Here is a 116,243-nt window from a genome sequence, read left to right on the forward strand (position 1 = left end):
CATTGACATATGTCTGCTGTGATATTCTCTATGTGGCCAGCGAACACTTTCTAGATAAAAAAAAATCTTATAAATCACTTATTTCCAAGCTAGGGTTTCAATCTGAATGTAGTATGGACATTTGTGTCCAGTTGGGGGCAGCAGAACAACCAGTAATCCCAGCAGAGTTTTACTAGCTGGAGGTAAAAACTCCACAGTTTAACAGTGGCACACACTTCATGTCATCTGGCCCTCTGGCGTGTTAACAATTGCACATGTCCATGTCATCCGGCAGATATGGAGCAACATTAGTAGTTATTTAGTGCAATATTTCTTATAAATGCAAAAAAAATATTATTGATGCTGTCTTTATATGCTTCTTAGTGTCAGAGACCCCGATTCAAGTATTGTTGCACCTTCAGCTACATAAATCACAACCTTGTAATTTGGTCTTTTAAATTACTGTAATACACCAAAATGACAATGTTTCTTAATAATTAGAAAACTTTTTTATTTTTAACACTACTCATGACCTCTCATTAAGTGTATGCATCGTTACTTGCCGCATACTCACTTGTGTTGTTGTGTGCTCTTGCCACTGCGTGTTTACACTACTGCAAAGTGCTGCATGCTTGTGCTATGGTCCATAACGTTTTTGACCGTGCATGCAGACAGTCAGACCTCATAGTTTGTGGCATAGTTAGTGGAAAGTTCCTTCCCTCATACGAGAACTCATCTTTCCTTCTTTGGTGTGTGCCTGTCCCTCTGAATCTGTTGCATGTGAGAGTGACCTTTGTGCACGTGCATGTGCACAATCGTTATCAATATAGCTTGAATTAATTCTGCAGGAAACTGGTTTATGACCAATGACGAGATAAATGGATGAGGAGGTGGACATACGGTTTCTTCTCAGTGAAAGTTCTGTCTAGTTGCAGAAGAAGTTTGCTCTATTCTTAATGCTAAAGAACAGAGTATGAGTTGACTGAAACCGCACATTATTAATTGGTGGCCCCTCTCAGAGGTGTGTTCCTGCTCTCTGCTTAACTGACTGAAGTCCACTTCCTCACAGACTGACCTGACAAACGATCTGCTTGTTTCAGCACTTATTAGCAGATAAAATTGATAATTGCCACAGACAGGATGGACTTGACAATCGGACTATCATTAGGAACTGGGTGTACAAGCTAAGATTGTAAAAACTATGATAGTGCCACAGTTACAGTCACCCATGCTGAACAGAGTGATCAATATTAGTTAATGTTTACTGTACTCTATGATGTGTAGATATTCCAGGGGGGAATCTGTAGCCAACAGTTGTTTTATCATTTTACTAACTGATTCTTAACTGATGTTTTACCGACTTTGATCTATTAATAAGTTAATTATACTTCCCTAATTAGTAATGTGAGCAGAGAGGGAACTTCGGGGTTCTGTTGCAGCTGAAGAAAACAGTAAAAAAAACAAACAGTGACATTTATAATTAAGCAAATCATTTTTTAATTATATTTGTTTTCAGAAATAGGTTTCAAAGTCTGACGCTATGACAATTGCACAGCTCCAATGATCTAAGTGGAGGTTAATGTTGCCATGGAGTCAGTTAACAAGGGGCCACTTTTGCCTATATTTGTTTACATGCTGAAAAAAAGGTGAACCCTTTTTTTCTATGATTTCAAAGCAGATTTATGGGCATATATTTCATATATATCAGTGATTATGACATTAAAGGAACGTATGAGATGCACTGGTTTTGACTTTTAAATCACATTTTACTGTTATGACTCTAAGGAGAACTTTTAAGCAGGCCAAACCAGCAGCCAAACTATGCTAAATGAATTCCTGACGTTTTTTTCGAACTCTGACAGTGGCCTGTCCCTTTTCATCTTGCACGTCTCTCTCCCTCTATTACATTGAAAGTTAGTGTTCTTAACTTCCTTGCATGATTGACACTTGTTCACGCACTTGACATGGAGCAGGCCGGACCACAGAACCTCATACATACATTCAGTGTGTCAGAACACAGATGAGGCAAGTTTACATCTCCCTGTACAAGACTCCAGGTGCGATGAACACCTCTACGCTCCTGATTTAAATGTCAAAACCTGGTATGTGGGCGAGACTTTATGAGCAATATGAAAATGTGCCTGACGTCAGTGTTTTGTATATGTCTTCCTCAAAAGTTGTTTTTGCTGCTCGACCTGTTTTGTCTAACAGGAAGTAGCTTATGAAGTTGAATTTAGGTGGCGTTAACTCTCTGCGAGTAATTCAACCTTAAAGTTAGAGAAAACTTTACTAAAGCCATCTACAAACCTGCTAAAGATTAGACACGCAGCATCAATACAGCCGGGACAGAGCAGAAAACAATGCAGGCCAGTACACCAACTGATACAAAAAGGTAAGCTTTTCATCTAGGGCTATGGACATGGCTACCAAATTGTTATCAGTTGGAATCTGGGGTAATGATGTCAGACTTTGCCTCCTCGAGCTTTTTAGGAAAGAATAACTTTTGCTTCAGGATCAAAAAATAAAAATTAGCATAATGACAGGTTTCATAAGACAGAGCCACCAGCATCATAGTCTTGTTACACCCAGCTTAAAACCAGGAGTCTGGTCACCTTAACAGTTTTACAACTTGAAGTCACTTAGCCTCAAATTAAGGCGCACTTCACCGTGTGTATAGTAGTCTTTAACCCGGGTGATTTCATTGGAATTATTTGTAGCAAGTCTTAAATAATAGGGGTTATTTTAGCTGATGATCTTGAAATGGACTATGAAAGACCGTTAAACATCTGACCATATATTAGGCACGGCAAGACTTACAAAAGACACTTATGAGATGCATTATAGGATTTGTGGGATTGAGTGTTGTTAGAGCTTAGCCTATGCTAGGGACCAAAAGCCTGTACTGTATCTTTATGACCATTCCTATCTCAATCCATCTATATGCATTGCTTGTAATGAAAGAACAGTACTACATCACTGAAGTATGTGTGCGTTTTAATGTGTGGGTGTAAACATGTGTGACTGCCAGAAGCATATGTGCTCCATATAGTACGATGATCATTTATACATAGTGTCTGCAGAGGGATTCATCGGATTACGGCTACATGCAAATGAAGAGCATTTGCCCACTAGCACCTGTAAGTACTTTGTAGTGTTTAACAACAACACCATTCTAAGTAAAAAGGAAACAGCCTTGAAACAGGGAAATGTGTTCCACTCTTCAGGGGGCTAACATCCTCTAAAAGTAGCTTTTACTCCACGATGAGACACAAAAACACTAATAAAATTCTTAAAGGTAGGTCAGAAGCTTCTTAAGACCAGATGCAACAGGTCCCTTTCAGTTTGGACCAACCCTTCGGGGATTTTATAAGTAAATATGTTCTCCATTTAATGGCAAACAACAACCTGACAAGACTGAAATAACAGATTTTAAAGCCTAAGGCAGGATTAGCTGACTTGATATATTTTGCAGCCTAGACGTGACTGCATTGTGGTTAGTGGAACAGCGAGTGGTCATATTGTGCTATGTATTTCCCACTTCATCTACCTTCAGTCTTCAAAAATATTCTTAGAAGGGCAGCAGGTCCTCAGAAACCCGAGGAGTTCTGTTTAAAAGCCACCCAGGTCACTATATTTCCACTAAAACATACAATAATAGAAGAGTATCTCGATTCCAGAAACGTTCTGACACACTTGACCAAAAGGATTAGCTTGAATCTACATGATCAGAATAGCTGTATATCCCTGTGCTCTGTGTATAAGTTAGGGTTTTATTTGTGACATGCACTGCAAAGTCAAATTCTATATGCTCTATACACTTACTTTTCAACAGAAGGATTACCAATTGATTCTCTCCCAAAAGTCGATCAGATCCTTGCTTTTGTCAGTGCACTCAGGGTTTTGCTGCTACATCCTTATTTGATCTGGTATAGTTCAGTATCGTATGATGTCGAAAGTTAAACTTTAGATAGGCATTGGCTGTGAAACTGACATTACGTCATACCACTCACTTTATGACTCTTCTCTTACAGTACATTTACCTGTATCCTGTACTTGCCACAATGTGGTATGTACATTGCTCAGCAGAAGCTACATAGTTTAGCTACAAAGAAATTTCACTTTGGTTTTACAAACATATATTTATCATTACTGATGTACAAAATGGTGGCTTTAATCATTTCAGTTCAAGAAATGTTATGATCATAGCATTACTCATGTGCTGTAATTACTGACCAGGGAGCATGTGGATGAACAGTTTGTACTGATCCGGCCTGTGTGTGAACATAAGTGCATCATGGGACACGGTGTGCGTGCAGTATACATGTGGGTGTGCAAGCTAGTAACCAAACAACATCTGAGCACAACCCTGGGGCATCACACAACACACACTCTTGCACAAACAGCGTTAATGAGTGTGTTTCCACTCAGCACAGATTTTTTTCCCCCCTACAGTGTTTCCATGGGCTGATTATCCACACACACACACACACACACATACACACACACGTTCATGCAAACAAGCACACCTGGAATAGACAGGTAGATGTAAAAGACAAGTATAGAACATATTTTAAATATGTCGTATATCTATATTTAATAGTAGCTGGAATATAACAATATAACACTTTTATACTACAAAACACACACAGCCTTTTTCCTATTGAGCAGACAGCTTTTAGCCCACAATTTACTGTTTTTTTGTCAGAAATTTGTCACACACAGGTGCTTTGTCTGGAGATATATGGCTCTCTCCTGCAGGTGGTTCATTCTGAAGTAGGCCAGCTTCTCTGAAGTCGTTGGCCAAGTAGCTTTCGCTCTGCATTAGGTTTATTTTTTTATTTTTGGTGACTCAGGTTGGGGCTCAGACTGTGGTGAGGACTATGCTGAATACGGATTTCTGTTAGGTCAGTTTACTGTGACAAATCTTCCCACCGCTTGATATCCTGGTTTCTACTTTTACTTGCTGTGCACCTGGACCCTCACACACCCAGACAACTGGCAAACGGTCGCGCCGTCTATCCAGTTAGAGCACAAGTCTGGGATTTTCAGACTAACACACAATCTAAATATCTGTTATGTGACTGTGTGCTTTTCAAATCCTCCTGAGGAAATGTGGACAAGTCATAAAAGTATGTAGAATTACAGTTCCATGACAACTGAGCAAACAGTTTTCTGCTGGCGAAGAGGGTGAAAAGCTCCAGAACTTTGAATCGAGGTTTGTTTTCCTTTGGTAGCTTCATGGCATGATGCTCCGACTTTTTATACTTGCGCCTCAAGGTTGACATTTTTGGCTTTTAGTGAACTACCTTGGGAACTACTAAAAAGACTGTGATGCAATGTGGTTCACGCACTTAGGCACTTTGGTGATCTTCCGAGTTTCCATCGCGCTGTCGTCAGCTTATATTTTGTTCAAAACTTAATTAGCAAATCTTAACATGTTAAATATGCTATTATGCCAAATTAAGATGGTGAAAATGTACACTAAGGCACAGCAATGCCTCACTAACTTGAAAGAACAACAACTTAAACACGATGTACAACTGTCGGTATTCTGTGTACGTTTGTACCCATTTGAGGATTCTGCCTTTCTTGGGAAAAGCTCTCTACTTCACAGGAAATAGCCCACTTATTTTGTAACCTTTTTTGGGGGGACACTTTGTGGTGAACTTGATAATGTCTTACTCTAGCTCTATCCAGTGGTATTATGACACTGGCAGACGAGGAAACTGGGCAGAATAAGTGGCACATTTAACTGGTTTCCATGGAATATGATAAATTCTCCCAACCATAATTGAAGAAAAAAAAAAACGACAGTATGTTATTAGGATAATTGAAAGGATAACAAGACACAGTTCGAGACCACAGAGGAAACTGACAAATGAGGCCACCATCTGCATGCAATGCCAATAATGCCATAAACAGTATTCAAAAGCATTTAGATAAAAAATGTAATCTAATATTGGAGTTCAAACCTTTCTATCAATTAATAACTTAAATTAGATTTAGAAAAGATAGATAGATAGATAGATAGATAGATAGATGGTTTCTATCTCTTTCTCTTCAGGTTTCTGCGTAGTGAGTTGAGCATCACTGAACTGTGAATAAATAGGTGAACAGCTGTTTGTGCAGCAGCGGTGGTCGCGGCTTCAAGCTGGGGCCTACTGCCAGACAATGTGCGCCCACTGGCGGGGGTGCAACTGCATACAAACAAATGGCAATAAACTGTATTGTGAAGTGCTTTGAGTGGTCATCAAGACAAGAAAAGCTCTATATAAATACCGACAATTTACCATTTGTACAGGCTGAACATTTTGTAGAAAGAAAAAGTGCAGTGAATGATACAAAGTTATATTTTGATTGCCGATTCATTTGACCCAGCACAAAACCTCACTGATGAAAACTCAATTAAACAACTCAATTGTTTCTGTTTTAACTACTTTACTTGCCACATCTCAATTACTGCACTGGTTTGACTGAAATATGAAACACAACAAAATGGCAGCACACCACTTGACACTGAATGAAAAGTAAAAAGCCTCCCTCTTACCTTTGCACAGCCAAAATGATTCCGTAACCAAGAATTGGACGAACTTGTCGAGAAAAGGTCAATTTAAGTCCGTGAGCTCCAATGCAGTAAGGCTCCTGGTTGGCTGGCAGGTGAACGTCAGTAGCATCAGCTCCGGGAGCAGAGCTAGCGTGCTACGTAGGAGCAAAGCTAATGCTAGCTGTCATGCTAGCAGGGGAATTCTTGTTCAAAGTTGTTCTTTTTTTTTTGTTGCTTTTTGCAGCCAATTTACAATGTAATGTTGTTAGCAGGCATCAAGTCTTCTTCTTCCTGATGTGTTCATGTTCGCTACTTGCGCGCTCTCGACAGGTACTGTAGCACCTTCACCAAGCCCCATAGTGGCTCGGTGAAAAAGCAGCCATTGTCACTCATTTACAAGTTTTATCCCAAGTATTTCAATGATAATACTTATAACAACTTTATGTAATGATTTAACAACAAGTGGTTAAAAATACAGACGAAAGTACATAAACAATGATAGCAATAATGATAATATTAAAGATTAAAGAACAATAATAACTGGTGACGCCCCAAATATATTCAAGTACATGCCCCTAGAGATTTCAAAGACTGTCTTTCCACTGGCAATTAATTCAAGAGCCTTTTGGCCCTGATGGCAAAAACCTCTGAAAATGAGTGTGTGACCTAAATGTTTCCTACTTTGCTCTAAGCAAATTAAAAGTACAAAAAAGCAAATAATGATACAAAATATTGATACCATCAGGTTTGAAAATACTCGTTTGAGATAATAACTCGCTGTGTGCGTGTGAGTGTCTGTGTGTGTGCGTATGAGTGTGTGTCTGTGTGCGTATGAGTGTGTGTCTGTGTGTGTGTGTGCTCATGTAAGTACATTTCAAAGGACTACAGCAGTGCCGACATCTCTTAGTGATACACCTCCAGTAAATCCTCGCTCTAATAACCACATTTGCCATCGTAAATCTTGAGTCTTGGTTCCTTCCCTTCTTCTCTCAGTGCACGCCTATGTTCTTCTCAGAAAACAAACCGTCTCTCAACCCTCTTCCAGAAGAACTAGGGCAGGAATCAGTGAGACAGCTCCTCTGGGCCATTACCTTACCAAACTCAGAGTTCAGAATAAGGTCGCTGGCAAACAATGCAGTAAAATCCAAGGGTAAATCTATATGCAAACTGTTAGATGCCTTCCAGATGGCAACATCGACTGTAAGGCTATTTTCTGCTGAGTTATGGGAGCTGTTATGACTGCAGAGACGGCCATAAATCTGGACAATAATTGAGATCAGGACAACATCTTTCGTGCGAGATAGATGAAACGGGGAAGTGAAAGCATTCCCAGGCCTGAGGCAAAAAGCCAAAGTCCTCTGGGGTAACAGTGATAGGAAGGAGGGCATTCAACTCAGATATGTATCATTTGTGGTTCAAACCCAAACGGAATGTGCAGATTTTGGGGGAAATTATGTTGTAGTAGACATCAATTTCATAAGGTTTGTCGTTAAAACTCAATGGTTTTCAAAACTGGAAATTGCAAGTTCACAAGAAAAACTACCTCTGCGATGCTGACCTCCCAAGGTTCCACTCGAGATGATCAAAATGTCCTCAAGTTTGCTTTACAAACCCTCTCAGCCTTATGCCTGATTTCATAATAAAAGTTCTCTCTATGTTCCCTGAGCTGAAATCTCACATCTACCATTTAACGTTTTCAAGGTGAAGCAAACTTTCTTTCCAGCTGGAGCTCTGAATTTGCTCTCGTTCGAACCGCCTTCATTAAGGTTGGTGGATGTCCTGCCCTGTTCCATGTGCTGCACATTGATGAACTGAATGTGTGTGTGAATGGTCGAATGACAAAACTACTGTAGAGCACTTTAAGTGGCCATCAAGACTAGAAAAGCTCTTTATAAATACAAACCTTTTACTTTTTATTTTATTTTATTTTCCAGACTGGGGGTTTTCCTCATCTGGCTCTCGCTGTTCTCTTCAGTATCTTGAGTTTTGTGCACCCAACAGGAGGTGTCCATCATTTTCTAGATAAGTGTAATAATTACTTGGCAGTGTCCGCTCCCTTAGCAATAAGTGCTCCCCCCGGGGAGATGTACTAGTGTGGATGACACATGTCAATCTAAGTATGTGAACGTGGGGGCGATACGGCTGGGATTGCAAATCTTCTCCTCATCAAAACAACTTTGACTCCAGGCTCATCTGCATAACGCTCATCAAGGAGCCACGAGGCCATGCAGATGGGTGATCATGTTTCAGCCGGGTGCCTGTCATCATGCACCATTCATCCTCTGTGGGGGTGGAGAGGCAATCAGTTCCTGCATCACTCAAAAACTCTGACTGTGAAGAGGAAAGTTCAGTTCAGATGTGAATGTGTTTGGGAACATATACTGACTATATTCAAACTGGGTACGGAGGTTTTAATGGTTGAACACAACGTAGAGTCACCTCTCGCCTTTGCAGATTGCGGCAATGTGTCTCCCCGGTGTATCCCAGCATGCACTGGGATAAGCGAGATTGGAAATCAGCTAAATTAGTTGTACTCATCATATTAGAGGTACATGAGCCAGTGCCAGTCCAACTCTCCATAAACCAATACATTTTTCTCTCTAGATAGTTACACAGGTTAACATCCACACCACTATAAAGCAATTTCTAGATGTATTTGCACACTTAAAGCTGCTGGAACATCCAAGTAAGAACTATTATGCATATTGCGACATCTTTAAAAAAATGAGAGTCTCCCTGTTTCTGTGCCGTTAGGATTTCAATCTGTTTTTGCTCTTTGCCACCAAAGCCCTAAAATGGGATTTTTATATTTCTGTATAAACACATTGCCGGCACAGAAAGTTCTGTGTTCCAGTCAGTAGATTGGTGCAAACAGTTGATTATGTCACTTTTTTCTCAAACCACTGTCAATTTGCTTGTGGCGATTTCATAGCAACACTGCCTCTGTAGCTGAAAGCGAGCAGCTCCGTCGTTCTCTCGCTCTCCTCTTGTGAGATCTATTCCTGTTGTCCCCGCTCTGTACTGACGCTGTGCAGACAAACGTCTGTGTTTCCTCACACATTTGCTGGATGAAGGGAAGCCATTAAACGAAGCCCCGCTTGCAAGCAGCCCTGTTTTCAGGATCCGAGGTGATGCTGAAATGAAGGCTTTTATCTCCTTGAGTGAATTTTCTTTCCAGCATAATGCCTCTGGCAGGGCCGACTAAACGCTGGATTGTGCTGCTGAGTTGTCAAAACTTAAAGCTGTTCGGCTCCAGCTCCAAGTGCCAATGTGTAGACTGAATGTGACGATTTTGGTTTCATCAGGAAAAGGGGCTGGTTTCTTTTATCAGCACAAAAAAAGGAGCCAAGTTTTACATTTGTAACAGTTTCCTTTGACCACATATCCAAGCCAAGTGAGCTGATATGAGCCGCGTGTGGTTCAAGTACAGCTGAGGTCCTGCTATGGCTTTTATTTCCTTCCCTGTTGTTTCAGACTTGTTTACTGAGCGGCTCCAGACGGACAGGCTCGAGGGCAAAGTCCACTGACACACAGTGAAGAATGAGCAGAAATGTGCCCACTCTATATCTCTCCCCGTGTTAGTGTGTGTGTGTGTGTGTGTGTGTGTGTGAGACACAAAGCGAGTGTATGTGTGCTCTGGATTCAGATCTGTATGCATGCCTGTTTGTATTTGATACACCACCCCAGGCACATTAATGTGTTACATAATGCATGAGTGTGTGCGATGACAGATACAGATTTTTGTGCTTTGAATAGCACGTGAGCACCGAGATGTACTGTATGAATATATATGCACAGTTTGTGTGGATGCATGTATATGTATAAAGTATATGTGCGTTTATTTGATAGACTTTATATATACCTTAGTCATGTTGCACACAAGCACATCTACAGTTGCTCCTCCTATGTAGTTTTTGTTGTTGTTACTATTTTCTGTTTCATTGGAGTATTTCTTGGGCAATGACAATGTGAGTGGATGCCTATTCATAAAACTCTTTATAAGGCGTGAAACTTAAAGTGAGTGCATCTGTAGAAATGTTATAAACTGAGCCGTTATTCTACAGCTTTGCTAACAATCCTGTACAAACAATATTCTTCAGTCCAGCAGCTGTTTCCCTTTATGACGTCTAAAAAAGACCTAGCATGTCATAAAGGTTATCTCTTCACTGCCACTAGGTGTCGCATTTTCACCGGCTTCTGGGACCAAAACATTTCTCATCTAAATGGCAACCCCTCCCCTTTCCTTTCGTCTTCTCTATTATGTGTTGATTAAACACGCTATGGGTTGTGTGAAGGCAGCCATGAAACATCGGGCAGAAACACAACTGAACAAAATTAGCCACTGTAAAATGGATTAGTCACAACTAATACGCAGACAGGTGCTCCCGTCAGTGTCTTATCCACTGTTTGAAACCCTTTGGGGAATATACATTAAAATGGATCATGGCTCACAAAAGTGAAGCCAAAGCCTCAAATCGCCCCCCTGGTGGCGTTATTGGTCATAAACGCTGCCTCCTGTATGTTAGCAGATGAAGCGTGGACCGATCAAGAAAGACAAAGTACATGTTTCATTTTTTTTTCTCAAAGGTGGTTCAGTCATCTTTGGGTGCTCCGAGGTACGGCTTCTTTTATTGAGCACATCCGTTGTCACTGCAGTTGTGTTGTCCTTTTTCCATTCATGTTGAGGCTCTTCTATTCATGTTTTTCGTTTATCTCTCGCACACACCCACACACACATACACCAACACATATGCACAAGCACACCGTACAAATAGTATCTGGCCAGTCCATCAGAAAAAAGCTTTTCAATTATGTCAGCTCTGATCTGACCACAGGGGATGAATAGAGAGACGAGGAGGCATGTGTGTGTGTGTGTGTGTTAGTGTGTTAGTGTGTTAGATGACACGCTCTGCCTCTTGTTCAGCGTTTGCAGGCAGAACCCAGTTCTATACCCTCACCACGTTTATAGGTGGACTATAGTAACACGGTAAAGGGTTTAGAAGTGGAAGTGCACGGTTACAGAGGGATAATGTGAGTGGTACATACAAGTCTTGACCAGCGCAGCTCTGAAACACATTTAGAACTTCAAGAGTCAAAGAGCCGGAGGGACTGTGTGTGTGTGTGTGTGTGTAGTGGGGAGTACAAATACCTGAAGATTTAATTTGTGGAAGAGAACTTGTGCTTCACATTCTAAAGCAGACACAAAGCATCTGTGGAATTCAGACATTACACAATATCATTCAAAGTTATTTAAAACTGATAATTTATAGATTATTGGAAATAGATTTTTACAAACGCCAATCACAGTATTCCTGTGTAAATACGTGAATTCATCAATTTCAATCTTGTGAACACAACCTGAAATTACGGTCAGTCACTCACTTTGGTCAAGAATAAATTAGACTAGTATGCTGATTGCTATGGTATTTGGCACATTCACAGCCCCCAGAGCATGATTCCTACTGACTTTGGTAAACCTGACTTTTCCTTTAGCGCCACCAACGGGTAAAATTTTAATTGAATTATCTGAACATCTGCTAGATAAGGGTTTCGCCAACTCGTCGATCAGCCTCTCAATCTAAGCAGAATTCCAAAGTATCTGGAGCTGTACTGGGTTAGAGATAAATGTGATCACTTCCTCTTGCATGGACAAATCAAATGTAGACTATTATCAGGAACAAGTAAAAAAAAAAAAGATAGATAGATGGATAGATAGATAGATAGATAGATAGATAGATAGACAGATAGATAGAAGGTTAGATAGATGGATAGATGGATAGATAGATGGATAGAAAGATGTGTTTCCCTTCTCAGTCTCACCGTTGGACTGACGGGAGGCTCTGTTGTCTCTGATTGGCTCTATGTGCTGTTGGGATTGATGGAAGGCTCGGAGGGGGTTGGGGGTGCTGCTGGTGGGCTACCCCCGGGGACGACCAGCCACCATCTGCTGGTAAGGTAACACCACCGGCGGCACAGCGTGTCCAGCTGGGAGGACACTGGAGACCAGCAGCAGACACAGAGGCTGAAAGCCATTAGACTTCATCAATAAAAAGCTCCTGAGCCCCTCCTGCTATATATGATTCACAGAAAATTTAAGAGTTAATTACCACTTGGGTTTGTTGTGGATTTTTATTTGGAATAAGCTGTTTAATTACAGTATGCAGGCTGGATTATCTGCGTGGGAGAGTCTGCCCTCTCAAAAGAATTCCTTCAATTTCCTCCAATTATATATAATGAAATTTCAACTAGTTTCAGCTGTTGGAAGCTGACAGAGATGATCATTTTTGCTTATATTTTAAATTCACAGAATGTTTTGACATTCGAAAAGCTGTTCTGTGTTTCTCTAAATACATTCCCGCGTAAAAAAATATATATCACGGCTAATATTTGCCTTGTTTGTTTCTACTAGTTATTAGAGTGTGAGAAGCCATCTGCATCTTTCTGGGGAAGTTATTACTGCAGATGCCAAGGTCTAAAAGGTCTACTTTGTAGCTGCTATGAATCAGTTTAGTATAAACCAAATATCTAAATAGAAATGAATGAAAAAACCTCTCTGGAGATGATAAATGTGCATCATACAGCTAAGAGAAGTCATTGTACACAAACTCAACGAGTGTTTAATTTAGGATCTGTATAGTTCTACTCTATTCCCCTGTTATGCTCTTGCTACGTAGGGTATTGGCATGAGATCCTCAATTTTTACTTAGTCTAAGATCTCAGTTGGGTACCCTAAGCTTGACGTCTGCAACCTGCCCTGAACCCTGAGGATCCTCAAAGGTCTTGTTGAGATCTCTGGCCAGATTCCAGTCTCAAATCTGGCAGGACCAGTAATGTTCAGCAGGGTGGGGTTGGATCCAAATCTTGGGTACAATGATGGAAAAATCCCCCAATTTTTCTCACAACCTTCAAAGATTGTTCCAGAAATGTTCAAGTTTAGTTCCTGGATCATTCCCAGAAGGTCATTGTCAGGCAACTAATGGAAACTGAAACACTTACTCATCGGCTTTGAGTAACTCTACAAACCTCTGTATATCTTAGAACAAAACAAATGTGCCCTTGGGAATGTGGGAATATAACTTTTTAACTAGATGGGAACATCTTCTGAACCTTCCCAGGACGTTGCCCTAGAGGCTCTTCATATTTGTTTTGTGAAGGCTTTATATTTTGGCTTTTCAATGGAGACACGGTTGGAGACTAGAGAGAGACAGAAGCTGTCAACATCGGACCATTTTTGAAACTCGCATCTTTTATGACTAATGTATCAAACTGAGATTCTGACACAAATGTATATGTACCATGTATCACAAGATATTCACTTTGTGTTCACTCCTAGAATTTCACACATGAGCTTGGATATGAGCAGAACTCGTCATCCTGATGTGAAAAAGCTCTGTCAAGTACAAAATATACCCCGCCAATGTAATGTACCTATGTCCCCACATGGGTCACATTAGGGTCACGTCCAGATTAAGGCTGATTCATGGTACTGTGTCGAAACTATCCCGTGGGAACACACGTAGCCTATACATGGGGCCCGGGCTGTTGTGAGCATTCATTATCGTGCATTGGTGTGTGTGTGCGTCTCTCAGCAATTAAACCTCCGATGCTAGTGGCCGTAGAGTTTCTATGCTTACGTGTTGAGTTTCTTCCAGGTGTATGTTGTGGGACATTTGCTATTTCATAAGTGGGCAACTTTGGGCTCCCATCTGATTTGCTGGGCCCCAAGATGGCCAGCTATGCCACATCATTCCCGATGTGGTGGCCCACATCCGTATGCCATCCACCCTTATCAAAGGTAGCCTCACTCCCCAACACCTGGAAACACGATTTCCACTTTTCCACATTTCCTTTTTTAATCCGCAGGAATCCACTGGTCCATCCACTGTGATCTTTTGACTAATCGAGCGACAGAAATCTATTTCTATGTCCGGGCCAACAAAAGCAAAATTACACAGTGCTTCCCGCTGGTCCTTCAGTCTTTAATAAATATCACCAGGGCCATATTCCCACGTGGGCCGGACCAATTTAGTTTGTTTTAAGGTTCCTGGAATGTCCAGTGTTCCATAATAAGAATAATACTTTATGGATGCCCCATGTTGTAAACGAATGGATGTTGTGTACATTTGTGGCGTCCTTTATCAAAACAGTGTGACAGAGGGGGGTGATTCTCTCTCTCTCTCTCTCTCTCTCTCTCTCTCTCTCTCTCTCTCTCTCTCTCTCTCTCTCTCTCTCTCTCTCTCTCTGTCGCTCCTTCTCTCTCCCTCCCTCTACTCCTTACAACAGTCGCTTCACCAAAGAGGAAGCGCACAGTCAACGCTTTATGATCCGCGTGCACCGCTCGAGCAGCCCGCCAGCACCAGCAGCTCTCTCTCTCTCTCTCTCTCTCTCTCTCTCTCTCTCTCTCTCTCTCTCTCTCTCTCTCTCTCTCTCTCTCTCTCTCTCTTTCTCCGCACACACTCTCCGGCACCGGGGTTTTACGCGCGCGCGCACCGGGGAGGGGGGACTACATGTAGTCGGTAACCGGAGCGCACGGTGGGAGACTTGTCGTCGGCTTCCTCTGCGCCATGGAGGACTGCTGCTCCCCGGAAAGCGAGAGGATGGAAGCGTGGCTGGACGACCACTTGGAGTTCACCCACTCCTACTTCATCAGGAAGGCGTCAAGGTAAAAGCGGAGGTGGAGGTGGGAGGGTGGCTGCACATTCAAACCATGTTAGTGCTGTGTTTATCTGCAGCCCGGTGAATGCGCGTGTGTACTTTCCTGACCGGGGGGAAGCTTCCTCTGCAAATAAAAAAAAAAACACCTCAAGTTTGCTTTGTGTGCAGCCCAGCCGCCCATCAGGAGCAGGTTCATTTCCTCTGGTAGTGTTTTGGATTGTTTGTGTTCTAGGTATCACTTTACCTCAGGAAGTGTGTGCAACCCTGCACTGATCACATCTAACAGCCTGTGCAGTGGAGATGGGGGGGGGTCTGTCAGGTCCATGATGACCTGGAAAAAGCTCCTGTCCCAGCTCAGGTGGGCTGCTGACCCACTTCAACCATAAACACCCCTTCTCCTGTCCCGCCACTTCCTCACAGCTCGCCACTCGTTCAATTTCACCATCCACTTCACAATCAGTAACAGCCCTGCGAGTTGCACCGGGGCCCCTTTAAACATTAACTTTTACTGCCGTTTAATTTGCACCTTTCCGTCGGATAGGTCCTCGGTGATAATTATACAAGCCCACCCCTCCAAGCATTGGTGCCTGTGCCATAAATGGAATGGCTTTTTCTCCTGTCGCGGCCTCCCCTCGTTTCAGACCTCGGAAAATGTGCAATTTCATATTCACATCAGGCTTTTCTCGGGGCAGGAGCAGCTATATAAGGTGTTTTTTTTGTCCCAGGAGGCATATCTGGGCTTTTCATCAGCCTGGCAGCCCTTCATCAGGACACTCCAGGTCTGTTTGTTTTAGTGACAAACCCCTTCAGACCCCATTATCCACTTAAGCCTCCATGGCAACTTCAATCAGTTTTTCTTTGTATCAAGCAACGGCAGAAACAATCTATTTCAATCGCAACTCCGTCCTGAGATATTTTCCATAGCAAGCGTTGTCGGAGGACACATGTCTTCTTCTCTTGCTGGGTTCCGAAAGCGGGGAAAAAGGGAGATTGGCGCATCAGAAGGCTGCCAGTCTGGTTGAGAGGCATACTTCTTAAGAGAGGTATTGATTCAGCCACACCTCCCCCTGATACATTAGGGTCAGCTCTGTAGGGAGGCAGTGCAGCTCAGTGGGAGATGGGGTAAGGAGGACTCGTGACCTCCTTAGTGTGTCAGAACCTGACTTCTGTTATCTGACTGCAGTCAGATAACAGCCCATTTTCTGCGACTCTCATATATGTATTTGCCTGATTCCCTGGTTTACTTCATAGCCGGACGCCTTGTACCGTTCTCTCCAGGTTTTTGGCCCTCAGCTCAGGTGAACAGAGCCTTCGACTGGCTGGAAAACAAGCCGTAACAAGCCAAGTGACCTTCACCAAGCAGACGAGTGTGCTTGAAATGTGTGACTGGGTCCTGGGGGTCGAGCAGACAATGCGTCGGCTGATGAGGAAGCTTCACCGTGATCACGTCCAATTTAGCGTTAACACACTCACCTTAGATCTGTTCCAGTAAATATCAACGTCAGACACTTTGGAGGGGCGACGGCACACACACTGGCGGCCTGAAAACAGATGAGGAGACTTTGTGACCCATGCTCACACATATTTGATTTGACCTGGCGATGCACACTCGCACCCTCACCTGTGGTCAGGAGCTTCGGTTAGTGCGCGCGAAAGAATGAGATCACAAATCCCAGTAGCCGAAATGAGTTTCCTCTGTAGGGTGTCTCAGCTCAGCCTTAAGCCGTTTCCAGACATGAACTCTGCAAATTGTGGAGTTTACCTTTCTCGCTGCAGGGAAATCTCCAGAGGGTTCAGGGCAGGGTCTGAGCCTGGTTAGAGGATGCAGGAGGACATAATATATAAATTCCAATGCGAAGATCCAATGTCTTTGTTTACAGCACATCAACACATCATCACCGACAAACTCTCAAATCTCGTCGTTTTTCAAAGTTCACACCTAACAGACGAAAAACTGAAAAAAATCAAATAATACAAGCATCTCATTCGGACGCTCTCTGGAACTTTTACTAGGGGTCAGGGTTAGGCAGGAAAAACTTGGAGATTGTCAGGGAGTCTCGGCCTCAGGCTTTTGCATTCTCACATACAGCCCCTCTGGAAGATTTCAGGAGATTATCCAGAGTTCAATGCTTGTCTGAAAGCGGCTTTAAAGACAGGGTGAAGAGTTCGAAGCTAGGAGCGAAAAAGGTACCTTTGTGCCAAAAAGGAGCCAGTTGAGTTATTATCATGATTGTCCAGAGGGATTTCCATTAGAGCTTCGCACGTTCGACAGATGTGAGACGTCAGGTTACAGATTATGTATCACATGTGGTTTAGGAATACATAGAGATCGCCCAGGAGGAGCTAAAAAACATCCCGGGGAGAGAGGGACGTTGGGTCCGACTTGCCTCATCTGCTTCCACCGCAATCTGATGGATGGATGGATGGACTGATGATGGGCGGATGAATAAATAGATGTCTATAGATGGATCTTTTTTTTGCTTCTGATTACCAGTCTTGAAATTCTCAGTTGCATTATGTTAATGCCTCCATTTGCTTGTTTTCCTGTGATAATGCCAAAAGCTGTGGTTATTTGCATTTGGAGTTTCACAAACACAACAGTACATTTTAGCCGGGAGCAGACAGCACTCTTGTAGTTAAGTAGAATTTGTTTTCTTCAAATAATGCCAATAAGGTGCAGAGGGCAATTAGGCAAAAGAGAGATCTGCCTCTCCAACAGGAGAGGATTCTCTGAAGAATAGTTGACTAGCAAGTTGCAGATGGATGGATATATTTACCTGTATCTCCAGGAACCAGGGTTCGTTTTCTAAACCGTCACAGCTTCCCTCTTGTGCTGTAACCTTTACTCCTCGAATCCACTTTTAAATCAATAACACATTCTTCCTCTTGCATACAAAAGCCATAAAATAAAGATTATATCCTAAACACAGCGAACATTGACTTATGTTGGCATAAGGAGTGTTCATGCATTATTCCAAGCTGGTCAACTGTTGATTTATGCTCATTTCTGGCTCTACGGTTTTATTTCTTTTCATGGTTCATAGTTTTAAAAAAAGTCCTTCTGACTGAGGGCAGGGTCACACACACATGAATAAGAAGTGGATATCAGGGGTCAAATTTCACCCACATTGAACTCCACACAAAGCCAAGCTGCGGATTTTCTTCGGGACAGGAAGCAAATGTTCCATTCGCCCCCTCCCTCCGCAAAAAGTGATCGAGAAGCGAAGGTTCGCCTCTGATACTTTCCCCCTTTGTGTTCCCTGAAACAGGATATTTGAGCCCAGGCGTCCTTAAGAAAAACCCGCTTTCTTCCGATTCAGGTGTAGCGGTTCAGAAAGAAAACTGAAACTGTAAAACTAAGTAAAAAACAACCACAACTATTGATTGGAAAGAGGAACTTCTCAAACTCATAATTACATGCTGGAGTCTGAATCTGACACAGAATGTCAGTGTGGACAGTACAAACATCTGCAGCAACAGAGATTACAGCAGGACATCTGTTCAATAAATATTACACCTGTTATCTGCTTATGGTGCGGCTTGACAATGAGTTGAGTCTAATAATCCTATAAGAACATGTTTGTATATGATGATCCTTATAGTTGTATAAGTGTAGGAAAAGTGCTCAAATGCAGACTGAAGTGAAAAACGTCTGCTGTCAGGAAATAAACCAAGGACGAGCCGTGCTTGGAGCAGAACACTGCATAAAGAAATAGAAAATAGCACAGAAGTGGAAAAACGTGTCAGAACAGTCTGACACTGAACATCTCAGCACAGGTCACATATTAAGATGGTTAGACTGACTGAGAGATCAAATCAAACCTGTTTGCTGCCTGTCGTTTTCAATACAGGACTTTTTCAACTGCAATTTGTGCCATTGACGTCAGATGCATGAGCCAGAGACATTACGTGCGAATTATTTTGAGAGTCATCGCTCTGCCCTCATTGTCCATGTTTCAATCAACCATTTCAATCCAAATTTCATTGCATTTCCTTCACTTTGTGCATCTACTCAGTTGTTCAGTTTGAGTTGTGTGTCAGGACCAATCAGCTGTCTGTGTCGGTGGAAATCGTCAGAATGTAAAGGCTCATACTATTGAGGTGTGGTGAAAATGCAGTATCTCCTGATGCTGGTCGTCAAAGCTTCTCATACTGTTTCTTCTCCACTTGGACAGGGAGATGGTGAATGCCTGGTTCGCTGAGCGCGTCCACACCATCCAGCCATCAGCCTCCAAAGAAACTCCTGCTCAGCAGCGGCCCAGCCAGTCGTCCACAGACCCTGGCCCCCCCTCTGCCTCCACCATCCTCCCACCCACGCTCCTTTTGGATAATCGCTGCCCTTCCCCGGCCACGGCCCCCAGCCCGGCCCCCGGCACCCCGACCCGCAAGATCTCAGCATCAGAGTTCGACCGCCCGCTCAGACCCATCGTGGTGAAGGACTCCGAGGGCTCCCTGACGTTTCTGAGCGACGCTGACCGTGAGACTGTCTCTCTCCGAGGTCCGGTGATGGGCGAGGGTGGTGTTGTGGTGGGCAGCGGAAGCGGATGCAGAGGGGCGGGCAGCGGAGGTGACCGCTGCGCCAGGCTGCTGGAGCTGGTGAAGGACGTGTCGAGTCACCTGGACGTGACAGCACTCTGCCACAAGATCTTCCTCCACATCAACGAGCTGATCGCTGCAGACCGCTACTCGCTGTTCCTGGTAGGGATGAAGGGCAAGGGGCTGGGGGGGGGGGGGGGGGGGGGGGTCAAACTGTAATTGGGGAGCACTTTGATCAGCCAGGCCAGTGAGATGTAGGTCACTAGAGTATATCTGCATGCTGCTGATGTGACAAGCTCCAGACAGTTTTTGCTGACTAATCAGTCTGTCCTGGATAGATTTCTGCCTTTGCATAGCATATTTTGCGACGTGCAACATGTCTTTGTAATATTAAACCGGATTGGGGATAAGCTTGACTGAAAATGTCATATATTTTTTTACCCTCAAAGCAATATTTAGCCACCATATAAACATACTGTGTGTCACATGTGAGAAAACAGCTGCTAGCTTACACATCCAGCAGAAATATGATGGATGGAAGCCCAATAGGCCTTTATCGAAGCAGAGCTATTGCTAGCAACGTTAATGATGGCTCCATTCCGTTCTAGTGCTCCAGTAAGACATGACAGTGAGTTTGTATACCACCAACACCAGGACCCTGGGACCTAAGCAGCTAAATTAAAATATCTCCCATTCAAGAAAAAAAGTTAGTAACTCCATCAAGCTCTTAAGCTGCTAAAAGCTCCGCTATGTTCCCACATAGTCTGTAAACTATGTGAAGCCCTATGGCTTTAACCCGATATTTACCTGCTGCTGCTGAAAACAATATGTGACTGCTGCCTGTCATTTTCATTACAAAAAAATCATCTGAAAGAGGTTTGATGTTGGTTCATCATTTGCATTGAAAACCTCCACATGACAGCAACACTTTGGTCAAATTTCTTATAAAAAATATATTGACTCTCGCAGCTTTAAAGTATTTTTCTGGAAACATCTTATTGTATGTCCACATTTAATTCACAAAAAAATGCATATTTTACTGTATAGTTAATATAATTCAAGTTATTTTGTGCCTTTCAAAATAAAACATCTTTCCCCCGTAACTGCAAACCCTTACTGCAGCAGTGAGTGGGCCGGAAAATCAAAACCATTGAGCTATAAGTGGCTCAAAAGCTTCGCAAAGCTGAGGTAACCGGAGAGTTTATTCATATCACATGTGAAATATGGCTTCACATTACTGAATCGTTTGGTTGTTGATTAAAAAATATTGATCAGTGCAGCTTAGATCTATTGGGGCAAATATTGCTCTTCTTGGATAATCAACTTGTCTGTTTCCCTGAGAGGAAATTCTTCTCTGTCCACCCAGTGATTGTAGTGTAGATGAACAGCCTGTGTGTGACTGTGTGTTATCCCAGGTGGGTGAAGACAGCTCCAACCGGAAGTTCTTGGTCAGCCGGCTGTTCGACGTGGCCGAGGGAACCACACTGGAGGAATCCTCCAGTAGCTGCATCAAGCTGGAGTGGAACAAGGGCATCGTGGGACACGTCGCCGCAACGGGTCAGCCACTCAACATCAAGAACGCGTACGAGGTGAGCACTCGACACCGTTTTGTCTCCCTGCCTTCACGTTTCCAGACACATGCTTCTCACGAGGTGGTTTTACTGTGTGTGCATCTGTTCACATTTGTGTGTGTTGAAACAGGCTTGTGTTTGCTTTGGGTATGCATGTTGCTGACAGGGCAGGTGGGAGAACGAGGGGGATAAAAGAAAAGCAAGTAGGTCAAAGTGCTTCTCTGGAGGGTTAATCTTCATCCCCCCCAACACACACACACACACACACACACACACACACACACACACTCCTTATTCTTCTCTGTCATTTTGACCCCAGACAGTTTGAGTGCGTTGACCTTGGGGGTGATCAGGTTTCGACACCACGCCTTTCTCACAATTCAATCAATGATCAAACCAGTCTGACTTTAAAATCTGTCGCCAGTAATATGGTTTATGTTCTGCAATGGCACAGAAGGAGGCAAGATTGCAATTTAAAAGGAATAATTCTAAAATCCATACACCATTTAAACAGAAACAGCTAGTGTTGCTTTGGTCTTTTCAGAGGTAAACGTTTGTGTTTTTGTTCACTTTGAATGAACAGAAATATAAACGACCACCCAGAAGAATTTGTTATTTTACGAAAAACGGGGACAGGCGCTTCCTCGAGTCCATTGTAAATAGAAACAAAAGCCAAAATGGAATTAGCTGGAGATGCAGCACAGAAGTTTGGAAAATGTTCCACCATTGGACTTCCACAAGATCACAAACTGTTTTTTTAAGTTTTTGTTTGTCAAGGCTTAAGAACCTTCCATGGCATTGGTAGGTGTGTTCTTTTACTTTGGACAAAGCCAGGTTATCTGATTCCCTCTGCTTCCTGTCCTGATGTTAAGCTGCTAATACTACCCAGATCACAGGCCTAGCCAGAAACAGTGTATTGTTTTTATTCCTGTTTGTGTGTGTGTAATTACAAAATAACCCAACAATGCATGGACACATTTTCACCTGATATGTGTGCATATTGCATTTTGCAAAGTGCCTTCACATCAGTTATGGATTTGGATCTACATGAATACATTTGAATTGAATAAACAGAGATTAAAATTGATCTGAAAAACGAAAAGGGAAAAAATCTATTAAGAAAGTCAAACTTGTGAATTTCTTCATCTTAAATAAACAAATACATATATTTATATATAAAGTAATATAAACACATATTAGCGCTTTGAATAAAAGCTACATGAATATTGTTCAATATGATAAAAAGCTAATTCATAAAATAATGGCAATACTTTTACTATTTTAAAGAAGATTCTCTCATACAGCTTCATTATAACAAGCTATTTAAGAATGATAAAGGTTTGTTCATGTTATATATGTAGTAGGATTAAATTGACTACATCAATAAGATGGAGAAAGAACCTTGTTTTGAATATGTAGCTCCAGATTGGATTTCAGGAGATCGAGCCGTTGACCTTTAACCCCTCCCCCCAAGCTGCCTCCGAAAATTTGTTTCAGTGATCCCTGGTTACTACTAGTAACTGATTAAAGACAGCTAACAGAATGGATGTGGATGAAGCTTAGCCACTACTCTAAGATCCTGTTAGCGTGTGAGTGTGTGTGTTTATGCATGTGTGTGTTGTGAGTGCAACCTCCCTCTGGAAGAATTATGTCCTAAAAAAGAAGCAGATGTGAGAGAGATGTTTGTCTTTGAGTGAAAGAGACAGGAGGAGAGAGAGAGACAAAGAAAAGTTAGGATTAGGGAGAGGGAGCGAGTGCTGTATGTGGCCATAATTGACTGCATGTGTTTTGTTTGTGGTCATGTCAGTCTAACTAAAGTGTGTGTTTTGTGTGTTTGTATGTGTTTGTGCTGGGCTGACCTCATCTGAACTGCCAAAAATATCTTTGTCTACAGTGAATTTCAGTTTGAAAGTCCTGCTTTTGTCCAGCAGAGAATATTGACAACAATGCGGAGTCGCACTCGAGAGCTTTATTTATTCAAAGGGTTAATATCTTTACGACCTTCAAACTGTCAAGACTTTGGACAGCGGAATTTCCCAGTTTTCTTTTTCATTTTTTGAGCGTTTTACTGTTGACGTTCTGTCCTGTTTCAAGTTGTTGGCAGCAGCTCTGTGAAGTTATATTGGAAACAAGTGGAATTCCAGTAGAGCGAGGATTTGTTGAACTGTTTTGTTTTCCTACATTTGGCAGCAGTTAATTTGCGCGAGACTGAGTTTTATTGTGAAGGACAAAGTAGATATGAGGCCTTATGTCCTCAAGAGATCCATGCATTAGAAGGATGTCGTTTTATTGCAAGATGTCTACCTCTTACAGAATCCAATATTGAAATGACCGGTGTATGCAGAAGTCAATAGAAAATAATATATATTATCGACGCACAGTGCTGTCACGTGAGTGGAAGAATTGACACCTATGCTGTTCTTATTTATTAAGTCATGAATGTAGCAGAAATCTCACTGTAGGCATTGTTTAGCATTACATTGAAAAGGCAGTCTCTTCATCACCATTAAAATGACCATCGCTGGATGTGTCTCACTGTGGGAAATGACCAGTATGTGAACTCAATTTGAATTTGTTTAACCAGACAGCACGACTCCAGCCTCACAATCAACCGACATCACTTTAACAATTCTTCCGCCTCAGATACGTGCACTCTTGACTGTGCTTCTATGTGCGACATTTCACTAAAAACAGACCTATTGTTCTGATACAAGGTTGTAGTTCCTGCTTCACTGCTTCCATGGCAATATCCTCCATTCAAGATTCAAGGCTGGTTATGAAACTGTGCTTTTATACTTCAGGGACCACACAAAACAGCTGAATCTATTGTGTGTGTGTGTGAGTGTGTGGGGGGGATGTGGGTGTGGGTGTGGGTGTGTGTGTGGGTGTGTGTTATAGCTCTCTCATCAGTTTTCCTGTTGAACACAAGACAATGATGATGGTGAGGATGTGACTGAGAAAGAGTGAGAGAAAAAAACAAAGAGAACAAGAGTGGCTGATGGGATGATCTACCTGTGTGTGTGTGTGTGTGTGTGTGTGTGTGTGTGTGTGTGTGTGTGTGTGTGTGTGTGTGTGTGTGTGTGTGTGTGTGTGTGTGTGTGTGTGTGTGTGTGTGTGTGTGTGTGTGTGTGTGTGTGTGTGTGTGTGTGTGTGTGTGTGTGTGTGTGTGTGTGTGTGTGTGTGTGTGTGTGTGTACGTCTCTGTGCACGTCTCTGTGCACTCACCTTTTAAAGCCACGACATGGTGAGGGTGAGGAGCTAAGGAATGCATAATGACAAGAAGCGTAACACAATTATCTGTACCAACCTGTTTGTAATTATTGCTTGTATAAGTTTATGAACATACAAAATGAAAGTGTTTGTTTTGTCTCCATGCGTTTATTAAGTTCGATTTTTTTTCAGATGAGTCACAGGTTTATAATGTGTTGTGTGTGTGTTCATATACAATCAGTGTTGTACACAGACTTAAAATGCACATAAAACAATGTGAGGGTCAATCAATATCAGGGCGTTTGCATCATGCTGTGCACTAATTGACTTAAATAATGCACAATAATGTTAGTGTGTATGATGCAGAGTGTATTTGTGCAAGTGTTTGTGTGTATGCGTGTGTGTGTGCGCGTAATACGGCGGAACCTGATACTGCTTCCAGGAAGTCCATCTGCGTCATCTGAGGGACTCCCAGGCTCTCTGATTGTATCTTTAGCTTTCCATTAGTCTGCTGAGGATTACATTGATTTCAGCAGCGTAGTAACCCCCCCCCTCGGCCTGTTTACATTGCTCCAGCCCTCTGCTGGCCGGGGTGTTCTTATCAATGCCTTCACTGTGCTGCATCCAAAATGCAATCTTGAGGGGGGGTGAAAAATAACCTCGCAGGATTTATCATAGCAATCGCTGAGTTTGGTTTTGATTTCACTTGATCCAATCACATATTTTATGGATTTTTGAAAAGTTGAATGCGTGTGTTCACATGTGTGCGTGTGTGTGTGAAAACTTGCAAAGCTTTCTCGCTGTGAACAGATGCTGTGGCTCGTGTCACAGCAAGTCACCGTGGAACATCGGCTTCTGAAAACCCTATAGAGGAGAATCACACCCATAAAAAGAAAGTTTAAAATTTCCAGTTGTTTATTTCTTTGTCGTCCAGATTCAGACATCAAGGATATGTTGTTCCAAATATCAAACGAGGGCAACTCACGATAACAGCGTGACTGAGCATTGCTTAAATTAATGGGCGTCAGTTGACATCTCAGAAATATCGGTCGTGTCTGGGCATGTTAAGGTGCAGAACTGTATAGGGGTGACAAAAGGGTGACACACACAGACACACACACGCACACACACACACAGGCAATTTGAGAGAAGACTCTCTGCAAACAAAATCTCTCAAACACTCTCTCAAAACAATACAGGGATACATAGTTGGTGTCCAATATCCAAACACTAAAAAGCTGAAGTGAAAAGTGCATCGGTCTATACACAAGTTAAACTGACCTCCTTTTGTACTATGGAGGTTGAGGTCTGAAATAAAACCAGACTTTCTTCATTTGCTCTCACACATCTCTGTTGGTAACAGGTTTACTATTGATGGAGGACATCATGTAGGTTGTTGATAATCTTTGATACCTTTTTTGAGGTCTTGTTGAGTAATAAAGTTAGTTTTTCGAAGCAATTTTTATCCTTCTTGTTGATTTGTTGAAATTGGGTCAACAACTTCAATCAGAAACTGCCGATAATGACCAATCCCAAACCCAGCATGGAGCTGCGGGTGGTTCTAAACCTGCCCAGGTGTCTTCTTCTTGTCTTCCACGTACTATCTAACTAAGTGTAATGTCTTTTGTGTTGCAATATAGAATAATGATTTGTCGAATCCTGTAAACTTGATAGCGTGCCTCAATTCGCTGCCATTTGAAAACGTTGCATGTTGGATGTGTGTGTGTCTCTGTGTGTTTGTGTGTGTGTGCTCTCAAGCTTTTCCAGTTGTTACTCTTCCAGCGTTATCTTTGGAGACGGAAAATGGGCCGTAGAAGAAAATAATTCTTTACAGGTGTAGCAACAGCAAATAGTTGGTTACACCTTTGGTCACAATGAGAACCCTGTGAGACGCACAAAAACACAGCTGTGATACAAACCTGAGGAACCATGTTATCTCACCACATCCAACCAAGGTTTTTTTGGAGTGTGGTTTGTCTTGTTCCTCTTCTCGTCGTGGTTTTATACCCACAAACAGCTCCCCTTGAGTCCAGCAGATAAAGGAAATGGACAGAGAGGAAAGGAGTGTTTAAAGGTCAGCCGGTGGGGGGGGGGGGAGCAGCAGGAGAAACAACCCGCCTGAGCAAAACATCTCTCCATCCGCCCCTCCTTATCATGTTGTCAGAAGCCACCTCTTCCTCCTAAACTCCACATTCACACACACCAGAGAAGACGCTTGCCTCCTTGTGACTCATTACGAGTGCCATCGAAACTAGAGTGCGTAGGTGTGAGGCTGTGGTTTTTTGGAGAAGTAGGAATTGGTTGCATAAGGCTTACAGCTGCATGTGTGCCACTTACTACAGAGCCTCTGTTTCTTTATGCAAATCGGACCTGCTGTTGTCCTGAGTGTCGTGGTGTGGCAGGTTGTTTGCATGCATGAGCGTCTGAATACAGAGGAGATGGACTGGTGAGAACAGTCCAAACCTGAAATATGTGTGTTTTGATTTCCCTAGGACCCGAGGTTCAATGCTGAGGTCGACCTGATCACAGGTTACAAAACCCACAGCATCCTGTGTCTGCCCATCAAGAACCACAGAGATGAGGTGAGACAGCACAGCTTCATCCTGTCAGGCAGTTACAGGTGTTACCCTCACCTGCGAGCACGAGGGACCGTTTGACTGTTCACTTTGACAGAGTTGAATCCTGAATAGAAAGAACGCAGGCATGAATGAAAGTGAAGGCTAATGTCAGTAATTAAATTGTCATTTTCTCAATTATATTTCATTGTAATGTATTGTTTTGTGTATTAGGGTAAAAAAAAAAAAATAGGGATTTTGATAGTAAAGCTGTATATTACTAGAATAAAATCTCATTATCCTGAGGATTCGAGTCATAATTCAACGTATTGTGAGAAAATGTATACATGCAAGAGAAGTAATACATTTATGAGCATAGGGTTGTAAATTTACAAGAATGAAGTCAGAAGTTTATGAGAATAAAGTCATAATATCACAACAATACAAGAATAAAGCCAGGAAAATGTGGAGCATCTTGTTAAGTTATACTTCAACATAGGTCTCCTAAATAATGATGTGAAAGACAAGGGCTTTCTTGAGGAAGGGGGGGGGGGGGGGGACTATGCTGTTATCATGATTCTGTTAAATGATCTGACAAGCACATTACTGAAGGCATACTGGAGCACACACCACACTTCACATTGTCACTACAATGTCCAGGGATGTCATAATGTTTCGAGACTTACAACATCAGTAAGATGCACAGAGACCCAGAATCTCGTAGGGCCCCATATCAGATCTGTGTAGAGAAACCAATTGTCCCTCTGATCGCATGTCGCAGGTCGTCGGAGTGGCTCAGGCTATCAACAAGAAGAGTGGGGAGGATGGTGCCTTCACTGAACAGGATGAAAAGGTTGGTAAAACTCAGTGTTTCACCTACGACGTTAGGTTTATGTATAAAAATCTCCAAGGGAAATACAGTATGTCTTCGGACAGTACTGTATTAATACTGTTTTAATACTGTGATAGAACTGTATCAGTACTCTGTTCGTACATACAGAGAAAACTGTTTATCTTCCTTGTTCCTTATATTATCTGCCATTTCTCCATCCTCACTTCTTTCCTCTTTCCTCTCTCCTCTTCATTTCCTCTCCTCTGCAGTGCACTCTTCTCCCCGTCTTTCTACACGGTGCTCACACGTTGTTCTCTCCCTCCCTTGCAGGACTTCTCAGCCTATTTGGCCTTTTCAGGCATCGTCCTGCACAACGCTCAGCTCTACGAGACGTCGCAGCTGGAGAACCGACGCAATCAGGTGGGTGTGATGGTTTAGTCTCCAGGTAGTGATAGATACCACATGTAGCACCGTTTTCTGCACATTCAATGAAAGTCGACAGAACATAATGAAAAAGCATGTCTTTGATTACAGTTTGAAATATATACCCAACAAACACAAAAAGGTATTTGAGATTTTTCCCTTTACTTAAAAACTTAAGTCAATCTTTCAATTGAGGCCGTGTTCTGCTTCAGGCTCAGGGCACGGTCACATGTACACAGATGCGGACGAATGTTGCGGGGTCAAAGTTCAAAGTTGAACTCCACATAAAGCCGGCTGATGATTTGCAACAGGAAGCAAATATGTCCTTGCACAGACTGGAAGTGAACAGGAGGTGAGGGCAGTGTCTCAATTCAGGGGATGCATCCTTAGGAGATCTATTGCGTCATAGCAGTGCCACTAGACTGTCCCATTTCAAAGACTCCTTCCATCCCCGAGAAATTACACTTCAATGGAAATGAGGACAAAACGTTTGATGCTTGAGGATCTGGCTTCACCTCAACCGAACAGCTAACAGCAATAAGGGTGAGCTGGTGATGCAGATGACGGAAGCCATCTTATTTCCGGTCTGCCTTGGTGGTCTACCCAAGGCCGTCTTTGTGGGCCGGGAAGACCACATCCTCCGAAGGATGCAGCCCCTGAATTGAGACACAACTGCGGGTTCACCTCTTCTACTTTCAAGTATGTGTTGCCGTGCCCTAAGGCCACAGACATGCACGACTGTGAGGTTTGTTTTGAACACTCGACTGTACCATTGTGGCTCTCAGCTGTGGTAAACGATTTAGCTGTTTTTAGTCCGTCTCAGGGACAGTCCCGTGGCATAAGTAAGGTTTTCTGGTCCAATGTAGACTTTTCATTCCCGAACCATGTACATCAGAATCAGAATCAGAATCAGAATAAGAAAGTATTTATTGCCAAGTAGGTTTACACCTACAAGGAATTTGCTCTGGTTATTGGTGCATACAATGAACATATAAACATATAAACATAAAAACACAATAAATACAACACACATAAGAAAAGCAATAAAAAGAAACAATATATATTTACTCACTACTTACTTCTTATTTACTCTCTTTCTCTAATATTTATACAAAGTAACATTTATTTAGGCATAAACATATCTAAATAAAATATATATAATAAATAAAAGATATAAAAAGTGAAGTAAAAAGTGAAATGCAAAATGCGTGACAGTAGTAGCCGTTGTTAGATACTAGCTTGTTTTATCTTTGCTGGCTTAGTTTCCCTGTCCTACCACATTCTCTCTTTGTTGCCATTATTTAAATCTCCTTCCTGTTCCTGAGCCATGTGGCTATTTTTCCATTTTAATGTTTCCCAACTTATATCGCACAGCCCTATTTCTGAAGACATGTGTATGCATAGACGCAAATATCTACATGATGTATTCGTACAGGTGCTGTTGGATTTGGCCAGTCTGATCTTCGAGGAGCAGCAGTGTCTTGAGGTCTTACTGAAGAAGATTGCAGGAACCATCTTGTCCTTCATGCAGGCCCATGCCTGTACCGTCTTCACTGCGGACGAGGACTCAATGGTCAGTACACACATCCACACACTCACTCACATGCACCCACATGCAAACACATGCAAACAAACGCAAACACAGATATAATACCGTTATCCAAATGATAAATTCTGTGCTTTTATGATGTTGATTGTTTTTAACTCATAAATGCAAACACAAGTGGTTCAATGATACCTGAGTTCATGAGTTTGAAATCAACATTTGATGGATGACTTGCAAACAGTGTTCCAGGTCAATGCAGAGTTTATTATCATATAATTACCAGTTCTAATACATAGCGTGTGTTAATGATTGTCACAGGAGCAAACAGTGGCGTTTTATTTCTGGTATCAATTAGCTGTTATGTGATGGCTTATGTGACAGTAACCTGTGACCTGGGACATGCTCAACAGCGTTTGAGCTCCTGTCGTCTGAGTGATCCGGTTTAAATGCTGTGATTGTAGAGCTGTCAATAATTACCCATGTTCAACATCTTCATTAAATCACCCTCAGAACAGGGGCGGATCCAGGGCCAGGGGGGCACTGGTCCCAGCTGAAAGGCAATTGTAAAAATAGTTAAACTGATTTTTCTGTATCTGGACCCTGGTGGTGGCCAAATGTATGGTAGTGAACTTTATAATGAACAGGACAGGGTAGAGAAAATGTGAACTGATAATAAGCCCGTATGTTTATATACAATGTTGAATAATTGATGATTCAGTGGCAGAAACTAAGACAAAGTGATGAACACTCCTCGTGTGCACACACTCTGCCCAGAGCCACGAGAGAATCAGTCGTCAAGAGACCAAAATGGGAAAAATGACAAATGCACTGACTGGTGTGAATTGAAATGAGACAGTGTGAAGGAAGTGAATGATGATGATGTGAAGGAACGTAAACAAAGCAGCCCCATCGGGTTTTTGACTACACAGGGTGTGTTTTTGTTCGCTTGTGTAGGAATTTGCATACAGTGTGGGTACACTATCATACAATTTGCCACTGTAGGTCAATAAACTTTATATCAGTCATTTACAGATAGTCTTTAAAGGCTCAGGGTCCACTGACTGCTTGACTGGAAAAGACAAATATTATTTTCTTGTAAAACTTTCTTGGTGTCGACAACGTTTTCTCATCTGTCACCAAAATAGCTTATGTATAAATAGCTTACAGTTGTGTCCCACTCACACACACACACATTAATACAGTGCATCTATGTGTAGCAGTTTCTCTATCATACATCACTCGTACACTGTCGTCACAGCCATCAGGGGGTTTGGTATCTTGCCCAAGGTCACTTCAGAATGCAGGAGTTGGTATCAAACCACCTCTGGTTAGTGGACGACCCGCTCTACCTCCTGAGCCACAGCCGCCCAGATTTGTATGAGAACAATATTTCACACATTGTGTAAAAAACAATATTAGACTCCATTAATCCAATTGCCCTGCCTGTAATTTGGAAATGAAAATGAAAACATTTCAATAAGCCTTATTTAAAGGCACAGTCCGTACTTTTCTGCTGCTAGGGGTCTCTCAATCCAAACAACACCAAAAGACAGAGTTCAGGGAGGTTCTGAGGTAGCGTGGGATCATCGGGGTTGTTGTCCCGCAGCATTCATCATTCAGGAAGTTTTTATCTTCTCCTCTCCAAACCGAGCAGACATGCTGATTAAACCCAGCGAAAAACACTCATGAAAGGTGCTTCACGTTACAGACCCGCTTACTGACGCTGTGTGACTGACACCGGGCGTCTCCGAGGGGCTGGGAGCTGGCTGCCGCGAATGTTTGCTCAGCTTGTTTCTGTGATCACTTCAGATCCAGATGTCTGATGACTAAAATCCTTCATCTGTGTCAAATGAAAATATAATAGAAAAATGTGGCTTAAAGTTGAATTAAAAACAGCCACTGACAGGTGAAGACCCTGGAGGCTGAAGGGAGAGTGTGCTTCTACTGCAGCAGTCTCTCTCTCTCTCTCTCTCTCTCTCTCTCTCTCTCTCTCTCTCTCTCTCTCTCTCCTCTCTCTCCCCCTCCCTCTCTCATACTGTAGTTATATAAGTCTAAGCTCGAGTTTGACAATGTTGGTTTTTAAAGGGCCAATAACGACGGCAAACTGTGATACTTTTCCACATTAAAAAGACGTGTATGTGTATATATGAGTGCAGGTAAATACATGTATACCGTAGTCTGTATATAAAGATGGACGACATGACAGCTCCTGAAAGTGTAGCCAAAATGTCTGGAGGACCCCCTTGTGGCTGACTGTTGTAAAGGGCATACACCTCACATGGTTTCTGTCATTTGAGGCAGTTCCCATCCCACTGATGTATGTCCTAGTGCTTTCTAGGGTTGCAAAATTCCGGGAATATTCAAAGCTGGAAACTTTCCATGGGAATATACGGGAATTAACGGGAATTAACAGGAATAAACTGGAAATTGTGTGGGTAATTTATTTACCTTGTCATATACAGACATAAATATAAACATTTTGTTTTATCATAGGCTGATTTGAGCCCTGAGGAAACTTTGGGCACTTGACTATATGCTTCTGCATCTTTGTGTCATTCTTAACATAGGTCTTTGCACAGTATTTGCAAATGTACACAGCCTTTCCTTCTACATTGGCTGGGGTGAAATGTCTCCACACATGAGATAGTGCACGTGGCAATGCTCTGTAGAATAAGATGAGAAAAAAACTTGTAAAAACACACTAATGCAATGCCAGAGATATAAATAGTTAGAATCGTCTTTAAAAATATTTTACCATTGATGGATAAATAGATAATAGAAATAGGCTAGATGAACAGGTGAACAATCCTCAATCAGCATGTTAATATATTTCCCCAGTAATATCATAGAAACTTACCTGACTAGTCCTGCACACTACAGCAGGCCTCAATAGCCCTGCTGTAGTGTACAGGATGCTGGGAATTATCTGTGCATGTAAAGGGTTGAAATTCAACATGCAGCGTGTGCTACATTCCATACATCTTTAATATAGAGTTTTGAATGATATTTTTAGTGCTCAGCGTATAATTTGTGTAATTTTTTTTTTCTAAATTCCCAAAATTCCCAAGCTGAATATTCCCATGGAAAGTTTCCAGAAAGTTTCCGGAAATTTACCGGAAATGTTCCACCCCTTTGCAACCCTAGTGCTTTCACTGTAAGTTTAAACTTAATAAGCTATTTGATGCAGTAGATTTGGTTGTGAAGTGTTTGTCCTGGTCGAGTGTGTGTGCCTGGTGGGACCTAGATACTGCGATTCCACACCACAATCACTTCTGCGCAGACTCTCGGTCCAAATGAAAATCTTTAGATGAAGCTATTGATCATCTTCAGCATATGCTAAGTTTTACTCTAAGTTTGAAAATGGTTGGAAACATTTGGGAAGCACGCAGCTTTTTAGACATTTTAATGTAGAAAAGTGACACATTTTATCCTCAAGTCAGTTTTCAAGAAAACTAATGCAACAAAGATTTTCCCAATCTATTGAGCAAATTGTTAAAACAGTTGAGAACAGCCCAAATAGTTTGTACCAGACTGATGTATTTTGCAGCTGATCATTTGATGAGTCATTAAGGGGGTTCAAGAACAGCTGATTCAAAATAACAGCTGTTCAAGATATCTTCGCCGCAGAAGAGCACGACAACGTGCGGCTGTTTTTATTTCACTGGGTGAAAAGTTTAACGGCAGGAAATGAAAAGCAGCTTCTGCCAACACGATGACTTATTTCAGAGGGACGCATGAGACACTTGTGAGGACGAGTGGAGATGCAGAGTTTCTCTTCTGGAAATCAAGACGTTTTATAAACAAAGCAGAGGGAGCCGTCGCAGACTCTGTGAATGCGGTTTATACTTCTGACTCACACACACACACACACAAACACACACACACAGCATTCGTCCTCTTTGGGCATTGACATTTGTTTTGGCTTGTCCTCCTCAGGGGCATTCATTGGCTGAAAAACGCACACTGACACATCACACTCGCGTGCACAGAAAACAAGCACACTGGAAGAACGGAGCAAATTAGCTGTCATACACTGTCTGAGGGAGATTGATGTACGAGCATGGCTATGAAACTCCCACGTTCTCTGGAGGTGTGAGGCATCTAAATATCAACTCCCAGCTGCACAGAAACCCATTGTGAAGCTCACTTTGCCATTATTTTGCATCTACACGTTGTAAACATCAGGGAATGAATGAAAGGGCCTTCTTCTGCCTTACAGTGCTCTATGCTTTTCCATATGAGTGGGAATAGGAGGTGCATTTACATTTTCTCCTAAATTATGTTTGTACTGTAATTTAAGGGAAACTTTTAGCATCTAGGAACACCTCCCTCCCTTGCCTAGAGGCCTGCGTCATTTGACCATTTTTGCCTCCGGCTTTTCCAGCGTTGGCATCGATTAGGATATATGCCTGTATACATAATGCAGCTAAGATTGGAATATTACACCTGTATATTACATTTTTCTTTCTAATTTTGCAAAAAAAAGATTCTACTCCTATTCATTTTACCATCTTGTTCACCTAGGGCATGTGTCATCAAGCTGTTGGTATCTGCTGTGTGTTGATGTTACACAAAGCTGTGAAATCTCCCTCTTGGCTATTATATTGGGATTAATTAGTATATATGTGGACATAATGGCATTAGGCACATCATATTCCAGAGGTCTTAATTTGAGTATTGCTTATTCAGAGTGTGACAGTAATAAAGATAATCAGACATTACTGTTTAGGTGGCAGCGTGTTATTCAAACTATTGGCTTCATTGGGTTAATATCAGAATATTGGTGTCCATTCTAACAAAGTAAGTGAGTAATGGAAAGAAATGGAAAAAGGTATATTTGACTTGATGTTAGTCTGTGGAAGAGTTTGGACGACAACTCGACAGCCCATGCTAGGCCTTATTTAAATCAGATTAAATTAAATAAAAACCATCGCCAAGCTCTGTGAGAACATGCTTTTATTAGAGCTTGGCAACAGTAGTCTGACAATACTATTTCATCTCTCTCTTTTTCAAGAGCTTTCAACCCCTCTCCAATTTCATCAACAAATTATGGCGACTTGACTGACCTTGAGTCGGCTCAGTTGTCCAAGTGGTCCATGTTAATAACCAGTAAATGGACTATGTTTATTTCATCTACATCCAACAGACTTTATCAGTGGATGATGTCAACTCACCAATGGCATTATGGTCGGCTTAATTGCTTGTGAAAGTGGTAAATGCAAGTGAATTAGGATTCTTTTGTTATTACGAATGGTTTTTATGGTCCCAGACCTTTTAAAATTGAATACTGACATAAAAATGTGTTTTAAAGTCCCACTTCATCAAAGCGTGGGTCAGAAGGGAGAAAAGCCTCTCCCTGCCCATCCTTTGCCAGTGCTTGCTGTATTTGTGGAGCGAGTGCTCGGCGGTCAGGATGACGGCAGCGAGTGAAGAGCTGTGCCATGATTTTGGACCACAAACAGTAGATCTTTAGAAGGAAGGTGGTGATTCAGGGGGGTGGAGAAAATAACAGCGCTAATGCAGCACATGCAACGAGACTGTCCTCCCAGAGAACAGCGGGTTCCACTAGGTGCTCTTGGTTAGAGCGGCTAATCAAAGAACCCCCTGATTCAGTTTTTGTTACATTCTCTTTGACTTTTCTTGGCCGTGCAGCCCCTGGTCTTTGCACCGTCGCTTCAGGGGAAACTGTCTCGGTTGTTTACTTCTTCTCAGTCGGTCTCAGTTACGATGAGGCCAGAGATGTGTGCGTCAGAAATGTTTTACCTCCCGAAGAGACAAAACGCCCGAACAGAGAAGAAGCAGCTGCTCAATGAACCCGACATCTGGTTAATTAAGAAAAAGAAACCAATTAATGTTTAACAACGTCACTGAGCGCCTTAGGAGTGTATTAACACAAACATTTTACAGATGGTATAATAAGGTGCTGATTTAATGAATTGTAATCCGCTATATTATACTAAGAGGGTTTATATGGTGAGATTTGCATGGGAGTAATTGAAACATCAAAGTCATTGATGAAATGTAATGACTCTAAATCTATAAATATTTGATGGCAATTATGCCTCCGTGCTTATGACAGCTTTCTGGTTGTCTGTCCTATTCTTGTGAATAAATATTTCGAGAACGCCTTAAGGGGAATTCATTCAAATACTCTGTGGATTTAAGGATGACGGATTAGATATTAATGGTCAAAGTTTAAGGTTGCTGTGACCTTACAAACCCATTTTGGAACTTGTGGCGATAATTTTTCAGGAATATCTCGAGAGAATTTCTTCAAATTTGCTACAAATGTTCACTCGGACTCAAAGATGAATTGATTCAATTTGTGGCCAGAGGTCAAGGTCACATTGACCTCATGAACTTATGAATATATCAGGAACATCCATAGGGAATCTCATTACATCTGGCCAAAACGTGACCTGATTAGCATTTGGAGGTCAAAGTTCAAGGTCACAGTGGCCTCACATAACCTGTTATTGACCTTTTGAACCTGATATCTCAACTCCACCTTTAGGGAATTCAAATTGTGACTTGGACTCAAAGATTAAGTGATTAGATTTCAGATTGCAAAGGACCGGATCACAAACCCTAGATTTAAGTTTCTTTCTAATAAAGAGAGTCAACATTATTGGAGTGCAGCATTCAGGCTTCCCCCCATTAATTTAGGAAAACAGAAATATTGTCGGGGCGGCTGTGGCTCAGGAGTAGAGCGGAGTGTCTACTAATCACAAGGTCTGCGGTTCGATCACAGTGTACCATATTCACCATTGAAGCATCCTTCAGCAAGATAAAAGCTCATACTGAACTGTAAAGCGCTTTGAGAAGCCATGAAGAATAGAAAAATGCTATTTCAGTATAGACCATTTACCATTTGTCTGTGAAATAGTTTTTTATTGATGCAGACAGTTGTCAGTTGTTGGTAAAAGTCTGAGAAAACTTGAATGGAATACTAAAGCACTATAAAACTTGCAGTTTATACTTCTGACACACACACACACACACACACACGCGCACACACACACACACACACACACACACACACACACACACACACACACACACACACACCATGTTTGAACATAACAACAAGCCATTCTTTGCAATAGTTTCACTAACACTTCAGCACATTTATTACCCACAACAATTAACCTTTCAACAAAAGCATGATGCATCTGACAGCTCTGTCGTTCTTACTGTCAAGTCACTATAAACACTGGTAGTCAATAGTATGTTATTATCAGCACTGGTGCCATAAAATGACAACTTCATTGCACATTATTGCCCATTTAGCAGCCGATGTGTGGGTGCTGGGCAGCCAATGCTATGTGGTCAGACTGGTTTAATGTTTAGGGACAAACCCTTTTTTTGTTAAACATTATCCGGCCTTTCTTCAGCAGAGAACCAAACATGCAGCATATTTTTTTTCCTCTCAGGCAGAAGTTATATTTTTTCCGATAAACAGGCATCAAATGTATCTGCACTAACCTACACTGACTTGGCTTTGGCATTTCCAGCCTCGCCACCAATCCCAACAAGAGCTTGGTTTTGGTATTCATTCCACTGTGCTGATTACAAGTTAGTGTAAATATTGATTTCGCAAACAGTGGGGTTTGACTTCCCCTGTTTTGTATTATTAGTGGGTTTTCCCAATTGAGATGTAGGCTTTTGCTCTAAACATTGTCCAGTCTATGAAAACAGGCTTCATAAAAGTTACACAACAAGGTTTTAACAACTAAGATGATACTCAAATACCCACAGGGATGGCTTTGGTTTCAGACGTCCATATTTTGAGTTGCACATTTTAGTCTCCTTCCCAAATACAATGGAGATGAATGTTGGATCAACAATGTTTCATTCCAGGAAGTCTTTTCAGATTAGTCTTAAAAATCCACAGACTTCACTGAGAGGAGTTTATATAAAACTGGATTACCAAGTATGCAAAGGAGACCTATGCCCTCGAGGGGCTAGGGTTAGGGTTACTCACTAGCCCCATGTTGAAACCTTGTCTTAAAGAGGCTCCTTGTGTCAAAATCTAGCTTTTAGTACCGATCATTTTTACCATGGTAGCGGCTTTTGGGATTGTAATGTTAGCCTTTTTATCAATTGATCGTTCACTGACTTGGTCCAGACTGAAATATGATATCTCAACAGCTATTGGATGATTGCCTTGAAAGAACTGAAAGGAAATTGGTTCAGACAAGAATGGTTCCCAGCGGATGAATCCCACTGCCTGTGGTGATTCCCTCACTTAAGCCTCACTGTGATGTTTATATTTGGGGTTTTATTGTGGAATATCCCTTTGTTACAGACATGTTCTTCTCAGGATTAATTTGAATAGATTTTAGTGTGCCCATCTAGTGCCATTATAACAGCAGGTTTTCCTGTCCATACAACACTAATCTTTAAAACTAAGAGACTAAAAGCCTCAGCTCTACTTCGTGTGATTGATGATTAGTATTAGCATGCTAATAACTACATATGTATATGTATGTTTATAGCTATGGATCAGGGGGCAGATCCAGGATTGTTTTCAACCTTAATTTCTCAACACTGTGACTCCTGAAATCCAATTCAACTTAATTCACCCCTATCACAATATGACAGAGGCAGAAATGTGACAGATTTGGATTCATCAAAACAAGTAGAATTTATATACTGCCTTGCTGCACTGCAATGAGAAAATACTTTGAAGACTCTGTTATGAGTGACAATGCTGTATTCTGTGCATGTTATAAGCTGCAACCCACTTTTTACATAAGTCATACGTAACAAGTGTGTGTATTTGTGTCCCACTTATGACTTTTTTGGCAGACAAGCTGTCTCCCATTCTTTTATGCCACACTCTCTTTCTCTCTCTCTTTCCTTACTAAACATTTACTCTGAGATTTAGGACTTTTACTGGTCTTATCTACAAGACGGTCCTTTGTATACAAGTGTCAGTACTAAATGTCTGTAGCTTCTCAAGTCAGACCCACAGGTCTGTGGATTTGAAAGTAACCTTTCCTGTAAGAAATGTAGTAAATGGCCGTGCTTGTCTTTAACATCGACTGTACCAACAATAACACAGGAGTTTTTAAGCTGTTGGCCTGCGCTGGCTCACTCAATTTTACTGCAGTGTGTGGCATCTGTTAAGACATAGTGTGGTGCATGTGTGTATGTGTGTGTGTATGTGTTTTGCTTGTGCGATCATGTGTATAGTGTGTGTGTAGCACACTTGCATTTCTGTGTGACATACATGTGACGTTATTAGCATATTCTTTATGAATGCTTGTGTGAACACATTGTCTTTGCATATGTGCATAATACACTATGTTTGACTGTGGCAGCATTTGTACGGTGTGCGTGCATGGCAATGTGTGTTTTGTGTTTATGTGTGTGAATGATATGTGATAGAGTCGGACATCTGGCCCCGCTAGGAGTGTTTTGTTCTTCTGTGTTGTTTAACTCTCCCTGGCAGAAATAAATCTGGAGTTGGCTACAGGTCTCCTGAAACATATTAGGCTGTGTTTGTATGAGAGTGTTTTTGAGTGTGTGTGCATGTTGTACCAATCTACACAGATTTTAAACTACCTGCAGTTTTCAATTCTCCCTTTATTTCTTCCTGTCTTTCCCACAAGTCATCTTGCCTAAACTACAACACAGGCACTTTTTCACTGCCTTCCAAAACCACCCATATGACTGACCTGATGCTTTTGGTTTCCTTGCTAATCTGCCACATCTGTTTTGTAACATTCATAAAACTGAAAGGTTGGTTAGGTTTAGGGGGAAGCTAAAACAAAACAGGTCATGGTTAACACCATACTAGCAATTCTATGAGGTTATAGTTTCCTTTAAGATAGAAGCAAATTTTAGTGTATTACATGCTTACCACAAAACAAATGATTATTTTACCAAATTTTGTGTAAACCCATACATATGTCGAAACATTTCTCTCCAACCCACAAATGTCACCCTTTTAGTAGTACAGTCAAGGTACCATCAAAGTTAGCATGATTTAGTTTCTGGATGTCTCTACCAATTTTATGCCGGTTCCCCATCCTTTGATGAACGTCATGGTCGCCAGAGGTTGTCCCAAGTGGGTCAATCAAATATTTGCTGGGGTATTTTAGTATGGTTAAAATCTATCTGTAATAGTTTAACAATGTCATGCTACGTCCTGCACTTACCAATATGACTGTAAGACATCACTTTGAGGGAAAAGCATTTTAACAAAAAATAAAAAAAATTGTAAATGGAGGCCTACTGTAAAGTGACTTGAGTGGTCATCAAGGCTAGAAAAGGGCTATACAAATACGGACCATTTACCATTTCACCATTAATAAATCACGCATAAATCACACCATAACATGAGCAGACAGTTGAAGGGATGGTCTCTGAAAACTGGACATCAAAACCCAATGAAAGGAAGTAAAGCTTTGACCGATCCTTCCAAAGAATTTGAGAAGTCAGGTTTGATTTATTTCAATATTCCTTCAGACAGGAAAAAAGAAAATCCATTATCCCGTGTCATCCTGTTATAAACCTTCCCCGTCGCCAGAGACCCCAATAAATGTCATAACATTGCCGGGTCCTTTTTTCTGTTTAAAACTGCTTTATTACCCCCACCTAGATAGATCAGGGGGAACTGATGCCACAGAATGACAGTGTGTATGTGCACGCAAGGGTAGGGGGGCTAATTTTTCCAAAACGAAAAAGCCTTGTCTATCTTTAACATCCTGTCCCCACCTCTTATAAATGGAAAAAGGATCCTTTGTGAAGGGTTGGAAGTGCAGGTTGAGAGAAAATAAATCCCTATAAGGGGGGACAAGGCGCAAGGAGCATTGGAATGTCGAAATAAACTCTCTTTCTGGGAAGGCTTGATAAGTAATAGATCAGCATCCCTTTTTTCATGCAGGGAGATGTATTTTAGGCATTGTGCACAGTATCACTGCTTAACCTAGGATACTTGAATGTTGTATTAAGTTGTAGATTAATTGAAGGGAATGGGGGACGTTGATATAACCAGGAGACACACAGGGTGGGCCTACATTAAAGCATGGAAGAACTTTCTCGGAGGCAAACTAGACAGAAGTCTGGACACTGTCTTGATGTATTCATGTTCCAAATGACAATTAGTAAGAACCCCCATCAAGTTCTACCCACATCTGTGTCTGTAATATCGTAGGCGAACATTAAAAAAAAACTACTTTTATTCTCTTTGCAGAACTCCTTCTCTAGCGTCTTTCACATGGAGTACGAGGAGCTGGGTGAAGTCCTAGATGCTCCCAAAAGGTAAGGTGATCACCCTCACTGCCGTTATTGAATTAAAAGTCCTGTAGATTTAACTTGAGGCGTACTCCCAACTTTTTCCACCGGCTATTAGTGCTAATGTTTCCTTGAATATGCACACTAGCCTTCTCCTCTCCCCCAGAGCCCCTCAGATGACGTTTGCGTAATGGGCAATCGCACAAGGATTCATTATCATCACATAGAAGGAGAAACAGGAAAAAAAAAAGAGATGTAAGGCAATGTTGTGGCAGCAATGGAAGACTTATTGGACCCATTCAGTCACTTTGAATTGAAAGAAAAAAGACAAGACTGAGCAGCTCAGTCCAATGCTCATATGTGTGCTGAGCTGATTTGCGGCCCCTTCAGGATCTTTTTGAGGTAACCCGCCTCATTCACCTGCCAAATTCCCAGACATTTGATCCTGGCTTTCAGCTCCGAGCTCTTGTTTTCATTAGCTGGACACTTTAGGCTTGATACAAGCCACATTTTGGGTCAACTTGACAGCTCCTTTATCACAATCTATTTATTACGATGAAGTGGGGCCTTTTATTATCTTTCAGGCGGTCCAGGACCTTTCCAAGATGGTCTATCAATTGTCCCTCATGCATACAAAGTAGGTTAGAGGTCAACATTATTGCATTGTGACAGCTATATAAGTTGCCTGTGGTAAAACAATTTTATTACACCGAATTGAGATGTCCAGTCTGTTAAAACTAGAAAGTCTGTTCATATCACCTGTCCTTGTATGTCTTGTGTTTTCAGTTTTTTATATGCCAGGCCCTCTAATGGGCTTCACTATGAGGCTCCACCTCAGCCTTACAAAGATCTTTGCACTCAACATTCAGTCAGGAGGTACTATTCATCCTCTGTAATACCCCATTGCACTTTTCCTTTGGCTGTCGGCTACCTTGAAGACAGATTGCAGCACTCAGCTAAACATCTGTCACCCTCTAGACCGAGATGTCCTCAGAAAAGCTTTTTCCGCCTGCTCCCTCCGACTTGCAGGCAACAGTCAAACCGTGGCTCCAGTTCAAAAAAAGAAAATGACTGGCATGTTAGTGAGGGAGTTCCAAACTGTCTGCTAATGCTGCTGAGGCTAGCGGATGCAAAGGCTCGGTTCACCAAACTGAATTTACTGGGGAAATGGAGCGCAAGAAGCTGTGGGTCATTTGAGTTTCTCCCGACATGATATAGATATGATATAGTTGTTTGGAGAGAAGAGAGCTGACATTAAGAAACCGAGGAGAGGTTGAGATCATGTGACAGAGAAAACTGAGTGACTCGAGGATTCACAGGCTGGATGGGTAGAATGTCTGGATGAGGGAAAAGGATCGGGGGAGGCTACAGCTTCCTGACATCAACCCATGCTCCAGCCAGGGGTAGTGAATAAGCGGTAATCTGATTTAAGACGCAATGAGATAGAAATCCCCACCCTCCCCACCCTAGAGACGGGTGGGCTTGCCTCCCGAGTTGCTATGCGGCCTCTAAAATTCAATCTCAACCCAAGCAACAGAATTGGATCATTGGTGTGTGTGTGTACACGTGTTTGTGTGTGACAGTGTGCATGTCTATTTGTGTGTTTGCCACATACTGTATATGATCCTTACATGGAAACTGCATATTTGTACTGTGGTCCACCTGAACAGATCTGAACCGATAACATAGTTATTGAAGAGTTGAAGAATCTAATTTTAAAATGTCATTTTATAAGGACGTATTCGTGACACTTAGCAGCACAGACACTGGCCATAAACAGTCACTAGTGCACCAAACACGTATTAAAGAAAATACATGTAGTTCCAAAGATTCCACCATCTACTCCTGTTAAAGCAAATACATCTAAAAAGGTACTCTGCCGAACTGTCGTAGATGAAACAATAAACGTGTGAACCATTACAGATTAGAATAGACCTCTTTTACAAGGAACAACTCAGCCTGATTGAGAGCCACAGACCCGGTTGGGCAAACCCAAAAGTCTTGAGAGGCACATTTACACATTCATGGATTCGATAGTTAAAGGAACTAATCCTTTAAAGTCAAAAAGGAAAAGTCTGTCAGGCCTTTTAAAGCCAGAAAAACTCACAGGGAATACTGATCTTTTCTCTGTCTTACACACTGTACGGAGAAGAGGGTCACAAGCCATGCGTTCTATCAGCCTTTTATTGGTTCTTTTTTTCACTAATACCTTCTCCTGGCAGAGATACAGCTAAGAGACATAAAGTCAATAGCGGCTGATAGAAAGCCCAGTTTGTGACCCTCTTTTTACTGGAGAAACAGATGGAGCTGTCAGATCTCGTGAGGTTTCTGCTTTGAAAAGGAGACTCGATGCAGTTTTCCAAGGACTAAACAGTAATGAAACACAGTGAGTGGATTTTCTCCACATTAAAGCTGTTAGGTGTATGTGTGTGTCTGTGTGTGTCTCTGTGTGTGTGAGGGACCAAGAAAAAGGGAAAATAGGCAGCTGTGAAAGTCCCAGCACTGTCAGGCGTGACACAACCCAGATGTCTTATCTTGTCTCGTCCTCTATAGTGTGTAATTTTTTACAGCCTTCTCTCATGGCTGCGTGTCCCCTGTTTAGATCTAATAACTCTTTAAATACCACTGTGTGTGTGTGTGTGTGTATGCGCTGGATCTGCTCTGGGAGGGCTGTGATACTGTAAAACCAGGCAGCTCCAACTGGGCCAACACAAGAGGGGAGGGGCCCTGCAGGATGTTAGCTTTGACCCGGCTGGAACCGCAGGAGGCTTTTTATAGTGACATTAACCCGAGGCTGCGGATTCCCAACGACACAGCGTCTGTTTCACCGAAGCAGGGAGTTCAGTCGAGCTGAACCGATGTGGATCCGGCTCGCAGGAGAAGACAGTTTTTTTTTTTTAACACTAACAAAGTGGGGGCAATTACCTTTTTATAGAAGGTAATTGCCTTTTCAGCGTTTGATTGTAGTGAATTGAAGGTGAATAGCGTAGAGCTGTCATGACGATGTCGTGGTGATGCCGGCAGCTGCTCTGTGGCCTAATCTAGGTCAATCACAGAGCGGGAGAGGAAATGTGGAGTTTAGTGTGTTTGGGTGATTAAGCTCGAGCACAAGTGCACAAACGGTGCAGCGTTTCCATATGAAATGTGTGTGTGTGTGTGTGTGTGTGTGTGTGTGTGTGTGTGTGTGTGTGTGTGTGTGTGTGTGTGTGTGTGTGTGTGTGTGTGTGTGTGTGTGTGTGTGTGTGTGTGTGTGTGTGTGTGTGTGTGTGTGTGTGTGTGTGTGTGTGTGTGTGTGTGTGTGTGTGTGTGTGTGTGTGTGTGTGTGCATGGGTGTGTGCGTAAGTGGAGGCAAGTCTGGACAGAACACATTGTTATAATTAGCCTGAAGCCCTAAAGTCATCCAAAATGAAACTCCTGCTCACAGGCTGGAATTTAAAAAAGTATATAGGACCAAAGAAAGTAAAAGCAGACGTAAGAATACTGCAATACAAGTAAAAGTCCTGCACTGAAAATATAAAAGTACAGCAGTATCATTTGCCAAAGTAAATTAAATGTGGTATTAGTAATCCAGAAACTCTCCTTTCAGAGTCGTATCATTAATAAACCATTGTATTGTTGAATATTATTACTTAATGTGGTATTTGGTCATTGTGCCGTTACTTAATGTAATGACGCACTGCATCCGATTGTAGGTTCCTCATATGGAACTACAGCTGGCAGGTCAATGCAGAGATCACATGTATTTATAAACAATAATCAAGTATTAGGTTTCTGATGCTCCCCCCCACTTTAACACATGTTTCCTATCTATCATTCTTTCTGTTATCTATTAACACACCCATATTCCCTCGTTCTCTCTCGCACACACACACACACACACACACACACACACACACACACACACACACACCCACACACCCCCCTTCCCACCGCAGCGCTCAAGCCAAAATCCACTGGCATTTGCCATAACCTCATATGATGTTTACATATCCATTTTCTACCGTTTATCATGCAGTATTATAGCCGACTCTGTGGCTGCACTGGGAGCAGGTAAAGATAATAAACAGGCTTATTAAGCGCTGACAGACCTGATTGACGGCTGCAGCTTTCAGACCTGGTGTGTGTGTGGGGGGGGGGAAGGCTGCAGTTCACTCCTTTACCAGCAGGTGCTTTTTTTCAATCTCTTGCTGTTTGTCCAGAGCTGAAGGAAAAAGCAGTTTTAGGCTTGTGATGGTTGAGACTTTGAAGCCAAAGAGCAGCTGAGTAAAGTTGTATTAGGGAATAGTCAACGTCAATCTTCCAAGTGTCTTTAAGTACATTTTTTAGAATCAATTTTTACACTTAAGAATTTAATCAGATCATGTATAATTGAGGGGATTGAGGGGGTAGAGTGGGTCGTCCTGAGTTTTATCCTTGATCGGCAGCTTTGGTTCTGAGTGGGATGTCGAAACATGAGGAACCAACATGTCCTGCAGGTCTGAAGAGATGAATCCAGGTGAAACATGGTGTTTTCCCTTTATTATTCATGGTTAGTGAGAGAAGCTGTTTGTGTTTTATGTGTTTCTCCTCAGGGACTGTGATGTCAGTCAGATCAACTACATGTACGCCCAGTACGTCCAAAACACAATGCAGCCACTCAACATCGTAGACGTCACCAAGGACCAACGCTTCCCCTGGACGGTCAGTACTCTCTCCTTTTTTTCGTTTCATTTTTTTGTTTCTCCTTTTCCCACGTTGAGTAATTAACCCTCTTGATCTCTGACAGAGTGAAAACCCAGATCACAACAGCAACCAGATAAAGAGTTTGCTCTGCACTCCCATCAGGAATGCCAAGAAGGACAAAGTCATAGGTACGAGATCTCTCTCTCTCTCTCTCTCTCTCTTTCTCTCTCTCTCTCTCGTGGAGCACCCTTCAAAATGCTAAACCTGGGCTTCAATCACATATTTTTTTATCCTCATGATGAATTAATGAAGACCGAAAGCAATCCAAGACCTAACCACTCTTTTAAAAACAGAGGGTTCTCTGAAAAAAACATTCACTATAACCTTGATTTCTCAAACACTGAGAATGAGCTGGTTTACAATTAAAGCCAAAGGTTTTGTCTCTCAGACGGTTTATATTCCACGTTTCTATCTGCTTCAGCAGCTGAGAAATGAGGGTTTTAGTGAGCCTGTAGAGAACCTTCATCACAGAAATCTTCTCCATCCTTGAAACGCAAACATGGATTTAGCCTGACTGGTGGCTATGCTGGCTTGATAATCTTACCCGAGTAGATGCTCCAACTTTGCCCCAGTGTCGTTCCCCTCACTCAGGTCGTCAGATGTTGTCTGAACTCCTTTGTTTCACCTTCCCCACATGAATTTGAGCAAATCACAATGCATTTTATTGGTCATGTGCCTTGACAACATCATATAACATCGTCACATGCAGCTCTCAAAGGACGAAGCACGCGTAAGTTGTTACACGCAGACTTAAAGGGGCTATTATGCACCTGGTCCTCAAGGAACACTTGTACTTTTTAGCATATGGTTAGCCATAAGGTCAATGAAATGAGATCACATTATTTTTTGCATTGTCAGACACAATATAATTTATAGTAGAAACACACGCTGTATCCAACAGAGAGAGCTGAGCCCTGCCAATCACTGATCCCAGATCCATGTCCTCAGACTGTCGTGGTTCCGCATTTACTTTTTAATGCATTGATTATTAACCGTCTTAAATCCTAGACCTGCGAACACTTTAAGCCAGCACGGCATTACCACTTCCATTATCTGTTCATGAATGGTCCTGCCACTCCATCCATCACAGTAATTATCGTCTGCATAATTAACTCCATTAGCTGACTAATGACCGCGGATGTCCCTCGGTGATCAGACAAAGCAGGTCCTCGTAGCCTCTCCTCCAGCCCTGAAGAGTCCCAGTCGATGAGCAAGATCAAAACATCTTCATTACAATGACATGTCCCTCGCCTTTCACCCACAACGCATTCATTCAGATTCGCTAATGTTTTGCTTTGTGAATACATTACTGGCATTAGAGAGGCAATATTCTCTTCCATGTCCTTATTTGGCGCAGGTTTGAGTCCAGGTCGCAGAAAAAGTGGTAATTGTATCTAATTGAAGGATTATGTAACCAGTCATTTACAAAAGACTGCAAACATTCAGCTCACACCAGTTCAACTTTTTTTTTAATGTTAAAAGTATTCACTTTTAATATAATGCAAAGTTCTAATTCAATTTCCTGCTTTTCATGCTCATATTCACACATATTCACTGAATTTGTGGTTCAGGAACACCTGAAAGGATTTAAAATTTGACACAAACATTCACTTGGACTCAAAGATGAACTGATTAGATTTCAGTGGTGAAAGGTGAAGGTCATGGTGATCTTATATGAATCCGGAAAACAAATTCACTGGTAGCTACAACCACAATGCTGTATCACCAGTTTCTTTTATTTATTTTTTAAACTCTGCCCCAAGAACATCCTGCAGTGTTCCAACTCTACCGTAGCTGCACACTAGCCAGCCGTGTTCTGTGTGTTTGTGTCCAGCGCCGCCCCAGACAGAGCCCGGAACTCACCATAAACTTAGATTATTGCTTTTATTTCCCCTCAGCCTCTGTTTCCTGAAATAGATTCCTAGTGCTCTGGATGTTTGCCCAAATCTGGCACATTTTTAAACATTTACATCAATTCTTGTCATGGAAAGTCACGTATAACCCCTGACTCGTTCCACCTTCTTGGCAATGTGTACAGTTTACAGCTAAAAATACAACATGGCTCCAGATTTACATACCACTGGTTTTATTGGGATCTCCGGTCCCACGAAACCTATGAATAGTGGACCAGGACAGGTCAACTAGTGGGACTGACGCATGTTCTCCTGTGTCTGTGTAGGTGTATGTCAGTTGGCGAACAAGATGGATGAAGCGTCGGGCAGCGTCAGGGCCTTCAACAGGAACGACGAGCAGTTCCTGGAGGCATTCGCCATCTTCTGTGGTCTCGGCATCCAGAACACACAGATGTACGAGACCGTGGAGAGAGCCATGGCGAAGCAGGAGGTCACACTGGAGGTCAGCATCAAGCACGCACACACACAGACACAGACAGACACACACACACACACACACACACACACACTATACATTAATCCCAAAAATCATCATACAGTGAACTGCACATATGGCTTTGTTGAGGTTGTCTCACTAAAATCCTCCATTCTCAAATAGAGAGTAGAGAGTCTTTATTTACCTCAACTGACAAGATAACCAGGCCTGACACCGGCCATTATTACAAAGGTTCAAATCACCCTTGTTTTATAAATAGATTATGGATCATCCTATTTTATGATATCATGCCATGTCCTATTAAGGGAACCATTTGCCGATTTCTTGTGTAATCACAGTTTTATCAGCATTTGAACCAAACTGTCCTTGTTCAGAAAAGAAGAAAAAACATTACATACATACGTACATCAGTAGCCTGTTAAGATTGACCTTTTATTTTAGGCCAGGAGGGACAGACTGCCTGTGAAAACGGGGAGGGGGGTTGTGGATCTAACTTGCATGTTCCCACGGCCACTCAAGTGGTTGAAGAATAGGAACGCTTTCCATATTTTCTTTCACTACAGTCGGTGTCATTAATGTGTGGGGTAAATGACAGTGGGAAAATCCCTTGGAACTCTATCATAGAGTTACGAGGTGGAATCAGATGTAAGCAGAATGGAAAGTGAATCAACCTAGTTAACAAAATGTTATGAAAGACTTGGACAGATCCACAAGGAGCTAACCTTAAAATGTTGTTTCCTATGATTGAACCAAAAATCTGCAATGTGTTGACTTTTTCAGTATGAGCACATTTTCATCTTATTAGTTTTTATTGTTCAGTTCTCAGCAACATTTTGTCCATGAATAAAACACATTGTATTTTATATCTTGTATTTTGCAGTTTACGTCAAATATATTTTCATTTGATTGCTCCTACGTCAGCACAGTGTCTCCTCAGAGGCTGTTTACGAGTGAAGTATAATGTAGACAGAAAAGTAGTAAGTCAGAGATAACAAGTAATAAAATACTGTATCCAGGTAGTTGTAGTCTTGCAACAGTAGATGTCCCCAAGTGATGTAGTGAGCTATTTGTGGACTTGTGACTGACAGTGATGAGGAGAGGCAGACTGATTGTTTTTTGCTGCTTCTTGACACTTCCTTGTCTCACCGTGTGTGACGGGCAGAAATTCATTATGACCGAGCCCACCCCATCCTACACACACACAAGATCACCATCCACTATAAACACCCCCTGTGCTCATTTTGCATGCGCCCTCCCTCCCAGTCACACAAATGCATACACACCATACACTGTCCCTGTTCCCAGTATGTCGGGAGCTGTCAGCTTCAGGGTGTCGGCGGGGTCGTCTCCTCTCGGCTGCAGCTGACACCCGCCTCCTCTGCCGCTTTTCCCAGTTCAATTCGTTCGCACTGGTCAGAGGCGTTGTACTGTAACTTTTAATCCTGACTTTGATGAGAGATGGTCGCCTACACAACTGGACAGATAACAGCGCATCTGAATGGGCAGCTCCATGCTAACCAGTTCGAATACAGAGGATTGCTTCAGTGCTTCAGAAACAGTCTTTTAATGATCACTTTGTTCACGCTTCCAAAGTGAAGCTAGTAAATGATCAGAGAACACCCACCATAGAATATACGTCCTCGTCACAAGACATCGCAATAGCAACAAAGGTAGCTTTGAAGAAACTGGGCCAAAATGTGCTTTTTAGACCAAATCTGAGGCACCGAGATCACTGCCACTGTGGGGGGTCTTTGATCACTCAGCAGCCTCCTCGTGGAAAGTTCTGAAAGTCTATTTAAATGACAGGCAGTGAGATATCGTGCTATATGGGTATTTATGCATCATTACTGCTAGTGGGCGAGATGGAGAACATTCCCCATCACAATAAGTTGATTTAGAAACTGTCTCCATCCATACATCCATTATCTATACTGCATCTCCTTTGAGGATACATTATTTTACAATTCTAACTGTATATGTGATAAACTTAGTGAATAGATTATAGTTGTGTCACACATGTCTCAACACAATCCCCTGTCATACACACCCGACCAATTTGGCAGACTATTTAAGCTGCAAGGATTTCCCATCTCTTTCTTTGCTTGCTATTGCCTCTGCTGCCCTGTGTCAGTATCGCTGCACCACCCCAGCATCCACCTGTCATGTTTGAAAGGTAGGGCGAGGTGAGGGGTATTCAGCTGCAACATGCAACTTCACCACTAGATGTCACTAAATTTGACACACCGATCCTTTAAAGAAATTGAGTTCTTCTCTGGCCCATATAACATCCTTCCATGAAATTTCATGGAGAAGAATTCAGTAGTTATTGTGCAATGCTGCTAACTTACAGATATATAACTTTATTTTCATAATATTACGACTTAACTCTGGTATTATCGCAACTTTTCTCCATTCAAGTGGCCGTGGTACTCTGTCGTACAACCTGAAGGTCACCACAAAGAAGAAGGTTGATCTGTAGAGAAGTCTACAGTAAGTTGCTGACCTCGTCTGTTTTTTATGTGTATGTTGCAGGTTCTGTCGTATCACGCCTCCGCCACAGAGGAAGAGTCGCGGGAACTGCAGGTAACAGCGGTAAATAAAAATTCATTATTAAACAATAGAAACTAAGGTGAGTGAATAAAGTCACACACACACACACAAAGGCAGATGTTGTTCTTCAGGGTCAGAGGAAGCAGTCATGTAACAGAACACCACCCCGCTGAATCAGCATCATTATAGCAACACTATATGTCTGTGGCCTTGACAAGCACATTTTTTTGCAAAAAATGCAAACATAATGCAAAATCTACAATGACCTTCTACAATGGACTGTGGTTGACATGAATTATCTATGTACGTTATTAGTCAGTTATTATTCGACAAAGTGTGAGATGTTTGATTTTTTTAAATATGTCCTTGTCATAATAGTTTCTATGACGTTCTATTAGAGGTGGAAAAACTTGTGGTGCAACACTTCAGAAGAAAAAATAAAACTGCTTTTCAGAATACACAGATATAACACATTTTTTTAATATAAAGCAGGAAACCAAAAGAAATGTCAGACAGCACAATAGCTATTCATTTTTATTTGCTGCTGTTGCCGTGGTTTAAAAATCAAGCGACACCATGTCGGTTTGTGTGGAGGCTAAAAACGACACTCGTGACATATTTCACCGATGACGTGTGCAGGGTTTCAAAGAGACACCAGACAATGCTGAATTTGTGCTCCGGGTGTAGAGGCCCCCTGACGTAGGTGTTTTTTTGTTTCACTTTCAAAGCCTCTTCAGGCAAAAACACTTTGCTGTGTAGTTCTAAAAGGAGGTGCAGCTGGCCGAGGCTCGGCAGCAGAATGGCCGTGGAGAGATCGTGATAATAACACAGAGGCAGAAGCCCTGTTATGCTGCGGCTGCCGAGCAGAGAAATAGTTCATAATGAAGGTTTATTTTAGCTCTTCAAATGATTCATCATATAATTGCGTTCAGACATCTCTACAGGTTTGACTCCTCCGCACTTAAAACAGTGTCTTATTACTTTTTGCATGTAAGCATGTACCTATCACACCTGGTATATGGCTGGAAAGGGTATTCTGCCTTGTGTCTGTCTCAGATCAGTTTGGGCCTCTGCTCAGATATATGGTACTTTAATAAAGCCAAGTCCCAATAAAGCACACAACTTTAGATTCACACATGAGCTGAGTCGTAATTCAGGGGCAGATTGCGTCACAGCGGTGTGACGAGAGTGTCCCATTCCGAAGGTTCCTCCAAATGCAGCCGACTCATCCCAGGAAAAAAGAAGGCTCTGACGTGGCTTGCTTTGGCATAGGGGTTAGAGCGGGTCGTCCTCTATAGGTCCTTAGGTCTAAACCCCAGATGACCCTTGGAGGCTGGGCCGCTCTCATAGAGAAATTGGTGATCATAGATGCACTGTATGAATGTGTGTGAATGACAAAAACTCTACTATAAAGTGCTTTGAGTGGTCATCAAGACGAAGAAGTGCGGTCGCAGTACAAACGGCGATTGACAGCACATCAGTGTTGTGGAGAGAATTTGTATTTAATTCCCTGGTGAGGAAATAAAACGTCAATTCAATGATCTCAAAGTATTTAATAAATGGTCAAGAAACAATTTACAGAGAATAGATTTGAACACAAACAGAGTTACTGAGCAAACACTTGGCCAAGTGGGACGGAATCGTCAACACCACTGCAGGTATCAAGATTCTGACCACGGGCGAGATGAGATGTGCCAGCTTTATATGCAGCTCAAGGGTTCACGTCATCCTTCGGTATCATGCAGGCAGGACGTGTCCAGTGATCAGACTTTGTCAGCAAAGGGGTAGATGCCCCCCTCTCTCCTGAGTGTATAAACATTGGGCAAAACATCCAATAGTAACAAGGGCATTTAGGTTCAAAGTAACTAACATTTCCTTATATCAGGCAGAAGCAAATATTAAGTGGAATTTATACAATGATGTTTCCTCAGGTCAATCCAACTGAACTTTGAGCATAGCTATCAGGACAGGAGGATATGTTACATTTCAAAGAGGAGAGCTAGATTCAATAATTTCCATGACAAGTTTGTTTTATCCTTTTCTGAGGCAGTGTCTGGCCCAAGGACAGAGTAGAGGAGCCAGGAAATCGAACCACTGACTTAGATGACTCTCTGTTTCTGCTGTTGGTCAATGGAACAAGTATGAGACAGTGACAGAAATGTGGTCCATTAAGAGGACATGTTTAGCAGCAGACACTTTAAACCCATTTCCAAGCTGATGCTGTGCTCTGATAACACTTTCCTTTTACCGCCATGGCTTCGTCTGACAACATCACCAGACACATAAGTTTAAGACAATGGCACCGCTGTGATTTTAGCTGTATCCCCTTGTACAAGGATTGCTCAGAGATGAAGGTAGAGGCTTCAGAATGTTTGTCTTTTAATCAGTTTTCACACATGGACCCTGGACAGTGCCCAGAGAATAGGGTTGGGACATTTTTCAATTTCACACATGCGGCTCATGACAGGAGAGTCTCCATGTGAGACATGTTCACACCTCTCTTTGGTGCCGGAGAAGGATGACACCTTGGTATAATGTGCAGGAGTGTGTGTATGTCTGTGAGATGCAGCTTTTGTACATATATATTTGTGTGTGTATATATATACAGAATCAGCTTTATTGGCCCTCCTTTTTCAAGAAACTCCTAATTAGAAATGTCTCAAGTGGCTTTCTACACAATAACATGTGAAATACTGAAGTACCTCCCTGCTGCCAGTCTGGGTGATGATTCAGTTAATTCGCTCATTTGCATGTATGTCACCGATTTGCTGACTGCTCACTGAGGCAGCTCTCCAAATACGAGCCAATCGGAGCGGGCGTGCTTCCTCAAGAAGGCACCATGTGACCCTCTCCACAGGTCGTGCTCTGTTCTCCTCCTGTGGAGAAGTGGCTGAACTAACAGCATAACCTGATTAAGTGGCCTCCCTAGGGTGCTACTAGGAGGACGCGCCACTTGGTATCTAGGACACAGGCTTTATTTTTTTTTTTTTGGGGGGGGGGGGGGGGGGGGGGGGGGGGGGTATTCTGCCCAAGAGACCGCGACTTACAGTACAAGTGATACACCGTGAACCAAAAACCCTGTTGAGGATTAGATGTCACTTTTGTAATAAAGTAAATTAAGAATTTCAAAAATGATAACCGTGTGATAACTAGTATTTAATCTGAATGAATGATGGTGATTTGTCATGATTACACTTCCTGTGATTGGACAAATATAAATAATATACTTTAGACACAATAGCTCCCCGAAAGTGAGATTGCCCCCTGGTGTCTGGCTGTAATACAGGTCATGCACCCTGACCAAGACTGTGTTATTTTAGTTCGTATAACACGTTGGTTCAAGTCTTCATGTCTCTGATAAGTTTGGTTTCAGTTAGAGGGAAATGTCAAGATTGACGGCAGAGACTGATTTTTGATTGGTCGAGTTGGACCTCCACAATGAGGCTCCACACCAAGACTGCTGTGCACTCTAGCTTCAAATTACATCACCAGCGCAAGATGGCTACGCCCATAAGCCAGATAGATTTTTGTACAATGAGAGAAAGTGGAGACCCAACGTCTCTCATTAATGACAGTGCATTATCTTATCTTATCAAAACATTACACCTTACCTGTTGCTTTATTCATTCGTTGCTTTTGTTATTACTTTCTAAAACGATTACATTTTACAACAGGGTAAAAAAACAATATCTAACAGGTGATGTGATAAAGGACCCTTACTGGCTTTTCATCCGCTAAATCATGGTTTGTTCTTTGCGCATCCATAATGCGATGAAGATGAAAACTGATGCACATGATACACTTTGATATTCACGTGTGTGTGCGTCACTGTATCTGCAGCCTCATTTTTGCATTTCACAAATGTTTGTTGCGTGTGTTTTAAAGGTAGCCACAATACCGTCTGCCCAGTCCCTGCGTCTCATGGACTTCAGCTTCAGCGACTTCGACTTGTCGGACACGGAAACCACGTGGGGTACCATCCGCATGTTCGTTGACCTCAACCTGGTCCAGACCTTCCAGATGAAGTACACGGTAAGAGCGGGTGATAGTTAAGTAGATTACAGTTGACCCTAGTGAAGCATTTGACACTATTACTCATTTTCACATTGTTTCTGTTTATCCATCCACACTAAGGCAGACAGAATGATATATTAAATCACCAGGACATGTTTTCATGGAATTTCTCTGCAGAGGATGTGTGGGACGTTTTGAGCAAATGACATGACACTTCCCCTGGGCCAAGATTTCCACTTGTGCACGAGATAAACTAGAAATTGATGTGTCATAGTTTAATAAACAGGTTACAGTAACATTGAGTGTATCCATTCTCTGTACTGAATGAACCCTTCATATAATGACGTTTCTCTAACAGCAGCCTGCACTACAAACAAGTGTTTGTCAGCGGGTAAGAGGAGCATTATTCTCAAATTGTTGTTTATCCACTGCAGGGTAATGGCCCTGTTGGGTGTAATCAACTTTGTAGCCACTGGGGGCCACAATATGGAAGTTTGAGGTATATTTTTAATTTTAATAATAGTACGATAACAATAATTGGTCTACAATAGTATTTGTGTACACGGGAATGGCTATAGTCAGCCTTTTTAAATTGCTCACTCAGGGGCTTTGAGGGGCTCTTGCACATCGCCATGCATCAGCACAAGACAATGGGGAAGAAAAACTACAGTAAAATAGCTTGTTTTATAAATAGGGAAATAGCTTCAGATACGAACTGGGCTTCATTGAAAAACAATCCCTAGCTACATTTCCACCGCAGAGACTTAAATAATTGTTTTATTAATATTTAAGAACTGTTATTGGTAGTGGTGGCAAAAGCATTTCTTTGAACCATATGTTAACAAAAACAAGCATAAAAGCTGAATTGCATACGCCGCCAAATCCCCATACCCAGAAGCATCATGGTCATTAAATATGAAAATATGAAAATATGAAAACCAAAGATGAGCACAGGTTACCAAATCACAGTCCTCAAGGCTTTGTTATAACGGTATATATAAGGCAACGTCACAACCGCAAAAGCAACAACAGACGAGAACACTGACATGAACTTGTTGTGGTTCTTAGTACGTCATGGAAAAAGGCAAGAGCAGATTCTCATCGTATTGATGCCAGAAAACAATCTGCTCCGCATTGTCAGCAGCATTAGACCATTACAAGGCAACTGTGAGTGAGTGTGAGTAATATGAATGTGACTGCATTTACAACTGTGTTAACATTTGTGCATTTGCCTGCATCCTTAAGAGAGAGCACCGGAGACCACACACATACCAAACACACACACACACACACACACACACACACACAAATCTTTCCCTCCATTACCACTGTCTGTCAGACCCACCGCTCTGCTCATCAGAGTCCTGCTCGGCGCCAGCACCGCCCAATTTGCTGGTGGGTTTTGGCTCCCGTCCGCAGCGCCCTCTCCATGTGAAGAGGTCCTTGTATGTTGGTGGCTGACCTCCGGAGTGCCTGCGGGGAGAGAGGCCTCATAAAGAGAGGCTTTGATTGGAGGTGATTAGGTTCCCACCAGCAGCGCAGCCTGTCAGTTTGACGTTCACACTGGGAACTGACACACCGACCACCCTGGAGCATCCCATCCCAATTATTTCATCACCTCTTCATTGTTGTATCGTCAAATTATGATCTTAGGTCAGTCGGTAATCATCCCTGTGGAGAAGATTAACTGAAATGAATTGCTTGCCTGATTAGCTGAAGGATTTGTTTTAGGAGCTTTACTCAAGGAAAACATGAAGTGTAGCAGCACAGAGCATTGATTTGCTGAGAGTGTGCTCTTCACTTTCAGATGGGAAAAACTTCCGGACTCTTTGATCATCACGTTTCCTTTTTCCTTTCCTCTGTATGGTACATGTTTACTTCGCTTAATAGAAAATCAATAAATACTTCTTATTTATGACTTTCATTTGTCTTTAGGCAGCATGTATCAATAGATACAGAGATGTAAGGGAATGGTTTAACTGTGCCGGAGCTCCTGACCTTCCACGTTCACTGTATGTTTAGCTTGTTTGTGGTAACTCAAACTCTAACTCATAACTCAAATCTGTGAAGCTTTTTAGCCTCTTTCATCTCATTGTTCTGGATTTACACCTGTGATCCAATTCAGCTCAAACAGTTCTCTGGAATATCTTTGGGAAACCTGTTCTAATGATGGATGACAGTTTCGGAGTCGGTGTATAAACACAATCTGAGGTCGTATTTATTTCCTAGAGTAAACACACACAGCTGTGACCAGCTGGCGAACATGGTGGAGTAGTTAGCAGCTAAGTTCTTTAGCAGTTGGTGAAGAAGAAAACAGAGCTCAATGAGAATGAATATGGGTCTTATCATTGTGCAAAAGAATGACAATGTTACTCTATCTACTCGATGCATAACTACTGTTTGTTAACACATTTGCTTATATCCACAACAGAGAAATGGGTCAGGGAGATGGCTTTCAAAGGGTTAAATAGGTATCTGTGCATGTTGTCTCCTCTGCAGAGTATATGCCAGTGGGTTCTGAGTGTGAAGAAGAACTACAGGAAGAATGTGGCCTATCACAACTGGAGGCATGCCTTCAACACGGCCCAGTGCATGTTTGCCCTCCTCAAGTCAGGACGCCTACAGGTCAGTGCAGCCACTCCAGGTTTAGGCTGAGCTGATTCACTAACTTCTCTTTTATTCGAGAAGATAATTGAATGGATCGAGTCCTGACAGACAGGCAATTGTTTCCATTATTATCTTTATGTTGCTTACATCTGTACGACCCATTGACCATATATAACATGATGCTTCTCCAAAAGGGAGCCTGGCTGGAGTAAGCCATTTAAGGTGGTCCTTATCACACTGATGTACGTTCAAGTTCCACATTTTCCAATAACTTTGGTCGGCTATTTGATTCTATAACAATGGGATGAAGCCTGATGATTGACAGCTGAAACTGAGTCACAATTTACGGACCATATGTACGAGTGGGACCATGATACTGCGGCTCCATCCCCCGAATGCTGCTGCACAGACTCTGGCTCCAAATGTGCAATAAGGCAGCGATATTTTGGCTTAATCTCTTCATAGGGGGAGGACGACCATCTTTATATACAGTCTATGGCGCTATCATGAAACAACGAGAACAAATGAATAATGCCATTTGATGGTGTGTATTGGAATATTTTGGACTTGATTAATAGCGAATTAGCTAAATTATACAAGACCTGTAATGGGTGATTCAATGTTTCAGTGTCTGGTATAAAACATGTCATGAAGATTTAGCTCAAGTGTGTATTTTTTTTTTTTTTTTTACCTCTGTTCTGTACTTCCTGTTTTCCTTCCCTCTCCTCATCCACCTCCTGGCAGAATAAGCTGAGTGATCTGGAGGTCTTGGCTCTGATGATTGCGACTCTCAGCCACGACCTGGACCACAGAGGAGTCAACAACTCCTACATACAGAGGTGCAGCTTGAGTCAAATATAAGTCACAAGTACATGGATATGCGTGTGGGGGAGGCAAGTGTAACCACTCTGTGGGTTTCTTACTTCCTGTGTGTGTGTCTGTGTGTTTGGCGTCCAGGAGCGACCACCCACTGGCCCAGCTCTACTGCCACTCCACCATGGAGCACCACCACTTCGACCAGTGCCTCATGATCCTCAACAGCCCAGTAGGTGCACCCACTCCCACACTCTCACTGGTGTAGGAAGCCTTTCAGTCCACTCATCATTCTTCTCAATGCTCCAATCAGACGTAATCAGAACTAGATGGTTTCTCACTTTGTCTAACAAGCAGCATATTTCATGAGGTGCTAAATGATGTCTGTGATATGAACAGAAATGCATTTCATTGTTGTTCCTCTATACCTGAGATATATATATATGTACTCCTTAAACCTGCTCTAAAGCACTGTATATTTCTTTTTGAGTATCCCAATATATGTGTTGTGATGTACAAACCATTATATTGATTTGCTTTCATTTAAGGATTAATGGTTCACTTTGTGCTGTTTAAACCTTCAATAGCGGTGTTGTTATCCATCATAAGCCATTTGACTCTCCTTCTTAAAGTATTTTAATACACATGGGGCTGTGTTCTGAATGCGATGACAGTTTTCCTAAAATTAGAGGAACAAAAAAATTACATTAGATTGTTTACAGTATCACAATCTATCGCAATGTATGAATTGTAATCCCTGTATCATTATATTTATCATATCGCTACAGTCTTGCCAACACACAGCCTAAGAGGTTCAGTCTGTAAGATTGAGGTGAAAGGGATCTATTCGCAGAAACAGAAAGAGACTTTTATATTTAAATACTTTATATTAACATCGGGAGCAGGTTCTCTCTATGAGCCGCCATGTTTTTTACAGAAGCCCACACTACAGAAACTAAACTCCTTTTGAGTTTTTATAGCAACTGAAGGCTATCACAGGTTCTCTGTCATGTTTGGAACGGGAGGGTGAGGTGAGGGGTATTCAGCTGCAACATGCAACTTCTCCACTAGATGTCACTAAATTCTACACACTGAACCTTTAACTTCAAGGCAGTGAAACAACGCAATATCAACTCTCCTTTTAGCTCCATTTTTGGTCCCCACCAACTCCTTAGAAATATATCTGGCCCTTGAGCTTCTGAATGCTGCAACGTCATCTGTCCGAGTTCAGTGGGTTTATCAGTGCAGTGCTCCCTGCAGAGGCTAAGAACGAGGTCACTGAGAGCAGTAACAAAAGCAAACCAGCACAATTGTGGCTCAGCAAATCAGAGCATTGAGCTAAGAGATGCTACAGGGCTCTGCTTAGCTGAAGGGGACTTCAGTTTTGCAATGAATTCATTTTTAACATTAGAATATTGATTTAGACAGTTTTTTGGACGTCCACACTGAACCAGGTGACTCTGTAATGAAAAAAGGTTCAGTGCCATCGTCACTGTATCATAGAAAATGATTACCCAACTCTGCCGCAGCCCTTCTGAGCGTCCCTCTTCTGCATTGTTTTGGCTTTATAGCCCATTTACGGTAACGGCCTGAGATGCACTCGTCAACCCCACAGGCAGCTGTTTCCCGCAAAGCGATCTGATAAACACAAATATGATCAGAGGGGCCGCACATGCTCATGTAGTGTTACTGCCGTGACTGGCCAGCTGCCCCCCAAGAAAGCCGCACGCAAAGGAGGAGTTGGCACCATCATTGTGAATGTGACCGTAGTGGCAGGAAGACAGAAGCTACAAACCCCCCAAAACATCCTGCAGACTGCATCCTCACACGCAGAGTGGATCCTCATCACAGTTATGCAACACAGGACATGAGTTGCGCTTTCACAGCTGCAGCGGATTCAGTGAGTAGCAGCTGAGCTCCTGGCAGACGCGTTCAAGAGGCTCCATCTCCCTCTCATCATGGTGGCCTAACTGACTCCCAGCCAGCCCCAGGAGAGACACACAACACTATAGGTCTCAGATCTGCAATCGTCCTACAACAGAAGGTATCACATGTCCATGTTCTGGCCTATTGGTAAATATTTCAGTTTAAGGCCCGTCATGGTTTCTCTGATGCGGAAGTCGATCCATTGCCGATTCCAAAATACCATTGTAGAAACTGATAATTTAATAACTACCCATAATCTAATGTGGAAAGTAATCAAAACTGGTAATCTAATAGCCTTCCTCCAATGCAATCAAAATGTTGAGCATTTAAAGCAATAACTTTTCCGTGTAATTCAATAAGTATTATGTTTATCCTCACTGAAGCCTTTTATGCATCGGGAACCTGTCAGTGCCAAGTCATCAAGTCTCCAAATTACATCCCTCACTGGCTTCCCACCTGCCAACAGTGCGGCTCGCACAGCCTGGCCAAGCTGCAAGGCCCGTCTGCCAGGAACCGAACCCAGCTGTCAGTGGAACCAAAAGTTTTTGGTTTGTGTTAACTTCAGTCTCTACTAAGTGGAGATCTACGCACAACTAGATAAAGCACCTCATAAAGTTCTTTTTACGAAGAGATTAAAAATGACATTTCTACAAAAGTAACACAGTGACTTAAACTACACGTCGTACTGTTAATATCATTCGAATTAATGACCAAAGTAAGAACGAAGAGCTTGAAAGCTTTTGAACAAAAAGCTAAAAGGGTCAGTTCTTACCATAGACTGTGTATAAAGATGGATGACAAGTTAGCTCCCAAAAGTGAAGACAAAAGCTCTTGATCGTCCCCTGGTGGCTGGGTGCAGGATAGGTCATAAACCATCCATGCTAGCTGAACTAAAAAGTTAAATTGCACATAAGATACATTTGTCAAAAAAATGATTCTGGTCATTATAGGTAGTTCTTATCACACTGATGTACAGGTTGAATCTATGGGACATCCATTCTTTGGTTCCACTCCAGGAGCACAAGACTACTGCATAACTTCAAATGACATTGCCAGTGCAAAGTTAGATTTTAGTTTTATAGGAAGAAGCGGAGATGTGTTGTTCATCTTAACTTTAGTCTTTTATACAACATAGAATTTCTTGAATAAACTAGAAAAAACTTATAGTCCAGTTATATACCACCTATTTACCGGTTTACAGACATAAAGCTTTAATCTTGAAAGTGCTGTACAACAGTGGATTTACAGTGTGGGCCGTTACGTAAACAACGTTATCTGCGTAGTGTGTGTCACATAAAACTGATCAGGCAGAAACAACATCTTCAAAGTGGGTCACAGTTCAAATCGGTTCAACCTCAGGTAGTCGGCGCTCTCTCCAACAGGAAAGCAATAGCTTGATATTGGCTGTTGACGGGGCCCTAATGCTGCTGCAGATTTATTATGCCCCTACTTCTCATTTTCCAGCTGCTCGCCCGAGTCGACCACGGAACACTCTGGTTGCCCAATAAAATTACAGTAACTCACTGCCTGCTCTGATCTTTATGGCCTCAAAACAAACTACACACACTCCCGACTCCGCAGCACCACTTACCCTCACTGGTGCTGGATACGTTTAACACACAGACACACACGCACGCACACACCTTGTTGCAGACCTTGTTGCAGGCAGGGTGATAATCGCACACTCTGAAAAGCACTTGAAATGGACGGGACGTGAAATGATGTGTCAACACCAATGCATATGACCACTCGAGACACGTGGACTGGATTTGGTTGTTAGATTGATTTCAGCATTGACTCCTCAGAGGGTGGCTATCACACTCTCCATACTTTATTGCACAAACACTGGGGAACTTTCATGTGTGTACTCTGTATATGAGTGTAAATCATTGAATAGCATGCAGAGCCATTTCCGAGCTCACCGATTTTCCTCTGCCTTTTTCTCTCTGTCTCTCCAGGGAAACCAGATCCTAAGCGGCCTCTCCCTGGACGAGTACAAGGCCACTCTGAAGATGATCGAGAGGGCTATTCTGGCCACCGACCTGGCCCTGTACATGAAGTAGGTACCAAATGTCAAGACCAGATGGAAATCTGACTGGTGAGGGATGGAGAGGGGGGGTTGAAGAGGAAAAGTCAATTTAGGCAGCGCAGGAAGATTAGGGAGGTTATCGAGTTTTTCCAACTGGGGGTAGTAAAGCAAAGCAGACTCATCTTGTCATTACAGGGCGTCGAAATTCATTGATGTCCCTTAAGGCTGATTTCAAGAGTGTTTTTTATTCTGAATAATGTGGTATATTCAGGTATCACTTTGTGGATATTTTATTGGTTGTATTTTGGAGTAAGTTTAACAAAAACATACAATGCAATATTGTCAGTAACTCGAAAAATCTTAACTCTTGCCTACCTCAGACTTCAAATGTGGGCTTTAATAAAAATTGCATTTGCTCAATCACACTTAATTTAATTAATAAATTCTGCAGGCAATTTGATAATTTTTTTCAAATTTCAGGGTTTACGTCGGGTCTCATATGTGTGTATATATGTGTGTTGTCAGGAGGCGAGGGGAGTTCTTTGAGCTCACCAAGAACAGCCAGTTTGTTTGGGAGGACGAAGATCACAGAGATTTACTGAGGTGAGTATGAGGACCAGGTCACAGACATGCAAATGTGCGAGCGAATAAAACATTAACTTCCTGGTGCGCTGCTAATCCGCAGCGTGGCCTCGCCTGGAGTTCATAAGCTTAGCTCCAAATAAGCTGTGGGAGCCGTACGTCGAGAAGCAGCACTTGGCTGTTCTCCAAGAAAAGGTTCCAACACGAAAAAAGTGTTGCCAAATATTTGGAGATGTAAACTGAAAAGTCCTCGGTTGGGGATTTTTAAAAGCTGCCAAACGTAGCGAGAAAGTCCAAGTTAACCTCCTCTCCTTGATGTGGGTGTGTGAAGATCAGCATGTGTCATTGTGTCGCCTCCTTCAGGTCAATGCTGATGACTGCATGTGACATCTCGGCCATCACCAAGCCCTGGCCGGTGCAGAAAAGGGTAAAGAAAACCAGATCACTTTACAGACTGTGTGTGTGCGTGCATGTGGGAGTTTGTGCCTTCTCCCTGCATCTTTTTGGCCAGTTTACAATTTTCTTTCTTTGTGTTTCCCTCTGATTTCTGTAGCTAGTTTCTAACAGCTTCTCTTTCTGCTTTATCAGAAGTCATACAATGCAATTCTTCCTCATACACAATAGAGAACAAGGAGATAATCAGTGACCCTGAAGAATCGCACGTATGAAGCAATCATACATCTGCGGTAGAGAATAGTACGGAGGGCTACCTGTGTGATATAATGTAACAGGATATGAGCTATTAACTTATCCAGCGTGCGGTTGTTGTGTAATATGTGTCGCCTGAAGACTGAGGACAGAACAGTTCAATCTAATGGCCGACTAATTTACCTTTTTCATTTACTGCACAAATGACGAGTGTTGTTGTTGTCAAACTTTAGTTATGATTTATACATATACATCATACTTTAATTTTTTTTATGATATGTGCGATGTTAAATTTATTCAAGCTCCAGGGATTTTTTTTTCACTTTCTTTAATATTCTGAAATGTGGCGTTTTTGAACCGTTTCCTTGATTTCTCAGAGAATAACATTCTGATCTTTATGAAAAATAGTTGGGTGTGTGCAATTTGGTTCAAATCTAAATAAGAATCTGTATCTAGTGACTGTGGTTTCATCAGGGGACTGTTGAGCCTTGGCAGAGGTGTGGACTCTACTCAGTGCTATTCAGGTTTACTTCTTAACTCCCTGCTGTTACCTCCCTCTGCTTGCTCACACACTCATTGTTTTCCTCGCCCGTCGTGGAGCTGTGTCCCCATGGCTTCATCTCCCTGGTGACCTTCGTTAGTCTGCACCTTGTTATGAGCCACATGCACGGGGGAGAGTGCTTCAGCCGTACATGCGTGTGTGTGTGTGTGCGGTTGGGTTCAAAGGCAAGTGAGCGCTCATTAATGAGAGCCGTCCTCAGATGACACCTCGGAAAACATTCAAAGCTGTAAACGTGCACTCACATGCAAAATAAAAAGCGATTTACGATATTACCAAAACATATTACACTTACCAATCATACAGAAACAAAAAGATACATGACCTCATCGCAAGGCATCCTGCAAACAGCTTTCTGTCTTTTTTTCCACTCCCTCTAAAACAAATGCACATTCTGGCCACATTTAGGTTTGTACGACAAAAGACGATGGAAACACCATCGTTTTGTCCACAGAGTCACCAAATTCAACGGAATTTGAAAGTTCATTGTAGGGTTTTAACAAATCGTGCGTGTCATTTGCCAAAATTCCAGAAAAGGTTGCAGCAAGGTACTTTCCTTAGATATATAAATTCAATACTTTGAACTTTAATTTTGAAAACTGGGGGGGTTTGTTTCGAAGGTTTGTTTTCTATATTTGCACGTTTGACTTGGAGTTTGAATAGGATTTGACTCGGTCTTGAAATAAGACAGCTCGGTGTAAGGATCCAGGTGCACTCACAAGTCCTTCCCTTTCTGAAGCTCTGTCTGCTTCTCAGGAATTAGAATGAGGAGGAATCAGCTGCTGATGAACATTTGATGAATGACAACATTTCATAAGCAATGTGTTATGCATTGAAATGCTAACATTAAAAGTTAACACTTTGTCCCAGTTTTCCTATTCGTTTCTTCTTACTAGATAGTCATCAGATTCTCAAATTCAAACTTGTCATATGTTATCAAATTATAATCCCTTTCATATAACATGTTATTTATTGGTTTTATGTCTTTATATCTTTTATATTTTACTTGAATATTTTATATAATATGTCCTTTTCTTTTAAAATGCCTGAAAGTGTGGAAATGTTGACTCCATGTTTAGATATCACACCAAAACCTAAAGTCTCAGTTCATAGTTAATTAGTTAGAGTCTAACTTTTTACCCACCAAGTAGCTGTAGTAGATCTGACAACAAGCATCATCCCTCCTGCAATTATATCCTAATTTATAGATCTGAAGAGAAATGGAACACCGGACTATTCTCTCAAGATTCTTGTCTCGACTTCTCGATTTAGTGCTTACAAACAGTGCTTGACCATACAGATCGTGAGCATGTGTCGTAAGTGTGCGCAGGCTCCCTCCAAGATCAACAGATAAACGTTCAGGAATCCCGTTGGTCTGTCGGACTGTTCTTGGAAGTCTTATAAAACAATATCTGGCCAAGTTATTTCCACACGGAGCTAACCTACTCCGCTACGTGCACATAGAAACGTTGGTATTTTGAATGACACAAGGTTAAGTAAATAAAGACAGTTACTTAACCTCGCCTGTTAACATTTGCCTGGTGATGGGTTTAGTCAGCTATAATAAGTTCTCTCTCTCTGCCTGAGTCCCCCCCCCCCTGCACATCCTTAGTGCTGAGCCTTGATTGCAGTCTCAATCAATGAGCTGCACGTTGCCTCGACACACACGTACACACAAAGTGATACTGATTGGAGCCTGAGGCTGCAGTCAGACCTCATTTACCTCTCTGCAAACACACGGAGAGCATTAACTTAGTGGGGCTACCACAGCCAGACCTCTGCCGCTTTCTCTTTGGTTTGTTCTTCACGCTCAATGTACTGACTTGGACCTTCAATTACATTCCTCCTTTCTCGCTGTTTCCCACATCCTGTTGTTTTTGCTTGTTTACTCAATCTGTTGCGAGTCTTACCAGCCTTTTGAAAAACAGTATATGTTTAGTCTTTTCCAGATATTCTAGAATATTTAAGGTTTTGTGTTGTCTCCATGGCATGAGGTCCCAACTGTAGTCCCAAGCCCAGCCTTGTAAGGAGTTTATTAAAGTACATCCACTGAAATTTAAACTGCCACAAATATGCCAGAGTTTCTGAGGTTAAGTACGACAACAGAGCAGAGCTTTGATTTGCAAAGCTCAAATGTCGTGGACTTGCATCCAAGTCAAACTGAGGATTTGATCCAGACGATGACAGAGAAACTGAAAGCTCGGTTTGAAAAGTAAAGCCTGGATGGACTTTGTGTTCAACCTCAATAGTTTAACATCAATAGTTAAGACATCCTTGCCCATTTCTTGTACTAGAACATGATTGGAACTAAAAGGGATTTTTTTATACAACTATATTCATGCATTTAGCTTTTTGTCGTTTTCTTTTCCCCCCACCTGAAAGAACTGTTTTAGGTTATGGATTATTTATATAACGTGTCTTTCTTTTCCCTGTAATGCAGATTGCAGAGCTGGTGGCCACTGAGTTCTTTGAACAGGGGGATAAGGAGAGGCACGAGCTAAACATTGAACCGATTGTAAGTATTGTCACTCCAGGAGATGCTGTATTTTGTGTGATATGGGATGAAATCTTTTCTAAACAGTACAACAGATGCTGTGGTGTGCCTCAGGGATCTGTTTTGAGTCCTCTTGTCTTTAACCCTTCCTTTGTTTTGTTTCCACCCGTTCACTTTAGGACCTGATGAATCGTGAGAAAAGAGATAAGATACCCAGCATGCAAGTGTCCTTCATTGATGCCATTTGCATTCAACTATATGAGGTAATTGGTTAAAGCAAAAAGAAATGGTGGACCTTCACCTTTTTACTATTCTCTAGTTAGAAATACACCTTCAGTAGGTCTTTCAATGGGAAGAAATATGAATCAAGAAGTTAAATGAATTTTTTGGGTATTCAAAAACAACTCTCATGAATTGTATTTGTCACTGTCACAGACTTTGGCTGGCATGTCCGAGTGTTGCTCCCCCCTGTTGGAAGGATGCCAGAAAAACCGGCAGCATTGGAAGCGTTTGTCTGAGGAGCGCGAGAAGGAACCGGTCAACGGCTTGGTGTGATCCCGAAGCCAGTTCGGCTTTTCAACCTACATTAATTTCCAGGGCTTTCCCTGTTCAACCTGGTCTCACAAAGTTTCATGAAATTAGCATGATTATACATACATACACATGAAAGATCAAATATCCTTCGTGAATGGAAAGTGACTTAACATTTTTTAGATTATGTTGTGGTGAAAGAAAAAGGGCAGAGACTTTCATGTGTTCTGTCTACTTAGTTATTTTCATAGGTATGTCCATCCTTCCATTTTGCAATAATGAGGTTTCACTCACCAAGTCTGTCACTCGGATCTGGGAATACAACATACCAAATGGGGAAGGCAGCTGGCACTGGTGCTATCTTGGTTCATTAGGGAAATACAGAATCAGTATACATTAAGAACTTACCTGGTAGAGATACAGTTACTCACTCCTCAGAGACCTCTCGTTTTTGTTCTGTGTGTATAGAAGTTGATTCGCACAACTCCAGGTGTACACACGGCGACAACGTGTTTGTCCTCCATTCCCGATCTTTGACGTCATAACACAGCATCACGCAAATCTTCTGATCAAGATGTTTGGCTCATATACATGAATAGACTTCTTTTTACATTGGCCAGCACAATTTCACAGCTAGGAAATATTTGCTAAGCATTTTGTCTGAAAACACTATGATTATAATCATCAAAAATATTTTCATAGAACATATATAAAGGTAGCACACGTATCTTGTAAATATTACACACTTTGTGTAATTTACTGTCTTTCAACGTTGACCCCTGTGGTAAAAGTGAGGCTAGCTTAATTAGCTCAACATTATTGATTACCCATTGACTGCCGACCCCATAGGCAGATTCAAATCAGAAGTGTGGGAACATTTTGGTCATATTCCAAAATTTTTGAGTATTTAGACATCAAATACTGTATTGCCACACAAGGTGACACTGTTGTCCATAGAGCCTGACTGCAGACGGCCCATGTTTTCTTCCCAGATCTCAACTTTACTGAGTGCATATAAGATATGGTCCGACCTATGAAAATAATGTAATACCCCTTGTTCAATACATCTTACAAATTCTTCATTCAGCTTCAGGCAGCCGTCAAACTCTCACGTGAGCACGACATGCTTCATTTCCTCAAGCTTTGTGAGACCTCCCTTCTTGTTGTCACTATTCACTCACCAGAGACAATAACAGTCAGCACTAAGCTATATTTATTACAATAGCCATTTTTATTTTTGCACAGAGTGGCTTTCATCTTGAAGTCTCACACACACTATCTCTCACGGGTAGTGAACCTTAGCAGCGCACTGAATGGTGCGACATGGATCCTCGGGGATCAGCACCATTCCAGTGGGCTACAGATATTTACCATATACTTTACAGAGTGTCACAATATACTGATATGTTCCATATGTCTTTGATCACAGCAGACGCACTACAAGGGTTTGAGTCTTTTGTATCATTTTTTTTTCACTCACTGTCTTAACTATTGCATATTTATTTTTGTTTTATATATTTATTAGAGTTTCTATATTGTAAGGTCATCCATTTGTCAGGAGCACATGATTCTTTGTATAAGAAATGTAGTTTTCATACTTAAAAGTCCCATCTCTGCTTTTTTCGAACGATCTTTCTTAGGAACAACTCTTTGCAGATGACATTATGAAATGTACTGTATTGTGTTATTTGATTTCTATTTTTTTTTTTTAATATAAAATAGCCAAAGACTAGGCCCGCAATTTCAAATGGAAATTGGTCTAGATTCTTCCACTGCCTTGTTGTGATAAAATAGGACCAATTCACAATTTCGAAAAAAAGTATATATATTATATTTGTCCACATCTCTCTGATTCCATTAATGCCTTTCCCTGAAAAAAAAAGGATGTTTTTTACGTCCTGTTTTTATAACTGAACGACACTTGCATTTGAGCCAGCAGGGTTGAGTGAACTTTTTTAAAACCAACGAACAGCACAGAGGTGTCGTAATTCCTATTTGCAGAAAACCCTACCCACTGTTCGGCAAACACACAGTGACATCAATTTACAAAAGACATTATTACATTATTAATCTTTAATTCATTTGATTCAATTAGTCTACAAGAGTTTCACTGAAGGTTAAACAGACTGGCTCATAAGGGTTCTCATGAATTGGATAGGACGTTCTCGCACATTATGTATTTCTGAATGTATCGGGGCTACAGTTTATGCTGACACGCTAGAAATCCCACTCAGTCATGTGCAGCAGAAACCACCGTTGTCCGATGGTTCTGCTATATTACTGATCTGCGGAGACATGGCCAAAGGTTTCAGCTCACGGTGCAGTGGTTCCCAACATAATGATCTGGACCCTCCCACCACCAGCCCACCCCAACCCCAGGGGTCCCAAGGTTAATGTGAAGGCACAGATGGATGCAATAGAAAAACAATTGGTGTCTTAAGCAGAACATTTTTCTCAGATCTTTTGCCGTTTGTTGTTTGAAATACTTGTTTAAAAAAATCCTTCAAATTCACCCATATTTGTAGAAAGAAAAAATCTCTTCTTGGTGGAACAGCTGTCTTGAATGTCCACACGTGGACTCCGAGCTTTTTGGTCAAGACAAAAACAAACCTGCTTTTCAGCAAACCCATTTTCAACTTAATAAAAGAAGCCAAAGTTCTCATATGTGCCATTTAAGAGATTTGAAGAAATATTTAAATTAGGAATAATTTAAGGGTGCAAGATATTATCGGGGCGGATGGAGGGAGAAATATGTTTCTATGTCAGTGTGTACTGGGGAAAAAAGATTGCGGGTTTTAACACAACAAATCTTATGTCACCTGAAAGGTCGTCATCACAGCTCAGCTGTATAGAAGAAACACAAAGCAGCTGAAACAGCAGAAACGGACCATAGATTTCTCCATTCAACAGGAATCTGAAATCTGCAAGAGGTTTACTAGAGCCGGTGGAAAGGCTAAAGCAGTCCACGGCAAAATCGGTTATATCATCTATCTATCCATCAATCCAAAGTCCCTATCTGTTATCAGTATCACCCATGAGAAGCAGGGAATTATCGGTGTTGTGCATCAGTTGAAAAACTCCCCATCGTGCATCCCTACATAATTACTTATTAATCATTAGAATTGAGCAAGACTGTAATCAGCTACTCAGTTACAACTTTGTGCTCTTAATAGTTTTCCACCGAGACATAAACCATTTGATACGTTGCGTTTCAAGGATCCGCTGAAGTCCACGCTCTACAACCTGTGGTGAGCCTGTGTAATATGAAGGGGCCGCAGAGGAATGAGGTTGGGAGCCACTGTCACACAGAGAAGAATAGTGCAATCAGCACCACCCCCCCTCGGTGATAAGCAGCAAAGGGTTTCTGCTGGATATGTTCCAAGTGGATAGCAGTGTGTCAGAAGAGCTTTAACCACTCAAACACAGGATTTCACCTTCTGCTTTGAAACGTAGATCCTGAGTTTATTTTATTTTTCATGACCATTTTTAGTTCTGCATAGAAAGGGAATAGGGGTTTAGAATAATGGAGGAAACGTCTCATCAGCCGCTCTGTACGCACAAATGTTGCCACCCATGTGCATTTTTATTAACAGAAACAAAACAGGCCCTACAGCCTGGTCTTCACTAAAGCACTTTTGTAGACGCACATGCTCAGAAAGCTTGTTTGTATCTGTGGTTGTTTTGTACTTAGTCTGCAGGAGTCACCTGACCCCTGATGATTTCCTCACTGCTTCAGTCTCTGGCTCGTTTCAGAGAAGTTTGCTTCCCTCCTTGTTTTGTTGCATGTACACCAGAGGGCATTACACCAGAGAGGAAGGTTTGGTTTTTTTTAAATGAAAGACAAAGACTTGTGAGTTGTCCACTGCAGGCGAGAGAATCTAATATGCTGATATGGTACTGTGATGAAGGAGGTGTTCCACATCTGCAACCGTCGACACCACTGAACACTGTGAGCCAAGGCAATGGTTTGTCCCATTAAAGAATAATGCTTATTCTCTGTGTGTTGTTATGTAACTCAGCACGCCATACAGACACAACTCCAGACCCAGTTTGTGTTGCACTGCCACCTTGTGGTCAAAAGCTATACCATGAAGAACCTTGACTATAGACCCAAATCATATGAATTTTTTATTACATGTTATAAAAGTTGTACATACAAACCACTAGCTTCTAAAATATAGCTTGACAAGTTGAGAGTAAGAGGAAACAACATTGGAAAAAATCAGACAAACCACTTTTATGGTAATATTTACATCAGAATAGACTGAGGAGCTCGTCTTCACGTTCCTGACACGAAGGAGACGAGGTGAAGTTCCGAGAGAGGAAGCAGGAGACGACAGTGAGATAGGAAAGGGCAATGTAAAAAAAGAATCTACAGTTTTCTATAAAGGACACTGGTTGGTGCTTCACACAGCTTCATGGCTGACGTTTAAACGGCCTCGCTCCTCTTGTAAGCCACCATGCTGTTCACTTTGTGGATGGAGGTGGTGAAGGAACGCAAGCGCACTTCTTCCGATTGGTCGATTATTTGAGGCCCCGACTCCTCCCACATGTCCGGCACCACCAGGTCTTTGTCCGTGTAGACCAGGAGGTCAAAGGAACCTGGAAGAGGAGGTCAAGGGCCAGAGGGTGACAAGGATTAGCCCATAGATATTCACACTCCCACAATCTAAAACTAGAGGAATCAATAAGGAGAAAACAATTAATGGCAGATAACCACAGGGTTACTCACATGGCGTCTCCAATAGCGGCAAGAAAGAAACGGTGGCTGTTACTTGTCTGATGATGGAGCGGATCTCGTCATGAATGGTCTTAATGGACTTCTCTCTGGGAGCACTGGGAAACACAGGGGAGCTCGTTTTAAAAACATTATCTGAAGAACTGTGGCCACCACGAACACACAGGCCTGTCAGACTGTGTTCATTATGAAATTTTGAGTAATTCTGCTTTTAAATGTTACAAATCCATTATGATTTATGATTATTATTTGTCATATAAACTCAAAATAAGATTCAAATTCTGTTCCATGGCTGTTAGTTAAATGACAGCGCCTGACACTGTAGAGGAGCTGACCTGCTCTCCTTGGCTGACTTGTCACACTCGATGTCAAACTGCCATCTCTCCAGCACCTCGTTGGTTTCCAGGCACGTGATCACCAACACCAGCTTCTGCACCGTGCACTCAAACAGCCAGTCTGCGACACAGAGGGACACACGATCACTAAACACTCTCAATGGCATAAAACTGTCCTAGATTAAAAAAAAATAGTCAAATATACACATTTGTTGTCTAAGTTTACTTAGATCACATTGAGAGCCTGAGGACAATACTTGATTTCTTTTTTTCCCTAGTATGACATTTTATAGAGGGGATTCATTACAAAAAAATTATAAACAGATAACTGACATTAGAAATAGTTAAATGAAACCATAGTTTCAACCTTTATTTGGTAACTACACATTTGATTTCACTAAAGGAATTATGTATAACTCCTTATTCTCTTTCATATTAATAATAATAAGATCCCCCATAACATAACTAACTTCAACTCAAAGCGACTGAACTCAGTTTCTCTAATGTTTTTAATCTTGGCCCGTACAATGGAATTCCTCTGGGGAAAAATAGATTAAAAAAATAAGAAGAATAATGGAGCTTTTGAAAATGAAGCCAAAAGAAAAGCCCTGAATCTGAAGTTACCTTTGAGCTGAGACACCACGTTGGTCAGGTAGTCCTTCAGTTTGGAGTCAGTGGTGAGCTGAAGGCTCATGTCGTAATGGGTGACTCTGGTGAATGTCTCGGCGGGATAGATGCCTCGCTGGTACAGGATGCTGTTGATGCCAAAAGCTGTGGTAGAAAGAATGAATCAAATGGGGGTTAACATGACAAAATATGGAATACATAAACAGAGACAGTTACGAATAGGGCAAGGATCATTGTGGGAGCCTCCTTATTTAAAGTGTTCCTATCTGCACGAGGTTATTAACCCCAAAAAACAGACATTCCACAAACTGTGAAGTTATTTAACATGCACAAAATATATTTTTTATATAATTTCCCTTTAGCTTCTCTTCACTGGCTTCATGCTGATTTGAAGATGCTACTGCTGAATTTGAATGATGGTTCAGAACTTGCACTGAAGTATATTTCGGGCTCGTCAGTCTTGGTCCTACTCGCCATTCAGCAGTCCCGGCTGAGGACCAAAGGTGACCCTGAGATCTGTCTGTCAAACTCCTCATCCTTTTTTTTAAATCTATCATTAAAGACACAATTTACAGGTGAGTTTTCTCCTCGTTCTTATCTTACAGGCGATTTTAATCATTTTACAAGGATTTATTTAATCATGTTTCTACTCGTTTCTCATGTGCAGCTTTTTCTTTTATTTCTGTATCTGTCCTTTTTTGCAGTGTGATCTTCTGTGTGACATTTCCCCCCCCAACTTCTGTTTCACAGAGTCAATATTTGAAATACATCCTACATAACTCCCTTCCCATGTGACCTCCCCCCACCCCAACACACCACCAAATATTTAAATAAACATCTGTACGCAATATGGAGTAAATAACTAGGCCTCGATACCCTTTCAAATGTATCTGTAAGTCCCCTCAGTGTGTATTTAATCTTTTCAAGTTTCAAATAGAACATGATCTATTTAAGCCATCTTGGATGAGATGGTGGAACCGGCCTTGTTGTTTCCTCATGTTTGCCTTCAGATTTGTAGTTTTGTCTGTCGAGCACCTTATAGCTGTGTTATGAAATGTGCTATACAAATGAAGTCTATCCTTATTTATTATTTTGTTCAACTACATGTCAGAAGACGCATTCTAACTTCTCTGTACGACACAGTGAATCGTTAATGCACAGCTCTTTCTCCTGGGTGGATTCATTCTGCACGAGTGAGCTCCACGGTGGGCGGTGCGCACCACGGTGACAGTTTAAATGTGAACTAACGCAAACCGACTGTGGCTGGTTGTGAGCTGCAATAAAGAGAGCGTGCAATCCAAGATGTGGAAGTAAGGAGTGTGGAAATACAGAGAGTAGCACAAGATGGAGGTTCTGTGTTTTCTCCTCGGTGTGCGGTGGAGCTCCTCCTGAAGCTACATGTAGCATTAGCTCCGACTCGGTGCGTGTCCACGGCTTCGCCACAAACTGTCGCTTTAATCCCATGAATCAGACCCGTGCGTACTCACAGAAGAACTCGGCCACCAGCTCGGCGCTGCCCTTCAGAGTGATGCCTTTCAACGTGCTCGTCATCTTTCCTCTCGCTTCTGCTCGAACTCTGCACAATGAAGCTCTGCTGTGTTTTTTTCAGTCTCACCTTCAGCTACCCGCCGCCCAGTTTGAATTCTGTCAGCTGACACCGCTGCGCATGCGTACAGGGTTCCGGCGTATGGTTGATGACGTATGTAGCTGCGCTTACAAGTATTTGGCAATAGAGGGCAGTATACGTCAAAGTCATGCCACCATTTTTAAATACATCCAGTTTATATGAGTATCAACATAGTTTTCAATCTGTGCTTTTGATGACTTTTTTAAGTGGAACTCTTTAACACTAGAGTTGTATCTATCTTTCTATCTATCCAACTATCTATCTATCTGTCTGTCTGTCTGTCTGTCTGTCTGTCTATCTATCTATCTGTCTGTCTGTCTGTCTGTCTGTCTGTCTGTCTGTCTGTCTGTCTGTCTGTCTGTCTGTCTGTCTATCTATCTATCTATCTATCTGTCTTTCTTTTTGTCTGTCTGTCTGTCTGTCTGTCTGTCTGTCTGTCTGTCTTTTTATCTATCTATATATCTATCTATATATGTATCTATCTATCTATCTATCTATCTATCTATCTATCTATCCATGTATCTGTCTGTCTGCCTATCTATTTCAATCAACGGAGACACACACACCTCCTTTATGTGTGTTTTGAATGGAGAAATGCATTTTGCTCAATAACAGTAAAAAAAATGGAAGTTTAAATTTCCCATTAATGACACAAACCAAAAGTGGGGGAAATCCTGTTTCAAAAACACTTAAAATAATATTTGAGTTTGGCCTCACACATAAATCCTCATTTGTCCGTGTATCCGTCACCTGCATGTGCTGTAGAGCTGGAAACCCCGCTGCATCCCCACCAGCTGAGGGAAGAGGTGACTGTAAAAACCCCACTGCAGTGAAGTCATCATACAGAACATCTTTCACAGCCGTCCTCTCGCTCTTTGACAGTTTCTTTTCCTTAACCGCAGGCGCACTGCCATTCATCACTGGCCCCCTCCAAAAGCCCCATGAACACCATCATAGAGGAAACGGCCAAGCCCCCCCATGTGGGACTCCAGGAGGCCCAGAGCTGAGTTATATGCCAATGACGGTCAAACAGCCTCAGTTATAAAGCATCCAACACCCTTCTATATTAACTGGGGTGGTGCTGTCTACTTCCAAAAAACACAAATACAGTTTACATGGCAATGTTTTGGTAACTGGTTTCAATCTCCCGCATGTGGGTGGAGATCTTTGGTTGTTCAAAGAGATAAAAGTTTGTAATGTGAGTAATATATCCAAATCCCATTATCCCGTTTGCTCTGGGAAAAACTTTACAGTTCGTGTTCTGCCGATGCGTGACATCTAAGTCAGTCTGTTTTGAATTACACAAGCCGGCTAACACACAGCGGCGAACACAACTTGCAGAGGGTCGTGCAATTTCAAACCCCTGGAAGAGTTGTCGACCGCCGGCTGTGGGGTGGAGAGCCAAGCGTCATGACACTGACTCTGATCCCGATGTCACTTTGACGAGTCCCTGCTGGTCTGAACTAGCAGCTCCAAGGCTTTATATCGACAGACCTCAGCACAGCCAGCCACAGTCGTGTTTCACAACAGAGACTGTGGGCGCTGGCATCGGGCCCGCTCACAGAAAAGCCTCTCTATCTGTCTGGCATCATGAATGTGATATACTTCTCTCTGCTTGTAAATTATTCGGTGAGGTTTCTTTTTTTAAACCTCAATGCTGCACAGGAGAAGTGAAGAATGTGGCAGACGGTCCAAATGGCACCGACCTTACTTTTAACTGTAGCACGCGCAAAGGTGAAGCAAATATCACGGGTCAAAGCAGACGTTTGATTCACCTCCTCACTCGCGCTGATTGGATTTAGTGTCTGGGTTATCCACTGATGGACTCGGGTATGTGTCACTGAGCCAGTAGGTGGGTTGGTGAAGGACTTGAACTGCAGACTGCTCATATTTTCAGTGAGACGATAACAACGGGCGATCTCGCTGCCTTTCCTTTTTTTTCCAGAAGCAGATGAGATGAATGCTTTGGAAATCCCCACGCACAAAGAACACAATGAAGAACTGAGTTGGCTGAGAACTTTCTTACAGTAAAAACCATCATTGAGTCCATCCTCACCTCATCAATCACCGTCTGGTTCGCTGCCTCCACTGCCAAGGACAAAGGCAGACTGCAGCAGATCATCCGGTCAGCCGAGAAGGTCATCGGCTGTGACCTGCCGGCTCTCATAGATCTGTTCCACTCCAGGACCAGTAGGAGAGCAGGCAAGATCATTGCTGATCCTTCCCATCCTGGTCACAACCTATTCCAGAGACTCCCATACGGAAAAAGTTTCCGGGCCATCAGGACTAAAACCTTGCGTCACCTGAACAGTTTTTTCCCTATGGCGGTGGGGCTCACAAACAAGCCCCCTGCATCACACTGACTCTGCTGACCCCCCCGCACATCATTTATAACTATATATTATTGGCACTATCACCAATCTCTGCACCTTAGAACCGCCCGTACCCATAACTCTCTTATATGTGCAAATATACATTGCAATAAAAAGAATTCTGATTCTGATAGTGTGTTAGCATAACTGTCAGGAGACGGAATTCATCACATCCTCTTCGGGTAGAACTAAGCAGAGATCATTTGTTTCTCCTTTATGAATCACCACATGGGAAATACAAAATGTGACAGACATGAAATAACATGAAAGAAATAAAATAAAAAGTACTTCTTAAATTATGAGACAAGAGGTAGATCAAATTTTCCAGTACAAAAAGAGGACTCAGCTTTTACCACCTCACATTTATGACATTACAGAGCAGATAGCGCACATGAGAGACGTCATGCGTATCACTGAAGCCTTCAGCCAATCAGAGCTGAGTTGTCTGGTCACAGAGGCGGCCCCATGGGGCTGCAGGGAGAACAACTGCGTGTTCTGGCTGCAGCCGGCTCGCTCCTGCGTGGTTTCCTGGTCACGTGACCTGGGACGGTCTGTGATTTGTTTGATTAACAGTTGTGTCTAATGAGTTAATTAATGTAGTGCGAGCTAGAGATGAATTGGGAATGTAGTGTTGTTTTTAGTCGCAGCTATACAAGTACGCAACTTCAGGTTGAGGATGCTCCGTATTTCATCTGAGCAAATTATCATAAATATCAAGCATGTCTGATAGTTAAGCTCTGACATGATCGGATGTTCCCTTAGGCCACTGGTCCTCCTCCGCCTCCCACAGTAGGACAGTGCAACTTGGCTGAGATTGGCCTTTGTTAATATTCCAGCAGTTTCACAGACTGACATTTGCCTCATGTGCTCATTTGGCTCAACTCGCACTAGAACGTGCCAAACCCTCCCAGTCCTCACGCACAGGCTGGGAGGGGGCGTGTCCGCGCCGTCAATGATCACATGCCGACCGCACAGAATATGATGAAGTGCCCTCCCTGTGCATTGTAATGAGGTGTTTGCCGCAAATTCCTGTCCTGAAGGTGAAGGGTTTGTCCCACTTGGAGCTGCCTGACTGCAGTGATGGGGCGTGCGATGCTCCGCTGGCTGGAGCCGGGCCTCGTGTTCCTTGGCTCCCTGCACGCAGCAGCTGGAGCTCAGCAAATTGCTTTTCATGTCTTATTCACACGCAAACACACACACACACACACACATTCCTGCAGACGCACAAACCCAATGTGAGCACATTGTATACACAACAACTGTATAGAGGATGTTACTGTTTAATTAATCCATTTCTCTGTGTGTCAGTGGGTTTCTGTCCATCTGCAGCCTTTGTGTCATCACGATGAGCAAATCCTTACACGCCTTTCACTAGGTGAAGTGGGGCCTCGGACCAAGTTCACCAGTTTCAACCTTTTTTAAAAGTGTTTCCTTGTAAACGTTCCCGGCTTGTGTTTGTCTTATAAAGACACAAAGTTTCTTCCTCTCGCCACAGGGTTTATACGACGGCCCACGGCCCCATTAGACTCTGTCCAAACACGGAGGCCCCATCCTCGGACGGATCGCCCTCCAGAGTAAACGAGGTGTAATTGATGGTGGGTGGGATGAGAGTGCCTCCAGCTCCTCAGTCATTGTCAAGCCACCTGCACCACATCCACACACAGCGGCTCCTCCCTGCGAATGTACAGATCTCCCAGAAGAACTGTGGGAGTCTAGAAATGTCTGCGAGCTGGAACATTAACAAACAGCACCGGCACCAGCGGTGGAGAAGGGAAGGGGGTTTTACAGCTTTCCACACTGACCCTGATGCAGTCTCAAAGCTCCACTATGCATTAGTACCCTTTAAATAATCTAGCTGGTGTCATCCAAACATGTCTGACTGCAGAAGTTTTAAAAGCTGACATCCTCTCTGACATCCACAATACTGATCCTATAATTCTTGGACTGCAGTGTGCACTCTTTGCTGAAAGTGTCCTCCCTACTTGAACCAAACAAATGGATCGCCCCCTGGTGGCTGGCAGCAGTATAGGTCATAAATCCCACCAACTCCATGTTAGCAAATGGTCCGAAGTGGACGATTAATGTTTCTCATTTATAGTTTGTCATTTAAGGTAGTTCCTTTTACTATGATGTATGTTTAAGTGTTCATGTTGCACATAAACTTTGGTTTTAATTAGTTATTTGATGCTATAAAAACATGGTGAAATGTTATGATTGACAGCTGAGGCTAGCTTGTACGCTCCACACCATGATCACTACTGTCCAAAACCGAATTGTGGCTCCATTGCTTCACCTTCTTGCAATTCATAGCATTCTGAAAAAAAGCTGAAAAGTGCTTGAGAGAAAAAATGTAATAACTTCAAACTAAAAATAAACTACATGTTTCATGCCAGCACTCCCTGCTGCAGCAAGGGTGTGCTGGTCTGGGAAGGTCCGGGGCCTCTTCACAGTTCCAGCCAGTCCCTGATCACTAGTGAGGCTCTAACCCTGACCTCTGGTTGGGTGTTTTTCCAGTGCATCTGTTCACATTGTTTCATAACAGTTTTCCCGGGCTTCAGGAATGACTGCCTCTCCCACACGGTAACCTGCCACGTCCAGCCGAGTCTTTGTCTCTTTCGGAGGAACAATTTGGAAAACTCTTTTCTTGATCCAATCTCCAACACAAAGCGCTCAGCCTGCTCCCCTCACTTTCAGACTCTGCTCTCCAGCCACTTTGAACTTCACTGATCACTTCGTCACAAAAGAACTTTAAAAGCGTGTTCATGTCGTGAGTCTGGGCTTTCTGCCTTAGAGTCCAGCCAACTGAGAAACATAATAAAAATAAATCTTCAAGATATCAAGTGATTTTATGTGTATCTGGCACTTTTGAAGTAACGGTAACTTATTGACATTTTAAGTTGAACAAAAGCCTTTCTCCAAATGCTGGAGGTCCTGACTCAGAACTGACAACTTGGGCCACACACCTCCTGAAACAGACATGACTCAGAGATCAGCTTGATCACTTTTATAGTGAAGATATCACTTGGTGTTGGAACTTGATTTGTCTTTATTATACAGTAGCTCATATCCCAGAATTCTTAGCGATTTGTTGATAATCAGAGATAATGGTGTCGTCAAGCAATGAGAAGACCAATGTTTGAGTATCATACTTCAACTCAACTGAACAACTGATGGTTCACATGTTATAAAATAACAAGGTTCGTTTGGGTTCGGCCTTCTTGGTTCACATAGGCCGCGTCCTTTCGAAGGGTGCAGTCCCTGAATTGGGAAACAACTAGTGTGTCACAGAGTAAAGCGTTCTCACCCCCACAAATCATCTTCGGTTCAGCGGAGAGAGCACACATACCTGACGCCTGCTGAATTAAATTCTGACACATCACCAAGTTACCGTCAAGTTACGTTAACGAATGAACATGAATTAGAAACAGCAGACGTGACTTGCTGCTGGCCACAGTCGTGTCTTTAACTGGCTTAAGCTAAAGTCAAAAAGGAGAGGCTGGTGCCTAAAGTCTTTTTTACATTAGTCCTAAGAGAGAAGCGATAGAATGTTTGATAAGAGATTCCTCAACATGGGAGCTCAGCATATCTGTGCTTGCAGGGGCCATACAGACCAAAAATACTTTTTGATTTGCGCAAATTTATGCAGTTTGGTTATTTCTGGAACAATCTCGAGTGCAGGTGTGGAGTGGCGAGGAAGTGAACTGGACGCAGAAAATGGAGAATTTGATTAGGTGGAAAGAAAAAAGGAATGGAGGTATCCAAGGAGGCTGCATTTTGATTGTACTGTCGGCGTGGGATGCAGCTTTTTTTCTGGTCGTTTATCCAACACATGCATGAAGTCTTCTCTGTCAACCCCATCCCCATTCTCTCCCCCCATGTTCTCCTTAGCCATCTCAACCCCTCTGCAACATGATCCCTCTGCTGCAAGGTTCCAGCCAGCCTCATCCTCAGCCACGTTGTGTCTTGACCTCGCCTTTTCTGTCCGCCTGCGCTCTTCCCTCTTGGCAACGGGAAGCCTAGTTCATGCAGATCCATCAGGCAGCAGCTGTCTTTCATTCTATATGAGCGAAAGTGTGTGTGTGTAGTTGGGCTTATATAGTTGTGAGGAACAGCTTGAGCCTAGACCTTCCGGAGTGAGGACATTTTTGAGAAGCGAGGACATTTCGGCTTGTTTGAGGGTTGAGACTCGGTTTTAGGGTTTAGGGTCAAAGTTAGGGTAAGGCATTTTGTTGTGATGGTTAAGGTTAATGAGTTATGCTAATGAGTGTCCTCATAAAGATAGAAGTACAAATGTGTGTGTGTGTGTGTGTGCTCTTCAATATATGGACTAAATGTGCTCATAAGAGTTGAAAGATTGCGCTTTTAAATTTGTGATGAGGCCAAACAAAGACAGAAGTATACCCAAGGATATATTGAGTTCTCGGAGTTAGGATTAGGAACAGAATTAGATTTAGATAAGGGTTAAAGGTTAAGGTTATGTGTTTGGCAGTGAGGGTTAGAGTTCGTGGTCAGGGGTCCACGTTGCTTAAAAACTATTTTCGCTGATGTCATCTGACCACGTCTATAAGCAGCAGGCAGAAGTGTTTGTACCTTTTCGGGAAAGGAAAGGCTGAGAGCTTTAGTGTTTATCCTCAGAAACAAATTGGGCACACAGTGGAAGTAATTGCAGAGTAATTGTAGCGTTGTAGTTCAGCCAAAGACAACGACTGTTCCCGCAAATATACCAGGATTAATGTGAGAGTCTTTGTGTGCGTGTTCCTACAACGGGCAGAGCACCGGTATCCTCTGCAACTGAGATGATTTGTCTTTGAGCCAACAGCACTGCAATTATATACTCTCGAGTTTCCAAGGTGTATTATCAAGGGCCGTGTGGAGTACTGCTCTGAAGATATTTCACTTAACGTCTACCAAATATCTTTTCCCCAGTTTGTCTTAATTTGCAAAGGCAACTGCTTGGATAGAGTCTTTTTCTCCCTATCCGAGTGGGGCTCCTGAGTTCTACAGCATGGTTACTGAAGGCTTTTCCACCAGCCCTGGTAATCCTATTTCCCATGCATTCTCCTACTCTTATATCTGCGCTTCCGGAGGCTAACATAAGTGATTTATACATGCAGCCTTCGCTTGTTGACGACCCAGACAAAGGATCCATGACAAACACATCTGTTGAGCACTGAGAGCATGGAAGGACAGGCAGAGGATGAATGCATGGGCAGAAAGAGGGATGCAAAGGTAGGAGGGGGTGCAGTTTATGAAGAGGCAGAGCTCGGGACGTCGGACAATCAGGGTTTCTCCGCTCTTCTGGCACATCCGCCTTTCTTCTGTCCCTGCAGCGCTGATGCAATCGTGTGGGCACACAAACACACGCTCACGAAAACTCAGTCAGCTGGCTCTGTTTAGCTCCGCTGCCTGCATGTGGATTACTGGATCTCCCATTGTGCTGCCATTATTTAAAAGCAGCTTTGGAGCAACATGGAGTGATGCTCATGTGGCCCAGCTTCAAACGGCCCAAAGTGGCCCGCAATGGCGACCAAGGAAATCATGCTCCGAAGCGAAGAAAATTCTTTAATAACTTAATGTGTGCCATTTGCTGGATGCTGTTATCCAAAGCTTGTAAAAGTCAAACAAAAACGAATCCATAATCTTTTTTACAAAGTATGAAACATAAACAAAGCAACATTGTAAGTGAAATGATATCGCTTGTTAGATCTTGCTTGTTATTTGAGGTTTCAACAGTGTGATAAAGATGATCACAAACAAACCCTCTGCCAGTTTTCACCACGACATCACAGGACATACTGCAGAACATCTGGTTCCACTACTGCACACAATTTTAGCATTAGCTGCCCAAAAAAGGATTTGACTGCAGACACGTTTGAACCCTCAAGTTAATCTCGAGACATGCTGTAAGTAGTGTTTCCCATTAATAACTTTGACTGTGGCAGCTCGCCATAGTTTAATTTGTCTCATCACAGTTTCATAGTGAACTAAAATCACTATGAGTGTTTACACTGGTTAATGATTTATGTTACCGCTGCTCAACCCGAGTGCGGCTTTTGACACGGTGGATCATAACATTCTTTTCAATAAAATAAATCAATGGGATCATATTTCATCATGATCTCCACTCTAGTGTGGGGTACTACAGGGTTTTGTTCTGGGCCCAACTTTGTTTTCCCTTTATAAGGCTCCTTAAGGAAACATTACTAGTCAGTTGGAGTCTCCTATCACTGTTATGCAGATGAAATGTACTTTTAAACCAGATAATGTTTGGCCATCTGATAAATTTAATATCAGTGTGTCATGGCTATTACGAAATGGTACCAAGTTTTAGCCATGACCACCTAGCAGGCACACTATAACCATTTATTTGTCCACTGGCAAGTAACGTTAAATAACTTTGTGTGTATGTATGTAGTATGTCTGCTTAAGCTAGTGCAGAATGCTGCTGCTCACATCTGGTAACATAATGCAGGAAATGCAAGAGCAAAAGGCTGAGACTGATGAGGCTATAGTACAAATATCAACATTTACCTCAGAGGTATCATCGAATTATGAAAACTCCAACTTAAATTACAATAACAATTCTAATGTTTTATTTCACCAAATTTGTTAACTAAGAAAATTCACACTTGTGAATATGTCTAGAGGAGGGAGATTATATGAACTCCTTTTGTGAACATGCTACACACAACCCTGTTTGAAGGTAGCAATATTTGTCTGTCCATTTAATGGTGCAGGCCAACACACAAGTCCAACTTTAATATGTCAAAAAAATGTGCCATTATTATTATTATTAGTAGTAATTATAGTAGGCTCGTACTAGTAGGTTTTAGTATTCAACGATGTTACAAAAATGCACAGACACAAAAACGGTCTACGATATTTGTACGGAGCTGATGTCTATAGTGTCACGGTTTGGTGGAGGAGATGGACCCAGAGGTTACAAACAAAAAGGTATTTAATATAAGAAAAGGCTTTAAACAAGACAAAAACAAAACACTAACACTAGCAAGTAAGTTCTGGCGACAAAGCGCACGAAGAACAAGGAAGCAGCTGAAGCTGGTCGAGACAGCAAAAACAGACAAACCATATCTGACACGTGTGGAAACGAGTAGACAACAACGAGTACGAACCGACAAAGGGCTTGGGGAACACAGAGGCTTAAATAGAGACACAGAGGGAAGGCAGGAGCCATTAACCACAGGTGAAACACATGAGGACTGGGAAGACAATCACCGAAAGGAAGTGAAGATAGAAACCACACACAAGGGACAGATACTACAAAATAAAACAGGAAACAGAAAATACACTGATGAGACTGAAAATTAACAAACTATAATGACAGGACGTCACAAATAGAACCAATAATGAATAATTTAGAGATTCAAACAGCTAAAAGTGACATTGTATTCAGAAAAAGTTTTAAGTTCTCAGCAAATAACATGTTTATAAGTAGCTTAACCTCATCACAGAAATTCAGGACGCTAAACATTTTTAAATAGACATTAAACATACCTAATGCTGGACCAAATCAAGTACAGGCTTGCCTACGTTTACCTAGATGAATGCCAACCAAAACATGTGTTTATGCCCCATGTGCTTGCTCGATGTGATGTATCAGCCTAATGTCTCACGTCTCAACCACATGATCGTAGATCCATCATAATCTGAGACACACACACACACACAAACACACACGCACACACACACACACACACACACACACACACACACAGTCATGTTATCATTGCGGTGTTGTGTATCCAATGAGAGCGAGAGCCCAGCAGTGAAAAAGCTCTTTTCAACAGAGTTCATGTATGGTGAAAGAAAGTCAGTGTGCCATGCAGAAACACTGCTCATTTATTTGTGTCAGAGCAACCTGGCTGACACACACGAACACGCGCACACACACACACACGCACACACATGCACACACATGCGCACACACACACTGCCTGCAGCCCTAAGCCCACCTCACACACCTCCAACTAGGACCAGCACGAGCCGGGGTGGCTAAAAATAGCATGGGGTTCCACTCTGGGCTTCCTTTGTGTAGTTAGTAGGGACGTTATTAAAAAGAGGGGAGGTGTAATTACCCCTCAGCCCTGCACCCTAACCCCCAAACTGTCAGTCAGCCTCTGGGCTGCACCACCAGGGCTTTACTGACCCACTTATTTCACTGTGTGAAAATACTGTCTTAATTCTGCACTGTTATGGACTTTTGAAAGACGTACGATTTTTCCTTCTGGATATTTCAGTAATGGACTTTTATTTCTTTTTGTAGAGGTGGATCTAGGATTTTATAATTCCTGATTCAGTGAAGTTATTGCTAGTTTACTTTTATGTGTATAGCTTTGAGCAAAGCCACATATCATTATATATATTTTTTTATAATTGTTCCCTGTTCCAGCACATTGTGTTCTTCAAAAGTAAAATGTTTCTTATCACAATGCTATATCTACTGTTAGCATTGTTGGTAAGAGGGCCAATCAGATTTCATCTGAGGCCAGTATCAATGTCCCTGAATCCGGCCCTCAGTATTTGGATTGTATCTCGTTTTTATTCAGTTGTTGCACATTCAGTGATTTCCTGTTTTATTTTGATACTTAACCTTATGTCTCATTTACTTTCTCTTTACTTCCTGTCTTTGTCTTCTTTCCCTCCACTGATTTTACTGTTTTACCGTGTCTTGTTTACTGCTGCTCTTAAACTCTCTTCTGATCTTTCCACATTATCTTGTTAGTTTGTATAATAGCGTTTCTTCGTTATTATGCACATATTGTCGCCTTCTCTTTCATGGATGCCTTGACCTGATTTAGCTCCCTACCTGTACATGAACAGTACCTGTAAGTTATATTAAAGACTTTGTTTAATAAAGTCCTCCTGTGCATCAACATCTGGGTCCTTCCCTGTCTCTAGTGTCACACATATGTGTCATTTTATTCCCTAAACCCTTTTTTTTAAAAATTTCTATACAACAGAGCCTCACCTTGACCCACTCTCATCTTCTATAAACAGACATTTCCGCATAAAATGTCTTTTAAAGAGCTTACAGGGATACAAAGAAACCGGTGGACGTCACAGATCCCTCACTGTGAGCATGTTGTGGTGGCAGAATAAAACGGACTCTGAATAGGCTACACTCGGCAAGTACTTCTACTTGTATTACTTTAAGTGTATCAATAAGCAAGTACTAACTGACTTTTACTACCAGTAGAAAAGTTATCGTACTTTTACATTTAGTCTTTTTCTTATGTAAAACATTTGAGGACATCCTCCACCACAGACTATGACTGAACACATGCTATCATTGTTGTACCAGCATGTTGATTGAGGAGGACATACGGAGTCACGGCAGAGATTTTGTGCCCTTGTTTCTTTTGCAGTTGGCTCTGCAGAAAAGGTCGGTATATGGTAAGGACTTTTTACAGTTTCCATTTCCTTGCCGTAAAACTTTAAAACGTTTAAATGAAGTGTAAGAGAAGGAGTGGAGAGAGAAGAGCGATATTAAAGTCAGTTTTACATACATACTGTATGTGTGTAAAGCTGTGTTTTGGTAACCTCAATAAGCCACAGAATTGAATTTGCATTAACAGCAGACTGATCTCTACTGTTATCTGTTTACCCATAGTCAGCCCTCTGTATATTTCGGTGCTCTCGCCTCACTCCGTGGCTGGAGCTGCAGCTGCGGGCCTTGTTTTGGTGCGACACAACAGAGTCTCTGTGCAGCTCGGGGTCTGAGCCGAGGTGCTGAAAACGGATGCTTCCCAAGGGACCGAGCTGCTGCCGCGGACGCCACCATCTCTAATGTCAAGTGGTGAGATTCACCAGGCAGAAGTGAAAGAGGCGCTTGATAGAGGTTTTCTGAGACACATGCTGCAGGGTGCGCGTGATCACGATAAGCTCGAACATTAAAACCTCTCTAATCTGTTGGCAGAGCAGCGCAGTGTGATAATATCGCTGCAAACGGTCATTTGCATGATTGCACAAACTGCAACAGTCTGGGTATTTATGGTATTTCAGATATTGCAATAATAGAAACGGTCCAAGTCTTACTTTTCAAGGCAGAAATAACCCTTTCAGCATTTCAAGGAAATTCAGAAATTGGAGACCCACATGCAAATTTGCTGTTGGCAAGGAAGCATCTATTTGGACTCAGAATGTTTAAGCTTTGGCAAGAAATAGTCGCAAGCTCAAAACCAAGCGTTGCAAATATTCTGAGTCATTGCACTTTGCTTGGAAAAAGAGTGAAATAGCTGAGTGAGAGCAGCGTTCTGTGCGCACACACACATGCACACACATACACATACACACACACACACACACACACACAGACACACACACACACACACTCACACTGACCTATCCCCTAACCCTCATCTGCAGTGACGCTCGAGGAATTCACCCACTGACAGTTTGTGGCTCATTAACACGTTCTGTAGAAACACTGCTGCGGTCACATTTGTATAAATAAAGTTTAATGAAATTTGACTTTGTGCTGTGTGTGTAATCAGAGGTGGAGCCAGACGTAAACATTGGCTGAGGGCATGCTGATCCATGGAGACATTTTCCATTCACAGCAACTATAGCATACACACCATTTTTTTTAAGCCAGTCGAGATAAAAGAAAGTGATGTTTCCCAGCCTGGATTGTATCTAATTATTCTCCAATCTCGCAGCCCATTGGCTGTCCTCTGACAACAAATAATCCTCTGGGGGTTATGGCGAATATTTGTGGTCTTCCATTCTAGACCATGGATGACCGGGGCAAAACTTTGTATTCAGTTTGCTGTACACTGTTTTAACATGCAAGTCAAAATAGACCTTTTGCCAGGTTTTTATGGCCAGACGACATTTCCTTCCATCTCTATTAAAAATGATGTGCTTTCAAAGGCTGCTCAAACATGAGCGTGGATCCATGCCCTTATAACATCTGGATCCATGCCATTATAAACATCTGACACGTGCCCTTCTGATATCTGGATCCATGCCCTTATAACATCTGGATCCATGCCATTAGAACATCTGGATCCATGCCATTATTAACATCTGACTCATGCCCTTCTAATATCTGGATCCATGTTGTTCTATTTGTAATTCAAGGATTTCCAACAAGGCCACAGTAAATGTGGTCTGCATTACTCCGAATCAAATATTAGATCAAGAGTTTCTGAAGTAATATTATATTTCTTGGGGAACGGCACTATAGGGTAAACAACCTGGACATACATTATGATTTTAGAATTTACTTCCCCACTCTGATCTCCTTTTCCTCTTTCGGAACTTTTATTCTGCTCTCAGCTCCACTCATTTACTTTATCTCTAGAAATATATTCCACTATAAGAGGAAAATATAAAAAAAAAAAAAAAAAAAGGATCTGAGATGTAAATCAGATTAATATGTTATTATCCTACATCTGCTATAGACACCAAGCTCTATTCTCCTTCCTCTTCTTTTCTCCGCTCCTTTCTTGTCAACACATTTTAATATCTCGTCTCTCGTCCTCTTCACCTCTCCTCGTGTCATTATTCTGTCCTCCATGTCCTCACTTTGCTGAATGTGATGAAAGCGTTACCATCACATTGTGTCAGGATGCGAAACGAGACTTTTTCAGGATTATATAATATTGGAAAATTATGATTTTTGAGCTCCCTACACAATCCTCGTCGTTCCTCTCTTTAGGTTGGACTGTATGACAGATATTGTTCAAGTAAATGGATTATTACAGTGATTCATATGGGTTAAAAAAGTCACAGTGGAAGAATGGAACTCTCCCTACTCTGTGGTTTTATTGCTTAATATAATCGAATTGTATAAACACTCATCGCTATATAGCATTCAAATACTCCCACACCCTAAATCCAAGCTGTGATTAGATGTAGCATGACATGTCCGTGGGGTTCAGCCTACATTGGTAAAAAACACCAGCATCAATCATGGTATACACATCAGTGAAGACAGTTGAAATATAAAATCAGCTGATGTGAAAAATGGAGATGCTTTACACTTCACAAAACAGGATGTAGTTTTAATTCAATGAGCTGCAGTTTTATTATATGGGCACTGAGACAACAGCTCTGTCTAGGGGCAGTAAGACTAGTTGGACATATATATCCTGAACATTGTAGGTCTTCACAGAATAGTTTCAAAATTTGTCATTAAACCTTTCTTTTAAGTTCAGGTTGGTCATGTCTTCCTGTTTTGGTCATTTCTAAAGGTCCAGTGTGCAGGACAGGAAGTAGTGAGAATGAGCTTTTCAAATCTGCATCAGGAGCAGGTCCTTTTTCTTGGATCCACCATGTTGCACCATCATGTTGCCCCAGTAACCTGGACAGGCAAACCAAACCCACACTGACTGTTAGTGATAAAAAAAGTTAACGTCCAAGTATAGTGGTACAACATAAGTCTTCTCAATCATTGTGCGGATGTACTCTTCTTGTTACAGTTCACTGAATAAGAAAACAAACTAGTGTATGGAATCCACATGCACAAAGGGTCTCGCCACCTCAGACAAAGGCATTTCATAGCCGCCGGCTCTCGCTCACCTTGTGGTCGGCAGCGTTTTGTAAGTGTATAACCTGACATTTGATCAAAAACAATATTTAGAGTTTGAACATGTCAGAGTGAAACCCCCACAATGTCTTTATGCTACAATCTGTTGTTTTAACTGTGGTTTCAAACTGTATTTTCATGGGTAAATATTTTGTCACCAAGTAGATTGAGCAAGTGAAGCAATATTTTCCCAACAGTTGCAGTGTATGAGAGGTTTATTCAACAGCTTGGTTGATAAAATATGATACTGAAGGGCAGCTAAGCTACAGGAGCTTTGCTGTATGGGTATATGTCTATAATGGGATTATCCCACTACCACATTCTTGTCCTAGCAAACAGTAGCATGGACTTTTTTGACTTCTTTCCTTCCACCCTTGTTTACCATCTGCAGCCTGATCCAGTCCCCTGCTGTGCGACCCAGAGCAGGTTTATGTTTAGGCTCAGTGAACACTGGGGAACCTGGTGCCGAAAGAATGTGTTTGTGCCACAGGCTCGCTGATCGACATCTGTCCAGGGGTGTAACCTTTGACCTGCAGAGGGCACCACAGGTCACTGACAGGAAGTGCGTAGAGGTCGGAAGTGTGGCGTGAGTGGTGGAAACTATACGACTCAAACGCGGCTACCTGTGTTATTGAGCCTCAAAAACAGGAAGACAGTTTTTTTAAACGTACATTATAACATCAGCTAGATTGCTCAAAGGAGTCAGTAAGAAACTGCACTGAGCAGAATCTCAGAGAAAAGATGGAAAAGGAGGCGTGTCCAAACTACAAGAAGACTTTTTCTTACCCAGGCCCCTCATCTCAACACTGTCAACCAGAGTGACATCTGATGACAGCCTGAAATAACCGTTTGCAGCAACACAGTGGGGCTGCACAGCTTTGCAACTCCATGCTGGGCCACAGGAATGATAAAAATGTATAATGTGGTAATAGCGTTTACACAAACCAACAGCAGTGGACCTCTGTTTCTGCAAGGTTGGGGCGCGAGGGCCAACCCCCCCCCCCCCGACAGATCAGAGTTGTAGTTCCACAAACATTTCTTGGGGCCGAAAATGTTTTTATTGGTTGTGCAAAAACTCAAGGATCATGGAACATTAGACCTTTTTCCTCTCCATCAAGAAAAGCCAAAACAACTAGACGGGTGCTCACCTCCACTCAGGCTGATTGGCCACTTTATCACCACATCGCATAAACATGTCCTGAGATCAGATACATTCAGATCATTATTCAAATCCACACCAGTTATCCCCTGCTCATCAATATAAGCACTCTAAACATGCATTTTTATTTATATCTCTGCATTTCTCCTTCAGAAATTGACAAAATCTCACAACATAAAAGAAAGTTTGAAAAAAAAATCTTTATCAAATGCCCTTCAGTAGTTGGTGGGTTCTTTCATACCCCGCCTTTCGTCAAGTTTCATTCAAATCAGTCATGTGGATTTTGCATAATCCTGCCAACAGTCAAACAAACAGAGGTGGTAACCATAGAGTAGCATGATGATAAATTATATGATCAATATCTATTATATGCTATTCATAATAATAATCATCAGGTTCTCCTTGGTTCCCTTGTATGTATTTTATTTTTTATGTACTTAACATCATTAGCACACCATTCTCACACTCCCTTTAGACCCGTGTTGAGCTGGTTTTCCTTTTTGTATTTCTATCAGACTGCTTTGTCATGGAAAGTGAAAATGTTTTCCCAGTACCAAATTAACTTGTGGTGTTTCCCAAGGAAAGACTTTAGCTCCCATATAGTTTGAAAAATGATCAGTTGATCCTCTTTTCAAAGTTTTTTAGCGCATAACGCCAAAACACATCTTGAAAATGTCAAATTCAAATACTGAACTACACAGTTGCTTGTTTGATGTCTGATGATATTTGGCTGTGGGCTGAATGCCTGCAGAACCTCTCCCCTGCATGTTCTGTATGAGGGATGGCTTACATTGTGGTCAGGCAGCACCACAACACAAAGAGCTGAAAATCGTACAGATCATTTGTGGTGTAACGGATTTAATGACTGATAGGAAGCGCCAAACTCTGTGTTCTGGCCTTGGATCCCCTCCACACACTACTTTCTGCCTCATATGCAGGAAATGAGATCAATATGTTGGGGAGGACGCTTCTGGCCTTGGTGATTCCTGATAATGTTTCCTAATGGAAGCATATAGAAGGTGAAGCAGACAGTGAGTATGTGGCCGCCCACACCGAGTCTGGTTCTGTTGGAGGTTTCATCCTGGCAAAAGTTTGTTCTCTCTCTCTTTCTTCTAGGTCAGATATGTTCACGACAGAAAAATCTTCTACATGTATTTTGCCTCTTTTTCATCCTGAAATATTTACCTATCCTTTTTTTTTTGCTACACAAATCAAATTTGAACTGAATTGCAATTTAATCAAAAGAAAATTATTCTTTGAGTGATAGTTTTTACAACTTATGTACTTTCACAGACAGGCACACACACAGTAGTTAAACTAGGACCTGCATCCTGCTTCTGTCTTGTCCCCGGTCTTCCAGTCTCCTGTTTTCTCGCGGGGATTCCTTCGGGGAGATGGGCATAAAAAACAAAGAGAAGGTTTTACGATGTTTTAAAGAGGCCATCAGAAGCCTGGCTTTTATGCCAAAGAAAAACACCGACCTGATGCCAGAATCATCACTTAGGCCTCACGGGTGAACAATCCGCCTGACAGTTCACGGTTTGATTCTGATGGTGGACGTTATAATGCCTCAAGGACATCAGCTATTCACAGAGGTGCACTTTGGCTCCTGACTCTGGGACCCACTCCGATGACTTTCCCGTGTGCTGGAGGGACCTGCCTTGGTGAGAGAGGGGGGTGTGGTGGGGGTCACACTTACTGAAAGTGCGCCAAGCGAAAACAGGTCTTGTTGATACAGTCACCTGAGCCAACTGGATAACCCATTAAGCAGCAGCTACGCTAGCCGGGGCTGCACTGGGGGCCAGCTGTGCACGTGGCCGACTGAAACCACAGCGGAATAACAAGAGAGCCGCACACTAATAGATATTACATTGCCTCGGTAGAAGTGATTTACCTGACAGAGGCACTAACTTATCCATTACCCAGTCATCCTAGTCGAAATCCTATTTGGGCACCGCTCGGTCACTGGTTCAGACTGGTGTTGAGTTGCAGCTGCTTGGTTATGACATAATGTAGCAATGAAAAGGTGCTTGGGACCAGTGTTGGCTCACCTGTGTTTTTCTTTGACACAAGAGGACTATTCTGTGTGCACGTCGGGCCAGAAGTATCAGGGTCAAGGGTCAGATTTAGGTTGGGTTCAAGAATCAGACTCCTGTTTACGCGTCCCTCACAAGGTTCTGCATTATGATATCTATCCTTCTTGTGCTCATCACGCATGTACTCTCATTTATGCCAGTCACTCGCGTAATTAAGGAATATCTCTTCTCTCACCATGTCAAGGCACTGAGTTAAATTTGGTGTAATCTGTCCAGGTTTTGAGTCCTCTGCCTCCATCGGAGTACAGCAGTGGTTCATGGACTTGTATGTGTGTGTGTGTGTGCGCACAGAAAACTGAAATTGAAAGAATTAGGTGGCAATTGGTCCCATTTCCTTTGGTTAATCCAGCGACCTCACTGTGAAGAGTTTTCATTAGCTTTTTAATAAGGAAAAACTGTGGATGTGTTCTTTGGATATCCCGTAATGAGGACACAGTATCTGGAAAGACAAGATGCTGTCGATTGCACTTGTTATGATATGATTTACTGGAAGATAATTTTCCGGAGATTGAAACACTGAGATGTGTTGGAAAGAGATGATGTAATAGAAAAGCTATTGGGACGTCTGAAAGCTTCTCTACTGATTTGTCCTATTTTAAAGGTGGGGTAAGCATTTCTGAAGAATGAGTGTTGATATTTGACCTGAAAACCAAAACAACACACCCCTCCCTTCAATGGTCATTCAGAAGCTACACCCTCCATCCTGGGGTGTACAAAGTGATTTCCACATGTTTTAATCCTAAATCGCTCCAAGAAAGAGGATTAGCATAAAGTTGGCATGTACTGTTCGCTGATTGGTTTTGACTGCGTTGCATTATTCAGCTTTAGTTGTTTCCCAAATACAAAGCACGGGTTGGATTAAGATAACCCTTTAAAATAGCTGTATATGGGGGTTATGTAACATTAAAGGTGTCATTCACCGTGAAAAAAGGGCGGAGACAGCTGCTGGTCATGTCAGCTGCCAACAAGAGGGATCTGAGTCAAAGAGAGAATCAGCATTTGGCTAAAGGAGAGGAGGAGATCAGTTTTAATTGTTCCTTGAGTGCGGGAGTAGAGTCGAAGTTTAAAGTCGGTTAGTACAGAGAGCCCAGAGTTACTGTATTGCTTGTGTTTTATTGCTTTGTCGTAGACTATGGCCCAGTAGCCTGTGTCATCCGATCCGTTATAAATAAACGGTCGGCGAGACCAGTTGAAGCTGCATAGCTCAATATTGAGGGATGCTATGGCATTGACGCTTTTTTGAGTTAACCCTAAGTTAAATGACAATATGGTGTATGTGGAGCTGGCCAGATCCGCACAATCAAGTCAAATCCAATGTTTTGTCCCATCCAAGGGAAATTGGATTACAGCCAATTTAAAAATGCATAAAAACCATCACAAAATGCAATATTAACAACAAGAACACTACAGAGGAGAGGGACAAAAGAAAAACAACACAATCACTGCATAAGGAGACAAAGTCAAGTCAGTTGTGCAAATTCTGAATAGTAATTGCCATTCAGACAATGGAGAGGGTGTGAAGTGGCGTTAAAGAATGTAAGACTAGTTGCTTCAATTGTATATCTGTGGTTTATATACACAGATTTTACAGGTTGGGCAGATATTGGTCTTAGTCCTATCTCTGGCTCACACAAAAAAGTGACGACATATTCTGAAATGAACTGTTCCTGTGTTTGACCAGTATTCTTTATGTTGAGTTTATCTACATTATCTAAAAAAAACTAAACATTGTAGAATCCATACACATGAGGATATAAAAGCCTGCGTAGTAACTAGAGGCTCTGCAGTCTTTGTGATGATAACTGTCGAGAAGACGAGAATCAGATTGAGTTGGAATGTAGTCGACAACAGGTCAATGTACCTTTGAAAATTATATTACTTTATACTTATAATGGTCGTAAGTCAATAAAAGGTCTGAAGTCTAGATCGTAAACACCCTCCATCTTTATTTTTCTCTTCTTACACCTCATTGCAGCCTTTTTATCTTCACATGTGGCAGAAGCCCCGACCCCAACCCTCAGATCGTGTAGAGTCCCATGTTTGGAGGAACCTCCGCTCTGCCTCTTTACTCTATCACTCCATCTACCTCGCAATCTGTTTTGTCTGCTCCGCCTTTTGGCCTCAGTGGCCCGTGTTTCTGGTTGTGTTGTGTATCGGCAAGTCAAGGATGAAACAAGGGTCTCCACTTAGCACGAATACCTGAGCTTCAGCACTTGCTGCCTGAGGCGGCGACCGGGTCGAACAGAGGACTGTTGCTTTTTTCTCAACACTTTGCCCTCATTGACCCGTCCTCTGTGCTCACTTGGGGTTTTAAACCCATCACCGCTTTCATTCATTGTGTGGGTGCAGGTAGTCCAGGCTATAGATCTATTGTGTTGATTCTAATTGCTAAGGGACTATATGAAAATTATTATTATTTTAAACATTGCTAGTGTTATAAATATTATCTTTGGCGCCATAGCATTCTCCTTCCAAATCTCATAAAAAATGTCAAGTTGAGTGAGATTTATTCATTTATAGCACATTAAAAACAACAGGAGTTGAGCCAAAGTGCTTTAGAATCAGGGAAAAAGTATAAATAAAAAGAAAGCAAAAACACTGAGAAGAGAAATACAGGAAAAGGCAGAAGATTGCACAAAGGTAAATAATGACACATGGGCGGCTGTGGCTCAGGGGTTAGAGCGGTTGTCCTCTTAAAATAGAATAGAATATGAAATAAATGTGAATTTAGGATAGAAAAAAGGAGAGAGTGATCCCTCCTTCCCCTCACAATTTGTCATATATTCTCTTATTCTTCCAGTGGGCTCATACGGACAGCAGACATTTGACTTACGAGTTGCAGCCAAAAATCCAATACAACTACAGTAAATTTGACATTTTAGCCTAAATATCCGAGACTGGGTTCCTCCAACCAACCAAAACGATCTTTGTATTCTCTTGTTCAGAGCCATTTTCTGCTTTGATGTTGTTTAAAACATTTTTTGAATGCTGTTTCGAGTGTAAGTTAAATGTTGGGGCTTGGGGACACTTGGATGACATCACAAGATCATTTGGAAGATTTTCTCGTTTTTTCCAGTTTTTTTCTACATTTGAAGAAGTGGTCGTCATTTACTTCAATTGCACTGGATTTGGCTGCATCACTGTTTACCCCTGAAACTCCAAAGGTGGTTTGGACCTCACCCACCCCTTCATCGGCATAGTGGTGACTAGATAATGATTGATTGGTTTTTGGGTGAACTATCCCTTGAAACTGGCTCAACTGAATGGAGCCCTGCCATCATAAATGACTTTACCTACACCTGTGCTTTTCCTGCTTTGACATGACAAAATGTCTGCTGTGGAAAAAACGCCTTAGCACCGTGTCTGCACACACTGAAACTGTCCAAACCCCTTTTTGTTAAACGCCAACTATGTGGTGACAGGTGAGAATGCTCGTTCCCGTTCACCTCAGGTGCACAGTCGGAGCCAAACAGACAGCGATTCTATCTGGAGAGAATAGCGCGCTTGAACTCAGCCGAGCAGGAACAAACAGGGCCTGTTTTGTCAGCCCGGTGAGGTTTCTGCGCTGGGGCCTGTTTGACATGCAGACAAAGCCTGTCGGTTAGGGTTGCGGGGCCAGCGATGCAAGATGATAACGTGAATATCATTTAAAGATCACGTTACGAGCGTCCACATCAAGCATCAGCCTCTGATTACCTCTCTGTGTCTTGCCAGTGTCTGATCTGTTCAGAAAAATATTATCCAGGACCTGCTGCGATACGTAATCCTCTCAACAATGATTTCCTTTGTCTGAAAGTGTGCGAGTTATTATTGCAGCAAAACGACTGGTAAACATGAAAGGTTAGCGAAACAACTTGTCTCTGCCCAGTAAGGCCAATAAAACCTAGAGCTGGAGCTTGACTGCAATTTTTTTTGTGAGGCTCTCCGCTGTTGTTTTCCCTAATCTCTGCTGCACTGGGAGAGCCTGCTGCTCATTAGGCCTTTGTAACACCCAGCAGACATTTTATTTGGAGTGGATCTGCTGGAAGGTCAAAGGATCACACTGCCTCCAGTTAGGGAGACCAGCTGACTCACAAGATTAATATAAGGGGGGGACTGACTCGTTTCCAGATGTTCAGCTCAACTGGATGTGTTTCAGGACGAGTGGTTACAGAACAAAGAAGGAACAGAAACAAATGCAAAGACTTGACTGTGTCATGTCTGAATCCATCTTGTCTTACTGAGATGCATTCAATGTTACAAAATATAATTCTGTAGAACTGATGAATCTGTCGTCACAGTTTTTGGTGCAGAGGAATCTCTAATCGCTGTGGGAAAGAACCACAGTGTGTTTTTGATATCATTGCCACCCAGTATGAGTTCCGTTGTAGAAGGAAACCGATCTGTAGCTACAGATAAGGGATAACATCTAGCATTGTTATATAATCTGATCATTGTTTTTAGAAAACCATAACGAACAGGTCTTGCTTATAATGTATATATACTATAAGCAATATAAGTTGCACTGCATTATCCAGAAACAGATCTACAGACGGATGGCATGGAGAGCCTGCAAGGGAGAATACTGAGCATTCTCAGGAACATAGTTTTTACTGTAAACAACTAGTTTAGTGCCCGTTCTAAACTTGCCTGTGTTAAAGTTCCGGAGATATAATAATTCATAACTATTCCATGTCGTGGTTGAATCTTGGTACATTTTTGGGGTTAGATAAAATCAAATTGAATATCTTAATTTCAATAATATCTACAGAGAGACCTCACATATAGCAAATACCTGGAGAGACTGATAAAAGAAACGTTGGTATTTTTAATTATTCCTATCTTATCTTTTAAACAGGGTACAAAGCCAGTCATATTATTAAATGGGGGGGGGGGGGGGGGGGGGGATGATGCATCTCAACAATCAAATCCCAACATAGCTAGCATTCCCTTTCTATCTGCTGATCGGGGGGGTTATCTACACTGAGAGACTGAGTACTGTACTGCAGCTTCACAGGCTCCACCTGCCCCACCATTAACTCACTGTGGAATGCTTGACACAATAACAGAGCCCGGCCGAGTGCTACACATCATGTGGGTGATCTGTAATCTCCATGTCAACACTCAAACCACCGACGTTTCTTACACTCTGGGGTCATTCCACTGCGTTTGGTTGTGACTCCAGGAGAGCATGGAAATGTTGACACACAGCTTGTACACTGGCAGGAAGTTTTTTTGCCCGAGTGGAAATGTTGCAGCTCTCGACGAAACGCGATACAATGTTAAAATGGAACTAAAACACAGCTAATTTGCACATTTTTCCATTTTCCAAAAGAGGATTAAAACATTTTTTGGACCCATCTGTGGAAAAGGGTGTTTAACAGAAGTGTTGGTTGTGAATCCCACTGTTTGCTCAGTCCATTGCAGGTTCATGTTTCCGTCTGTAAGCTTTTAACAATGCAACCCTATAAATCCCGAAGGCAATTGATGAATGAAGTAATTTGCTGTTTATCATGGCTGAGCTCAACACTGAATGGAAGTACCCTGCTAAAAGCCACAGATTCACAGATCAGTATTTCAGTGTAACATCTTTTTGTAGATGTAGCAAACACCTCTAGTTTCTAATTCAGGGCCAGTGTTTCCTTTGGTAGCAGTTAGTTGAAGACAGAGAGTCTAGTTCTGTGATGGTCTTCTTACTTATGGTCTTTTGATGCAACAATTTCATATGTGGCTGTTACGCACAATTTAAACCACCTACTCTTATAGATGAGGGCTGGCCATTTTTTGCCGTCATCTTCCCTCCAATTATTTGGGTGAAAGCATATCCTCTAGTTTAACTTGGGACAAATACAAAGTCAGCCATTTTCCAGTAAACAGTGTAGCTGCTTCCAGCTTCTCAAATATGAGTTAGTTTCCTTTGTGATATATGGTAATAAACTTGGTAGCTTTAGATTTGAGACCTCAGAGCTCCTCTCATGTTTGCGTGGACCCCCAAAAAACGGGGAAAAGAAGACTATGGTGGCCATCTGTGAAAGCTGTGTTAGTCTTCTTGTCTTCACTCCCTCCATAGGTGTCTTGAACAACATTAGGACTTACGAGAGGACTGCTAGCTTCCTGGCTGCTACTTATCATAGGTTTGCAAGAGTCACATGCGATTAGTTTTTCCACCCATGTTGTATATAAATCTTGAGAATGCAGAAAGACACAGATCAAGATGTCTAGAGATTTTGTGACGATTAGAGCCGTCTGTGTGTTGTCAAGAGAATCACGTGATCTCCTCAGCCTGCTCTCTCTGCCTGCTGCACCTGGATGAACCACATCTGAACGCGACTGTGCAGAGGACCTCCCGCTGCGTTGTGCGTTTGTGAAAGGCGGTCTGGATCGGCAGGTCGGGTCTGAAAAAGACTTTGAGATTGCGGAAGCCTTGTAAACGAGGTATAAGACGATTTCTCAATTACGTTAAAAAGTTTCCAGTTAAGCAATTGTGTTGAATTTAATTTTCGCAGTCTGAGTGTCCGCCACCGCTCATCATCTTACATACTTTCCGACAACAAAGCATTTATTGTGGAGGATACAGATCTCGGGTATGCAGAGGCCAGACTAGTACCTCTACACCGTGTGTCTTGCCCGTGTGTTGAGCTGAGGCTGGGTAGAATGGGGAAGTGGGGGTTTGGCAACAATCTGTGTGGCATGTTTCCTGCTGTTTTACCCAACTGTCCAAAAAGACAAAGACTTTCCTTGAGGAGGGGTGGCTGGCGTGCATTGGGAGCGAGTGCCTTTGGGTTTTTTATGCTCTGTGGCCTGCAATCCCTGTTTTAGATCTTCATATCCTGCATCAAAGCATTGTAACAGTGGGCTGGGTATGGTGAGCAGTGACTTGGGATGAGGTCACGCATCTCCTCAAGGATGTCAAGGAGCTTGAGAGTCATATCCGGCCGCCTTGTAAAGAGCCTGACTCAGGACTTCTACCTCCCCCAACAAATGCTGCTCGTTTATTTGTGAATTGGATTAGTCTCAATTATTGTCCCACAAAAGCGGGAGGACAGATTTCATTTCATTCTAGCATGCACTGCAATGATTCATACATTTGCTCATTCTGGAAACATGCGTAGACATGCTGGAGACTCTCTCTCGCTCGGTGTTTGCTCTGGACGCTCCGACCTGTCAACTTTGCTTCTCACCCAGATAATATATTCATGTTTCACTACCACAGGGTTTCTGGGTGTGTTTGTGCACGTACCGTGCCTGCATGCTATTCCAGGACCTCTTGGAGTTGTAGCATGCGAGGGTCTTTCACAAGCGCACCGTGCAGGCCCCCACCCCAAACACCTCCTGCCCAGTTCATTGGCTCACAGCAGGCCTCTTTATACAGCAATGGGATCGTGCTTCTACGGTTGGTTACAGAGCAGCGCCAGGTTGAAGCTGCTGCTGCTTCAACTGTGAGTCAACAACACAATATTTAGGTGCGTACTGTAGGGCTGTTCATGAATTCACCTTCATAAAAGTGCATATTCTACCTGCACCTGTAAACACAAGCTCGTTCTGGGGTTGTCAAAGTGGTTGTGTCCATGTTGGACATGCCTGGAGTAGTCCACAGCAAGGCTTTCTGAAGATGACCCACCTTATCTTCCTCGAATTGATGTCAGGAAGCCACAAATTTCATCTGTATTCCTTATGCATGTCTTATAACGATTCCCGAACCGCAATCGTGGTCCAAACATCCACGTTTTTGGTTTGTGATACACAAAGACAGAACCGTGCAGTCTGTTACGTGTGCGCAAATAGTCCAGTCCATACTCATCTTAAAGGACCAGTGTGTAGGATTTGGGGGATTCTATTGACTCTATCCTCAGAACAGATAAACCGAATATTAAACCTATTGTGTTTTAATGTTACATGAAGGTCTGCATGCTTTGTAGAGGAGCATCAAGTGAGGGGTATTCATTTGGTTGCAATCTGCGACATCACCATTAGATTCCACTAAATCCTACACACTAATTTTCCATATGTCTGTTAACTACAGCTTTTATATGAACAGCCAAAGAACACATCTTGATTCTCCATGCAACCAGCTCAACGTGTCACTCATCCCCTATACTGTATGTACCTACATTTCAACGAGGAGGATGTGAAATGTATCTCTCCAGCTCTGTTTTTGTAATTTATGGACCTCCTCTCCAGGGTCAATGCATAAATCAGATGCCCGGTTCCAGGAGTGTAAATCCAGATAAGAAAAACAAATTGTATTACTCACAGAGGAACCACAATGAAAACAGATCAATTCCATGGCAAGACGGCAGCCATGAGAGTCAGTGTAATCACCGCTGACACATCCGGCTTTTAAGACGGAAGAGCACTGACACCGTTGATCATCGGAATTACCAGACTAATGATCTGCTGCTGCACATCTTGATTACACATTCATATAATAGAGATTTTCTATGCAGCAGCAACATTTTTGTACGTTATTCTGTAAAATCCATATCTATTCTGGGACTTTGGTGGTAGAGTCAATACTTTGAGGCCTGATTACAGTACTTTTACCTCAAGAAAAGAGGTTGTTTTCATCCCGGTCCGGTTGTTTGTTTGTTGGTTAATTGATTGTTAGCAGGAATGTGACAAAACTACTTAATGGATTTACAAGAAACTTGGCAGAATAGGAAATAGGCCAAAACAAACCCATTCAATTTTCCGCTTGGATCTGGACAAAGGGCTGGTTACCGTCAATCATACAGATTGTTGTTTTTTTATTTTTCACCGGGAAATAATTGATGGCTCTACTTGAAAAAAAGAACAACAGTCAAGTGTCAAATCTGTGAGTGTGTGCATTTTGGTGCAGATCCAAGTAAAAATCAAGTAGTTTCATGGGGGGGGGGGGGGGGGGGGGGGGGGTAGGTTTTTTTCAGCCGCAGTATTATAAGAAATTGGGCTACAAACCTGTCACTACCACCAATGTACAGCAGGGATAATGTAAATTCAGCAGGAAATCAACAGCTTATGTGTCTTCAATAGTTTTAGAACTATGTCCAATTGAACTTGATGTTTGGAATTCAAGTGAACTCTTTGGCCTCGGTGGAGTCATGTGCTGAGTGCCGTTCCAGCTCTGCTCTTTTTTCAACTCAATGTTTATTGAGCAAATTAGCTAAACTCTATGAATAAAGAGTTGGGAGGGGTGTGTTGGGGTCGAACTGGACTCTTGACTTTCAAATATTTCCAAATTTACGACTACCTCTCCACTTTTCACCCGTGTGTTCGTCTTGCTGCTGCACTCTCACTATGGTTACAAATCCCACATTCTTCAAAGTGAATAAATGAATGAATTCCAGCCAAAACAATGCTGCGCTTCCAAGGAAAAACTGAACAGCTGTGGAGGAGGTAAAGTTGCAGGGTGCTGAGAGGGGGGACATTGTGCAAACAGTCTATGACAGTTATTTCACTTGGAATCATGACATACATCGGCTCATGTCACTGCCTGTGGAGCCTTGATGGAAATAAAAAAAAAAAAATCTATACTCTCACCTGTAATCCAGTCTCGTCCTCTGTCTGGATGAGGAAAGCTTCACCTGGACCAAAACCAAAAATGTAGAAGCTTCTATTTCCACAGACTGTGCTGCTCCGCTCCATTGCTGGAGCCACAGCATGCGGTAATATTGATTTTGACAGGTAGTCTGAACACTTGCAATCTGGGTTTTTTTGTTTTTTTGCAACTGCACCAAATCATGCAGTTGCTACGGCAGAGCATTAAGGCCACGTTGAGGTACATCTTAGTAGTATTAGTAAGAGTTAAGGAGAACAAATAAGAAGAAGAACCCGTTGACAGAGTTTCACTTCACAAACTCACTGTGAAACTATGAAACCCTTTTTTGAATATCATGGAGAACTAACCAACCATAACTTTGCAGTCATCCATTCCCTTCCAGTCTGTGTGGGTCTTTCTTGCACAATCTTGCTCCACACGAGCTTAAGAAACAGGACTTTCTTACACAAGTCCTGATTATTAAGCCTAACTCGGTGCTGATGTGTCAGAAAACCCGGTATTACAATATTTGCATGCAGTTGTGAAGCAAAACTTAACAAGAAGCTCAAAATCCAGACTTATCTTCTCATATTCCCCATGCAGAATGAGACGTTACCTAAAATATGACTTTGTTCTAGTAAACTTTGAATTTTCTTTTCTTCAAAAGGGCCCCAAGGCTCTGTTGTAAGCAGCACTATTAAACAAATCTAACAAAGTTATCTCCCCTTCTCATCAGATATATATTACAAACAAATGCAACTTGATTTTGATGTAAATTAAAAAAGAAAGAATAAAGCTGCTAATCAGGAGCAGCCACACACTACACAGGGCAGGCTGCACAGGGATCTAATGACAGCTGGGAGCCCCCCCCTCCCCACCCACTTCCCTCCGCGCCGAGCCAAAGATCCGGAGTTGATCGTGAACGCGCAGCAGTGGCACGGTGTAGTGCGCTGGGAGCCGCGGGGAGAGGAGGACGTGCACATGGAGGAGACAGACACCGCTTGTCCACAGTCCTCGGTGCGCTCTCGGCTCGGAAGGACAGGACAGCCTGGCGGGATGGAGGACATCAGCGGCAGACCCTCTGCCCCAGCTGCTACAGCGTGTGTGTGGACTCCGGAGCTCCTGCGCGTCTTTTGACCAAGGAGCGATTGGACGAGTGCGCACAGCCAGAGCCTCCGTGCGGGTTTTGCGGACACAACGTTTTTTGAGCCGCTCCGGAGCTTTGTCTCCACCTGGATCCGTCGGCGCCTGTGGTTTCCCCTGCTGTCAAGAGGACTGGGTAGGACACGATGCGAACCCGATTCCCAAGCGTTGCTGTTCCCCAAAAGCATGTGCGCCGCGCCACCGACCGCCACTGAGCTCCAGAGTCCGCCCGCACCATGCTCCTCCTGTGGGTCCCGGTGAGCTTGGTCCTCGGCTTCATCATCTCCCAGACGTGGAGCGTGCAGATGTCCTGGGAGAACTGGGACTCCGAGCTGCGCAACCGGGGCAACGAGTTCGAGAAGCCGAGCTCGCAGCCGCACATCGTGTTCATCCTGGTGGATGACCAGGGCTTCCGGGACGTTGGGTACCACGGCTCCGAGATCAAAACCCCGACACTGGACCGACTGGCAGCCGAGGGAGTCAAGCTGGAGAACTACTACGTGCAGCCGCTGTGCAGCCCCTCCAGGAGCCAACTCATGACCGGCAGGTACAGAGCCCCATGCCCCCCACACACCCCCTCACCTGCCCACACCACAGCTCCATGGAGCCGGCTCATCATCCAAATGAGTGAAATCCTAAATATCCTCCTCATCGTATTTCTGCAAAGTGTAAAGTTGCTGAAAGCTGTTCAGTGTCAGAAGGATGAGCTCATCAACTGGATGCAAATCAATGCAAAACAGTTACTGGGAACCTTTAGGCTTCACTTCACTAATAGTGCAGAGCCGGCTCTAGCCTTTTGTGGGGCCCTAAGCTTAATAAAAAAAATAAAAAAATACAGAAACTGAGGGGGGGAAATCATCTTCTGGCGAATAAAGCTGTTATCAATAGCACATGTTTTAATTGAGCACAGCAAGGTTTGCAGATGTCTCCTTTCTACGGAGCATGGATAGCGGCTGCAGCCACTGCGCTCCATTTCATATACAATGCTAACGTTATTATGCTGATTTATTATGGCCTAGATTTTATTTTGGTAGCTCAGGTGATTGATTCTAAAGGTTATGATAATGCACAGCAAAGCGAGGTTTGCAAGTAGAGGTGAAACCTGCCCTGTCTTTTTTTTTAAAGCCTTTTTTTGCCAGCAGACTGCATTTACTTACAGTGTCTGAACCGGAAAGAGGTCCAGTCTCAACCTTTGTAACAGTAGCCGTGGAACCGGTCTCACCTCAAGGTCCATTCAGCAGCTGTCCCTGAGCTTTCGCCAGCTCCGCCTGGTCTTCACCGGCAGATCGGATCTTCAGTTCTTAAGCCAACACAGACGTTTTCCCATTTTACAATCCCACTGAGCAGCTCCAAGTCCACCTGCATAATGATGACCATGTGAAGTGATCAAAAGCTCCAGACCCGTCACTTACGCAGCTGTATTAACCAAAGAGAAACAAAGCACTCAAAGCAGTGTTCAGGACACTTAGCACCCCGCGTCCTGGGGAAGATGAAAATGTCAATGTTAATGTCTCACTGTAAACAGGAGCTGAATAGCCTGTGAGCCAAAGAGACAGGTGCCTGCCGGTCTTCTTAAAACAACAGATGTCAGTGATTGTAGTCTGGTTGGTGATTTGTTGATTTGATTTGTATTGTTCTCTAGCACGATCAGTAGCTGAAGCCGCAGCAGAGGCTGTGACGCATTATTCATCATGGGATACGTGATTATGGGATACTTCTCTCGGAGCAGGGCCCCGTAATGCCATACTTTGGAAAACCCCTGTTCCAGAAAAACTTTTTAAGTGAACCTTGAGTTTTTCTCACACAAATTTGTAAGCCTTTCCAAATTAGGGAGCAGCAGTGTTACCTTAGCAGCCACTTAGTGTTTTTGTGGGCGGCAGGAAGCTCTAAGGAGATATTAGAGGGCGAGGGGGCTTTACAGTGTATGTGTACAGTATCATGGGGGGTCGGTTGTGCTCTGGTTTTGTAGTTTGCTCATAGAACGTTTCACATCAGCAGTTTCCCTCTTTGTACATGTAGCTCTGCAGGGCTTCTCCTCCGCTGCCTCCACCATCTGTTCTGCTCCTTAGCCAAAAAAAGAAGGTGGAGGCCTGCCGGGCACCGACGTTTTTTTGGCAGGCGTCCGAGAAAATAATGAGAAAAGTGCAGCCACCTCCTCGTTCCTCTTCCCTCCATGAGCTTCTCTGATCTCAGAAACAAACCCAGATAACATCCACATGGAAAAGTAGGTGTAGATTCAATTATGTTTCCAGGCTTGTATTCCTGAGCGGGTGGTTGCAGAGGAGTATGGTCGACTGAGTGAAAGAGCACCATCCAGCCGTGTGTTCACATCAAGTCGTCATCTGGATAGTCCACAGTTCCTCCGTGTTTTCCCCGGAGGAGGAGGAACCATGTGTGAATGCAAATGTCAGAGTGAGAGGCTCCACAGTATATCTGCTGACTTTATCTGCCTGGCTTCTAACACGAGACAGATGAAAAATAAAAATATACCTCCCCTTCTTTCCTGAAAAAGCGATGTCATACACGCAGAACACACTGACGAAGATGTCAATGGAGTTTGTGGTGATAAGAGCCGACACCGGTGTCTGTGAACACCTCCCCAATGTGTGGAAGACAAACTCTGCAGGGAAACTCTGTTGCCAAATTTTTCCGATTTTTTGTCATGCCTCAAAACAGCTTTACTGAAGCTCTGAGAACAGACTTTGAGTCCTTTTGGAACACTTGCAGAGACTTGTCAAGGCACATATATAGACTTGGTGAAGGACTGAGTCCAAAACATAAGCGCTAGATAAGAGCCTGATTAAGCTTTTACAGGCTGTTTATACTGGTTACTATGGCAACCACCCGCATCTGAACCAAGCTACGTGCTCCCTGTATATCATCAGATTTTACTATAACTTGCTGATCCACTTACTGTGTGTCATTCTCGAATGTCGCCAACCTGGATTTTTTCAAGATCCAGATTTTCTCCATGAGATGATTGACCTTGCTATTATGGCATGTTTGAACAGATTCACTTTACATTCTATCCCAGAATGCTCCTCTTTAGTTTTAAATTGTCATCGTTGATCCTTCCCCTAAATGTCACTAATGACGTTAATAGCTAGCTGGGGTTTTTAAGCATTGTCACTCTCGGCACAATGACAGTAAAAAACAATGATGTCAGATCTGCTGGTTTCATACAGTACATTCATATTTTAACCAACAGAAAAGTGGTGAAGTTTCCAACCATTATATCTATGTTCCAGCCGCGCTGCCAAACTTCCCCAGAGCTTAAGCTCAGCAGGAGGTCCGCTTTGGTTGACACTTGTGGAAAACCCTGACTTGGCTTCGAGGCAGATCACCAGTCAGTCACAGGCAGAGATATTAATTACACAATATTTTGCCTCAATACTGAGGTTTCGCAGTGACATTTGTTACGGGTGTCCCCTGGAAGTCAATGACTCAATGCTTCAGTTGCAGTTTTTGAGTCGATTAACTGCATCTCTTTCGCTGCCTTACAGCACTTGATGTAATACAGGAATAACAGAGTTGCTAGTGTGAATCATACGTTTTTTTTAAAACCTTAAAACGGCCCAACCACTAAGCTAACAGTGATGGAAGTAGATGCTTTTTACTCAATGGTGGAAACAAAATGCACAGACCATGTGAGGCAGAGCAGTGCTACTTTCAACTGTGTACACTCAATGTTCTGCTGACGGGTGTTATCTGCCTGGCAGGAAAGACAGTAATAAGGTAGAGTTTTATAACTGATCCATGACAAAGACATAAACTTTGACTTTTTCTTACAGTAGCATGGTGTGGGGCATCTGCTCTGAAGCTGAGCTGCACTAAGGGTTCACTGTCTGTGACTGTAGCAGAACTTGGTACAGAATGTACCCCATTGTGAGTTGAGAAGATCTTGGTCAGAAGTAAACCACGTGGGTAGAAAAGGTCCATGTTCAAAATGTTTTTGGGAAAACATATGCCCTCCACATGTTGATGTGCTGTTTTGTACAGCTGCTGTTGAAAACTGTAACAAAGAACTCTTAACTTTCAAGTAACAGGAGCCTGAGAAAAGATTTGAAGGTTTTTGCCCCCTGGGGAACTCGTGGCATCAGAAAAATTTCAACCTGTCTGGTTTTCTTTAGGCGGCACTGATGAGATTAGAGGCTTAAAGTCAGAGCTTTCCCTCAACTACAGCTTGGCTGTGGTCTTCAGCCCCATGACCTCCCTTCTGATTTCTCCTGATCAAGAGAGATGGATAGCAGACGTAGCTCTACAGGTAGCCCCTCAACATTTTTTATCTTAGACACATTTGAGGACACTTGACACACATGACAGCAGATGGCAGACACATACTTATACTTATACATACCTTTTCTCTCATTTGGGATTATATCTTATTAAGTTAACATGATTATGGTGTGTCAAAGATTCATCTTTTAGAACATGTGAAAAGTCTGTGCAAATACTGCAGATGGACAATCTGGAAAGTTCGATACATCATAAACAAATAAAAATCAGTAACTTTAGGCTGCTTTGTTGTATTCATTTACATATTGCTCAATGGTATATGCATGTACAAATGTCTTCATTAGTCATCCCCCACTTATCTTTCATGTGCTACAACTCAGTAACTCTTGTTAAGCAAAGATAACAAATTATTACTCTGTTCTTCTACATTTGAATGAACCGCGATCCATCAACAAACCAAAGTTGAAGAAGGCAGCCTGGGGTCCCAGGGCAAAGAGGAGCAGATCTCTAGCAAGTATAGTGGCTGAGTTCCAGAAAGCTCTTCCACCATCCTTGAACACTGCACTCTTATATCACAGACCCCTGGATCTGAGTCTGGTCTGTTGGTCAGGCGAGTTGGGTTGCTTGTTTTCTTAAAGCAGCTCTCTTTCACTCTGCTTCTCAGCCACTACGTCTCCTTCTCCTACTCATTCACACTCTTCCCAACTGTCCACACTCATCTTAAATGTGTCCTAGCCTCTCAGTCGCCCTTTTCTTGATCTTTCACTCACCTGTCACTCTTTCACTTCTCCCCCTTCACCCCACACTAGCTTGTCTTAGAGCTCTGAATTGAGTTGTGCAATAAGAAACCAAACTGGGCATTAGAGGTGATGAATAGGCAAAGTTCCTGGAGAAGTTTGTGTTTGAATTCAGGGAAATGGAAGTCTTGACAGGGGACAATTTGTTGATCATCTTTAAGATTCTGTAGAATTGAGAAAATAAGAGCACAAAGGCCAAGAAAGGGGCCAAACTGAAGGGAGATATGCAAAGATAGCAAAGAAGTAAACGAAGAGCTTGTTGAAAGGAAGAGCTAAGTAAGACGAACGACGAAGGGCTGTCTTCGATTAAATCCAGAGAGCTGGGTTGAGGCTGCTTATCTGAACCATATGTGAAGAAGACGTGGAGCAGAAATACACAAGAAGGCTCCGGCATGGGCATCAGGTCGGCTTCAGAACCTCTACAATTGTTGCTCAGTGGCTGGAGTGGTGGCCGTTGCACTTGACTTGTGGGACTTGAGTGAATGCCGGGCGCTTAGCGTTTTGAGTTTAATGGTGTGTGTGATTTGTTGGCCTTGTAGCTCAGCGGTTGTGGAAATAAGCCAGAGAGATAGCGTGATAACTGTTGCATTTAAGACCATAACTCTTTTACTGGAGGAATGCAACAGCTGCCTTGGCATGATAAGATATGGAAACGAGCCACTATCAGTTTGAGGTGTTTCCCTGCCTGTAGTGGGGTTTGAATCCACACTCGACAAAAGATGCAGAAATGCCTGACACCAGATCGGTGGCCCATGTGGCTGCACATCCATGCCCTGCTTGTTATTTAAAAGAACCTATGAAAAATGTGCAGGGACTGCACTAAAGGATGTAAGATATCTAGGCCGGTATTTACTGCAGTCATTATTCTGAGGCTTACCTAATAACTGTCCCTCACATGCCCCAAAACCTGTAAAGTCAAGAGCTAGTTTCCCCCGGCACCCCGTCAAACGTGAAAGAGTAACAACACAGGGATACTTTGAGAGTCTTTGCGCTCCACTTTGTGCCATTCTCCGTCAAAACCTCGGGCTGGTTTGAGTGATTGGTGGAGGAATCACAGGCTGCTCTTAGCATGACATTCTCATTACACGCCTGTAACCTTTTGGTATGTGAACACCACCGAACCTGCAGGAGCTGTGAGAGCAGAGGTTGGGGCTCATGAGAGGTCAGACCTGAATATGCAGACACGTCTTAATACATTGCACAGGTATCTCTCCAAAATGTTCCTTCTTTCTTTTCACTTTTAAACCATCCAAAACTTCCTCTTTCTCTCCATCTTATTGCCGTCCTGGTATCGATGCAAAAGTGCTTGACAAATATAAATAAAGAAAGCGAAGGACAGAATTGGAAAAATGCTCCTATATAAATTGACACAGAGATTAAAGGTAATGGAGGACATACCATTCAAAAGTCATTTCAAAGACATTTATGAGCAAGTAACAACACAAAATTGATGATGTACTTTGCATGGGGAACATTGGAGAGATTATGGGAAACAAGGTTTTACAAGTACTTACTATTGTTGGAGTTAATTATGTCTTGTGTGGACAAAACAATGGAGTAAACAGACTTCTATATATATTTCTTCTACAGAAACAACCCTCCAGTAACAGGCTGGGTTGAGTTCTTGTTGCTGTTGTTTTCGTACCCACACAGTTGGCTTCACTTTTCTATATTCCATTCCCTTTCTCAGATCATTGAAGTCAGATCTCATCGCCTCATAACAGACCAACAGTACATCCTCCAACCCCCAAGGTGCATGTTTGTAATTGAGTTTCAGAATGAAACCAAGACCCTCTCTTGGTTCCCATCAGGGCCAGCATGGTCTCATTTTGTATTCACTGACCTGACCTCAAAGACTTGCAACAAATAGAGGTATCAAATTCAGACTTGTGCCATGTAATTATCCTGGGAAGGTTTACATTTTAAAGGTCCTGGGAACTGGATTTGAGTCCATGCAAATCCATTTTGTTATAAACAACACAATCTCCCAACCAAATTTTTGGAGGCATCAAACCCAGATGCTCTTTGTTTCAGTAAAGCATTGTGCAGTTTTTTTTTATTTCTCACCGATGAACAAAACAGCTCTGCCCCTAGGTTTGTCAAAAAAGCCTCTACCAACTGCAGCTGTCATTCGAACACACTGGTGACGAGGAGGGTCAGTGGTCAGGGATTTCCCTGGTAAATTGGTCAGTGGTCGTGTCACACACAGACATACTCAGCAAACTAAATAACTACCAAGCTCTACAGACAAACATCTGTTGAGTCAGTACATTGGCTTTTTTTATTAACTTGCTGGGTCAGATCCTTACGATCCTTGAAGCACAATATTAAATATGCGTTCACAAATTCAAAGTATTTAATTGCAAAACAGCCATAGCTAAACCACCATTATCAGCATCACATTTCTAAATGGAAGCGCTCATAGGAATGCAGTCTTCACAAGACCATATGAGTTGTTTGTCATTTCGCTCAGATGCCCCCCATAGGAACATGCCATTCATGAGTATTGGACCTTTGTCATTGTAACAATAATAAATGTGTTTAACGTTATGGAGAGTCAAATGAAAAATGTAATGTTTGTGAGCTAAGGTGGACAACACACGAGACAGAATACTTGCTTTCTAACTTATTGCTGATGATTATGTATCACAGATCTCCATAAATCAGGCTAAGGTTATGTAAACCTCTCCAAACTGAAATGGAAGCTCCAGTAAATTAGCTCAAATAAAAGATGATGGTCTGGCCAGCTGTGTTACATGCAAAGGAGTGTGTGTTTGTTTGCAGTCGCAGTCTGTGATATCGTAGGGACGTGTGTCCTCAGTGTATTGTTTTTGTTGAGTGAAGGACCTAAGTACTAAATGAGTGAGTTATTGCCGCACACGCTATATTTTGGTGTAAACCTTGAAGGTCGTTTGCATTCTCCGTGGGGAGCAGAGGCTCGCTAGTCCTGACCAACCTTGAGCTTCTCTGCCAAAGGAATCCTCCTCTCTGGAAACCTTAACCAGACACTTATTTTCACTCCCTTTTCCCGGTGACAGCTTGACTGCACACCACTAACCACAGGAGAGAAAGAGGGAGCAGCAAAATAGGAAAGAAGGTGAAGAGGCATCTGGTTGCATCAGCCCCATGTCTCCTGGGTGTCTTTCTTAGACTCAAAGCAGACGTGGGGAGTCCCGACATCCAACGCTCATTGTGTTTGTCTACTGAGTGTTACTTCCTAAGTTCCAGCTGAGCTGCCTCACTTTGAAAAAAAAACATTTCATAGTCAGACCACTAATCCCTCAGCTCATAGTTTTGATTGCGGGAGACTCAGACCTGATCCAAATATTCCTGGGTATAATTAGATCTGATCCTAAATGCGGTAGAACACCAACTCTGGCAGTAGGTCTGAGGACCACCAATTTTGTACCATCCACATTCACAAAGAGTTGCATATATAATTTCCCATGCCCTTCACAGTTCACACTTTGCCTCCAATGATTTTGATGTCCCACATCACAAGAGCTGAGCGCTTGGACCTACTTTGGAATTAAATATACTGACTGAATCCATAGCAGAGCAAAAGAACAGACCCTGTCTGACTTAAAAGAAATACTTCAACATCTTAGGGAATACCAAGCTTAGCTTTGTCTGAAGACTTAAAGCAGGGAGAAAGAGCTCTGTCTGAAAGTAACTAAATCCCCCTGCTAGCATTACATTTATGTCACATTTGTGTATTACTCTAATAATTTTATTTAATACAAAATAATGAGTTCAGCACATAACCAAAAATAGTCATTTCAGACCTGCATTCGTCGTTGTCCAAACTCATATTTAAAGCACAGCAATGAGCGTGTCAATCATATTATCTAACTGTTGGGAAGAAACCAAATTATCCAAAATGTCAAACCACACTGCAACATGTAGAATCATTTTCAAGATCACTGCCAATTATTTTTGACAGTGTTTGATTTCCCTGCTGCTCATCTGCCTAAATATAAACACACTGATTCCAGCCGATATGTCAGCCAGTCAATTAATATGTTGGGCTTTATCTTTTTTGATAGCTCATTCAGGAATAGCATTCAAAGCCAATTCTTGATACTTGACACTAACATTGTGATTACTACATTTCGGTCATTGCACTGAAAGTATTGAGGTCATTGAGAAAATAATCAGGGACAGATGGAATTTGACATAATTTAATTATCAATCTGGCAGAAATAGCTACTTCTAATATTTCAAATAAATAGTACTCAGGATTGTTTTACATTGTCTTTTGTTAGGATTATTGAAGAAGATTTGACATAATTTGGGGAAATTTCATCCAAACCTCATCATTTGTTATATTCTCAATCACTGAGTAATTGATGAAGTGCTGGTTTGGGAATAGGGGAATCCAATGGGTGGGGAGTCCTAATTCATCAACAATTCAATTAAACACCTGATGATTTACTGTCATATTGTCATTTTGTGCTAATTGTAAATTAAAGTCAATTGAATTACCCCAGAATGTGAGCTGACCTAATCCTTCCTTCTCTGCCAAAAGCGATTACAAGTTTACATTTGCACTTACTTCAGAAATTCTTCAAAAAGTTCCTTGATGCAAATTGTAGAGTTGATCCCTCACTTACTGTATGAATGGTTCTGTGTTAGCTTGCTGCTAAGGTGGCTGGCACAGCATCATTAGCTCCAGGTCACAATTCTGCTTCCTGTCTGGCCTTGAGTGACAGGTTTTCTGTTTTGGCTCTGGCCCCCCCCCCCTCCATCGACCATGAGACATCCACCTCTCAACACTCTGTGCTTGTGTTGTTCCTCTTTAGGCACTCTTCGGTCAGCTCCGATATGTTTGCTTTGGAAGGAGTCCATTGTAATTAGAATTGGGTTGAATAAAGTATCAGTGTGTAATTTCCAAAACAAAGATGCTCTCTTGCAGAAAGAACAGTTTTGTCTTCAGTTTTATAAACTTACATACGCTGTGTTTTCAGTGTTTAGATTATTATTGTTGAAATGTCATACAGCAGCATGTGACTATTTCATAAATAAACTCATGGCGCCCCATGATTCTATCTGGACCAGTTTTTGAGCTGGTGGTTCAACTTGAGGAAAGAAGAAGGCTTTTCAGCATTTCTGGAATGTAACCAAGTTGCAAAACCGTTCTGTGGAAGAAAGAAAAATAATGGCACAATGCCACCACCTCTGACTTAGCAGACAGAATCCTCATGTTTAAGAACTTGTTGCAGGAACATTAATTCATTTCTTGTGCAGTAGCTTTTCCAGTTTTGAGGGACAGGAAGGTTTCAATGGAAACTGTCCCTGAAGTAATTTTGTTCTCCTGACATCTACTACTTGATGACCTGCATACGTGAAAGTTGTCTTGAAAAATAATCATGTCCCATATCTGTTTTTATTTTGTAGGTATCAAATCCACACAGGCCTTCAACACTCGATCATCCGACCTACCCAGCCGAACTGCCTGCCCCTGGACAATGTCACCCTGCCCCAGAAGCTCAAGGAAGCTGGATACTCCACTCACATGGTGGGCAAGTGGCACCTGGGCTTCTACAAGCGGGGCTGTATGCCCACCCAGCGAGGCTTCGACTCTTTCTTTGGCTCCCTGCTAGGCAGCGGGGACTACTACAGTCACTATAAATGTGAAGGGCCTAGTATGTGTGGTTATGACCTGTACGAAGGGGAGGAGGCAGCTTGGGAGCAGGACCGTGGCATGTACTCTACTGTGATGTTTACTCGAAAGGCTATCAATATCCTTGCCAATCATAACCCTCGCAGTCAACCGTTGTTTCTCTACTTAGCCTTCCAAGCTGTTCACTCCCCACTGCAGGTTCCTGCCCGCTACCTCGAGCGCTACAAGGGCATTCCAAACCCGCATCGTCGTAAATATGCTGCCATGGTGTCTTGCCTGGACGAAGCCATCCATAACCTCACATTAGCATTAAAACGCTATGGGTATTATGACAATACAGTTATAGTGTACTCCTCAGATAATGGAGGCCAGCCACTAGCTGGTGGAAGCAACTGGCCCCTGAGAGGGAGTAAGGCCACGTACTGGGAGGGGGGAATCAGGGCAGTGGGCTTTGTTCACAGTCCCCTGTTGGTGAACAAAGGGACAAAATGTCGGTCTTTGGTCCATATCACTGACTGGTTCCCCACACTGGTGACCTTGGGTGAAGGGACGATAGATGAAGATCTCAATCTGGATGGGTACGATGTCTGGGAGGCAATAAGTGAAGGGCGGCCGTCGCCTCGACAGGACATTCTTCATAACATCGACCCAATCTACATTAAAGCCAAGAACGGTTCGTGGAAGGCTGGGTATGGCTTATGGAACACCGCTGTCCAGGCTGCGCTCCGGGTGGGCCACTGGAAGCTCCTCACGGGTGTTCCGGGTTACAGTGACTGGGTACCCCCTCAAACATTCTCCAACCAGCGGCTAACAAATCGCTGGCATAATGAGCGCGTCCGTTGGGACCGAGGTAAATCCATCTGGCTTTTCAACATCACGGCCGACCCTTACGAGAGAGTGGACTTGTCTCAGCGCTACCCACACATAGTGAAAAAGATGCTAATGCGATTAGCACATTACAACAAGACGGCAGTAGCAGTGCGCTACCCATCCAAAGACCTGCGTTCTAACCCCCAGTACAATGGGGGCGTATGGGGACCCTGGTACAAAGAAGAGAGGGATAAGCAGGAGGAGGATGAGAGAGACAATCATTTGTTTAACAACCATCTTGGAAAAAGAAGGTGGAAAAAGAAGTCAAACAGAAAGCTGAAAAGGAAGGTAGAAGAATAGCTTGGCCCATTTGTGAAAGACTTCAGTTGCCTTTTCTCAGGGATAGACACTTCCTGATTCAGGATTGTCTTCTTCAGACTCTCGAACTCCAGTTAGTTTTAACTTGACTCCAGTTTATGCTGTATGGAAAACAATGCAGATAGACCTGTTGAAATGCCTCATTAGAATTAGGAAAAGCTCCACTCATTCAAACACTACTGTCGTGCCCAGACACAGCTAAGACCTCATGTTATTGTTAGGGGCATTGAGCGAATGTTTATTTTTCTAGATTGTGTTGCATGCTTGAACTGTTGTCACCTTTGAATTCCTCTGTATATTCATGTCTCACTAAAAGTAAAAAAGAATTGTTCATAGACAGTTGCCATAAATCATGGTGACAGAAAAATAAAGACGTAGCTCTTTTATGCTGTTGATTGCAGAGATACAGTATCGTGGAAACAAATGTAGGATTTATGTGATGTGTGAGTTGTTGTATGTTGGTTTTATAAGCACAGTCTGTCTGAACTTAGGAATAATAGATTTTGTTCCCCCTTTTAGATGATGTCTGGTCTGGCACCAGGCCAACCTGAATGTAAGACAAACTCACAAAATAAAAGCCCCAGACACAAAGCTTGTTTTTCTTTTCCAATCTTTCAAGCTCTTTCTCAAACTCTTGTCTGTTCCGCATTTTATTCCAGACAGATTTCCTTTACTCTGGTGACAGTGAACACTCTTGTAACTGGAAAAGATGTAACATTTCTCTCATCTTTAGAAGCTGAGATACAGCCACCCACTTTTACTCATGGAAAATGCACTAAAGTGGGATCTGACCTGGGATTAAGACCTAACTGCTTCTTGCAGTCTTTAAAAGGGCCTGGCTCATGGTGTACTGTACAGGATTTAGTGATCAAGGGACACACAAAAGAGAGATGGAACTATTCACACGCAACTTACAATATATGAAACCAGAGTCAAGTTCAGCAGGGGTTCAAAAGTATGCATTCTATCTTCAGTTTCACACTTTGCATCTTTAGTTGAATTTTGATTGATAGATTTTTGGCATTTACTGTGAGTGCTGAGTGGGAACTCTTACTAAGTGCAAAAAAAAAGGCCCAGACACAAAGTGGAATGACGGAATTATGGCGATTGAAATTGGGTAGGTTCTGCTGTATCGTGTCTGTTTGTGCAGCTGTGCTTGTATGCCTCGAACTGCGGCTGCGCAACTTCAGTCTACTTGTGTTTGCTAATTCTGCAAATAAGGCAGATCATGGAGCAGCAACAAAGCAGCAAAGTCATCATGGAAACTTCAGGCAAAAGTAGCCTTTCCGTCTTCGAGCTGTTCCAACCCTCTGGCTCACAAGATCAAAGAGTGCC

General features: G+C 42.5%; 3 protein-coding genes and 1 long non-coding RNA gene across 5 annotated transcripts; 2 read left to right on the plus strand and 2 right to left on the minus strand.

Annotated features, from left to right (window-relative positions):
* Window positions 1-14,878: 14,878 nt before the first annotated feature.
* On the plus strand, window positions 14,879-70,910 carry pde5ab (phosphodiesterase 5A, cGMP-specific, b). 2 transcript variants are annotated; one of them, XM_053416778.1, is made up of 22 exons: window positions 14,879-15,185; window positions 19,354-19,876; window positions 21,130-21,303; window positions 26,987-27,076; window positions 27,831-27,902; window positions 28,212-28,301; window positions 29,740-29,877; window positions 41,054-41,121; window positions 45,666-45,774; window positions 45,860-45,944; window positions 47,996-48,171; window positions 50,698-50,757; window positions 54,601-54,747; window positions 57,229-57,354; window positions 58,081-58,175; window positions 58,294-58,381; window positions 62,034-62,134; window positions 62,630-62,707; window positions 63,050-63,113; window positions 66,334-66,408; window positions 66,567-66,650; window positions 66,823-70,910. In XM_053416778.1, the coding sequence occupies exons 1-22, from the start codon at window positions 15,088-15,090 to the stop codon at window positions 66,940-66,942; spliced, it is 2,661 nt and encodes an 886-aa protein (XP_053272753.1). In that variant the 5' UTR covers window positions 14,879-15,087; the 3' UTR covers window positions 66,943-70,910. The 2 variants fall into 2 exon arrangements, with proteins under 2 accessions (XP_053272753.1, XP_053272754.1); XM_053416779.1 differs by having other exon boundaries at window positions 50,698-50,748.
* A 123-nt stretch (window positions 70,911-71,033) lies between these two features.
* Window positions 71,034-74,276, minus strand: mad2l1 (MAD2 mitotic arrest deficient-like 1 (yeast)). Its single transcript, XM_053416780.1, has 5 exons — window positions 74,106-74,276; window positions 72,616-72,762; window positions 71,992-72,112; window positions 71,651-71,754; window positions 71,034-71,520 (listed from the first exon to the last, which is right to left on the minus strand). Exons 1-5 carry the CDS (start codon window positions 74,167-74,169, stop codon window positions 71,348-71,350), a joined length of 609 nt encoding a protein of 202 aa, XP_053272755.1. The 5' UTR covers window positions 74,170-74,276; the 3' UTR covers window positions 71,034-71,347.
* Window positions 74,277-88,619: 14,343 nt separating this feature from the next.
* On the minus strand, window positions 88,620-102,054 carry LOC128430670 (uncharacterized). The gene is made up of 3 exons (XR_008334035.1): window positions 101,924-102,054; window positions 99,645-99,841; window positions 88,620-88,945 (listed from the first exon to the last, which is right to left on the minus strand). It is a non-coding gene; the product is annotated as an uncharacterized LOC128430670 (long non-coding RNA).
* Window positions 102,055-102,865: 811 nt separating this feature from the next.
* arsj (arylsulfatase family, member J) lies at window positions 102,866-115,499 on the plus strand. Its single transcript, XM_053416781.1, has 2 exons — window positions 102,866-103,611; window positions 113,495-115,499. The coding sequence occupies exons 1-2, from the start codon at window positions 103,301-103,303 to the stop codon at window positions 114,888-114,890; spliced, it is 1,707 nt and encodes a 568-aa protein (XP_053272756.1). The 5' UTR covers window positions 102,866-103,300; the 3' UTR covers window positions 114,891-115,499.
* Window positions 115,500-116,243: the final 744 nt, after the last annotated feature.

This window comes from Pleuronectes platessa, chromosome 23 (assembly GCF_947347685.1).
Source record: "Pleuronectes platessa chromosome 23, fPlePla1.1, whole genome shotgun sequence".
NCBI classification, from domain to species: domain Eukaryota; kingdom Metazoa; phylum Chordata; class Actinopteri; order Pleuronectiformes; family Pleuronectidae; genus Pleuronectes; species Pleuronectes platessa.

Coding starts and splice junctions, on each gene's coding strand:
- pde5ab (XM_053416778.1), top strand. CDS start 15,088: ATGGAGGACTGCTGCTCCCCGGAAAGCGAGAGGATGGAAGCGTGGCTG. Junction 41,122..45,665: donor GTCCTAGATGCTCCCAAAAG/GTAAGGTGATCA, acceptor GTTTCTCCTCAG/GGACTGTGATGTCAGTCAGA. Junction 63,114..66,333: donor CCTGGCCGGTGCAGAAAAGG/GTAAAGAAAACC, acceptor CCTGTAATGCAG/ATTGCAGAGCTGGTGGCCAC.
- mad2l1 (XM_053416780.1), bottom strand. CDS start 74,169: ATGACGAGCACGTTGAAAGGCATCACTCTGAAGGGCAGCGCCGAGCTG. Junction 72,763..74,105: donor GCTGGTGGCCGAGTTCTTCT/GTGAGTACGCAC, acceptor TTTCTACCACAG/CTTTTGGCATCAACAGCATC. Junction 72,113..72,615: donor CGTGGTGTCTCAGCTCAAAG/GTAACTTCAGAT, acceptor TCTGTGTCGCAG/ACTGGCTGTTTGAGTGCACG.
- arsj (XM_053416781.1), top strand. CDS start 103,301: ATGCTCCTCCTGTGGGTCCCGGTGAGCTTGGTCCTCGGCTTCATCATC. Junction 103,612..113,494: donor AGCCAACTCATGACCGGCAG/GTACAGAGCCCC, acceptor TTTATTTTGTAG/GTATCAAATCCACACAGGCC.